Consider the following 139,889-nt stretch of genomic DNA (forward strand, 5'->3'; position numbering starts at 1 on the left):
GGGAACTAGATCCTAAGTGCCACAACTAAAGATTCCACGTGCCACAACTAAGACCCAGGGCAGCCAAATAATAAAATAAATAAATAAATATTTAAAAAATTGCAAGGTACTCAACTGAAAATATCATAAGAGGCATTCACATCATAAAAGGAATGAAAAAATCCAAGAGAACAAAAATAAAATCAATCACAAAGTCAGAAGTGTCAGAGAAAAAGAGATGGTTAAATATAAGCAAAGATGGTCCAACATACACATAACTGGAGTGCTCAGAGACAGAAAAACAAAACAATAAAAGAGAACTAAGATCACACAAAAGTGTAACTTCCCACAGAAAAAAGAAACTTTCTAGAAATAAATGACATGAACATAATAAAAGGGCCTATCGGGTTTTCCCTGGTGGCCCAGTGGCTAAGACTCTGTGCTTCCAATGCAGGGGGCGTGGGTTCAATCCCTGGTCAGGGAACTAGGATCCCACATGCTGCATGGTGTGGCCAAAAAATTAAAAATATATATATATAAAAGGGCCTATCAAGTACTTAGAAAAAATGACCTGGAATGGTCAACTCTGGGACAAATGTTAGTAAAACCTAGAAAAAGAAGAAACGTGTCCTGGTCATGCTGAAGGTGGGGGGCCTGGCAGTGTTATTTACTCTCCCTGTTGTTTTCAATGGCTTTGGGAGGATGTGTGGAGAGATTTGGATTTCAGCAGCTGCCATTATCTAAGGGAACCTGGAACCCAGCTCAGGTCCTCTTGGTGAACTGGCAGAGACCACTGGGAGTTACATGTGAGTTGTCAAGTCAGTTCCTGTTACTTTGTTTTATTTTTGCTTAAGTTGGCCAGAATCATCTTGTTGCTCGCAACCAAAGGTTCTGAGCTGTAATATCATGTTTCCTGCTGACTGGATAGAGCTGGGTTGCAGAGAGAAGCAGATGTGAGCTAGAGAGGTGAAGGAGTTTTGGAGCCTGTGGCAGCCCTCGTTTCAACCCATTCAGAATTCTGTGTATTTACTGAAATTTTTGCTGAAGTACTACACACTTTCACAGAATGGACACACGCATGTCATTAGCATCCAGATGAAGGATGGAACATACAAACCCCGAGAGGCCCCTCACATACCTTTGGGTCACTGCCCTCCCTCAAGGGTAACCAAAATTGATTTCTCTCACTACAGGTTACTGTGACCTGTTTTTATACTTTGTGTGAATGGAATCACACAGAATCACCCAACATGTATACTCAGGTCTGGCTTCTTTTGCTCAGTAGGATGTCTGTGAGTTTCACCCATGTTGCTGTAGAGATTTAGGATCCATTTTGGAGGTGGAACAGGTAGGACTTGGAGATTCATCATTTGCCCAGTGCCCTTGGGCAAAGCACATCACCTCTCTGAACTCAGTCCTCTCATCTGTAAAATGGGACTGATGATGCTAATTCCCAGCTGTTAGTGCTGCAGTTTCCTCACTGAGCTCCTTCAAAGGGCCTGGAATAGAGCAGAGGCCGCGGGAGCCCTCTCCTTCCTCTTGTCTAAAAGAGTGTAGCTGTGCAGTTGGTGGGAATGTAAGTTGGTGCAGCCACTGTGGAAAACAGCATGGAGGTTCCTCAGAAAACTAAAAATAGAGTTACCATATGACTCAGCAATCCCACTCCTGGGCATATATCTGGACAAAACTATAATTTAAAAAATACATGCAACCCTATGTTCATAGAAGCACTATTCATGATAGACAAGACATGGAAACAACCTAAATGTCCGTCGACAGAGGAATGGATAAAGAAGATGTGGTACATGTATACAATGGAATACTACTCAGCCATAAGCAGGAAGGAAATAATGCCACTTGCAGCAACATGGATGCAACTAGAGATTATCATACTAAGTAAGTCAGAAAGAGAAACAAATACCATATGATATCACTTATATGTGGAATCTAAAATATGACACAAATGAACTTATCCATGAAACAGAAACAGACTCACGGACATGGAGAACAGACTGGTGGTTGCCAAGGGGGAGGGGGTTGGGGGAGGGACGAAGTGGGAGGTTGGGGTTAGGAGATGTAAGCTTTTATATATAGAATGCATAAACAACAAGGTCCTACTGTGTAGCACAGAGAACTATATTCAATATCCTATGATAAACCATAATGGAAAAGAATATATATAAAAAAAGAATGTAATGACTTCCCTGGTGGTCCAGTGGTTAAGAATCCGCCTTCCAATGCAGGGGACATGGGTTCGATGCCTGGTCAGAGAACTAAGATCCCACATGCCTTGGGCAAGGAAGAGCCAGCCATAATGAAGACGCAGCGCACGCCCCTCCCCAAAAAAAGAATGTATATATGTATAACTAAATCACTTCGCTGTACAGCAGTAATTAGCACAACATTGTAAATCAACTATACTTCAATTAAAAAAAAAAAAAGAGTGTAGCTGTGGCTGCTAGCACTTGGGCTTGGTCGTCCCCAGCGTGTGAAACAGGGGCACCTCTCTCCACCCACACCCCTCTCCCCCCACTGCACTTCCCAATTTGGAAACAGCTCTTTCCCTGGCGTGCTCTTGCCCCTGTTCTCCACTCTGTCTCCTCAGTCCCCAGTCCTTGGCCCATGGGAGGACGTGGCTGTGCTCTCAGTAAACATATTAGGCCAATAATGATGCCTGTTAGGGATGACTTCTTGCAGTTGAGGAAGCCTTAGCTTGCGCACGCCAGCGCAGGGGGCTGAATCCCAGCGCTCTTTCCGCTCTCTGAGCCTCTGTGAAGAGCAGACTGTCTATATACCTCTCAGGGCTGTGATGAGAGTGACAGGAGCAACCTCGTGACAGAGCCAGCCAAACTTGCGCCTGTAATGCCCGCACCGCGGGAGTGAGACGCCGTGCACGCTGCATCGCTCCGATGATCACACATGGGCCCTCCAACACTTTTTGATTTCATTGGTTTGAGGTGCGGACGGACATCGGAGCTCCCCCAGGTGACTCTAATGTGCAATAGAGTTGGCAACCAGGGCCAGGCACACAGTGAGAGCACAGTAAATGTTGACCTGGGCGGAGAGAGGCCGGAGCCGGCTGGGAAGGCTGGAGGGTGCAGCTTCATGCGGCTGGCGCGCCCCCTTGCTCCCCTTACGCGTCTCCTATTTGCGCCTCCAGCTCCCTTACTCTGCCTTCCTCTCACCCAGGAATCCAGGACATCCCTCACCTGCCGCCTCCTGTCCGGGGTCAGCCCACTTCCTTCTGGATTTGGGGGTAGTGCCCCCCTCCATCCCTGCTGTCAGCGCAGGTGAGCCCAGCCACACACGAATCGAGTCGGAGGGGGCGGTAGCCCAGCCTGGAAACAGCCCTGAAATAGACACCCCCGCCGCCCCCGCTGCCTCCTCCCAGGATCTACTCGAGTGAAGAACAACCCTTTCTATCTGAATGTCTCTCCAGGCGTCGAAGTGGGGAGGCACCGAGTCCTGCTGGCCGCGTAGACCCGGGCCTGGGTCCAGCTATGAAGCGCGCACGGACCCTCCCCGGGCGGGCCAGCGCGTGCAGTGAGGGCGCCCGACCACCGGGCGGCGCTGCTGATCCGCGATGGGAGCCTCGCAGTGGCTGGGGCTCCGAGCCGGGCCGATTGGGAAGGGAGAAGGCCAGCGCTGTGGCTCTCCAGTAGGGAGGCTCCTCACGCCCCTTCTCGGCCTGGGGCGGCCCGAGAGGTGATCTCCCCGCATATTTGGGGTGGAGCAGGGCCGAATGGGCTCTTCATCCTGAGGAGGCCGGGGCAGGGGGCTTGTCCAGGCCAGTGATGCACCCTTCTGCAGGAGCTGGCAGGGAGAGAAATGGGGCCACCGTCCCCACTCTCTTGATTCTTCTTTTTGTCTCACGTTTCCCACATGCTTCCTGAGTTCTGAACTTTGGTGGCAGTCGGGGTGAGGAGGTCAGGACTATCTATACATCTTACTCTTAGTCTGTGTGTCCATCGACCTGTCTACCCAGGTGACATTTGTTCCCCACAGGCTCTAAACCAGCTGGACTGAAGAAATGGGAGGTGGGTAAAAGATCATACCTCCCAGTCTGGGGAACGCAAACCAGTGAACTGGATGCCCGGGAATTCTGGATCCAGGTGATGGTTAAGCCGGGCCTTGAAGGTCAGGGAGAGGGTTTCTGGGTGAGAAGGGCAGGTGATTCAGCCACAGAGGTGAGAGGGAGGATGGAGGGCCCAGGGTCACAGGCTGGAGGGAGCCAGGAGCTGCATGCACGATCTCACCCAACCATCCATAGGGACAACGCTGGGGGATCCCCTCCTGATCCATGAGGAAACTGACAGAGGTCAAGGGACTGGCTGTGGGCCGCCCCCCCGGTGGTGAGTGTTCAGCTGGGGCTGATGCAGGTGTATGAGGCTCAGGTGGAGAAAGCACCGGCCTTTAACCACAGAGCACCTTAACCAGGCATACAGGGCCAGGGTCAGCCTGCGTCAGCTCGCAGTCCTGAGCACTCTGACACTGGCCTCCCAGGAGCACAGGGGCTCTTTCATGCTCCTGGCTTCTACTCTGTGCCCCTGAGATTTCTCCTGCTCTGCTCTCCTCCCCACTCACACCTTGCTTTTGGGAGGGGGTCTGTCTGCCATCAACCATGACCTCTGCAGTGTGTGGGAAAAGCCCTTGCCCCTGGTAAGGGGATTCAATTCAGGCTCTACCAGCAGGTAGGGGACACCGGGTGGGGCAGAGTCCATGCTTTAGGAGCCCCACTCCTCCTGTGACCACCAGGGGCTGGGGCCAGAGAAGCCATGGGCCAAGGGGCTAGGGGCTCAGAGCTGGGGCTGTGCAGAATTGGGCCAGGGTCAGAAGTCAGACTGAGCTCTGCAGTGAAACTGCTGTGCAGCCCTGGCCCGGTGGCTCCCCATCTCTGGGCCTCAGTTGCTCCCTGAAGGGGTGGGGCAGATCCCTGAGGTGGGGAGGGCAGAGGGGAGGCCCAGGTGTGGGGATGTAGGGGTGGAGCGGGGTGTGGGGGGCAGATGGGGTGGGATGGGAAGCCCTGGTTCTCTGGGTTGGGTGTGGCCGCCTGTTAGCACACCTGGCTGAGAGGCCCTATCTGCCCACCCAGCCACTGTCCCACCTTGCTTCTGCCTGTCCCCCGCGTATCTTCAGCTGTGGGGCCTCATACCCCACTCCAGCTGGTTGGAGTTCTATTAATATTTCAGTTTGATGAATTAAAGATTCTTTCTCCCCTCCTCCTTCTAATGTCCCAGGTGGGAATTAAAAGCACATCCGATCCGGTCAAACGCCATTAAAATACAGCCCACGAGGGTAGGAGCTGGCGGGTGTGGGCTTTTCTTTCCCAGCACTGCTTTCTCCTCTTTGGGGGTGTCTGGGTGATGGTTGGTCTTTGTGGGTATGGGAGGCAAGAGAGAGCCGAGGTGGAGGAGCATGAGGGGTGTTTGCCTAAATGCTGCTGCTTTAGAGGGAGCTGCACCCCCTGTGCGTGGGGCCCGGGTTCCGGATAAATGAGGATGTGGGGATGGGGCAGGGCAGGGCCCCTGCAACCCCTGCCCTGTGACCTGACCAGGACACCCCCCATGGGGTGTTTTCCGGGTCAGTCCAGCTGTCCCGGCTCTCCCCGGGGGGTTCCTGCAGGCACCTAGCAGTGAGGATGAAAGCCTTGGAGTCATCACGGGCGGGATCGATGCTCCTTGAGGCTCCACTAGCAAGAGGTCCTGCGGGGTCCTTCCCAGCTTTCTATCCTGCCAGCTATCTGGCTCCACTTTAGCAGGGAGCAAATGCTGGGACTTCCTTCCATGCTGTACAGGAGGTTCCTGAGGAGGGCCAACGCTGGAGCGTGGTGGGGAATGATGGAGGGCCCGCCAGGGATTCCCAGCCTGGCTGTCAGTCAGCCAGCCAGCCAGGCTGTGTGGCCTATGCCCCAACCCAAGGGCCTGGGGCCCGTTTGGAGGACAAGCTATGGCTCCAGTCATAGGGATCCTTAGACCTGAAAAGCGCTTCTCAGCCCCATCCTTTCCCTTCAACCCTGAAGAGCCCCCAGTGGCAGCAGCATAATGGTGCATATTTGCTGGTGGAGGGAGCTGAGGCTCAAAGTAGGCGAGGTTCATGGGACACATGCCCTGTAGAACAGGGTGGGGGGCATGCTGTGGACAGTGTGTGAGGCCGGGGTGCTCCGTGGCGTGTGTGACGATCGGGGAGGTGTGTGGTGGGCATGAAGGAAAGGACGGGTAGGATCTGGAGAAGGCACTGCAGGTGGGGCACGGGGAAGCAAAGACATCCCCTTTCCAGGTCACCCCCCCACCCCTGTCCCCTTGCCTGGCCTCCTGCAGGCCTCCTCTCTGGGCCAGCTGGACTGCATCCCCTCCTGCCCTGTCACCTGGCTGCTCTCCTGACGCCCAGAGCCCTGCCATCAGCGGAAGGAGCAGGCCTGCCATGAGGCCCAGGGTGGGGCGGGAGGGGCTTTAAAAAGTTAATTGTATTTTGATCTCGGCTGTGACATCCATTCTAATGCTATTGGGCTCACAGCTGACAGCCCCCGACATATGGAGGGAGAGGGATAATAAGTAGTTTTAAATTGCAGCATGGCAAAGAGGCTGGAAAATTCAGAGTCTTAAGAAAAAAGAGGGAGAAAGAGGAGAAGAGAGAGGAGGAGAGAGTGGAATCAAGGAGGAGGAAGTATCCTTCTCTGGGAGGGGTGGGGTCGGTCATCATTCATTTGTTTAACAAGCCAACCTTTATTGGGCACCTGCTGCATGCCTGGTACAGGCTCAGCCTGTGGAGGCTCAGATGCCCAGTCAGGCTATGGAACCCCCCCTCCTCCTCCCCCTCCCCCTCCCCTTCCCCCTCCCCTCGCCCCCTTCCCCTCCCCCCCCCCCGCCCCCCTCCACAGCACTCAGCTCTTCCAAATCCTACTCCTCTTTCAGGGTCTAAGTGATAGCTCCCCTGAGGGCCCTGACCTCCCAGCCTCAGCTGCCCCTCCCTCCCTGACCACCCAAGAGCCTGGGGCTGTGCCACAGCCTCCCCTGCTTTTCCTTCCTCATATCCCCTCCCTCTAGCAATCTGGTGCCCACTGTCCCCTAAATCCTTACCTACCTGGTCCGGCTCCTCCATCTGGTCCCCAGCACTTGGGTTTAGCAGAGCTGTGTTCAGAATCTGCTCTCTCTGCTCCGTCCAGCTTCTCTCCTCTTCCCACATGTCAGGGCAGGTTGGGAGGGTGTAGATACAGCTGTGCTGTGGACCCTGGAAAGACTTTGGTCCAAATGGGATGATTACAGGTGCATAGGTCCCTGGGGCCAGATGGTTTTGGAATTTAGAAAGATAATATGGCACAAACATGATATATTGTGCAACAACGCCAGGGGGCCTGGGGCAGTATCCCCAAAACAATACGCTGGCTCAGGTTCCTGTGCTGAAACAGAGTATCTCCCACCGAGGGAGCAAGACAGTTACAATGACTCGCTTTCACATCAGGTTTTGCAGCCAAATGACTTTGCCTAAAATTTACGGACAAACTGGTTTTCAGAGCCTGTTGGATTTTGGAATTGTGGAAAGGGGATGATGGCTTTAGCCAACTAATTAGTCCAAGTCAAAGGTCTGAGAAAGTTCCAGGGGTTGTGGGAGGATTCCTGAGGTTGGACCCATACCAGCCTCAAAGGAGGGGGTCACTCCCTGGCCTGTCCCTGAGCCTGGCCTGGGGGCAATTTCCGAGTACCTGTGTCCTTGAGACTCAATATCTCTGTGGGGCAAAGGAGAGGGGCTGGGGTGGCCCTGGGAGGCTAAGTAGGGGTGACTTACCCCAGGGTGCTTAACCCTGGGCCTCACCTCTCACCCCAGCTCTCCTCAACTCCTCTGAGCCTGCAGGGTGACTTAGGACTCTCTGCAGAGCCTGGGGCCATGCCTTGTCTTGTAGTCAGTTCTTCATGCTGGAAATGTCCTGCCAGGGGACAATTATTGTTTAAACAAATTCCCCTATCAGAGACATTTCCATCTCGTGGCCTGGTTCAGGGGAAACCAAAATTGAAACCCATCAGACCCCCCAGGCTGAGGCGGTGACTGGTTTCACTCCACATGGGGACCATTTCTCAGGTGCTCCAGGCCTGCCAGGCTCCCCCAGGCCCCTGCACCTTCAAGCTCACTTTGATCTAGTTCAACAAATTCTAAACTTCAGGATTTTCAAAGACAATTGCCCTCTCCTATTAGGAATCTTCTGAAATGGAGAAGTCCTAGAGCAGCTTGGTGAGTTTGAGTTGCCAACCCAGTGGGTGGGAAAAGGCAGGCAAGTTGTTTTCCCTTGCCAGGGAGGCCAGAGCGAGAGCAGGAAGAAAGAATCTACTGCAGCAGGAGAGAGTTAGGTCAGACCTCAGGAAGAACTTCCAGGTCATAATGATATAAAGTACGGGTGCAGGACTTTCTATGATTCTTTCCTCTAGGACTACCTGCCTCTTTCTCTCCCCCCGAAGCCATCTGTCCATCGGTGCTGAGATAGTGTCTCCTTTTCTCTGGGGAGGCCCAAGTGTGCAGGACTGGTGGATTAGAATATCCCCCCCTGGGGACCCCACCAGTGTCAATCAGGTCAACTTCCTTAAAGATTTCAGAATAAGAGCCGACACCAAATCCCAGCATCCTTAGAAAGAACTCGGCCCAGCCCCTCATGTCACTGATGCGGAAACCAATGCTCAGAGAGGCTGGGCAACTCCCCCAGGTCACACAGCCTTAGCACCGAGGCCCTGGCCTCCTGCCTTCAGCCCTGTGCCCCCCTCCCAGTCAGAAAACAGCTCTGAGGAGTGGGAATGGGACGGCTTGATGAAGAGCAGTTTGGAATTTGGGCCCTCGCAGCTGGCCCACGCTGGGGCCCTGCTATGTGATTCCTTGAGGTCACCTGTGGTCACTCTTCTCCCACAGAGGCAGCTCTGTAGTTCCTTTGTCTCCAGGGCAGGGGACAACAACTGATGTTTCTGGAGGTGTGTGTGAGTGTGTCTGTGTGTACGTCTGTGTCTGAGGATCTCTGTGTGGGTGCGTCTCTGTGTATGTGTGTACATATGTGTCTCTGTGAATGTGTATCTGAATGTGTCTCTATGTCTGTGGCGGGGGTGTGTCTGTGTGTGTGAGTCTGTGTCTCTGTGTGTCTGTTACCATGATAAGTCAAGTCAGCTATGAGTCAGCATGAGGGAGAAGATGTGTCCCAGCTGGACCAGGCTGGGGGTCACAGGTGAGGGCTGGGTGGCTGACCACTCTGAGGCTGGAGGCCTGGAGGCCTGAGAGGGCCCAGGACGGCTGCCCAGAAGACCTAGGCCTCAGGCTGAGACCTTCAAACTGGACGAGTCCACAAACTCAGCCATCTGCCAGCCAACAGTGTTTCTTTTTTTAACCCCTGAAAAATATAGCCTACCCAGGCTTCTGCGACACAGCTGGTGGGGGGTGGGATAATTATGGCCAGAGTGCAGGCAATGCTGAGGGCCAGGGGGTGGGGAGAGCGGCTGGGCTCCTTTTGGCTCTCAATAAACCATGGCCCCTTTATGTTCAGTTCCATTCATTCATTCATTCAACAAAAGGCTATTCAACAAAAGGATATTGAGGACTATATTCTGTGTTAAAAACTGCAGTGGCTCCCACTTCTGGGCACCTAAACACAGGACTGGGTGCCCTGCATCCATTATTTCATTCCCGCTTCATGATGGCCTTGCCAGTAGGGCCCAGGCTCTGGCCCTTATGGACCCTTGGTAGGAATCAGACAAAGACCCCCATCTTTTAGGCAGACTCATCCTCAAGACAGGATGTGTCCCGTGTCAAGCCCAAGGCAGGCTGAACTTGAACCTCCCAGCACCCCTAACTGGGTGGCTTCTTGCACAGCAACCCGGCAGCCCTGCTCTGAGGTCAGCATCATGGTCCTTGTTGTACAGGTAGGAAACTGAGGGACCCTGGGCAGGAGGGCCCAGGTATGCTCGGGGTTTGGTTGGAACCCGGGCAGGCTGTTCCCAAGGCCATGGCCTCTCCAGGAGTGACCTGAGTTTCCTGTAAGCCCAGAGCAGTGCACACGTGGTTGGGCAGAGCCGGCAGACAGCGGGAGCTTTGGTGGCCTTAGCTCATTCATGCCTCTCTAAAATGCGTCTGGCCGAGGTGCGCATGGCCATGGGTGCACACTTCAAGGGCAGGGTGCTCTCTTCAAGGGCAGGGTGCTGTGCTGCCCTCTGTGTATTCCTGGGACTAGGAATGCAGCAGGATCTCGGTCAGTGCTGGTTGCATCAAAAAAAAAAAAAAAAAAAAAGGCATGAATGAATGCATGAATGAATGCATGATCACCGCCCTCCCACCAGAGACTTCAGTCTGACTGGGTAAATGAGACATGTATTTGGGGCTATCACATGAGACAGTTACAAAGAGAGTTCATGTTTTGCCAACATGTGTTCGTTCACCAAACAGTGATTGAGCTTTCACTAGGGCCAGGCATGGTGCCAGGACCTGGATGAACCATGGTGAACAAGATATGGTTCTGGCCTGGCAGTGTCTGGAATTCTGGAGGAGGGAGTGCCTGAGTGGGTCTTTGGGAAGGTGCTGGGGCATTGGATGAGGAGCAGGGAGGGAGAAAGGGCAGAGTAGGGGAGGGTCAGACCCTGCTATTCCCAGGCCCTCCCAGACATTCCCCTGATCTAGAAGAAGAAATTATCTGTGGAAATGAGGGGTTGGGCTGTGGGGGGCATGAATCCCCCCAGGCCTGGGCACAGTGGAGCCCAGATGGCACTCTGCAGGTCAGCCAGGATGACTGAGGTACTGACGTGGAGGAGGGAGGCCGCTGGTCAGCCACTCTCCCCCCCAGCTCTCTGGCACTGTGCTGAGCACCCTCCCTGGGACAAGGACAGTCACTTGTCACAGCTCTAACTGAAGACACTTCTGCAGTCTGGGATGGGATGCTCTTGCAATCCTAAGAGGGCTGCAAGTCTCCCTCCCTCTCTTCCTCTCTAAAACCAGCCCTCTCCTGGGATTTTTCACAGCCCCCCTGGGGAGGAGGAGAGCTGGGGCTCCAGCTTCTCCCTGGCTAAGGGATTTTTCCCCAGGCTCGCTCCTGTCTGCCAGCCAGGCCACCTGTTAAACTTTGTAGACCAGTGCTGGAGGGAGACCAGTGGGCTGTGGGCCATGGAGTGGGAGTTCCCCAAGCCTGGTGGAGTTCTGGGGTGGAAGGGACTTCAGTGGGAAGGGGCTCCTGAAGGCTGTGTGACCAGGGGCAAATGGAATCCCCTCCCCCTCCCGTCCTGTGTCATATGCTCAAACCAGGAGCAGTGGGGTGTGCAAATGAACATGCCACATGGGGGCACACGCCACGTGCGTGGTGCAGATGTGTGATAAGCTGGCCTAAGGTGGGGGTCTTAGTGATGCTCAGGGAAGATGGGGGTGGGGGTGGGGAGGAGTGTGACCCCTTGGCATCACTGTATTTGCTGTACTTCTCAGGGAGTGTGTCGGGATGCTATGTTCCTTGGCCCTCGACCTTTGGGGTCAGGAGGGGTCCCTGCCAAGTCCTCTGAGTCGAGGAGCAGACATCCGCCCCGGGGGAGGGGGGAAAAGGGGGCTTCCAGGAGAGGACGCCGGTGGGGCGTGGTGAGAGGGGGAGCAGAAGGCGGGGCTGGTGCGGAGGGGTGGCGGGGAGCTGGGCAAGCCCCAGCCTTCCGGCGGTGGAGGTGTGGGGTCGGTGGTGGGCTCCCAGGTGCTCTCTTTTTAAAAGGCCGGCGGAAGCCGCGCGCTCGGCCGCACCTGCAGAGCAAACTTGGCGGGCAGGGCTTGCGCCTTCCCGAGTGTGGCGGCAGCAGAGTGGGCGCCGGGCTGAGCGGCTGCGGTCCCCTCGCCCCCTCGTGCTCCCGGCGCCCGCCCCCTCCCGCAGCTTCCCCTCTCGGCGTCTTCCTCGCTTGCTCGCTCGCTCGCTCTCCAGCGCGCTCTCCAGCTCGCTCTCCTTTTTTCCTGCTGCCGTGCGGCTGCCGCGGCGCCCCCGGGCGCCCGCATCTCAGCCGGCTGAGCTCGCTGCTCGGCTCACGTTCCACTCCCTTCCTAGCCCGGAGCCCTCGGCCAGACCCCGCACCCCGGAGCCGCCTCCTCTCTCCCTCCGGCTCGGACGTCGGGCTCCGCGGCGGACGGAGCAGGGCTGCCTGCCGCTCCCTAGCTCGCTGGCTCGCTCTCGCCGGAGCAGCAGCAGACCGCTGCGCGATTGGAGGCGTCTCGGGCCGGGCGGCCGCCTGCTCCTCCCCGCTGCGTCCCGGACTCCGGGCGGCCCCGCGCCGGGCTCGGACCGCAGCGTTCGAGCCGCCCGCCGCGGCCCGGGCTCCGGCCACCGCGAAAAGCCAGCCTCCGGCCGCCGCCTCCCTGCGCCCCCGGCGCGGGCGGGTGCGCCACCGAGTCCTCGCCGGCGCGCGGTGAGTTGTGGCCCGCGGAGAACGGGCAGAGGGGACCGTGCCCTCCGGCCTCTGGGGCGCGAGCTGCGGCGGGGACTCCAGGGCTCGGGGAGGTGGCCTCTGACGAGCTCCCGGGCTCGGGGCTGCCCAGAGGGCCGGCGGACCGGAGCTTTCGGGGCTGGAGGGCGCGGGACCCGGGCTAGAGGGTCTCCCCTCGGGGCTGGGGCCGGCTGTCCCACCGCCCCGAGACAGGCAGTAGGGCATTGGCTCTTTCGCGGGCCTGGGGGAAAGTGTCTCTGTGCCTGGGATTGTTTCGGGTTTCCCCGACTGGGGGGTCGAGCCCGCGCTCAGGTGGGGGCGGCGGCATCAGAGCGCCCCCTCTGCGGAGAGACAGGGCGGGCGGGGGCGCGGGCCGTTCTTTGCCCCGGTTCCCCACGGTCTCCCGGCGGGAGAGCAGCGTCAGCCTCGCGCGCCTCTCCTCCTTGACCCACACCAGCCCCGCGTCCCGCTCCCGTGGCCGCCCCAGCGTCGCCTTCGTCTCCGACCGACCCCGGCGCCGGAGGCTTGCTCTCGGCGGAGGCGGGATGGGACGGCACCCCAGGGTCTGGGGTCTCCCCGCGGCCCCGGGACTTCACGGTCAGGTGCTTCTCGGATATTCGGGACCGACCCTCTCCGGGACCCTGATGAACCTTTGCTTCTACGCGGCCGCGGGGCGGGCAGCCGGGCCGTGTCCGTGTGTTCGTGTGTGTGTGTGTGTGTGTGTGTGTTTTCGGGGGGTCCCTCCGGGGTCGGCTTTCCCCGGCGCTCAGGAGCTGAAAGCGCCCCCTCCCCGCGCGGGGGCGGGGCTGGGAGGGGGAGGCCCCGACTGCGAGAGGCGCCCCCGCACCGGGGCGGTCTGAGGCTGTTTGTGCTGAAATGGGGCGGCAGTGGCGGCGGCAGGGAGTCCTGAGGCCCGAACCCAAGAGCGACCCCTCGCACAGGCCGCGAGTGACACCCCCGCCTTCAGACTTTCGGTCCTTTTTGGAGGAGGCTCCTTGTCTCTTTCCCTACTCCGGTCACCCTCCCTGCCCCTGGTGCGGGAGAAGCTGCTTTGCGGGACTGAGCTGGTCTTGCTTAATGGGGTGCCCCAAGCCTCGTGTCTGTTGGAGCCGTGGTTAGTCTGTCTGCCCCTCTGTCAGTCTGGCACAAAGCCAAATGACGGTGGAGGGAGGATTGTGTGTGTGTGTGTGTGTCTGCCTCATAGTCCCTCCTCTCCTCCATTCTGGGGTGAGGTTGGGGGCTGAGGGCTGGCAGGGCGGCCAGCTCTGTAAGAGTCTCCATGCTGGGCACCCCATTCCCACAGCCTTCCATCCCTGGGCCAGCTCATGGTGGAAGTGAAGAATGTTCTAGTTGCCATTGCCTCTTCCCCAGGATGTGTCCTGGGTCTGCCTTGCTTTCTCCCTGGCTCCACAATGGATGCTGGGCCCCAGGCTCTGGGTGGGCACCTCTGCGCCTCAGAGGCCTCAGGGCATGAGGTGGTGGGAGAACTTCCATGAAGAGGTGAGGACTTGCAGGGGCTTTTCTGATGACCTCTCCTGACGTGGCAGAGAGAATTCCCATGGAGCAGTCTGGAGGCCCCTGGGTGTGGTCATCCACCGGACAGGGCAGGGGGCTTATCTCCTCTCCTGGGCAGGCCCTGGGACTAGTGGCAAGGGCCCCCGAAGAGGCTACAGCGGGGAGTAGGGGTCAGAGCCCTTGCCCCTCTCCCTGATCCCCAAGAGGACCACTTCCTGGAGGGCCTTCCCAGCCCCTAGTGTTCTCTCCTGGGGATGGGATGGGGAACCTTTGGGGATGGTGCCTCTGAGCCTCTGCTTAGCCCCGGATGGGCATGCCTGTCCACTTGTGAAGTTGGTGGCCACTGTCTTCATCTCCCCCCAACTTTTGTCATTCTAGCCCTCAACTTTCCCTTAAATGTCAACATCTTCACACCTGTCAGGGACAAAAACATCAAAAAGTTCTTCCCTCCTGAGGTCTTGCTCGCTTCTAGGGCTACCCATCCCAGGGGCATTTGCTGTGAAGAGAGATTCAGAGACGAAGAAGGCAATGCTTAACCCAAAGGAATGCTCTACCGGTGGTGGATTTTCAGGAGAGAGATGTATGGGATGTTGGGGGCAGGGCATGCAGCACATCCCATAAAATAGGTCCTGAGCTGGCAGAAGGGGAGGAGGGAGCAGGCCAGGAGTTGAGCTGCCTTCTTGGCTTCAGTGGTCCAGCACAGGCCGCTCCTCCCACCTCCCTCCTCTCTCCTCCCGCAACTTTCCTCCGTGTGGCTTCATTCTGTCAGAGGCTTGACATCTCCAGGAGGGAGCGCCTTGCACAGCGGCAGGCAGGCAGCTGAGGTAGGTGAGAGAGTTAGCGAGCAAGCCTGTGGATGAGCAGCGTGCTGGCCAGACGGGTCGGGGGCGGGCCCAGACCAGAAGGGCTCTGCAGCCCCCACCTGCTTCCTGAGGGGTCCCCTGCCCAGCTTCCAGGATGCTTAGCCACACCCGAACCTGTTCCACTGCAGGGGGACAGCTGGCAGGAAACGATGGCACCAGGACCATGGCCTTCTGAGCTTTATAATTACAGCCACAAGATACATCCTCTCCCCTAGACAAGTGTGGGGCCGGCAGCCCCTAATTACCACTGACCCCAAGACATCTGCCCACCCCTGCTGTCCTTCTCTGCTCAGTCTAGCACCCATTTTCCAATGGGCAGGCCCCACTGGCAGCCTGGGTAGCTGGGCCCGCCAGCTGCTGGATGGGAGTTTATCTCACTTCTGCAGAGTGAGGCCGCCTTTGCCACCTGGAGAAGGCGCGGGGGAGCTGGCATCTGGGCTCTGGCCCTGCTCACTGGGGCTGGCAGAGCTGCTGGCTGCCCAGGCCAACCTGAGGGAGGAGGCCGAGGGGCTTCCCCTGGTGGGCAGCGGGCCCGAGTGGAGGGCACCAGCTTTCTGGTCCTCCCCCCCCACCCCAGCCTGGTGCCGGCTCCTGGAAAGAGCAGGGAGGGCTTGTTTCCGTGTCCACTCTGCCCTAGTTAGCAGGGGAGTATCAAAAATTAATCTCAAGATCTCACTGCCTTTGGCCCTTGCCGGAGTGCAGGCTGCCTTTTCTCTGGCTCCTGGGAGCTCTGTTTCTTTCCTGGCTGTGCAGCTTCTGGCCTCCCTCTGTCCTCTGCTCTCCTTCTCTTCCACTGTCTCCCTGCTGCCTCTCAGCCCAACCCCAGGCATGTAGCTTTGCCTTCCCAGTGGGCTTCTGCTCCCCGCCAGTCCTGGAGTCAAGCTCTGGGGGCTTCTGCCTCAGTACCGCCCCCTCTTCTGCTCCCCCAACCTCTCTTTCCCTGCCTGAGCTTTGCTCCTGAAAGGGAGGCTTATAATGGGAACTCGCTTAGGAAAGATGAAGCCTGCCCTGCAGCCCTGCCCCCCAGCCCCCCAGCCCACAGGGCAGAGAGAGTCTCTAGCTGCCTGTCCAAGTTTCTCTTGGCTCCTTGGAAAAATGAGCACCACAAGGATAGTAAAAATCACCCTTAAATGAAAGCTGATGACTCCTGTCGAAATGTTTTATAATTAACCTCACCGTTTAGCAATCTCGTGGCAGCAGTGAGGCATAAATATATGTGTACACACGTATATTAAATAAATTGGGGAATGCGGTGCATAATGACATTATCTGGACCCCATTCAATTAAGGTAGATATTATCTGCAGTAATTGGGAAATGCCAGCCCATAATGACAGCCCGTGCCATTTCGGCTCGAGCCGTGCTGACGAGCAAGCTGTGGTGTCTCCCTAAGCCTCCCTCTTCTCCTGGAGAAAGCCCTGGCCACCCAGGGGCTGTGATGACGCCCTGGGGAGCTCAGCTGGCTGGCGGTCCCAGGCTGGGCCACCTGCATCGGGACCAGGAGGTTTGAGTCCTCCCTGGGTCCCCCACACTCAACCCTCCCAGCCATCCCTCTGTCCCTCAGGGGGACAGACTAGTCTCTGGACCCGTGTTCTGGCTGGGCTATGACTTCTAGTAACACTTCATCGCTACAGGGTTATTTTTAGATTTGAATATAGAAATAAAGATTGGGGACTTGACCTGGATTCTTAAGTTTTTGGCCGGTGATCGCTTCTCAGATGTCATGGCCCCTTCTTTGTGCCTGGCCTCAGGGTGCCTTAGGGTGGGAAGTCTGCCCCACAGCTGTGGTTCTGTTCGTGGCTGTGCAAGGCAGTAGGGTTTGGACATGGGCTCCCTAAGCCAGTGGGCCCGAGGTTTCCAGGGCAGTGCCGGGGTTTGGGGGGGGGCGGACAGGAAGAAGGAGGAGAGAGGAAGAAACAGCATTAGCAGGAAGCCCACAATGGCAACAGCTGCAAACAAAGGCACTTGCCCACTTGGATGTTGTGCTGGAAAACTGGATGGCCCTGGCAAGTGGGGGTGGGGTGAGTTGGGGCCAGAAGGAGAGGCCTGGGGGTCTGCATGGGGGCTGCTGGTCGGAGGAGACCTTGAGCAAGCGCGAGCTTGGTGGCTGGCCCCCTGGCTCTGGGAGAAGGCGAAGGTCAAGGCTGGGCATTTTCTGAGCTGAATTGGTGGGACCCAGTGCCAATGAGATGTGCTTGCTTTGCCGTGCAACTGATGGGAGCTGCTGTGGCCTTAGCAGGTGGCTGCGTTTGAGCCTCTGGTTTCTCTAGTCCCGAGTCCCTGTCTGCTGTGCTCACAGTGGGCCCTCCTTTCTCCATCCACACCATGGCCCACAAGGTCCTGCTTGATCTTATGCTTGGAGCCGGCTCTGACCTCCTCTCCTGCCTCTCTCCCTTCCCACCGCCTTCCAGTCATGCCGACCTCCTTGCTGTTCCTTGAACAATGAATGCTAATCATATGCCCACCCCAGGGCCTTTGCACTTGCTGTTCTCTCTACCTGGGATGTTTTTCTCCCAGATACATGGCTCATGCCTTTACTGTTTTTAATCTCTGCTCTAATGCCACCTCCTCTGAGGAGCCTTCCCTGACTATCTTTTTCTGAAAAAGCTCCTCTGGATCATTCCCTTTCTCCTTACCTGCCTTGTGTGTCTTCATAGCCCCTTGATCCCCTGAAGTGCCACCCATCTGTGTGTAGATGTATTTATTGTCTCTCCTGCGCCACTCCCCACTGGGATGTTGGCTTCACAGGGCAGGTGTTTGTATCTGTTTTCACTTCCAGCGTTTCCCCAGTGCTCAGAACAGAGTCTGGCACACAGCAGGAGCTCAGCACGCATTTGGATGGCACATTGAATAACTGAATGGTCATGGATTATATTCCATGCCTACCCACACAAGAGGGTTGTAAGAATTCAGGGCAAGGTCTGAGTCCCACTCTGGGAACCTGGAATGCTGCTGCAGACCCCCACTCCCTGCCCTGGGCTCCACACTGGTGAGGGTGGTGCTGTGCTGGCTCTGGGCAGGGACCTGGCTTTGTCTGGTTGTTGATTGAGAATTTCCTGCATTCTGAGCCTTGGGCTGGGCACTGGGACACCAAGATGAGGGCGGTGCTGTGCACCCAGGCCCTTAACGTGCTCTGAGGCTTATCAGTGCCCAATAACAACACACAGAGAGAGGCTTTATGGCACTGACTGTGGAGGAAGGAGATAACAGGAACTAGAATCATCAGGGCAGGCTTCCTGGAAGAAGAAGTATCTCAGTTGCTCACTTGAAGGGTAAGCCTCACAGGGAGGAGGCTGGAGGGAATCCAAGGGTCAGGGAAGCATGGGCAATTGGTTTGTTTCCCCCTTCTTAGTTTTTGCTGGCATGAAGCTCAGGAATTATGTCCTCCATCCCTTCCTTCGTTCCTTCCACACGCATTTCTCAGTACCCACCGCATGCCCAGCACAGAGCCAGTCACTTCTGAACCAGGCCCTTGTTTTGGAACAGGGAGAGGATGGCTTTTGAAGTGAGGTCTGGGGTTTCTGAACTTGAGAGGTTCCTGATCAGGCCAGGGAGCTGGAACAGCTCAGGGAATTGAAGGGAAGGGGGCATGGGGTCCAGACCCCCACTCTTCCCTCCTTCTTGCTCTTAGAACATGGCTCGGGCTGGGTCAGTGCCTGGAGCAGGGCTACTCTTCTTATTATTCTAGAACTAGATTACCTGGGAGAGAAGGGTGGAAAGACCCCAGGGATCATTCAGTCACTTCCACAGACCCTAGTGGGGGATGCTAGGCACCGTGCAAGCTGGGATGCAGAGATATCAAGATGAGGATGACGTGATCCCCTCAGGTTGTGGTCCAGGTGGGGAGAGGGTTGTGCTGCTGGGGTTTGAGGGAGATAGTTGGTCACCCCCTTTCCTTAGGAACCCAAATCATACAGGTGGAGATTTGTTGCTGGTGCAGCTGGGGTGGAGCGGGCTTCTGATGACCTGCTTCCTGGGTTAGGCTTTGTCCATTTGAAAGGAGACTGTCTAGCAAACCTCACCTCTGCCCAGCCAGCGCAAGTCCCCAGGGGTCAGGAGAGAGGGGGGCCTTAGAGGTGACCTGCAGTCCCAAGGGGGTGGGGGTGGTGTAGGAAGGAGGGGAGAGGCCTCAGGTTTCCCCTCACTGTCCCCTTTGGCGAGTGGAGCTGCCAGCCCCTCCTTCCGTGGAAATGTGAGATGTGGGCGATGAGGCGTCTAAACAGCTCAGGGGGTTCAAACCCCACTTCGCTCCTCCATTCACAATCCCTGAGTTCTCCCAGCACCTGGGCTGGGCTGGGCCCAGCAGAGGTCAAGGTGAAGAGAGCTGAAGTAGGTGCTGGAGGGAACCGGGGCAGGCAGAGGGGGAGGGCCACCATAGGTCCGGAGGCCTGGCTCAGGAATGTGAGGAGGGTGTGCTGGGGACCCCGGGCAGGCGGGGAGTCCTTTCTGGACCTGGCTTTCCTCGTTCCACCCGCTCAGCCCTAGGGGCTGGCCTGCTGGCCTGCAGAGGAGCCAGGAGGCTGAGCGTCCCCTCAGAGGGCTGGAGGGGGGACTGAGCCGCTCTGGTTGTGGCCCCCACCCCTGGAAGCAAAGCGCAGGGTCCCTCCCTCCGACTCTGCCCTTTATTTCGTGTTTGGGAGAATTCTATTTCTTTAGCTTTTGGAGAAGAAAAAGCAGCTCAGTGAAAACTAAATTGGAGCTTATTAAGTCACAGTAGCTCTCTTCTGGTTGTTGTTTTGTGGTTTGTGGTTCTTTATGGCCCAGGCCCTGGCTGGAGAGGGAAGGGTTGAGGTCAGGCAGGAGAAAAGTCTGGAATCCTGCTTGTTAAGACTCGGAAGGGGTCACTGAGGTAGGTTTGGCCAGTTCCTCGGGCGTCTGAGAGACCCTCAGGTGGTGGGGCTGGCTGGGCTAAGGGAGGGGTGAACTGCAGCTCTCCCCCCAGCCTCCCCTCCCCCATCCCCTTTCACTGAGGAGAATGTTCTGGAAAATGCCATTGGCCAGTGAACTATTGCTCTACCCTGTGCTCCTCATCTCTCCCTGCCTAGTTCTGTCCTCCCTGGAGAAAGGATCTAGCAGGGACAGCAGAGGGAAGTGAGTAAGGGGCTGAGGAGGGAGGTGGGAAAGGGAGACTGAGGATGGGAGAGGAGACACATCTGGGGGTGGGTGGCCATCCTGGTGATTTCACTTCGGGCGGGACCCCCCCTAACGGTCCCAGTTTGAGCTTTCCTGGCTGTTTTGGACCTGGGGGAGTGGTCTGAGGGCTCCCAGCACCCCCCCAGCTCCCCCCTCCCCTGCAGGTGGAGGTGCCCCGTGGGGGAGGGAGGATCAGCCGGGCTCCCCGTGTCCGCCCCACCCCCAGCCTCTGCTCTCCTGGCTCCTTTCACTCCCAGGTATTTTTACTTTTCCCTGGTGCCTGTTATGCGGATCAAAGGAAGGAGGGGAGGCTGAAAGAGGCGGTGGTTTGCCCAGCTCTTGGAGAAGCTCGGAAAAGGCAGGCCTGGTAGGTCTGAGGGCTGGAGGGGACTCGCTGCAGGCAGGCTGGGACCCAGTCCAATGGAGAGAGGCCTTGCGGGTGTCTGAGCAGCTTGGGGCAGGGCCTGGGGCCTTGCGGTCGTGATTCTCATCTTGCAAGTATTTGCCTTTCTCCTCACTGAGGCCTCCTTCCCCTGTGTGGCCTCTGTCCTTCCCCTGCCTATGGTGTGTGTGTGTGTCTGTGTGCGGGCACTGATCAGCCCAGAGGTGCTCAGGCTTCAAGAGAAGCCAGTGTTGAGCCCTCACGAAGGATCTGGAAGGCTGAGCAGGGCCTGACTGTCAGAAGCTGCTGTGCATTGGTTTCCCAGCCTGAGTCTGCCCTGTTGCAGCCTCGGCTCACCACCTTGTCCTGATGCCAAAAATCCCTCCATTTGAAATTTAAGAAAACCAAGCCTGACTTCCTAGGATATGGGAACTGGGCAGGGCCTGAGAGACCCTCGGGGCCAGCGTGGCGGGGTGGTCAGGGCCTGGGCGGCCTGCCCAAGCTCCGTGTCCCTGGGCTGTGTCACTGTTTGACGTTTGGTGCCTCAGCTTCGTCATCTGTGTGATGGGGATAAAAATCCCACCTGGCTCATAGGGATGAGAGTGTCACCTGAGAAGCACCTGCGTGGTGGCTGGCACACAGCGCTATGTTGTCCTTTGCTGTTATTTCTCCATGGGGCACAATTGGCGTTTGGACAAGACAGTGTTTCATTGTGTGGGCTGTCTTGCCCATGCCATCTCTGACCCTGCCTGGATGCAAGCTAGTAGGTGACTCTCATCATTGTGACAACTGAAATGCTCCCACAGGGACGGGATGGCCTCCAGCCTGGGTCTTATTCCAGCCCATCCATTTTACAGATGTTGAAACTGAGGACTCCCTAGGGGACAGGTGTGGCCTCCAGCAGGGCAGCAGCAGGACTGCAGGGTGGTCTGAGGCTTCTGCTGTTTCTCTTCTGAATCCCCTAGAACTGGCCTCAGCGGCTAGTATCCCCCATCCCCTCACTCCCCACAGCCCCCTGGGGGAGAGATCTGATGACTCACTCACACAAAGGGGTGAGTGCTGATGAGGGGTGCCCACAGGCGTAGCTGCCCCTCTCTTGTATCTTAACAGCTCTTAAGCCTTCCCCAAAGCACTAACCACCAGCCCTAGGTCACTGAGTCCTGGCTTCCCGCCAGCTTCCCCAGGCTCTCTCAGTGTGATTGGGGCTGGCTTTGAGTCCCCACCCGCCTTGACTTGCTGTTTGACTTCGGCAGAGTTATGTGGTCCCTCTGGGCTACTGGTTCACCTGCAGAAGGGGGCTGAGGAGAAGTAAGAGCCATACTCTTGGCCTCTGAGGAGCTAAACGGAGGAGGGAGCATTCTGATGCGGGGGTAAGATGTGAGGTGAGGGTTTAGAAGAAACCCGGGAGCTGAGGCTGGATCCTGGGGTGTGCCCCCTCTCCTCCTCTACCCCTTGTGCAGACCTGGAGCAGTCAGGGCCTCTGTGGGGTGGGGGATGGGTGGCTCTGAGGCCACCACTTGGTCTTGATAGAGGGACCGTATTTCCAGGGACACCTCCCAACCCAAACACAAGCTCTTCTTCCAAATGGCTAGGGAAACTGAGGCACAGAACGGGTTAGTGGCTGCTGGTCTTCATTTGACAAACCCATGGGGAAGGGGGCCTTGGGGTCGCCCCCTAGCCAAGCCCTGGCTCAGCTTTCCGCCTTTCTCCCTGGGGCCTCCTGAGTCGAGGGGAGGGAGGTTGCTGGTTGTAAGGGAAGGCTGGGCCCACACAAGGACGTCCTGGGGAAATTAGCCCAAATTAGCCATGAGAGTGAGGAAGAGCTGGTACTCCCTCCTCCACCCTTGCAGATAAATATTTAATCACAGCAACAATAGTAACGGCCATCACCATAACGTGCGCTAGCTCAGGCCAGAACCCAAGCCCCACTCGCAGAGGGAGGAAGTGGGGAAGAGAGAAGGAGCAAAGAGAAACTAAGAGAGAAAGACCCTTAGAGAGGGGGAGGGGAGGGGAGGGAGGGAGGCCCAGCAAGAGAAAATGAGCCTCAGTTGGGTTGACCGCCCGCCCCCCCTCCCCCACCACCCGCCGGCCGGGGTGGGGCAGCTGGGGTGGAAATGGGAGGGTCCACCTAGCCCTCCCCAGTTCAGCAGGAGAACCCCAAACCCCTCCGGCAGCCTCAGCTTCTCCCTGGCAGCCTCAGCTTCTCCCTGGCCTTCAGGCTGAGCAGCTCTCAGCCAGACGACTTCTCCTGGGGCCTCGTTGGCTTTCCTTGTCTCTGAGTCCTCAAGGAGCCCAAGTGTGTCTGGTTCCAGAGCTGGGAGCCAGAAAGCTGGGTTCCAGGCAGCGTTCTGCTGCTTGCCCCCTGTGTGACTCGGGTCAGGTGCTCTCCTGCTCTGGGCCTTGGTTTCCTCATCTCTGAAATGAGCTGTGCCCTGTGGGACCGGTTTCTGCCTGCTCCTTCCTGTGGGTGAGTGTTGAGAGGGGCCTCTCTTCTGCCCAAGCCTCCCAGGCTGTTGCCTGAGGAGAGAGCTCTCTGAGGCCTCGGGTCTGATGGTAGTGGGCACAGGCCTTAAGAAATCTTCAGACACCACCCAATTTCTGCCTCAAATTCTCCCATTTGGACCAAAGTTGAGCAGCAGCTGGGAGGAAACCAAGCTCAGGAGATTGTGGAGTCTTTGGCTATAACCTCCAGCATCTCCTGCTCTCGGGCTCCTGACGAGAGATCCGAATTGCTAATGTCTTCTTTGGGCTTCTCTTTGATTCTCTCTCTCTCTCTCTCTCTCTTTAAGGTTGGTAAGAGGAGAGCATTGGAGCTGTTTTCCCCTTGATGCCAAGATCTGCCAAGCTAGGAGCACTCTCCTCCTTTCACAGTCATCCACCAAGAACAGGCCTGCAGGACGTGGGGACCAAGCCCAGAGCTTTGCTGCACCCCAGGCACGCCCTGCCATCTGGGAGCATGGCCTGTGCCCGTAACTGAGCGTTGCCTGCGGGGCGAGGAACACCAGCATGGTTCAGCCTGCTGGCTGCCATCAGCCACCCTGCTGCTGAAGCTGCACTGGAGAGACTTGTGGGGGCTGCTCTGCCCCTGCTCCCCCAGGCTGTGGGCCAGGGGCCCACACGGCTAGGAGGGAGGCCTGCCATTCATGGGTCTCTAGGGATTTCCGAGATGCCTGGGAAGAGGGGCTGGGGCTGGTGGTGGGCCCGGCTGCTCCTTTGCCTGCTCTTCAGCCTGTCTGGGCCCTGGGTGCCTTCCTCCCTGGGGAAGCCCAAAGGCCACCCGCAAATGAATTCCATCCGCATAGATGGTGACATCACCCTGGGAGGCCTGTTCCCGGTGCACGGCCGGGGCTCAGAGGGCAAGGCCTGCGGAGAGCTCAAGAAGGAAAAGGGCATCCACCGGCTGGAGGCCATGCTCTTTGCTCTAGATCGCATTAACAATGACCCGGACCTGCTGCCCAACATCACATTGGGCGCCCGCATACTGGACACCTGCTCCAGGGACACCCATGCCCTGGAGCAGTCGCTGACCTTTGTGCAGGCGCTCATTGAGAAGGATGGCACGGAGGTCCGCTGTGGCAGCGGCGGCCCGCCCATCATCACTAAACCCGAGCGCGTGGTGGGTGTCATCGGTGCTTCAGGGAGTTCGGTCTCCATCATGGTGGCCAACATCCTTCGTCTCTTCAAGGTTAGTGCCTGCCCAGCTCCTTTCTCTTCTTCTCCTCCTGAATCCGAGGGAGAGAGTGTGTTTCCCAGCTCCCCGAGCAATATCTGAGAATTTGGGGCTGACCTGTGGTGAGGAGGGACCCAGCTCCGTGGTGCTGACCGTGGTGCTGAAACAGCACCTGCTGCAGGCAGCTCCTTGATCGACTCTGCTCCTCTGCGGGGAATTCTGAACCGGGAGGGGAAAGGAAGTACTGGCGAACAACAGAAGGGAGGAGGAGATGGGCAGACAGAAATATAAAAAACCCAGACAGATGGACGAATAGAAATTTAGGTAGATAGAAAGGTAGACAGATTAAAAGATAAACATAGAATGAGAATGTGAATGTTGGAGACTGCCAGGGAGAAAAAGCAAGACTTTTGTTTTGACATTGTTTTTCAATAATTGCAATTGCCAAGAAAGATCTGTTTTTCTCCTGGGCAGCTGAGAAAGCCCCGCGTGGCCCTCCCGCTCCACCTCAGGATTATAGTTAGAAGATGTGTCCTGATTTTTTGGATGAGGTGTTGGCTACCGAGCCCGCAGTGAACGGAGATGAGAACGGGAAAAGGCCTGGAGGAGCGGGCAGTCCCTGTTTCTGGTGCCCTTGGCCCTGAGCTTAGCCTCCCTGGCTCATTACCTTCCTTCTGCCCCTCTTCCTTACACACCTTTCTCCCCTTCCTTCTGGAATCCCTCCCTGCCCCCTCCTTGCCGCCTCCCTTCCTCTCTTCCTGGGGCAGGAGCTGCTGATTTGCAATTCAATTGGAGCCAAGTGCTTCGCTAAGCTGCTAAAACTACTGAAAGCTACTGGGTAGAGAGAAAAACATTACAAGCATTTTACCAATAATTATGTGCCTGCTTCTCTCTGGGAGCCTCCTCGTTTGCTGTGCGTGCGTGCGTGTGTGTGTGTGTGTGTGTGTGTGTGTGAGAGAGAGAGAGACAGAGAGACAGAGAGAGAGAGAGGGAGAGAGAAGAGGGTGAGGGAGGAGGAAGGTGGCACAAATGGAGCCTCTGGGTCCCTTCTTCACTCTGGTGTTAGATTCTTGGCCTCTGGAATTGGCCCCTTGTCTCCTCAAAGGCTCCAGAGTTAGGGAGTGGACAGAGAGAGGCTGTTTGGCCTCATGCAGGATGGGAAGCGCTGAGGCTGGAGCCGTCTCTCCTGGACCCTTTCTGGAACACGTTTGCCCAATCCCATGATGCATCAGTACTTGGGCGGCATTTCTGGGGGCCGGGGTAGAAGTGGGGATGAACGGTGCGAATGTCTCTGTGTTGGCTGCGGGGGTAGGTGGGGAAGAAAGGTGGTTGAGTTGTCCTGTCACAGCAGGGGCGGGGTTGGAACTTTGCCATAGGCTGGTCTGGGCCACGTGTGCTGTGCAGTCCTTGCCTTGGGGTCTTCTTCCTGTGGTGTTGGTTTTGCTTGATGATCCAGATGAAAACATTATTTTAATTTAAAAACAGATGGATGCATTCTGAAGGATGCAAAATCACGCTGAAGCTGGAGACTTGAAGGAGACTTTGCCTTTGTAGCGGGCAATTTGAACAACCCCTGGGGAGCAGTGTTGCTTCTGGACATTCGTTGGTGGGATGGCTGGGGAATGGGAAACTGGTCCAGTCCCTCCACCTGCCCAATTCTGCAGTGAGGAGTAGAGACCCAGAGGGGAGGGGGAGCAAGGCTCTGTGGTCCCAGGGCCTAGTGATGGCTTCGGTGAGCTGTGTCACCAATTCAGCCTGCCTTCCCTGGGCTTGGGAGGTGAGGCGACCTGGGTCAGCAGCTGTCATCCTGTCTGAGTGGGGCACAGCCCCCCAGCCTTTGAGAAGACCAGACTACAGGTGGGGCTGCTTCAGTGTCCTTTTCTGAGCTTTGTATTAAACACCTTGGTGAGCCTGGGTGTTTTAAAAAGTGTTTTATAAAGATGATAAAACAACGTGATTGGGCCCTTGGGGCTATGACATTGGTAAGGGTCCTTCCCCGCCATTTCCCAGAGGGGAACCAGTACGCACTTTATAGGGAGGTGGAAAAGATCAAAGGAGCTGAGAGGTGTCACCAGACACATGGCCAAGGCTCTAAGAAAGGTCGCTGTCAGCATGAGGCCTTGAAGCGGGTTCTTGGAAGCCCCACACAGCAGTGGGCTGTGACTGCTGTGCTGACCTCTCCCAGGATGGGGAAGGTCGCTGGTGGGGTGAGGGGGTCTGGGGCCAAAGGGCCTCACCAGCCGAGGGCTCTTGCGCTGCCCATCTGGTCACATGTGAATGTGGCGTGGCCTGGGTTTTGTCCTGCACGGAGAGCAAGATGGGACTGGGAGGTAGAGGCCTAGGGAGGGGAGAAGGAAGGGGGACGGAAGGGGCCTGTTGGGAAAGGAAAGGGGACGGGCAGTGGGGGAGATGGGGAGAGAGGCAGAAGGAGACAGCTGGCTATGGTACGAAGTCCCTGGGTCCCTTTTAAGAGCGTTAATGTTCCAGGCTGGCGACAAGAGGGCTCCTCAATAATTAAACTGGTAGAAATGAGAGGCTGGGCCAGAAACTGAAAAGCCACTTACAGAGACAAAAAGGTTGAACTTTGAGGAGGGAGGTCAGGTGCAGAGCTTCAGGCAGGGAAGGGTGAGGGAGGGGCATCTTGGGGGCCAGGGGAGCTGCGGTGTCAGGTGTCTGTTTCAAAGGGCATCGCTGCGCCCCAGCCCCGCTCCCTGCCAAGGCTATTAGTGGGGTCTGCTGGGAACTTCCCCCAGAGGCTGTGATTACAGCTCTCTTTCCTCCGTGAGGTGGATTTCCTGTGCAAAGCTTAGAGAGGAGCTCTGGGTTTGGGGGCACATGGGGTAATTTCCTGCCTGGAGAATGCTGATGGGGTTCCGTCAAGGCCAGGGTATGAGCAAAACTCACACCTGCCAGAGCTGCGAGGGGCCAACTTCCTGTCGTACAGTTGTGGAAACTGAGCCCTGATCAAGGGACGGGCCAGGGCTGGGAGTCAGGTCCCAGCTCCCAGAACTGACTCCTTCCAGACTGCCTGCCCAAAGCAACTGGGTTGGAAGTGGGGCCTCAAGCCCAGGCCTTCATTAGGGATCAGAAGCCCTGACTTTGGGAAGTTGTGGGTCTGACAGCTTATATCCTTTACTCCCCTGTTCCCACCCACTCCTTCATCTTCATTCTGGCTCCATTCTCCTAGTTAAGGGAATATTGATGGAGGTAAAGAATACTTTTCAGAGGAGAGCCTAACGCAGAGGATGTGACCTCTACGATGCTATGTCGTGGGAACAGCCCAGGTTCTGAAGCCAGTCAGATCTGAGTCTGAATCGCTGTGCCACCAGAGTTACCTCACCATATCCACCATATCTACTCACCATACCAGTCACTTACACCATAGTATGAACGAGTCAGTAACATCTTTTCCTGAGAGCAGTTATTGTTGGGGGGAAAAAGAACATAGTAAGTGCCCTGGAAGGAAACAGTTTTCCAATCCTTGACCTGTAAGAGCTCAGAAGGATCCAGAAATCATTGCATTGAGTCCCTCATTAATTTTGCAGTGGAGAAAAAACAACAACAACAACAAAAACTGAGGCTTGAAGATGGGAATGTGGCCTAGCATGGTGGTTAAGAATCTGGAGACTGGAGCCAGACAGCTTTCGCCACCTTGGCAAATCGTTTAGCCTGTTTGTGCGTCGGTTTCCTCCTTTGTAAAAAGGGGATGACAGTGGTCTTCTAGGCCTGGTGTGGGAATTAAGGGTTAATGTCCAGAAAAGGCCTAGCCTGGTGCCTGGCACACAGTCAGCCTGCAGAAAATGTCATTGCACAGCTTGTAGCTGGGCCTTAAGTCAGCATGAGAGGCTCCGTTGATGTGGAAGAGGCTGGACCGGGTGGGCAGGGACAGATGGTGACCTTTGAGGCTGATCCTGGAGAGGACCGACCATCTGCTGGGCCTCAGGTGTCTCCCTGTGGTGTGGAGACTGAGTGGCCAACTTAACTTGCAGGTAATGAGGGTTTTCTGGCTGTCACCACAGTGGGGTTTGAGCACTAAGACTGGGGTGGAGTGGAGGGAGGGCAGGAAGGGGCAGGTGGGAGAGGGGATGCCAGCCAGCAGGTGGAGGGCAGGTGCCCAGCTTCCTAGGAGAGGCCGGGCCAGGGACACTGGTGGGCGACAGTGGCTCTCTGTGCCACGTCAGCCTGGCCTGTGAGGGCTTGTCCCTCGCTGGGCTGTGAGTGCTGGTAAGGGTTTGTGGTGCCTTTTAGAGGAAGCTGCCTGCCAGGTGCTTGGCTTGTCTGCCCCTCAGTGCCAGGCCCAGGGCTCCTGGGGAACCTCTGTGGCTCAGCTGATACCCCATGTTCTGTTGAGGATGTGGCTTTTCTGTCTTGAAAGTGTTTTCACTGCACAACCAGGAGGAACTTTCAAGAGGGTCCACCCACTCTCACACAGCCTGCCTGTCTTCCTTGAAGACAGCTCTGTGCTTGCAGCGCCCAGGCCAAGAAACTTGGTGGCATTTTTGACCTCTGCCTTTCTACCATCTGCAAATCCTGCAGGCTCTCCTTTAGGACACGTCCTCGTGCTGGAGTCTCCTCAACCCCCACCTTGTGCGCTCTCACCCGGATCCGGCAGAAACCTCTCTCCTCTCCCTGCTTCCAGACAGGCCTTTCCACAGCCCAACCTTTGCTCAGCTAACAGAGCGATCTTGCTAAAAGCCAAATCCAACCTGCTCCCCACCCTGCTTAAACTTGTTCTTGACTTTGCATTGCTCTTAGATTAAAACGCAAACTTCCAAAATGCTTGCCAGTCTGACAGGCCCTGTGCTACCTGGTGCTCTGACCACATCGTTTTGCCTCTCCTAGGTGCACTCCATACCAGTCCTACTGTTTTCTTTATGTTCCTTGAAGACACTGTGCTGTTTGCCCACCACAGGGCCTTTGTACCTGCTGTCCCATCTCTATTGGAATGCTCTCCTCCTACTCCTTGAGGCTGCATCCTTCTCATTCAACCTAAAGTTTAAGTGGACTCTCTTCAGAGAAACACCCTCCATCCCCCAGTTATTCTATATTATTTTCCCATCTTCCCCTTCATGACCCTCACCACAGTTTGTAGTCATGTCCGTATTTCTTTGTTTGTTTTCATGTTTCTCTTGGCTTCCCCTCTGGGCGGCTGCCTGTTTTTGTACGGCCCATGAGCTAAGAATGGTCTCCGTGTTTTAAATGGTTGAAAAAAAATTAAAAGCAATATGTCATGACACAGGAAAATTATATGAAATTCAAATTTCAGTGTCTGTAAAGTTTTATGGGAGCGCAGCCATGCCTGTTCATTTACATATTGTCTAGCACTGCTCTTGAGCTATGCCCTTGGAATTAAGTAGATGAGACAGAGACCATCAGCTGACCCCTGCTGGCCTCTAAGTTGCACCTATAGGACCCCAACAGATCCCAGGTCCATGGGGGGCCCTCAGGAAATCATGGCTGAAGGGACTCATGGAGAGTGAGCCATTTGCAGCCCCCATGTCTCCCCAAACTCTGCGATGACAGCAGGGTGGCCCCTGTCTGCAGAGCCTGCATGAGCTCCTGGCTGTGGGGATAAGTGTGGGTAAGCTCACTTTACCATGGGGTCCAGCCACTGGCCACCAGTGCCCACCACTTTGGTGACCCCTGGGCCACCTGTTTCCTCCTCCCAAATACCTCCAGCCCCTTGCTGACTTACGGAATTCTTTTTGCTTAATGCTTTGTTCCCCGTTAAAGGGTATCCCCATGTCCCACTATTGGCTGTTATTAGAGATTTGTCCCAAGAAGGCTCACTCAGTGAATGTTCGGGGGTGAATGAGGGGCCCTCCTGAAGAGGTCGTTGGGGTAAAATAATCACAGCATTTACATGGCATGTATCCTGTGTCAGGGTCTGCCCCAGTCCTCACAGCAACCCCCAGGGGTAGGTGTACAGTGGTTATCCCCATTTTACAGACGGAGAACTGAGGCTCAGAGAAGCTAAGCAAATTCCTCAAGATCACACAGCTAGTAAGTGGTGGAGCTGGGATATGAACCCAGGCTGTTTGACCCTGAATCTACCCTTTTCACCACTCTGCTCTCCTTTCTCTTGGTCATCAGATAGTCTTGGGTGAGATCTGGCCCAATACTCACTGTGTGGCCTTTCTGAGTCTCAGTTTCTGTGTCTGTAAGAAGGAGTGTGATGATACTCATTAGGCAGCAGCGATAAAGTATGCAAAGCCTTTAGCAGGTGCTTAGGGGTTGCCGGTGTTACGAGAACAGGTTGGATAGACATTAAGGTGTGAGAGGGGGTCGGGGAGGAGTGGAGGAGGTGTAGGAAGTGGTCTTGCTGAGGGTGACTGTCAGGGCCCGTTCTCCTGAGGTGAGGACCACGCAGCCCTCCCTCTGCTTTTACAGCATTTCTCTTTCCCCCAAACCCTAGGTGTCCCTTTGTGGTGGGAGTCTGGGGAGGGGGCCTCAAGACCCAGGGTCAGGCCAGCATCTAAACAGAGTGGGGAGGGAGGGGAGGGGAGGGGAACAGCCCTGACCACTGAGTTGCCAATTCTCTCTGTGCTCCCGGCAAGTCCTTCCCTGTGGGTGGGGCACTGGGGTACAGGTTGCATCGCCTGGTGGTTCTCAAGCCTGGAAGCTCATCATAGTCACCTGGGGAGCATTGGATTCCTGGGCCTCCAGTGGTGAGGAGCCCTGGGGGCTGGGTCTGTATTTGCACACCTGCTGGGAGGCTCAGCTGGCCGCTGGATGGATGCTCTGAGTCCTCCTTGGTGTCCCGGTATTCCTGTCCCATCTGGCTTCTCCAGCGAGTGCCCCCGCCCACCCCGCAGGCCTCTCAAGCCCACTTCCTCTGATGTGTACCTTCGGGTTGCAGGACCTCTCTGAACGCGGGAAGTTTGGGTGTGGAAGCAAGAGGGTTTCAGCTCTGATCACTGGACTGGCGAACAGGCTCATTACTGGGAATGAAAAGGAGAGAGTGGAGGCCTTTGGGGGACCTCTGGGTAGACCTCCTGGAGATGCCCTGGAGGGAGGCCTGGTGGGCTCCTGGAGCGTGGGTAGGGCTGACAGGGCCCCTGGGCGAGGTGTGTGACATTGTGGAGGGGCCGAGGTGGGGCTGAGCCTGGGGAAGCTCAAGGTCATGACTGCTGGTTTCTGGCTCGCTGTCCCCTACCTGGACCTTGGTTGGCCCATCTGTAAGAATCCATTCATTCATTCACTCACCAAGTGTGTATCCGGGCCTCGCCCTGCTAGAGCTGTGGCCTCCAACTGGCTACACATTGGAATCAGCTGGGGAGTTTAAAATTCCTGGGTATCCGAGCCCCACCCCAGGATTTTGGATTTAATTGATGTGAGATGGGGCCTGGGCTCCCCAGGTGATACTCACGTGCAACCCCAGGTGGAGAACCGCCACGCTAAGCAACTTTACAAAGCAGGCAACAAAGCAGATGGAGGCCTGGCCCTCGTGGGCTTCCACGTTTGAAGGAAAGGCAGGCAGTGAACAGGTAAAACACATAAATTGTCACGGGAGAGCTCTTCCTTGTAGGACAAAGCAAGGAGGTGGCTAGAAAGCCATGGGGGGTGGGGGTGCCAACTTAGACAGGATGGTTGGAGGTGGACTTTTTGAAGGGGGACATTTGTGCATAAACTTGAGTCGAGTGAAGGAGGTCGCCCTACGAATATCTGGAGGAAGAGTTTTCCAGGTAGAGGGAACAGCAAGTGCAAAGGCCCTGGGGCAGGACTGTGCTTGGTTGCTGACTTGACCCAGGAGCTCAAGAGGGAGGACCCAGACAGCCCTGGGGCCAGGGGGAGGAGGACCAAGGGGGCTCCAAAACCCACATCTGCTCCTTCTAGCTGCAAAGGGTATTGGGGGAGGAGGGTTACCAGGATTCTGGTGACCTTGGGCAAGTCACTGGGCCTCTCAGGCCTTCAGTTTCCTCACCTGTAAAATAGGTAGGTGGTTCTTGACCAGTCCTTGTGAAGCCACAGAGGTGATGGGGAGGAGATGTAAGGGTAGAGCCCATGTGAGAGGCTAGTTCTTTCTCCTGGCTCTCCCCGTGCTGGCCTCTGGCCTCCCCCTCCCAAGCCCCCTGTACCTCTTCTAACTCCTCCCCCTTCGTTTCCCTGCTCCCCGCTCCCTGACCTGAGGATGAACAGAGCTGGAGACAGGAGGGAGGCAGACGGGGACCCTGAGGGGCAGTAGCTTTCAGTGGTCAAAGCATGGGCCCTGGGCCAGATGGCCTGGTTCATACCCCTGCTCTGCCGTTTATTACCTGGGAGGCCCCTCTCTGTGCCTCAGTTTCCTTGTCTGTAAAATTGGGGACCCTTGCAACCCCCACCTCATAGGGCCTTGTGAGGATTACACGAGGATTACACAGAAAGAGCTCAGGGCAGTGCCTGGCATGGGACTCGATATTGGCTGAGTGCCTGGCCATGGGGGGGCAGCCCAGAGCAATGGCCTTAGAGGCAGCCACACAGTAGGTCACTCAGATCCTGGCCCCAGATCACTGGGCCTGTCTGGACCTCACCATCTCATCTATAAAATGGGCAGAATCACATGCACCTTTTAGGGTGTGGATGCAGAATGATAAGAATGGGAAGCGGGTGGCAGGCTGGGCGCACAGTAGGGTCAATTATATTTGTCCTCATCTCTTGCTGACAGAGTATCCAAGGGGCCTTCGAGGAGGCGTGTGGTCTGGGCCATGAAGGGTGGGGGGCTCTGTGGGGCGGAGGGGCAGGTTGCTGGCTTTGGGCAGAGGAATGACTCTGGTGAGTGTACCCGAGTCCCCCTGTGTGACGGTCCTGGGGTCCTCCCGACCCTCCCAGTTAGGTGTGGGGGATGGTAGGGTGATCTCCGGCTCCCCCCTTGGGGAGGGCTGAGGGTCCCCTTACCAGAAGTCTCCTATAGCTTAGGGACCTGCGCTCTGGGCCTGGCTCTGCTGCTGACTCGCTGTGTGGCCTTGGGTGGGTGGGCTGCCCTCTCTATGAGCCGAGGGTGTTGGATTAGGTGGGCTCTGACCCCGGTCCTTTACCTGGAGCCTTTCCTGCAGAAGGAGCGACGAGCTTACTCCTCAGGTTCAGGCTGACCACCCGTGGCCTTCCCTGATCGTGGGCCGTGCTTTCCAAAGCCTGCCTCCCCGCCTTTGCCTGGGCCATGCCCTCCTCCTGGAATGTCCTCCTTGATGCCTGACGGGCAGAGTCGGGCTTCTCCCCCAAGCCCTGACTCAACATCCAAGACTTTCCTGACCCTCCAAGGTCTGAAATCCTGGGGTACATGGGGTTTCTCGTGTGGCATTCTTGGGTCTCCCCAGAGTTCGTATGCACATTGAGGGCAGGACTGGGTTGGACCTCTCTTGGTGCCCGGCCTGGATACAGACAGAAAGACAAATCAGGGAGCCTGCCATCCTTGGGACCAGGAGTTGGGCGAGGGAGCTGTGCCTGCCGCATGGGTGGGGCTCACAGGCCGCAGGGCTAAGCCCACTTTACTTCCCCCTGCCAAGCCCGGTTTGAACTGTGTACTTTTCGGTTTCCCCTGAATTACTAAACTAGCATTTTTATGACCAAGACATGTTGGCAATGAAAAGAAGGAAAATTCTGCTTTATATTCCAATTGACCTTTCCACTTGCCACCTGTTCAGGGGGCCTGGGCTGGGGCGAGGTGATGAGATGCAGGCCCAGGCCTCGCCTCCTGGGGCTGGGGCTGGGGCTGCTATGGAGAGTCCTGGTGTGTGTGTGTGTGTGTGTGTGTGTGTGTGTGTGAGAGAGAGAGAGAGAGAGAGAGAGAGAGAGGGGGAGTGAGAGACAGAGGGAGCCTGGTGTGCTTGTGGGGGCCTGGCTCTCCCACCTGCCTGGGGCTGCAGGAGCTGGGCCTGACCAGGCGACCGCCTTCCCCACAGGGGTCGCTCTAGACAGCAGGATGGCTTTGGGTCGAAGCTGGAAGGGGTTTATGGGAAGCCTGAAGTGTGAGGAAACGTTAAGTGCCTTCTAAGTACTTTGATTATTTTAAATTGCTTAAGTGGTTTCTAAGATGGTCCTAAGTATCCTGGTGACAAAATCAATTAGGAAAGTACAACAAACTCAGTAAGAGGAGAGTAGCCCCCTCACCTGCCTTCCCTGCCCCCATTCCCACCTGGGCCTGGCCGCTCAGCCTGGACCAGGACCCCCTCCTCTCGCCTCCCAACATCAGACTGGGGCTCCCCCACCGCCTGTGCTGGGCTCTCCCGGCCTTGAGTCCTGACCCCTCTCTCAAGCATTTCAGTTGGTGGTGGGGGAGAGAGGGTGCGTGTGTTTGGGGACTTGACAGGGTCTCCTTTAAAGATGCTTCTGTCTCTGGAATGAGCCTTTTGTCTGGCCGCTGGGGGACCTGGAGCACCGTAGGCACGGCCTCCTTTTCAGTGACAGCATTACTGTGTGAGTGCCTCAGACCTTCCCCTGGGTGTTCAAAGGAGCCAGAGGACGTACCCCAGCCCCTGGAGTACAGCGTGGAGGCAGCCATCGCTCCCTGCGTGCCTTCCAGAGAGCTCTCAGCCTGGGCGTGGCTGCCGTGTCACACACTCCAGGCAACATTCACCAGCACGTGGGGGGGGCAGCACACGTGTGTTCTCGCCCTCCATTTTCACACATCCGCAGCCCCTGCTGGGTGAGCTCGCAGTGCTCTTGGGGTTCGCCTCTGTCAGCGCGAAAGGGCTTTGTGTGGCCCCCAGGACTGCCTGCTTCCTGTCTCCTCAGGACGGACACTTAGTAGTTCCTGATCTTGTGCGTTTACAAAGAGCCGCGATGGGTAATTTTGTGATTGGCCACTCCGCAGGTCTCTGTAGGGTGAATTCCTGCAGACACGTGTTGGGGCAAAGGGCAAGCGTGTTTATAATTTCTTGTACTCTTGCCAGCAAGGGGTGACGGCTGGACTTGGTGGCGCCCCGTGGCCGGGACCGTGGCCCCAGAGGAGGTCCTGTGGCTGATCCTGACTTGGCCCCCGTGCAGCCTCGTGTAGTGGATCGTGGGAGGTAGGGCCGAGCTGGCCTCTGGGCCTCAGCTCAGGAGCTGCCCAGAGGAGCGAGTGGGCTCGTGTCATGTCTCACTGGTGGCTGGTGGGGTGTGAGGTTTCTGAGCCGCTTCCTCGGCCGTGTCTGTGCACGTCCAGGGGGCTCTCCCTCCACAAGGAGTTGTGGCATTGAAGGCTGGGGTGCTGGGTGCTGGGAAGCAGGAGGTGGCAGGGCCCTACCTAATTGGATGGGTTATCCTGGGAGTGACAGGTGTTCAGGTGCTCCCTTTGGGGGTGGGTGGAAAGGTGGATGTGGCAGGTGCAGCGTAGGAGGCAGAACCAGGTGTCCTCCATGATGCCATGGGCATAGAGCACGGGGGTGGGGAGAGGTGCCCAGCTGGACTCTGCCGGCCTGAGGCCGGGGGACTGTGGCTTCACTTGATTCCTCCTCAGGAGGAAAGCCCCCAAAGCCCAGGAAATTCAGCTCTAGGATTGCAATCCAGCATGGTGGCTGAGGGAGGATGTGGACAGGGGGCCGGTGCAGCAGGGAGGGGAGATGACCTCACTCGCACCATTTGCTGTGGGCAGGAGGGATGCATGGCAGGAGGGGCCTGGGAGAAGGAGGCAGGAGCCCCAGGGCTCCCAGGGTGGCCTTGCCTTGGTACCCATCTCGTGCACCTCAACTCCAGCCCTCCCTCCAGCCCCTGCCAGCTCCAGTCCAGTTCCCCGGGGTCATTCCCTGACCACACCCCTTGCAATGTCCAATCTGCTAACCTCTGCTTCTGATGTCCCCTCAGCCCCTGAAGAATGCTCTGTCTACCTTTTCTTTACATAAAAAGTAGTTGAAGTATAACTTATACACGGTAAAGTACACAAATTTCGAGGGCATTACTTGATGAGCTTTTATAAATTAAGATACAGAACATTTTCAGTTCCCTAGAACATTCTCTTGAGCCCCTCCCAGTCCACATCCCTCCCTCCCCAAGGCTAATTGGTAGCCTGATTTCTAAAAGCATAGATTGGTTTTTTTTGTTTGTTTGTTTGTTTTGCGGTACTCGGGCCTCTCACTGTTGTGGCCTCTCCCGTTGCGGAGCACAGGCTCCGGATGCGCAGGCTCAGCGGCCATGGCTCACGGGCCCAGCCGCTCCGTGGCTTGTGGGATCTTCCCGGACCGGGACACGAACCCGCGTCCCCTGCATCGGCAGGTGGACTCTCAACCACTGCGCCACCAGGGAAGCCCCCATAGATTAGTTTTGTCTGGTTTTGAGCTTCATACAACCAGAGTCATACAGTCAGTCTTTTGTGTGTGGCTTCTTTCACTCACATTACCTGTGAGATTCCCCCATGTGGTTGGGTATTTTGATGATTTGCTCTTTTTCATTGCTCTGCACTATTCCACTGTGTCATTGTTTGTGTAGTTCCGCATTCATTTACCCATTCTGCTGCTGCTGGACATCTGGGCTGAGTTCAGGGTTTGGCTATTAGGAATAAAGCTGTTCTGAACATTTGCGTACATGTCTTTTAGTGGACATTAGTGCTCATTTATGTTATACATATAAATATGAGTAGATACGATTGCTGGCTCTTTGGCTGCATGAATGATTAGATTTAGGAGAAGCTGCCAAACATTTCCCTAAAGGGATTATATTCCCGCCACATTTTTTTTTTGCTTTGGAAATTCCACCTGTGCTTCAAAGGCCCATCTTGAACGCCACCTCTCCTGACACCCTGATGGATAACAGCATTGGTCACTTGGATGTCAGCTCTTCAGGGCACGGTTGTGTCCCTTTTCTTGTCTGCTCTATCTCTAGGGCCTGGAACCTGACAGGTGCTTCGTAAAATGAATAGTTGAATTTATGTGCCTGGCCCTGTGTCAGGAGTTTCACATAGATTATCTAATGCAAGTCACTGGCTAGGAAGTCCGTCGCACTGGCCCTATTCTACAGGTGAGGAAACTGAGGCTTGTCCAGAAAGCAGTGGAGGCCTGCAGCACTGCCTATCCCTGAAACCTCTGCTCATTCCGCAGTTCTCAGCGGCATGTGTTTGGAATTTCTTGCTCTTTTTCAGCTCGCCCACTTTGATTTCACTCGGCCTCATATTCTAGTCCGGGGGTTGTTGAATTAAATCTCGTGGGTGACCTAGTTAGCTTGTGACCCAGCCAGCTCCTGAAGGATCTGTCAGCTTTTTCTTCATCCTGAGCCTGTGCCCTAGAATCAGGGTTTTCCAGGTTGGGATGGGGTGGGAAGGCTGAAGAAACCCACCCGTGTGAAATTAAAGCCCTCTTCTGGCATGGCCAACATTTGTACCTTGTCAAAATCCCTTTCCATTGGTTGTGACAATTCCTGAGGTCACAGCCTGACCACTGTCATTTGCATTTTCCGAGTGAAAAAATTGGAGCCCAGGGAGGTGGGGTGACCTGCCTAGAGTTGTCAAGGAGCCTGGGGAGGAGCTGAGGTGAGGGCCTTGAACTCTTGCCTTCCAGCCATGTGCTGTAGGATTGTAGGGGTGTGCTGGGAGTGGATGGAGAATGGGAGTTAGGCTAAGAACACACCAAGGCTTGTCCCAGGGCCGCTTTGGGGAGCTGGAAAGGCTCTTTCAGGTCATCGATTTACTAAATGGTCTTTTAGTGCCCTGAAAAGTGTGCTGGGGTGTCTCAGGGGCAGATCCCCAGAGGAGCCTGGAGGCTACTGTCCATGGTGCTGAAACAGGACGGCTGTTGGGAAGCAGAGGAAGGGGCAGTAGAGCCGGGCTTGGGGGCGCTATAGCTTCCCAGGAGGTGCTATCCTGCCAGTTTTGATAGCTGGGCATGTGGCTGGGCAGACGGTGCAGGCGCCTTGATATTTTAATTGAAGCCTGGAGACACGGTTACTCTCTCTGCTGTGCTAACAATGTACGGAATAAATAATTCATTGGTGGCTGTGTTGTGCCTGCTGTTCTCACCCATGGGGGTGGCCACACGTGTGCTCAACATGCAAGCTGCTGGGTGGGCCAGGAGCTGCTATTATGGGCTGGTGGCTGGACCAGAGGCGGTGCGTTGCCGTTTTAACAGGGCCCTGGTCACCTCTCAACCGCCGCGAATCCGTTTCCTCCCAGGCAACCCCCAAGGAGAGGTGAGTGGAATGCGGGGCCAGCTGCTCCTGTGTGCTGCAATTAAGTGGCACTTAAAGGTCCATTTGTCCTCAGAGCAGCCTGAAATGGCAGCAACCTGGAGGAAAGGCCCCTCTTAATGGGCACTCTCCCTGGGCTGTGTTTGAACTGGTTCCATTGGATTCAGCAAATATGTACGGAGCTCCAAGTTTGTGCAAGATACCGGAGCAGGTGGTGGGGATGGGAGAGATTGCCAGTGAATAAATCTGGGTCCTTCCTGGATGCGGAGGTATGACATGCATATGATTTGTCACAGCTCAAGTTGGGGGTGTGGGAGGGCTGTGGTGGAGGTACAGGCGAGGGTGTGTGGGGGCTCAGAGTAGGGAGAGGTTGGTTCTGACAGGGCATACATGGGGTGGCTGCCTGGACGAGGTGTCCTGCAGGCAGAGAGGGAACCATGACAGTGCTCCAGTGGAAAGGACAGGTATGGTTGGAACTTCAGATATGCCTGGCATGGATGCAGCAGGGCTCCTGGCATGGGAGAGGGTGAGGGAGTTGGGATGGATTAGGGGCTGAGGCCAAGAGTGCGGGCTTGATGCTGCAGGATGGTGCCTTGGTCCGATTTGGGGGTTAAAGTATTCCTTTGGGTGTGCAGTGGAGGTTTGGTTGCAGGCCGAGGCCTGAGGCTGAGAGAATGGTTAGGAGACAGATGGAGCAGTTCAGACCGGAGGTTATGGTGGCCTGAATGCTGGCCTTAAGCATACTATCATTCATTCATTCATTCATTCATTCAGCAATCAAATAATTAGTGAGTCATATGTTAGTCTAGGTTAGGAATAGAGCAGGGAACAAAAACACACACAATCCTTGCCCACATGGAGCTGCCCTTCTAAAGGGGGAGAAAGACAGTAAGCAAGCAGTAATTCAAGAGGTGACAGGTGCTGTGGAGGAAAACTGCAGAGGGCCAGGGGTTTCGAGAGTGATGGAGGAGGTGAAGAGCTCTTTTAAACCAGGTGGTCAGGGAAGGGCCATTTGAATATAGGCCCAGGCAAGTGAGGAAGGGAACCAGCTGCCTGGATGGTATTGTGGGTGAGGGGCACAGCCAGTGCCAAGGCCCCGAAGCAGGAACATTCTTGGTGCATCTGAAGAACAAGGAGGCTGTTCAGAGAGGAGGAGAAGAGGCGGCAGGGCTGGGTCAGCAGGAGCTCTGGGTCCCAGGACAGAGTGTGGCTGTTCACTCCAGACGCACGAGTGGCCTGTGGAGGGTTTTAAGCAGAAAGTGATGGGATCAGATTTATGGTGTCAGAGGCCCCCTGGCTGCCCTGTGTGGGCTGAAGGTGTAGCCGTGTCAGAGGCAGGCATGGAGGAGTTCATGTGTAATAACCCTCCCTCCCTCCCCACTCCTCCCAGGGGGCAGTCAGCCCCCAGCCCTCCTCCGCAGAAAGCCCCTGAGGAGGCTTCCAGGAGGCCTGGCAATTCTGCAGAGCCCTGTTCTTCCCGCCCCCCTGCCCCACGCTCCTGGTCCCCAATCCCTGACGCACTGCGGCTGGGACCCTCAGCCACTGCTGGATGTGCCTTGTTCAGGGCCCTCTCTGGGCCTCAGTCACCATGAGGTGAGCATCGTGGCAAATGTCTCCCTCACTGAGTTGATGTGAGGTTTAAATGGGAGAATGTCTGTGAAAGCTGTAGAGGGAAGGCCATTATTATTACAGATTTCACAGCTAGAGGGCAGACAGAAGGGAATCGTTGAAGGGGGCCCTGAGAGTAGTTATTTAGGAACCTGTGGCTCCAGGTGGCGGTCCTGGCTGAAATATGCCTGGATTAAAAAGCTGCAGGAAAGAGGTATTTAGGGAAGCACATGCCGGACAGACTGCCCAAGGAAGCGGTGGGTGTGGGGTGCACCCTTGCCCTGAGGGTGCTGCAGTGACCCCCTGATGTCTGAGCCCTGGGTTGAGTCCTGTCCTCACAGGAGGTCCTTCTTCGGCTTCCGCTGTACCCTGTGCCCCCTCTGGCCCCTTCCCACCAAGAGGTTGGGGCCAGGAGGGTGTTTCCAGCTGGAAACTGCTGTGGGCCCCAGAGTGTCCTCATCTGGGGAGTTGCTCACGCTCCCCGCCTTCCATACCAAGCCTTTCTCTCCCCCACGGAGAACCTGGGGACTCCCCAGCCTCCAATCAGCTCAGGCCCAACCTCAGGAACCTCCCTCCGTCCCTCCTCGGGAGGGTGGTTGAGTTATCTGCCGCTCATATGTTTGGCAGAGAGCTGGTGGTGAGACCCAGACTGGGAGTGCGTTCAATGTGGGGCTCCTTCTGGGGGAACCCCTCTGATTGCTGTCGGCAGCCGTGGATCTGCTGAGGCCCTCCAGGAGCTGCTTATAGAGCTGTGAGCGGGAGACACTGCCTCCCTTGGGCTAGGGGAGAGGACTCAAAGAAAGGGCCTGTTTAATTTAATTCTGTGTTTTATTGCTCGTTGGATAAATAACCTTCATTGAGATGGAAGGTTGGGGGGATGGACAGGGAACTTTGATTAATTTCGAGCTGGTTTCTCATTTGTTAATTTTCTCCCAGTTCAGCAGGATTATTAAAACAAATTACCGACACTGTTCTCTCCTCCCTGGGCTGGAGCGGGGCTTGGTTCACAGGAGTGATCCTGCCCCCCTTTTCCACTACAGTTATTTAGGTACGACTTGGGGCAAGTGATGAGGCCTCCCCTGTCTCGGGGTCTCTGGGCAAGGCCCCCATTTCTTGTTGCGGATCTTCACGTCCCTGCAGCCTCATGGAAGTGCTGGGCACCCAGGGAACGGTGGGAGGTGCTAGCCAGCCAGGGCGCTCTCCCTCCAGCAGTGCCAGTTACCTGGGTGGGCTGGGGCCTGGAGTGAGGGACAGGCCTGCCAGCTCCAGCCCTCTCCCCAACCCATGGTATCCAAGGGAGCGGGACAGGCGGACGAGCATGGCAGGCGGGCTCATAGTCTCTGGGCTGCCCCTCCCCCTGGTGCCCAGTACCTTTGGTCCTCCTCAACCCCCACTGACCCTGTCTAGGCTCATCAGCCCTCGCCCACCTTGAGCTCTGCCCCTGCCAGGCTGGATCTCCTATTGGTTGGATCAACCTGCAGAAAAACCGCCCCTTGACGGGTGGTAATGGGGGAGAGTGGTCAGCACTTTCCTGCTCGCTGTGGGCAGTTGAGAGTTCCAGCTGCTTGATGGACAGCTGGGCAGGGCGGTGACAGTTCAGGGGGTGTTATGAACATTCTTTTGTGCTCCCCAAAATGCACAGTAAATGCTGCCCCTGCCCATCCTGATTATACAGGAGTGTGTGTGTGTGTGTGTGCACGGGCACACACACACGCATTCAGGTATATTTAGCACCATGAGCCACTGTCAGCACTTGTGCTTGTGTGTCCAGGATGTGTGTGTGGGACTCAGGGCGTGCTTGTGTGAGCTTGTGCTCCTGAATATGGGGGTGGGTGTCTCAGGTACACTCAGGTAGACCTAGTGGGCATGCCTGGCTCAGGGCGTACCATGTGTCTCTAGGTGTATCTGGGTGTGACTCATGTAATTCTGTGTGTGTAATGTATGCTCTCGTGTCTGTGTACCTGGGTGTATGTGGAGTGGGCAGGGGTGAGCACTTTGTGTGTGTGTGTGTGTGCGTGCGTGACGCCCTCGGCACATGCACGTGAGCGGGTCCTTTGGTTTTGGTGGACTGAATCTGCTGGCTCCTGGCAGGGCTGCCAGGTGTGTCCACGTCTGTGTCCGTGTGTGCGTGTTTCCTCCTCCCTGGTCCCTGCCCCCATCGGCTGATGCTCTGGAGCATGAGATTGGATTACCTGGAGTGTCCACCTGGGCAGGCCTTGGCTGCCCTGAGGGTGACCATGGGGAGACCTGTCTCTGCTAGGCTCCGCGTTGCTTGGGGGACACAGGGGTCCCCTGGAGAGAGGCTGTTCCCTGTGGCCTCCTGACCCTCCACTCCCCCAGCCTGCCCTAAAGGACCTTCTTGCTGTCTTCATCTCCAGGCCTGAGCTGGAGGAAGGGGCGGGTGAAGGAGAGCTGCCAGACAGGATAGATGGCCCTGAAGCCTGGGCTGGCGGGGGACACCAGCTTGACTTCTAACTCCTGAGGCTGGGCAGTGGGTGCGGGACGCCTCAACCCCTGTGACTCACAGGCTGTTGAGGCTGCCAATCCTGTGGGGCACAGCTCACTCCAGACACTTCCTCCAGGAGAGATGTGTTATATCAAGTTGAGTGAGAAGGGCCACGGGTCAGGGGACAGTGAGGGGTGTGGGGCTGCTTGAGATGAGCTGTTCAGTGACAGCCTCTCTGAGAAGGTGATGTTTGATCAGAGATGTGAATGAGTGAAAGGGTGTACTCTGTGGCTCTGCGGGGGGAAAGCCAGCCGGGCAGAGGGCACAGCACGTGCAAAGGCTGTGAGGCTGGACCATGCTTGGGGCTCAGGCGCTGTTTAAGGAGGCCAGTGTGGCCAGAGGGAAGTGAGTGGGGGGAGGGTTGGTAAGAGCTGAAGTCGGCCAGGCAGCAGGTGTTGGGGAGATGCTTGGGAGGCTTTGGGCCCTTCTGAATTGTACCTGCAGGTGCCCGCTGTCTGCTGGGCCTGGCTGTGCTGGGAGACGGGACCCCTCTCCGGGCTCTGCTCCCAGCGGCTGCTCCCAGTGGGACCGGCTGAGGCCCGGGCTCATGGGCAGACCTTTGTCAACTCTCTGGCTTTATGGAGATTCTGGGGCAGGGGCCTGAGTCGGGGGGACCAGGTGGGAGGGGCCAAGATCCGCTCCGGGCTTTCCTCTCAGAGAAGAGTGCCAGCTCAGATCACCAGTTGCTGGAAACTGGGCATGTCCTGCCTGTCCGCTCATTGTCTGGACAGGCCCCAGACGTGCTGGTGGCTCTCGCTGTGGGCTTGGAGGGAGGCCAGGCAGCAGGATGGGAGGATTCCTGCTCTGGCATTGGTGGGGCTCGGTTTCCATCAGTAGCTGAGGGATTGAGGGCCAACGACTTCTCTCCTGTCTCCAGGTCCTTGCCCATAAAGTGCAGAGAGCAATGTCCACCTGGAAGGGGTGTTGTCAGAATTAAATTAGTGAGGTTAGAAGGCCCAGTCACAGGTCAGACCCCAGAGCAGACCTGAGATGAGCATGACGGGCAGCTTTCCTGGGAGGTGCCCTCAGGATGGAGGAGAAGTAAGAAGGGAAGTTCCAGCGCCACTGCCTTCATGAGCTGCTACCTCGTTGGGTGCCCAGGACTCATCCCACCTGGGCTTCTGGGGGAACAGTGTAGAGCAGGTCCTCAGTACTGGGCTGGACCGTGCTGTCCCCATCCCATCACAGTACCAGGCACACTGTGGTCGCTGAACGGAATCAGACATCTGCAGGTTTCTGCAGTAGATGGAAGGAAGCAGAAGGGTCTGGGGAGAGGTTCCCCCCCAAATCATACCTGCCATCCTTTGGGAGGAGCTGGGCCCTTCCAGGCTGGAGGCCGAATTTCTGGGCTGAGAGGCACAGAGGCAGCACAACAGAGCTGGGGTGTCTCAGAGGTGGTTCAGGTCAATCCTTACTTCCACGGGGAGGGGGCAGAGGCTGATGGCAGGTGGAGCCCAGCGGCGACAGTTCAGATGCATGGCTTTGGGCAAGTAATTCAACTTCTCTGGGCCTCGGTTTTCTCACCTGTAAAGTAGGCGGAATGCTAGTGCCTTGATGACAGGTGTCTGGTGAGGACGAAATAAATGAGTGCTGAGAGTAGAGCCTGGCACGTAGTAAGCATTCAGTAAATGTCAGTTATTACTGTGCTTGTTATTTTATGATTATTAGATGCGAAGCCTGGGGCACAGGATGGAAGAGGGTCTAATTTGAGGTCACACGATGAGTTAGTGACAGACTAGAATTCAGGCTCTTTCCACCCTGGCCAGATCTCAGAGCCACAGAAGGTGCCGGCAATGGGGGTGAGAGGCGGGGTAGCTTCCCCTCCGCTCTGGGCTGAGTCCCTGGCCCCTCCTCAACCTGCTATGTCACTGGGGCAGCTGGAGAATCCCCAGGAGCCCAGTTATCTTGAAGGAATGGGCTTGGCCCAGAGGAGAAGCGGGCAGCTGACCCCGGAGAACTTGTTTGCCTGGCTCCTGGCTTGAGACTCTTCTTTTGGCCTCGGGTATGCTCAGAGTTCAGGGGAGGGCTCACTGAGAGTTTTGTCATGGAGGGAGACACTTGGAGCTGGAGGGCTTTTGGGGGAGGTCATACTTCTATCTCCACACACACCCCTGGGCCAGGCCACCCTCACCTCTTACCTGGACTAGTGCAGTAGCCTTCCCAATGCACTTGGTGGTTCCCATCTTGCCCCGGATCTGTTTCCAGTACAACCATGGCTCATGCTATATCCTCCCATCCTCTCTGTGTTTTTGCCTTTCCTTGAACCAGCCACAGGGCCTTTGCACCTGTCTCACCTTCCATCTGGGTTGTTCTTCCCTCTTTACCTGGGTATTGCCTACCCATGCTTCAGGTGTCAGCTCACTGCCCCTCCTCAGGGAGCCCTCCTTGGGTGCCCTGACCAGATTCAGGCCCTTATTCCAGGCTCTCACAGGTGCCCCCGCACCACCCCCCGACCTGTTCCCAGCAGAGGCTGTGATTATGTATGTGTTGGTGTGCGTATCTGGTTAGAGACCATGTCTCCCACAGGACTCAGCTCCACGGGAACAGCGGTTTGTCTGCTTTTGCACACTGTGGTCTCCCTGGTGCCTACCATGGTGCTGGGCACAGAATGAGTGCTCAGTAAATATATTTTATTTTTGTTTAATAAATTTATTTGTTTATTTTTGGCTGCACTGGGTCTTCGTTGCTGCGCACGGGCCTTCTCTAGTTGTGGCGAGTGGGGGCTTCATTGCGGTGCGCGGGCTTCTCATTGCGGTGGCTTCTCTTGTTGTGGAGCACGGGCTCTAGGCGCACGGGCTTAGTTGCTCCATGTGGGATCTTCCCAGACAGGGATTGAACCCATGTCCTCTGCATTGGCAAGCAGATTCTTAACCACTGCACCACCAGAGAAATCCTGTAAATATATTTTAAATGAATGCATGATGGGATGGGAGGCCCATAATCACCTCCACCCTTGCAAGGGCCCAGAAACCCTTGTTTTGCAGATGGAGATGGGGCTTCCGCAGCAAACATCCCCCAAGAGGGAACTCTGGGTTAGAACAGCACCCCAGGTACACCTGCATGGGATGCCCTTCTTGAGGGTGCTGGTGAGAGATGGGTCAGAGCCAGGGGCTGCCAGTGCCTGAGGACAGCGGTGGGCGCAGCCAGGAATCAGAGAAGCCCCTGGAGGTTGGCGGTGCCCCCTGCAGGCTGGGTTCTCAGCAGCTGGCTCCATCCCAGGGCCCCGGGAGGCAGTGCTGGGTCAAAGCGGGGTGGGCAGGGGAGAGATGAGCTCTGCAGGTGGCTAGTTGTCAGCCTGCCCAGTGGTCTTGGCTAAATTGCTGCACTTGGCCTACCCATTCCCCTGTCCAGCCCAGGGCTCAGGCTCCCTCGCTCCAGTGGGGCCTCCTCCCTGCCAGCCTGGCTGTGGCTGAGCTGTGATATAAATTACCTGGAGTGATGGTGATGTGACTTTTATCGACTTGTGTGTTCGATAATGTTTGTGCATCCCGTCATATCTTATTATGTTAATACAGAGCCATATATTCCACGCAGCGCAGCACATTTACCTGACTTGGGAGGACACTGGGCAGATGCCGTGGTTCATCTCTCCCCGCCTGGCCACGCCCCCATCGCTGGCCCTCAGGACGGTGCCATTACAGATGCTCCAGGGGCACCCCGTTCACTGAGGTCGTCCCGGCCCCGCCCCCGACGCCCACAGCTTGGGGGTGGGCTCAGCGGGTTCTGTGGAAGAGGCTTCTGGATGTCACCCCCACATCGTGGAGGCCCTGTCCTCTGTCCTTACCTTGTGAGTCCGGGGCTCATTAAATCTCCACTGAACAGATGTGGAAACTGAGGCTCGGACACGGGAAGTGTGTGTCCAAGAGATGTAGTGAGGAAAGGCCAGGAGCAAGGACTCTTGGCTCCCCATCCTGGCTGCTTCCCAGGGGCAGGGATGGTGTGGGCACAGGGCAGGAGGCTGGCAACGTAAACGGAGTATGTGCCAGGCAGGGTGTAGGAGTGAGAGGGCCCAGGTGCCGGAGTCAGAGAGACCTGGGTTCAAATCCTGCCTTGCCACTTGCTGTGTGATTTTGTTTCCGTATTTTCTTGGGCCTCAGTTGTCTTATCTGCAAAATGAAGGTAATAATAGCATTCACTTCGTGGGGTTATTGTGTGCAGATTAAATGAGAGAATCCCTGTGGAGTGCTGGGCGTGGTGTAGGAGCTTCTGAAATGGTAGCTCCTGGACCTGCTTGGATTCCGCTAATACCTGCGCAGCCTCCTGCCTACTGCTGCCCCACCCGGCTCTCAGGATGCCCAGCCCCGGCCCGGCCGGTTCTGAGTGCCTGGTCCCTGCTCAGCCGCACCCTCACCTCGACGCCCTGGGGTACGGCAGCCCCCTGGGCTGGTCCCGAGCCCCTGCCCCTTGGACACTTGGGTGTGGCCTGGTGCCCGGTGCTGCCCGGCTCCCTGGCCCACAGGCAGCCTCATGGCATGGAGAAAGCCCAGCTTGGCCATTAGGTGGGCCTGGGTGTGGCTCCCGGCCCCAACGCTAGGTGACCCCAGGCACGGGCCTCAGCTCTGAGCTGCAGCCTCTCGTGTCAGTCGGGGCGAAGGAACCCTTCGCACTCCCTCTGGGTGTGGTGAGAATCAACAGGAGGGTCTGTGTCAGTTGCTGCCACACCTGGTGTGTATCAGACACAAAGAAATGGCTCCTGGCAGCTTGGGTGTTTGTGTCTCTTTCCAGGCTTTCATGTCGACAGAGGCCGGTTCTCACCCCTGTGCCCACTGGGCAGATGAGGAGACTGAGGCTCACAGGGGCAGTGACTTGCCTGCAGTCTTGCAGCGAGGCAGTGGGCAGAGGGTGTGGTGGCCTGCTTCTCACCTCCGGAAACCTGGGCTTTGGGCCCTTCAAGGAGAAGGGGGTGCAGGCACTGCAGCCCCATGGGGCTCCCCTGGCCCCCACCCTTCCTCCCCAGACTCTGGGCTCCTCCGTCCCTCAGCCTCCCCGCACATGTCACTCTTGACAAGGTTACGGAGTCAGCATGTAAAACCTGCAGAAGTGAGTGTAATTTATTGATCTAAATTTTGCTTATGAAATAGGACAAGTGCTGATTTGAGGATCTTGTTTCCTCTCGCCCTTATGCCGCCTGCTCCCCCGCCCGCTCTTATCTGCGGTAATTCCCCAGAGCCTGCACCAGAACCCGCTCCTTTGTCAGCCCTCCACTCTGCGCCCTCTATTCTTTTCCAGGCTCCGTGCCTTATCGGCGCCCGCCCCCCTTTTTTCCTGGGCTCCTAAGAAAACATATAATGTTTAAAAGGGTGAGACAAGGTACTGAATAAAGCACTTTCTGGGGAAATATTTGTCCAAAGGCGTGTTGCCTGCATCTGTCTGGTTCTCTCCTGGAAAACATAATTCAGAGCAGGCCTGGAAATTAATCCAAGTGTCCCCTTGCTTTCCTGATAAGAGAGTGGGTGGTTTCCCGGGAGGGGGAGACATAGGTGGGTGGGGGATGGCCCCCCCAACGAGTGCCTTCTAGGATATCACTGTGAAATCAGGGGGATAGGGCCCCAGGAGGTGCATGAGCTGAGCCCTGGGGTGGGAGGAGGGATACCTCAGAGCATCTTCCGTGAGCAGGGCGCTGCTGTGGAGCGGCCCCCTTCCGCAGAGCAATGCCCTCCACTTACCCAGGTGAAGTGTCAGACCATGTGAGAATCAGAACTCGGTCGTCTCTGTCGCCTTGGCAAGGCCCCAAGGCTCTGAGCCTCGGTTTCCTCACCTGTCTAAGGTGCTTGGGGCCCTGCTGAGCTTGTCCTCAGGCTGGCTGTGTGGAGGGAATGAAGTGGCCCCTGCATTTATTGAGCCAAGTTCTGTGCCAGGCATCCGAGGACACAGTGGGGCATAAAAAAAGGCCCCTGGATTCATGGAGCTGATGTTTTAGGGGGAGGCGGATAATAAATGAAATAAGCAAGTAAATCTAGAGCATGTTAGAAAGTGATCATTGTTATGGGGAGAATCAAAGCAAGGGAGGTGGAGATCGGGTGCAGGAGAGGGACGCTGGATTGGTATTAAATAGGGTGGTCTGAGAAGGTGATGTTTGAGTAGTCTTGAAGGGAAGGATGTGAGAGAGCGAGCCACATGGGTCTCTGGGGAGACCTGGGGGAAGAGCAGTCAGGCAGAGGGAACAGCCAGTGCAAAGGCCCTGAGGCAGAGTGTGCCTGGCATGTTCAAGGGAACAGCAAGGAGGTCGGTGTGGCTGGAGCCACGTGAGTGAGGCCAGGATGGTAGCTGGAGATGAAGTCAGAGGTAATGTGTTGAAAATGCTTTGTTAAAATGCCAAGTGTTGTTGATCATTTTGACAGATGGCCCTAAGCTGAGCAGTAAAGGGCATTTTATTAGCACCCAGCAGGGGCTCCCAGAAGAAGGCTGGTGTGTGAGTTTCTCAGGAAGAGGGGAGACCTGTTATCTCTCCTGTCTTCTGCCACCTTAAACATTTCAGTCCTTCCAGCTGCAAGATGATACGAACTCTTGCCATACTATTTCCCCATTACGATGCCAGCAGGAAAAAGATGCCCCTTGTGACTGTGGGGCCGTGCTGTGGGTGGGAGGTAGGTGAGGGTCCTGGTGAGGGGCCCTGACCTGGGCAGTGGGGCCCTGGTGGCAGTGGAGGGACCTACGCATGTTGGCTGTGCCTGGGCCCTCGGGGGCAGTCGGGGGCCATGAACCCACTCTCTGGCAGCCAAGGGTGGGGTTGGTGACCCTAATTAAAAGCTTGGATCCCAAAGGCTTGATGATGGAATTTCTAATTAAATCAATTTCATCTCATCTGGGAGACAGAGGTTTGCATGTGATAAGCATGAAATTAATAATTATGTTCAGAAATTAGCTGTTGCTCAAAGCAGAGCCATTTACACAACCCTCTGGGGCTCCTGCCCCCCACCCCTGCCCGATCCTTTGTGACGGGGACAGATGGACCACTTCAGCGCATAGTGTGGTAGCCAGGAGTGGAGGTGGTGGCTGAGCACAGAGGGGTAGTAGGGCTGGCTCTCCCCGCTGCGGCCACAGTCGATGTGGGCGGCCCTCCTTGTCACTGGAGGCTACTGCCGTCACCCTTAGATTCTGTGTATGTTTGTGTGTGTGTGTGTGTGTGTGTGTGTGTGTACGTGTACATGTATGTGTAGGCCCACTTGTGAAGGGGGGAGGCTGAGGTTTTACCTGACAGTAAAATGGGCTCTGGAGCTCATCCCTCTGGGTTCAAATCATAGCTCAATCACTAGCTGTGTGCCCTTGCACAAGTTACTTAACGTCTCTGTACCTAAGTTTTGGGAAAATGGGGAGAAGAGGGCCCACTTCATATACAGTTATTGTAAGTTTAAAGGTGTCAGTCATATAAAACGACTTTGCACAGTTCTTGGCACACAGTAAGCGCTCAATAAATGCTCATTCTCAGGATGACAATGATTACATCTGTGTGTGTGTGTGTGTGTGTGTGTGAATTTAATTCAGTTCAGCCCAAGCCAGCCTGTGATGGGTGTGAACCAGACACATCCAGGCTCTTGAAGTGGAGGTAAATAAGACCCATTCCTTGCTCTCCTGGAGCGAGAGCTTACGCCCCCTGTGTCTGTCAGCATCAGGAGGAGGTGCTGCAAGAACAAACAGCCCCCGCATCTCTGTGGCTTAAAATACGTAAACTGAATACTTGCTATGTTACATGTCCACATGATTTGGCTGAGTGCTCTGCCCACCTCCTCAGGGACCAGGCTGGCCTGGAACATTGCTGGTCACGGTAGCAGGGGGAACATGTACCCTGTAGGGTCTCACAATGGCAATGAGATGCTCTGGCCTCGAAATGGTAGCATTTTCTGCTCCCAGCTCAGTGGCCAGAACATGGCAGGTGGCCCCGGCCAAGCATGAGGGGCAGGTGGTTGGATTTTGCCAGGTGCCAGGAAGTCAGGGAGCTGGAAGTGTCTCTAAGGACCAGCACCCATGTTAGTCACGTGCGGGCTCATTTAGTGTCATCTCTCCTGCTGGAGTGTCAGCTCCATGAAAGCAGGGATTGGTCTCTGTGTGTTTGCCCCAGTGCCAAAGATTGTGCAAGGTGCTTAGTAGGTGCTCAGGGAAGCACTGAGTGAGTGAATTCATGATGGAATCAACAGAGTTTCTGAGGGGTGTGGGTGGGCTGGGAGCCTGTGGGGGGAGGGGAGGCTGGTGGCCACAGGGCGGCCCAGGCGAAGGGACCACGTGGCTTTGTGGGCAGATTTCACTGTCTTTTAAGATAGTACTTGCAGCCTTGGAGACTGATGTCCATGTCTCGGTCAAGGAGGGGAAGGACTGCTGGCCTGAGGGGCCTGTGTGACTCGGGCAGAGGAAGACACCCCATCTCCGAGCCTGGGGAGGGGCAGAGCTGGGGAGGCCGAGTGCCCTGGGCAGCAAGAGGGGCAGAAGGCCTAGTCAGGGCGCCCAGGGTGGGCTGGGCAGGCTGATGGACTGTGCTGGGGCAGAGGTCGGCGGGCCCAGGCCAGGCCAGGACACATGGCCCGGCCCCCGGTGACCCGGTGCTCGGGGTCCGGAGCTGGCAGCTGGGCTGTGTCCACAGGGTAATGAGATCTGATCGATGACGGCGTCCTGAAGTGAGTCACCCCGGGCCGGCCTGGCCTGAATTCCCACAGGGTCTGTGGGACAGTGGCCGGTGGCCCCCAAATGGCCCAGTGGGTTGGGGGGAAGGCGGTTGTTGAGGGGAAAGACCCCATCGTGTGGCTGGGATGAGGCACTGGGCAGCTGGCAGACCGTCCTTCCATCTGGGGCCCATCCCAGCCCTTCCACAGACCACGCTGACCACAGACCACCCAGACGCCAGCCCAGCCCCCTGCCCAGGGCATCCCCCACTTTCCAGGCTTTGGAAGCCTGCTTCTCTGCTCTTGAACCCTGGGGTCCCTCTCAAGAGTCGGGCTGTGTCAGGACTGAGGGCAGGTGCCCCTCTGCGTGCTGGGTCCCCCCACTGCACCCCCCTCTGCCGTACCCCAGTTCCTTCACCTGATTTCCCTTCCCAGCTGCCTTGAACTCCCCCTGACTCCCCTCTCTGCACCGCCCCATTTCTCCTCTTCAATCTGTCTACACCCTCGACCCACCCTGCCAGCCTCTGCTGTCTTCTCAGGACCCACAGTCTGACTCTCCCTGCAGTGAATCCCTGTTGCCCCCAACCCGGCACTTCAGCCTGGAGGCATTTCACTCCGAGGACCTCCTCCCCCCACCCCCCCCAGCAGGCTGGTTCTCTGAAGGTGGGTTATTTATTTATTTTTTAAAAATAAATTTATTTACTTATTTTTGGCTGCGTTGGGTCTTTGTTGCTGCGCGCGGGCTTTCTCTAGTTACGGAGAGCGGGGTGCTACTCTTCTCTGCGGTGCACAGGCTTCTCATTGCAATGGCTTCTCTTGTTGCGGAGCACGTGCTCTAGGCACTCAGGCTTCAGTAGTTGTGGCGCACGGGCTTAGTTTCTCCGCGGCATATGGGATCTTCCCGGACCAGGGCTCAAACCTGTGTCCTCTGTGTTGGCAGGCGGATTCTTAACCACTGTGCCACCAGGGAAGCCTGGAAGATGGGTTATTTAAATCCGTGTCTTTAGCGCCTGGCTGAGAGGAGGTGGTCGCTGATCCACAAGGGTATGGGGGGCGCCTACTGTGTGCCTGGCTCTCAGTGAGATGCCCTCCTGTCCCCAAGGCCCCGGGGAGGGAGAGAGGTGGGCTGGCAGCACCTCTGCTCCTCCCGGGCGCCGTCTCTGCAGCAGAGGGCGCGTGGCTCAGGCCGTGAGAGGGGTCGGGTGGGAGACGACGGCGCCCCAGGCCTTTGGAAGCTGGGCTTCTGCCCTCTCGCCGGCTCTCTGAACCATACATGCCTGCCCGAGCAGCTTTCATGTGCCTAAAACCTGGCTGGCTGCCTTTTATCTGCAAAGAAGGCAGCCAATGCTGAGAGCTGGGCAGTCGAGGCCTCATGCAGCCAGGATCAGAAGGGCAAGGAGCAGGCAGCCACCCCGGGGTCTGACCTGCCCCACACAGGGTCCTCTGCTCCCTGAGTGAGAGGGGCTGCGCCAGGCAGGTGGGGGTCCTGGGGTCTGCCTGGGTCCTGGCCTGGGTCGGGCTGGTGGCCAGAGGGGGCTTCAGGATCCCGGCCTCAATCTGTGGCTGCCCGGCCTGGCTTGTGGGTGGAACAGAAAGAGCAGAGTCGGCTGGGAGGGTGTGCAGGGTCTGAGGCCAGGACTGGGGGACGGTGAACAGGGAGGCAGGGGAGCTGGGTCTGTGCCTTGTTTCTGATTTCTCCTGGCTCTGATACTCAGAGGGCACTTTCATCTGTACGAGCCTCAGTTTCCTCATCTGAAAAATGGGCACAACGGTCCTAGTCTTGCCTCCCTCTCTAATAATATCTGGTATTTGCTGAGGGCCCCCATGCGCTGGGCACAGTTTTTTTTGTTTGTTTGTTTTGGTTTTTTTGCGGTACGTGGGCCTCTCACTGCTGTGGCCTCTCCCGCTGTGGAGCACAGGCTCCGGACGCGCAGGCTCAGCGGCCACGGCTCACAGGCCCAGCCGCTCCGCGGCATGTGGGATCCTCCCGGACCGGGGCACGAACCCGTGTCCCCTGCATCAGCAGGCGGACTCTCAACCACTGTGCCACCAGGGAAGCCCATGGGCACAGTTTTCAGCCCTGTATGTGTTCTCACTAATGCAGTCCTCTCTGTTGTTTCTGTGACTGCTTTATAGGGGTGGGAACTGAGGCCCAGAGAGGCTGCCTGCTTGCCTAAGGTGGCACAGCTGGATGGCAAAGCTGGGTGGCACACCCCTGGGCAGGTTGGCTCTAGAGAGTGCTGAGGCGAGGGTTAGGGAAGAGGAGGGAGGAGGAGGGGCTTTTAAACACTCACGCTCACAGGAAGAGGGTTGGGATTCCTGTCAGGTGGCCCTAGGTGTCTGTGGTGATGGCCCCGGACATCCAGCTGCTTGACTCGGGGTTCCCCAGGCCTTGCACAGGTCAGGGTGGGGGGTTCACCCCTGACTGCTGTGAACAAAACCCTGGCCTTGACAGAGCCCTGGCCTCCAGAGGCCGTGGGGACTGGGCCCTTGCGGCACTCTGAGATGTTGGGCAGCTTGCTTATCCCCCGACACTCCTCTGGATGGGGTGGGATGGGGACCGGCCACTCTCAGGGGGTCCTCAGATTCTGCCGGTTGGGGAGCCAGTGACCCAGAGCCTGAGCTGTTGGCACTTGGGGCACCACCTGCATCCCAGCCAGCGTCTCTGTGCCCCGGGGGGTGTTTGGGGCTGCTGGCCAGGCCTGGGGCAGGTTCAGAACAGATTCAGGTTGGAACACACAGATACACATACATGTACATGCTTACACACACGTGCATACACGTACATCCACGTGTTCCCTCTGCCTAAAAAGCCCTCCTTCAAATACCTACGGGCTGCCTCCTTCACCTCCTTGGGGTCTTGACTCAAATGTCACCCTGCCAGAGGGGCTTCCCTAGGCCTTCTCCCTAACAGTCCCCTGAACTTCCCTGATTTCTTTTTTCTCCTGGGCCCCATCCCCATCTACCAGCCCTGCATCGCCTTTCCATCGCCTGCCCCTGTCGACATGGGGTGCCCCACGGGGCAGTGTCCACCGCCTACCCCTGCTCTCAGAGCTGTGCCTGGCAGGTCGTTGGCGCTCGGTGACTATTGGTAAGAGGAATAAATCAACGAGTGTGCTGTGTGCTCAGGGCATATGCTCCAGCATGTGCTCGCACGTGCGCGTGTCACACAAACACACATGTGCTTGACATTCATCTTCATTGTTGCTCAAGCCCGGAAGCAGCTTTTGTCTTTCCCATGTGGCAGGGACCTCTTTGTCACTCCAGAAGCCAGAGAGAGAGAGAGAGAGAGAGAGAGAGAGGGAGGGAGAGAGAGTGTTTATTCATGTATTTCCCCCTTCAGTCACTCACCCTTTTCGTACTTTTGTAAGCATGAGGCTCTGCGGGGTGCCAGCTGCAGACACACGGTGTGCCACTCATGGGCATCCCACCTGCCTCCTCCCCAGGGTGTCCCCCAGATGCAGTGAGTGTTGGGTTTGGGGGTGGGATGAGCCCAGTTCCCCTCGGTGTCTCCCCAGTGGCCTTGCCCAGCACAACGTGGAGTGCCTCAGAACGCTTGTTGAATTGATAAGTTGGCCAAATACCTAACACGTGGGAGGACAGGGAGGATGTGCTCGGTGCCCCTGGAGCAGCCCGACTTGGTGCTGAGGGAGGTCTGACCAGGCTCTCTGGAGGATGAAGGCTCCCGGGGGGGCTGCGTGGAGGAGGTGGCACTTGAGCTGGGCCTTGATGCACCAGGAAGATTTGGATGTGGGGAGATGAGGTCTGGGGCTTTGTGGGCAGAGGAAGGCAGGCAGAGAGGAAAGAGAAACAGGCGAACAGATGGCCCCAGAGTAGGACAGCCGTCGTTGGTCAGGGCTGCTGGAGTCTGACTTCTTGCTGACTCTTGTCCCATGAGGGCGCAATAGGAAGGTGTAGCATCCCCAGCACCTGGAAGAGTGCCCAACACACAGTTGGTGCTCTAAGTGTTGGGCGACAGCAAGAGGGAGGCAGAGAGGGAGGAGCTGGCGGGGGGACAGGATGGGCATGGCTGTTGTGAAGGAGAGGAATGTTTTCTGAGGAGAATGTTAATCCAGCGCCTCCCTCCCTCTCGGCTGGGCTGCGGGGACAGTGAGAGCTGCGGAGATGCCAGAGCCCCACTCGGGCCAGGTTGTCACAATCCCCCTGCCCATGGGGTCCCCAGGGTGGTCCTTGCCTCTGCCCCTCCACTCCAGGCTGGGGTGGGGACGGGAGGGAGGGGAGCTTGGGGGGACCTGCCAGCCCCAGGAGATGTCCTCACTAAGCAGTAACTCTGTGACTACAGTGAGAGAGCTGGGGGTGGGAGGGGGAGGCACCAGGGACAGTGCTAGAGGGTAAAAACAGAGAGATAGCTGCCAGGAGGAAGTGCAGGGGGAGGGATAATAACTCATATCAGAGCTAACCCTTGAGTGCTGACTGCCCGCCAGGCGCAGCCCCTAGCACCTCCTGTGAGTTCCCACACGTGACCCTCACAACCTTACGAGAAAGGGATTGGAATTATTCCCATTTTGCAGAGGAGGAAACTGAGGCCCAGAGAGGTGAAGTAACCTGCCCCAGGTTTCCCAGCCGGTGCACGGCAGACCTGGGATTTGAATCTGAGCAGTTTAACTCCCAAATCACTGCTTCAGGCCATCCTCCTGGGCACCTCAGGAGGGCCTGGAGTTGAGGAGGGAGCCTGCAGGGGGCGGGGTAGGAGGAGCTGGCAGAGGCGATGTTTACGAGGATGCTGGCTTATCTCCTGGACCCTGTTCAGGAAGCTGGCTCTACCCCTCCGCAACCCTCATCATCTCAGGGCAGGGTCCCTGTTCCAGGATCTCAGGAATGGTTGGGGGCGGCGCAGGGGCCCCCCCGGGCTTCAGAAATCAGAGGCCCTGAGCACTCCTGCAGGCTGACACACACACACACCTGCAGGAACCCCATGCTTGGCCCTCCCACCCTCTATGGGAATGAGGGTGTGCAGGGGGCAGGGGTGGCGCCTGGGTCTGAAGCCGGCTGACGCAGGCTGAGCTCACTGGGGGAGGCTCTGAGTCCCGGCACCTGGACAGCCACCTGTCCATCCGCTGTCCCTGCCCAGGCCGAGTGCCCGGATGGGAGGGGAGGGGGGAGGTGGCTTGGAAGGAGGCCCGAGGGGTGAGAAGTTGCCTCGTGTGAGCTGCTCTGGCCTGTTCTGCCACCAGCCCCAAGACCTCCCTGGACCTGCTGCCCCTCCTCCGAGCGGGCACTTTTGACTCCGGCCCTAAGGCCCTGTGTTGGGAGAACACATCAGAAGTAGGAGAGAAGCCGCTTCTAATCAGGAGGCGAGTGGATTTCTGGGTGTGTGATTAGGGCCGGCAGAGGTGAGCTGGCAAACAAACACGGCCATCTGCTCTCAGGGACCTGCTGTGGTGGCCCTCATCTCCGTTGCCAGCTCCAGATTCAGGGCGCTTCTCTTCAGAGGGTTGACCCCAAGGGTGACATTTATTTTGTTCTGTTGTTTTACCATCAAAAAATTTAAATGTAGGCATTTCAGACACGCACAAAAGTGCAACAAACAGGGCAGTGTACCTTCGCGTCCACACCGGTCAACAGTTGTCAGCGCTTGGCCAGTGTTATTTCTTCTTCCACGCGTTCCCACAGCGATTCTTTTGAAGCAAATCCCAGACCTCATCATATCACTTCATGCCTAAATATTTTAGTACATATCTCTGAAACGGTGGGTCTCAACTGGGGACAGTTTTTTCTCCCGGGGGACATTTGGCAATGTCTAGAGACATTTTTGGTTGTCACAACCGGGGGAGGGGTGTGCTACTGGCATCTAGTGGGTAGGGGACAAGGGTGCGGCTAAACATCCTACAAGGCACAGGACAGCCCGCCAACAAAGAATCACACCCCACTCCCCTCCACAAGCGTTAACAGCGCTGAGGTGGGGAAACGGCGCTCTAAGAGCTAGGGACTCAAAAACCAGCCAGCCAACCGCAGCTATGATACCATCATCAGACCTTAAAAATAACGATACTCTTTGAATGAATCATCAAATGTCCAACCAGAGTCCGCATTGTAGGGGGTGCTGCTTTCACGCTAAGTGCCCTCCAGGGCCGAGAGGACTGGGCTAGCGTTCAGACACTGCTGACCCAGGCAGGCAGAGGGACGCATGTGCTCTGGGACGTTCCAGTGAGGTCTGCTTTCTAAACACGTGCTGTATTTGCATAGTTCTACGTGGAAAACATACAGAGAGTCTAAGGTGGGAGATCCTGCCCAACCCCACCTCTAGCCCCTGGCTGTCTTCCGGGAGGCAGCTTTGCCCCTGTTTAGTTTCAGAGCAGGTTGAGTATATACCCCAGTGGAAGGTGGACCCCCGCACTGTCCCTGGGGGTAGGCACACCCTAGGCAGAGGCCAGGTGGGCAAACCCATGTGCAGGGGGCTCCCGGTGTCCTCTGGCTCCGGAATATTTTCCCACCCTCAGTTGCCACGTGGCCTAAAATTCTGGCCATTAATTTTTTTCTGCCAGGATTGAATCTTAATTATTCCTTAGGGGGAATCAATCTTCGATTTGACATCAGCCCAGATCAGTATGTCCAGCCCTTCACCCTGTCACCGTGGATGACTGAGGGCAGGGTAAAAGGTACACAGGAAGGGTACATGTTGGTGTGGACCAAGGCAGGGGGTGGAGAGCACGGGCCACTGGCCGGTCCTGGGGAGCCAGGGCAGACGAGAGCCCTGTGAGGAGGGCACCCGGGATGTGGGCGGGGGGAAGGTGGGGGAGGCTCAGGAGGGTCCACACGACCCCTTTCATGTCCCTTGGGAATGTTGGATGTCAACCACACGAGGAATGGCACCTTGAGAGCTCCATGTCCCACCTTTGCCTGGGGGGCCAGGTGGGAGGTGTGAGGGCAGGAAGGTGCCCTGTGACTGGGGGAGCCGGGCTGGGGCCAGGAGGCCCGGAGTCTGCCGTTGAGAGGCTGTGGCACCGGGTGGGCCCTTTGTCCCAGGCTGCGGAGAGAGGGTTTCTCGGAGGCCCCAGTCTCTCTGGCCTTCTGGGATTCAATCTGTGGGGTGGGACGAGGGCTGTGGGAATCGGAACCTGGGCTCTGTCCCCTCTGAGCTGGGCAGGAGGAAGGAGCCCGGGCCCAGAGAGAACTGTGGGGATGGGGTCTGCTGGGTGGTGACAAGAAAGGCTGCCTGGGGGCAGGGAGTGGACCAGATAAACCCTCAGGCCCCTCTCACCACCCTCATCCCCACCCCATCCCCATTTCCACTCCATCCCTGGCCAACCATCTGGGGATTCTCTCCAGCTGGGATGTTCTAACTCTTTATGTAAATTGAGGCACCCAGAGGATCCCGTGGTGTGTGTGTGTGTGTGTGTTAGCACGTGCGTGTATGTGTGTACAGGCATGTGCGTTATCTCCTAGGACTCTGGGGTGTGTACGTGTGTGTTATTGAGGGACCACCGGCCACAAGACCCAGGTGAGGTGGGCTGGGAGAGTTTCTAGAGGAGGGCTTGATGCTGACATGCCTCTCACTTCTCACCCTGATGCCAGCCTCACTCCTGCTGGGAAAGGGGAGAGGCCTGGGGAGAGACGGGAGCAGGGGAGCTGAGTGGGGGTGGGAGGCATTGGGACCCTGGGTAGAGCCAGGGGCGGGGCTGACCAACCATTTGCCCACTCTCTCTGGGCTTCAGTTTCCTCCTCTGTCAAGTGGGGCTGGGACCTATTCAGCCCATGTCAAGGGGTCTCCCCCAGGATGAGAGGAGGCAGTGCCCATGGGAAGGGCTGGGGGGGGGTCCCAAGGCCATGGGATGGGAGGCAGGTTGGGGTGTAGGGGCTGGTGCTGGCCGGGCAGGGTGAGGTGCCAGCCGCCCCCATCAGTGGCCCCTCTCGCCCCCAGATCCCCCAGATCAGCTACGCCTCCACAGCCCCCGACCTGAGTGACAACAGCCGCTACGACTTCTTCTCCCGCGTGGTGCCCTCGGACACGTACCAGGCCCAGGCCATGGTGGACATCGTCCGTGCCCTCAAGTGGAACTACGTGTCCACGCTAGCCTCGGAGGGCAGCTACGGTGAGAGTGGCGTGGAGGCCTTCGTCCAGAAGTCCCGTGAGGACGGTGAGTCCGGCGCCCACCCTCAGGGTCGTGCTTGGGGACGGGGGGATGTCACAGCGTGGTGGCCGAGCACTGCTCGGGAGCCACTCCCTGGGTTCTGCCTTGGGCTCTCCTGCCCTGGGCCACTCCCTCACGGGCCTGAGTTTCTCCTCTGAGCCTGTGGCCTTGTGGGCGGGTGGCTGGGTGACGGCTGGGGGCTGGGGGTGGATGTGAATGACTTTTGCGGACATGGCTGGGTAGACGGAGGGACTGTCAATATCCCCAGCATGGGAGCTGATGGAACAGCCCCTGTTCTCAGGCAGAGAGGAGGAGAAGGAGGTGGGGATGGAGGTGGGCTTGTTCAGTGGGGTCTCAGAGACCCAGGAGCCAGAGGCCAACCAGCAGCTTCTTGGAGCAAGGATTTGTTTGAGGGACTGGGAATCAGAATCCTTAAACTTGGGCCGTGTGGTGAGGGGCAGGGGCTGCGGTGGGGCTGTGCTGGCCTCAGGGAGGTAGGTGCCCTGTGGGTGGGATTCGGGGAAGGGTGGGAAAGTGACGTGCTCTCCTCGGATCCTCCGCACTTACCACAGGCCCCCTTGCCCCGCCGAGCTCACTGCGTTCCTGAATTGCCATCCTCAGAGTGGTAAAGCTTCTAGTTATCAGCAAGCAAGGAGAGGCTAAGCAAGCAGGGGTTACCTCCACGGCAGGCCCAGACCTGGGCCTCTGGCCGGTCCTTTCCGATGGTCACACTGAGGCAGGACAGCCTGTGTGGGACTGTGTGTGTGGGCATCCAGGGCAGCAGACAGGCCCCTGGGTTGGGGGCTCCACCTGGGCTGGTGAGCCCTGCCAAGCTGATTCAGAGCTGCGGGGGCCAAGGAACGGCTCCTGTGCTGCGTGGGGCATGGAGGAAAGCAGGGAGGCCCTTCCGCTCCTGGTGGACCCTCCTCCCCGCAGACAGGGGCCCTCTGCCTCCTCTCCTGGCCTCTCCCAAGGCCCCGTCTCTAAATAGCTCACTGTGGCGCCCTCGACCTTGGGGGATGGCATCTCTATATTTATACCCGGAGAACCCCGGAACTCTAATTGTTTTTCCTAAGGACCACAGAGTGTCCAGAGGCTGGCGTTGGTAACACCCTGCAGGCATAATCCTGCTATAAATCTCAGACAAGCCCCTTTAATTGTACAGCCGAAGCAGCTCGGGTTCTTGTAACCTGGCGGCGAGGGCGGCAGGGTGGTGGAAATGGGGTAGTGCTGACTGATGGCTGCGGCTCCAGCAGCTGGGCCCCCACGGAAGGAAGCAGGGGGTGGACAGACCCCATTCCCACCTGCAGGCAGGCTGGGCAGTGTCAGACTCCAGCTCCCCCCCCCGCCCCTCCCTCTGACTGCCCACAAATCCTTTCTTTCTTTGCTCAGACTTGGGTACCTCTCTGCACTGGCTCCACCCATCCTGCAGGCTCCTCTTCTCCCTGATGGCTTGAGTCCTTCTCCAAACGAGCCCACTGCCTTTCTGATTCAGGTGCAACCTCTGTTGGATTTGGGGACAAAAGTGCTGGATGGGGGCAGGGACAGAGGTCCAGAATCTTAGTGTTCGGTTGTGTTTGGTCCCTGCCATAGGGACCTGGAAGCCACCCCGTGTACTCAACATAGCCTTCCCTATGCTGCTGGCACATGCCGAGCCCCTGTTTATACCGGGTGTTCTGGGTAATCTGCCCCACCAGATGAAGCAGGTACCCCCGTTTTCCAGGGAAGGAAGCTGAGGCTCAGAGACACCAAATAATTGGCACCAGGTCACAGAGCAAGTTAGAGGTGGAGAAGGGATTTGAATCCAGGCGAGCTGGCTCCAGGACTAGAGGTCTTAACTGCTTTGTATTTTTGTCACTCTGTCTTCTGCCCATTTCCCACTGCAGTAACTGAGACCCATGTGGACCAGTCCTGTGCAAGGGATGGGGGTATGACAGTCACGCGTGCGCACGCGCGTGCACACACACACACACACTTGGCCTGGAGGGACACATGCTGATGTGTTAAGCGTGGGAGAGGCATGGGATTGGGGTGAGGTCAGGGCATTGCATTTTGGCTGAAGCTAAGGCTACCGTTTGAATTTGCTGCAAGCATCTAATCAGGCATTGAGCAGTTAGAAAATAGAAAGTCTACTCAAGATTTTTAAAAGGAACCCTAGAAAAATAAGAGAACTAGCTACTCTGCCCGGGCCCAGCACAGGGGCACAGCTGTGCCCCTGCCGCCTGCACTCCTTCCCATTGCTGAGGGTCTGACCTCCCACCTGGCCGGACCTCCCTCATCCGCAGACCCCCTGGCAGGGTGTGCAGCCCTGGGGCCCTGGCTGGGCAGCTAGGTCTTCCTGCCCGGCCTGCTAAATGAAATTTGATTTGGAGAACCATCTTTAGGCAAATGAAAAGAAAAGGAGAGAGAAAGCCATGCTCCAGCTGCCCAAACTGAAATCAGAATTGAGTGGCCAGTAGAAAGGGGCCGCTGTACCTTTTGCCTAATTCCTGTGAAAGATTAAAGATGTCTTTGGCTGTATATCGTATTGATTCGTCCTCTGAAGTATAAATCATCTTCACGTTGCTAAGAGGAGTGCCAGGGAGCGGGGAGGACGGGAGGGTGCACTCGCCAGGCTGAGGGTGTACATCAGAGCCCTGGTGAGAGCTCAGCCAGCAAGTCCTGGGTGCCTCCTGTGTGCTGGGCTCTGGTGGGTCCTTCAGGGAGCATAATTATGGCCTTTTTTTTTTTTTTTTTTTTTTTTGCTGTATGCGGGTCTCTCACTGTTGCAGAGCAACGGGCCTCTCCCGTTGCGGAGCACAGGCTCTGGACACGCAGGCTCAGAGGCCATGGCTCACGGGCCTAGCTGCTCTGCAGCATGTGGGATCTTCCTGGACCGGGGCACGAACCCGTGTCCCCTGCATCGGCAGGCGGACTCTCAACCACTGCGCCACCAGGGAAGCCAATGGCCTTTTTATAGATGAGGAAACTGAGGCCAGAGAGGGTAGGTCACTTTCCCAAGGCTACACAGCCAGAACGTAGAGGAGCTGGGATTGGAGCCCAGCTCCATCCTCTGGGTGGGGAGCTCCTGGGTAGCACCCAGCACTATTGGGCCGTTGGCACAGGGCTTAGAGAAAGCTCTGGCGCTGCACTTTCCAGTCCCCATCAGCAGTGCCCTCCCACCCCAATCACTTGGTCATGTGGATTACGCCCTGAGCCAGCCTATGGCCCTTGACTGGACCCTGCACTGTGCCAGGCAGCCTCACTGCACTTTCATGAATCCTGATGACAGTGTTTTGTCCCCCTTTTACAGATGAGGAAACTGAGGCTCAGATGGGTGAAGTGGCTGGCCCAGGCTCACACACTGAGGTGTTGGAGCAGGACTTGGAGCCAGGTTGTCAGCCCTCGGCCCTTTACCCCACGCTATCCGTCTCCCCCAGCTTATATCACAGAGATGGCAGTGCATGGTTAAGGAACAGGCCTCAACAGACAGACCTGGGCTCCGACTCAGCCACTTGCTGGCCACGTGACTCTGGGAAAGTCACTCAGCCTCTCTCGGTTTTGGTTTCCTCATCTGCGAAGTGGGGATGAAACTGGTTGTTATCAGAATGAAACGTGCTCCCGGCCCATGGAGGTCGGCGCTCAGGAACGCACATTGGAGGGTCTGGCTGCCTGGGCCCCAGCCCTCCCTGGTGCCAGCCGCTCTTGGGGAGGCCCGGGGAGTGATGGAAGGCCCGAGGGGGTGGTGCTGGGCCCTGCGTGGGGCCACAGGCAGTGTCCAAGGACAGGATGAGGGACAAAATCACGGGAGCCCAGGCCAGCCTGCTTGCCCTGGTGTCTGCAGCAGGTCGTGGGCGTGTGTGTGCTTTTGTGAGGTGTCGGGCGCATCCCCCATCTGTGTGGTGTGCGCTCCTTCTGGCTGCAGGGCTCCCCCTCTCCCTGCCGGGCAGAGGCTGCCCAAGGGAAAGGCTAGGGACACAACCAGGCCTGGGACTAGGTACGTAGAGCAGGCCCTGCCTGGGCTCTGAAGATAATGTGAGTGAGTCACCCTTGGAGGGAGATGAAGGCTAGAGGGGGTGGCACAGGTGGGGCCCCGCCCTCGGTGCCTCCCACCACTGTCCTGGGCGCTTTCAGGGGTTGGAGTCTGGAGTATGAACTTGTATACCCCCACAGCCTTTCCGTATCAGTGGGGCCTTGTGTGAGCCTCAGTTTACTTGCACTAGTGCTCCATTTCACAGATGAGGACAACCAAGGCTCAGGGAAGTCAAGGGGCCTAAGATCACAAGGAAGTGTTGAGTGTCAGAGCCCAGGGCTCCTGTGTGGGTGACAGGACAATGGATAATATTAGTAGGTAACATTTATGGAGCCCTCCTGTGGACCAGACCCCATTTTATGTGCTTCATACATGTTAACTCATTTGTCTTGCAAGACAACTCCATTATACAGATGGCAATACTGAGGCTCAGAGAGGTTAAGTAACTCCCCTGAGGCCACACAGCTGGAAAGTAGCAGGAGTGGGATTTGAATCCAGCGTGGCCTCCTGATCTCTGGTGCACGTCATAGGAAGGACACACAGGTCAGCTCTGGGCAGGGGCATCTCCATGGGGCCACCTTGGGAGTTTGGTTCTCTAATGAGTGATTCTAGCACCCTGGGCACATCTAGGCCTGTACTCCTAGGGTGAGAATGGGAGGGCCTTTCTGGGTGTGGAGGGAAGGGACGTGGGAGCCTCAGGCCTGCTCCTTGAAGGATGTCCTGTCCCTCGCACGGTGGAAAATTTAAAGTCTCATCTCCCTGCTGTGTCCCCGCATCCCCCATTGGTATTCCGGAGATGTTGGTGAGTCAAGCTGTTGCTGGTCTGACCTCCAGGTCCAACTCCCAGGGCTGAGCATCAGACTTGCATTTAGATGGGCCCGTCCGCGCGGCGGAGTGGCAGGGCTGGCACCTGGAGGCCCAAGGCTGGGGCACCTCATCCCTCTGGCTATGTGACATCTCTAGACTCAACTTCTCCAGCTGTAAACAGAGGCTCCAAGGGGAGTGGCGAGGAGCTGGCCCACTGGAAAGAGCCGTGCCACCCGGAGGGGATGGCACTGCTCATCCTTCTGGGAGACTAGAGAGGAGAGAGGTTTGCCCCAGGGCACCCCCAGGATCCAGCAGCTCCCCTTTCTGCTGCCTCCCCTCCCGGACCTTGTCTCCTTCCACTCCCCTCTCAGGCTCTTCTCCAGTCACACCAGCCTCCTCACGGCTCCTCTAACACTCCAGGCACAAGCCCACCTCAGGGCCTTTGCACTGGCTGCTCCCTCTGCCCAGAAAGCTCTGTCCCTGGTTGTCCATGTGGCTGCATTCTCAGTGCATTCAGCTGCCTTCCCAGGGGTCCCCTCTTCAGAGGGGCCTCTCTGACCACTGAGTCCCCAGTCCACTACTCTCCATTCCATGCTCCCTGCTCTGTTTTTCTTTATAGCAATTGACAAGTACATTTTTATTTGTTTATGGTCCATGACAGCAGAGATTTTTTGTCTGTTTTGTTCTCTGGTACCTCCCCAGCCTCTAGCACAGTCCCTGGCACACAGTAGGTGCTCAGTAAATGTTTGTGGGATGGGTGATCATGAAATCCAGCCGCCTACTCACTTCTTTAGCCCTTCTTCCCATCCTAGGCCTGAAAGGTTGCTCTCCCAGTCTATAGAAGGGCAGACTGAGGCTGACAGAGCACAGGCTTCTGGGGTCAGGCTGCCCTGGGACCCTGCCCTCCCCTCTGAGCTCCTGGCTGCCCCCAACCCTATCCTGACTCATCGAGGACAGATATCCTTTCCACCGCAGCGCCTGCCTCGGGATGCTTTGTTCTGAGGTGCTGCCTGCCCCAGAGGGCAGGAACAGGAAGAGGCTCAGCCTTCCAGACCCTGCTCGAGTCTCGCACTGGCCTGGACTTCATGGATTTATTTCACATCCACTGGGTACTCAGCCCCTGTGCGAGGAGAGGAGAGAGGGCGTGGGCTCTGCCAGCTCTCAGCGGGCGTGGGAAGAACAGTGCCCACCCAGACCTGGCACCCTGCCCTCCTGCAGGAGGTGCCCAGGAGAATTTGCCTTAATAATTGAATGAAGGGATGTGATGACGCATGTGTTGAGGTGAAGAGATAAACTCCAGGGTTGCAAGAGGCCCAGCGCATCAAGATGGGCAGTCCAGCAGGGCTTGGAGGAGGGATACTTGGACAAGTGGAGAGGAAGGCAGGGGCGTGCCAGGTGGGGGAACAGCGTGAGCACAGCCTGGAGGAAGGAGTGAGCAGGCAGATGGGACCCCAGTGAGGGGCCTGGCCTGGTCCTAGTAGCCGTGGGATGGGGACCCGTGTGAGATGGAGCGGAGCGGTTTCTTTCAGGTCAACCCTGCGTTTAACGGTTTTTTGGCACTTGGGGTTGTTGTGTCCACCTGCCATGTCCAATTTACATAGGGCCCTGGGGAGTCTTCTCTGCCCATCACGACTCAGTGCCAAGGCCCCTCCTCCCTGCAGACTTGCTTACCCAGGGAGGCATATGATCTTCCCCTAGGCTGGCCTCCCGGGAACCCCAATCATACCTGCCCCAGTGCTTGTTGAATTCCCCCTCTTCCTCTTCCACTTGACTGGGCCCCTTGAGGCCGTGGAAGGAAGGACCCCCTTGGCTCTGTGTCCTTCGCCATCCCTCGCCCACAGTGGGGCCTCAGTAGATGTCTGTAGGATGAACAGATGACCAGCCCTGTGCCCTTGGGCACGTCATCGCCCTTCTGGGGCCCCCGTCTCTCATCTGTGACAGGAGTGGGCACATCAGCTCATCTGCAGGGTCCAGCTCTGACATCTGGCAGGCCGGGTCCTCCCAGCCCGAGGCCCCTGACTCCAGGCATCCTTCTCGTAAGCTAAGCCTCATCATGGGGGCACTTCAGGCTTGGTCTTTTGGTTCAGGGATGAGTGGGTCCAACTGTATGGGGACAGAGCCTGGAGCATGCGACCTTCTCACCCTCAGTCAGGTGAAATGTGGTTGAGATCAGCCGATGGGGCAGGGCGCTGGAAACAGGGAGGCGTCCTGCCACTGGCTTTGGGTTGGTGTATAAGAGAGCAGGGTGGCTTGTAGCATCTTCTTGAGGGGAGACCTCTGGGCCTCACAGCCCAGGGACCTTCATCCCTGCCCACTGACCAATGCATTTTCCAAGAATGTGGCGGGGGGAGTGGACCCCACCCCGGAGCCAGTCCCCACCATTCTAGCTTATCACCCAGGCTGCCCCCAACTTGAGACAAATTGCATCTTCCTCTCCCTTGCTCTGCTGCCCGTCACTGCTCTGTAGGTGGAAATTCAGTGGACTTGGTATGGGCATCCCCTGCCAAGCTGTGAGGCCCACCACGTGCCAGCTGGTTCTCCGGGATGCTCTGCGAGATTGGCAAGGTGCTGGCATCAGTGTGACTGCTCAGTGATTACCCAGTCAGTCTCTATCCCGCTTTGGAGGTGAGCCCTGCGCTGTCTGGCCTGCCGTGGGGACTTCGCCTGTCCGCTCTAATTGCTCCGCCCCCCTGGCCTTCAGTGCGGTGCTGGTACCTCTTGATTTTGTGAGTCCCGTGGGTTGGGTGTCATCAGGCCACTTTTCCTCTCTCTCTGACTCATCTCTGATGTGTTCGCCCTGGCCTATCACAATGGGGACATGCTCCCATCCGAGTTCGCCTCTAAGCTTGACGGGATTGACAGGAGGAAGGAGACAGAATGGACACTGAGCCCTTTTTGCTCTGAGTTTGCATCCCTTCCCTCTTGGACAGGAAGCAACATTTTCTTTCACCAGGCTTCTTTGTGGAACATGTTTGAAGATTTCTTCCAGGTCTAAAAAAGTTTTCCTTTGCTGGTTGCAGCCCCTTTGTGAATCCTGTCCTCCCTGGATGACGCAGTGGAGTGGAGGGTTTAAGAGCCCAGACGCTGGCTTGGCCACCATGAACTGTGCAATCTTGAGCAGTCACTTGGGGGCGCTGGGCCTCAGTTTCCACCTCATGAAATGGGAATATTTATAGCACTTCCCTGGACTTCCCTGGCAGTCCAGGGGTTAGGACTCCGTGCTTCCATTGCAGGCGGCCCGGGTTCGATCCCTGGTCAGGGAACTAAGATCCTGCAAGCTGTGCAGTGCTGCAGGAAAAAAAAAAAAAAGAAGAAGCACTTCCCTTCTAGGTTGCCATGAGCATTAAATGAGTTAATACATGTAAAGCACTAACTAGCACAGTCTGGGCCCTGCACTAAGCACTAAGCTTCTGGAGGTGTAAGTTCCATCATTATTCATCAGAGTGGGAAGTGGGGATCGGGACCCAGTTCTAGTCCTGGCTCTGTCTCTGGGTGGCTGTGTAACACTGGGCTGGTCACTTTCCCTCTCTGAGCCTCAGCTTCATCACCAATGTGAAAGGCGATGGGTCAGGGGACCTCTGAGGTCCCCCGTGATGTGGGTCTTTGCATCTCTCACCCATCTCTCTTGGCTTTTCTGTCCTCACCACATGGAGGTCCGGGTACCGTGGGGTGGGCCTCTGGCTTCTGCTGTGTCTATGTTCTTGAGGCCAGACCTGAGCCCACAGAGTAGCCACATCCGCAGCATCTGTTTCCTCAGCTCCTTTGGCCTCTTTGGTTTATTTATTTATTTTTTACCTCTGAGCCTTTTGGCAAACACATCTCTAAACCTGGTCTGAACCCCATTGTCTTCAAGTTCATTTTCCTGCCCTTGTTTATTTTTCCTCCCCTTCCTTGAGCCTCTGCACTGGAGCATGTTGGGATCTATCCTCCGAGGCTCCCACATTTAGGGATCCCTTCCGATTTCTTCCCCTTTGTTAAAGAGCAGGTGTCAAAGGCCGTTGACCTTTCCCTGCCCCCCCCCCCCCAGCTCCGGTCTGGGCCTTGACCCCCAGGAAGCCCTCTTCACCTGTTTGTTGACTACTGGGTTTGAGCCTGTTTTCCTATCTGAGGCAGGGTTCCAGCACCCCCAACCCCCCACTCTGAGCTTCTTGGAGGTGTCACCAAAGCAAGCCCCATCTCCCCTTTCCCTGCACTGTGGCTTCCTTCCCGCCCTACCCTGAGGCTCCTACTTCAGGCCAGTATGGGGCTGCTGAGTGTCCTGGGTGGGTTCTGGTTTCAGCCTCATCCTCTACTCCTCTGTGACCTTAGGCAAGTCACTGCACCTCCCCAAGCCTCCAGTTCTTCATCGTAAGACCAGGAAGGGGCTGTGCGCCTTTTTCAAAGGGCTCATGCATGTCGTGGACACACGGAGGGATGCCTGCAGCCATTTCTGCCTTATTATCCTGTGTCACCCACCCAGCCCTCTTCCCAGAGCCTTTGAGCCCCAGGCTCTGCCTCCTGCACCAGCCCCTCAGGCAGCCCGGCCTGGTCTGTGTGAAGACCCCTGGACCTCCTTTTGTTTTAATATACAATTTTCTAGGGAACATTTCATTACCCATCCTCATCGAAGCTACCAGACCCTGGCCCCAGCTCCTACACAGCTGCCCTGAGGATTGTCCCTGTTTTACAGAGGAGGTGACCGTGGCTCAGGTTGCCCAAGGGCTGGTGCAGTCCCTCACAGCTTGTCGGATGCAGAGCTGGGATTTGCATTCTGGTCTGTGTGACTCCCAGAGCTCAGCTGGAGGGAAGGAAGGTGGGTGGAGCCCTCCTTTCAATGAGCTGTCTGATGCCTTTCACCTGGCTTCTCCAGGGAAACGTTGGTGGGTCAGTCAGATGGCTGGACCTTGGAGGACCCCCCCTTCCCCCTCCCTCCCCACACCGCCGCATACAGAGGCCAGAGGTTCTCTCAGGGCCAGGGAAGGAGGAAGGGAGTGGCTCCTGTGATGGACAATGTTTGTGTGACAGGAGTCACCAAGTCACGTGTGGCCTTGGATGAGCCTGTGAGGGGCTCTGTCTAAAAGTGGGTGTAACGGGGCCTGGAGATCAGGAGGAATGCATCCCCTGATGGTCACCTTTTCAGTGATGGCTTCCCTCGTGCTCCTGGGGTTTTTAGGGACTCAGAAGGAGAGAGTCCAGGCCTCCAGATCACAGAGCCTGCTCTGCGGGGATGTGGCTGGTAAGGAGGGCAGTGGGGGCATTTCTTCAGCCCTTTCACCCCTCACTTCTATACAGTAATTAATTCATTTGCTCTATAGATATTTACTGAGCACCTATTATGTACCAGACATTGAACCAGGACATGGGGGATACAGCAGTGAACTAAACAGATGAAGATCCCTGACCTTGTGAGCTCATGTTTGGGGAGAGAGATAGAGGCAGCTTATAGTAAACAAGTAAATACATCACCATATAATAGAAATTCAGATAGGAACTGATGGGCATTTCTATGAAGAAGAACAAAGCAGCATAAGTATACAGAAGGTGCAGGTAGGGGAGACTATAACACAGGTGGTCAAGGAAGGCTTTTCTGCAGAGGTGACATTTGGGCAGAGCCCTAAGTACAGTGAGGGAGTGAGCCATGCAGAGATCTGTGAGAAGAGTGCCCCAGCCAGGAGAATCAGCAAGTGCAAAGGCCCTGAGGTAGCAGCCTGCCTGGCATTTGGGGACTATAGCCAAGAAGAAGGAGCAGAGTGAATGAGGGGGAGAGAAGTAGAAGGGGAGGAGCCAATCACAGGGGACCTTCTGGGCCACTGTGAGGACTTTGGCTTTTGCTTTGAGTGAGATGGGAGCCATGGGAGCGTTGTGAGCAGAAGAGGGACGTGAATGGACTTGGGTTTACTAGGATCCCTCTGGCCACTGTGTGGGGCAGAGACTGTGGGCCTGAGGCAGGAAGGCCAGTGGGGAGGCTACTCCTGTCCTCCAGGGTAGAAGGGATGATGACTGGGACCAAGGGGCTGGGAGTGGTGAGAAGAGACAGATCTGGGGTATGTTTTGAAGCTCGAGCCCACAGGACTTGCTCCCGGGTTGCATGTGGGCAGAGGGCAGGGGCGTCGCCCAGGCGTTCCTGGCTTCAGCACCACGGACAGCGCCAGCACCAGACACGGGGGAAGCCCTGGTTGGCTCAGGTCCCCAACAAACAAGCGGCCAGTCCCTGGATGCTGACCGGAGCCTCATCTGTAAAGTGCTGGTCCCTTCCCCTCGATTTTGTTATCCATTTCTCTTTTAGCCAAATATGTTTATTTCTGGGCACTGCTGCGAATCCATTTTGGGATGAGGCAGGTTTGAATGCAATTATATAGCTGGGATGAGAGGTTTGGAAGCAGTTGTATCCAAAAATCTCTGCATCTGGCTAAATTGTGTTGTATGGAGTGGGGTGCTAGGATGGGAACTGGGGGAAGGGGAGCTTCCTTGAGGAGGGGGTGATGGGAAGAGAGCCTTGAAGAACGGTGGGCCTGTCTCAGAGGAGCAGCAGGGTGCTCTGGGTAGGGGAGCTGAGTGACTGAATGTGGTTATTCATGATGCCCTCCTTCTGAGTGAGGAGGGGGCAGCATTCCTGACACTGAGCGGGGTAGGTCGGCCCATGGCAGACAGTGCTGACCCTCAGGGCTTCCACGGACTTGCTGTGTGTCTGTCCTTTGGCTCTCAGTTTCTCCAACTGTAAAATGGGGTAATTGTAGTCCCTACTGTGCTGGTTATTGTAAGAATGACAAAAATGGGTGAATTAACCATCAGAAAGGCCAAGAAAGGGCTGGAGGGGTGAGGGGCTGCCTCTGAGGCCTCAGACCCCAAGGGTGAGCACTTGGCCTCTTCCTGGTTGGTTGTTCCCAGTCCCTTTGTGACCGTCCTCCTTGTTCTCCCTGACTCATGTGGCGGGTTATATCTGTGCCCCATTTTGCCGTAGACAGAATGATCATATGGATATTCTATGCAAATTCTTATTTTTAACGAGCCAGAAGGAAAGCTAACGACCATCTTGCAGATGTATTGGGGCCCGAGGGAGGCCTTGGGATGGGGGAGGAAGCAGGGGACAAAGTGACAAACAAGAGGAGAGAGGAGGGAGGAAGGGGAGAGGAAATGGAGCGGGGTTGGGGTGGACGCAGTAGGGGCTGCAGAGCGGTGGAGGGGAAGCACGGGCTCTGTTTACCATCTCTCAGAACCTCTCTGCCTGCCCCATTTTAAGGTGGGGAAACAGGCTCAGAGAGAGGTGGAAACGTGCCAGATACCCCAGAAGCTGGGAGAGAGAGAGAGAAAGGCTGAGGAGAGGGAGCAGATGGGCTGGAGAAAGGGAAGGTGGAGGCAGCTGGGACTAGGCTCTGGGACTCGGTTTCCTTATCTGTATGATGGTCATAGCACCTAAGACGTGGGCTGATTGGGAGGAACTAATGAGAGAACATGTGCAAACATTATTCGACTGAAGAGTGCTGCCTGAGTATGGGGGGCCGTGGAGTAATGTGTGTGTGGGGGAGAGGGAGTGGATGGGGCAGGGGACCGAGTCGGGGAGACAGGAAGATGAGGGTGGAGGGACGGGAGCTGGAGACGGGGGTAAGAGGCCTTCTGGACAATAGGCCAGCTCTTAATTAATTAGTCCATTCAGTCATTTGTTCATTCATTCATTCATTCATTCCTCAGCATCTATAGTCTACTTCATAGAGGGAAGTCGGCTCCCAGAGGGCAGGATTCTTGTCTGTCCTATCCGTGGCTGTCCCCGTAGTGTTGGGGGCAGCATCTGGCACCAGGAAGAGCTTAAATTGTTGCTGAATCAATGGATGTTCTGTGCCCGGCAGTGGGCCCAGCAGTGGCCATCGCCCTGGAGCTCAGTGGCATCTAGTCCAGTAATTTCCCTTCCCTGTGCTAAGTGCAGTGGTTGAGACATTGCGATCGTTATTGGCACCCAGGGGAGAGGGAGCCTGGGGACAACTACGAAGGCTTCCTGGAGGAGGGGGCCTGAGATGAACCTTCGAGAACTGACAGAAGCTGACTTGAAGGAATCTGGGAAGGGGAACTGGTCGTAAAGGCAGAGGGAACAGTCTAGTGTTCGGAACTGCAGGTGCTCTTGGAGGTGGGGAGTGATGGGAGCTGAGGCCGCAGGGCCTGAGGGCTGGGCTGAGGGGTTTGGATTTTGCCCTGAGCCCTGAGGGAGGTGAGAGCCAGCGAAGGTGGGAAGGAGGGGTGTGCTGGGGTGGGATCAGTTTTGGTGGAGAGGTGGGGTGGCCAGGCTGGGCAGGCTGAGGTTTGCATGCAGGTGTGGGGCTCTGGTCTGGTCAGGCAGTGCCGATAGGAGTCAGGGGGCACAGGGGATTCGGGCCTGAGGGGTCAGCTGGCTGCTGCCAGGTGAGGCTGGACCCGCCCCCGGGGCATGGAGCCAGCCTGGAGGGGGGCCAGGGCTCTGGTTTAGATTAATTAAAAGACCTCTTGGGCTTCCCTGGTGGCGCAGTGGTTGAGAGTCCGTCTGCCAATGCAGAGGACACGGGTTTGTGCCCCGGTCCGGGAAGATCCCACATGCCGCGGAGCGGCTGGGCCCGTGAGCCATGGCCGCTGAGCCTGCGCGTCCGGAGCCTGTGCTCCGCAATGGGAGAGGCCACAACAGTGAGAGGCCTGCGTAACGCAAAAAAAAAAAAAAAAAAAAACCTCTTAACTCTGGGCAGTCCCACCGGGGCCGGAGTGCCTGGAGAGCATTTAAATGTCAACATAAATATCACAATGACCTGAGTCCCTCCTGATACTTAGTGTCTAGATTCCCAAGATGTCCCTTGTATTACAACGTGGGACAGTCTCTCACTATGAAACATGTCCGACCCCAAATACCTATTGAGAAAAGCTAGCAGATGGTAGCATCCCCTGCCCCAGCTCTGGCCTTCCACAGGAAGGGCAAGGTCAGCTGAGCACCCTTCTCCCACCTCCCCTCCCCAGATGCCCTCCCGAGGCCCACTCAGGGTTGCTCCCAGGATCCAGGCCTGGAGTCCCCTTTCCAGCCCTCCCTGGTCCCTGTCTCTCCACTCCCAGATCTGGCCAAGCAGGCCCCCAGGCTGTGGGGCCCCAAGCTTTTCCCCAACAGCGTCGGGAAAGCCTGGGGCAGGTTTTGGGGGGGCGGGGTGAGTGCTTCTCCAGCTCAGGGCCACATCTGGGCCTCTGTCCCTGACCTTTGTCTACCAACTCTTAACTAACCCGAGTCCCAGGCAGCCCAGCACCTCAAGAAAGCCTCCGACGGTCCACAGGGTCGGGCTGGTGTCTGCGCTGTCCTGCCCTCCTCCACCACAGCCAGTTTATGGAGCACACTCAGGCCCACCGTCTCATCCTCGTTCCCAGCCGGGGGCATCAGCGGCCCCGTTTTCTGGCTGAGGAAGCTGAGGCCTCACCCCAGGTACATCCAGAGCCAGGGCTGGGCCCAGACCCCCCATTCCTTGCATTTCCTGCTGTTCTGCCATCAAAAGGGTCGGCCTGGAGGAGCCAGAGCCAGGCTGCTCACCGTCCCTCCCCCTGCCCTGGCCTGAAGAGGATGGCTGGTGTGGGAGAGGGTCCAGGAGGACTTCATTAGCCAGTGCCTGCTTGTGGCACGTTGGGGGGGCCTGAGCCCGCCGTCGGTGGGGAGACATGCTTGGCCTGCCTGGGTAATTACATCTCAACATTTCATTTTGCTTGTCAGTTTCCACTTCCTGGGGATGTGGGCTCCTAAATATTTCATCCCAGCCTGCAGCTGCCTGTTCCTTTCTGGCCAAACCGCAGGTCCGGCTGCCGACCCCGAGCTCTGGCCCCTCCCTGCCCAACTGAGCCTCGCTTCCTGTTCTGGGCTGGAGCTGGCCAGAGGTCATCTTCTCCATGCCCCTACCCCACACGGAGGTCTCTACCACCAGCGCAGCGCTGTCTTCTCTTCCCAAGGGATCTGGGGTGAAGAGGCCAGACAGACAACATTGCCAGGAATTAGGCTCAGTTCAACCAACATTGATTGAGCACCTCTTGTATGCCTGAGACTCTGATGTAAACCAGGGAGTTAGGAAAGAGAAAGATACAGTCAAGAAAGAAAGCCCCTTGAAGGGGCTTATGGGCTAATGGAGGAAAGGGACAACAGTGTTATAACAGCAAACACTTATTGAGTACTTATGTGCCAGGCACTGTTACATGTATTAACTCACTTATTCTTCATGCTTTGTTATGAGGAGACAAGGCCCAGAGAGGTGAGTAACTTGTCCAGAGTCACACAGCTAAGAAGTGGCAGAGCCAGGATCTGAACTCAGGCAACCTGGCTCCAGCCTTCATGCCCTGAAGCATGAGAGTCACAAACCGACAGTCTAGGCAGAGGATGGCGGGTGCCAGCAGAGAGGGGTGAGGTGAGAGCCGGGCTGGGCAGTGATGAGTCCCCACCCTGGGATGTTTTGTGGGGGAGGAGGTGCAGAAACTGAGCCCCGAGGTGGGGTTGGGCAGGTGGGGAAGCTGGAGGGGTATTTCTGGCAGAGGGACCAGCAAAAGCTCCAGGGTGGGAAAATTTGAGTTGCGTTGGAGAAAGTGGTCTTGCTGTAGAGCGTGGAGTGAGGCTGAGGAAGGGGCTGAAAAGCCGCTGTGTGATCTCAGCCCCTAGGTGTGTCACTGGAGCTGGGCTGTCTTGTCCTGAAAGGGGTTTTTCAGCAGAGGACTCTGAGCTGACACTCAGCAGTCCTGTTTCTGGCTGCTGGCTGGCCTGACTTGTGTGTGAGCCTTGGGCAGACTCCTTTCCCTCTCTGAACAAAATCTGAGGAATGGGCGGGATTCCCTCAGTAGAAGAATGCCCGGTATGGCCACTGAGAGTGGGGGGAGGTGGGCCTGGGGGGAAGGGGTCTCCTGGGGGCCCTTGGGGTGGAGGTGGGCCAGAAATCAGTCTCAGGGCCCCTCCCCGCTCAGTCCCCTCCTGCCACCACCTGCCTCCAAACACCTCTGCTTCCTTCTCTCTCTCTCTCTCTCTCTCTCTCCCCTTTTTTCTGCTTTTCTTGCTTCAAAGGTGTTTTACCTAAATGGGTTTGTGTTAAGATATTAGGTCGATCACTCAGCAAATTTCCCTCTGCTCAGAGCTGAGCACCATGAATAATGCAGCTCGGAGCAGCTTAGCGGCCTCCCAGCGAGGGGACAGCAGCACTCAGCTCAGGGGCTCTGAGCCCCACAGCTGCCCTGGCTGGTCCCCCACAGCCTGCCTCCTCCCCCTCCCCAAAATATCCCCCCAGGGGCCAGGCCTGTCCACAGGTGATCCCTTTAATCCTCACAACACCCCTGCCACGTCTGGGGAGTGGCGAGAATGCCCTCCCATTTTTCAGATGCAGATGTGGAGGTTCAGAGAGGTTGGGTGACTTGGCTCTTATCAAGTAAGGGATTGAGGTGGGATGAGGGCCCCATCTGTGCCCAGCCTCGGCCTCCTGTGTCACAGCAGGCCAGCTCTCTGATGCCTGTGCCCCCCGTACCTGCAGGTCCAGCCCGATTCTCTATGGGGGCAGGAGGGTGTGAGTGGACGGCCTGGTTTCAGAGGAAAGTTGAGGACTTTGCCCTGATGGGGGCACTGAGGCTCCTCAGTAAATAGTTGTACCCCTCCACCCAGTCACCACCCCATCCCCGTTAGCACCCCCCAGCCGGACTCCCCTGCACCAGTAGCAAAGGAGAGGTGTTGATGGTACTAAGGTGTGGCCAGGCTGGCTGGTGGAGATGTGGACAGCTGACTTGTGTGCCTGGGTCTGCGGCTGTGTGGCTGTGTGGAGGGTGTGACTTTGGCAGGCTGGGCGTGGTGAGTGTGGCTGCGTGGGGCGGTGTGGTTAGTGTGTGAGCCTGTGTGGCTGTGAGATTGTGTGAGGTTGTAGTGATGTGTGGTATGTGATTGTGTGAGGGTGTGTGTCACCATGTGTGTGTGGTGGGGCGGGGCTGGGAGTGATGCAGGGGTGGGGAGATGAGCTGAGTGTGTTCGGGAAAGAAAGGATGTGTGTCCTGCCTTGGATAGACCCTGGGCCTCTAGGCTAAGGCCCCAGGTTCTGCCCAGCACTCTGTCCCTGGGGACATCTCTCAGTTTCAGCTGGTGTTTCTGGTCCCCAGAGCATCTCTCACCAGCCCTGGGTCCTGACCCAAGCTGGGTGATGAGGTCCCTGCCCCCCTGCCTCAGCAGCCCTCACCCCCACTAGGACTTGCTCCCCAGCGGCTTTGGCTCCAGGAGGCCAACCCAGGCCTTCACAAACACCATCGCATTTGACCCTCACTCCAGCCCCACTGGGCTTTTTTCCCATTTTACTGATGCTCAGAGAGGCTAAGTAACTTGTCCAAAGTCACACAGCCAGGAAGCAGTGGAGCAGGCATCTTCCCCTCTGTCTCAGACTGGAGGGGAGGGGAAAGCCAGCAGGTGCAGTATCCACGCTTTGCACAAACCTTTGATGGGGTATATCACCTGCCAGGTGGGAAACCGGAGTGACTGTTTCCGCCTCATTGTCCCTTGGTACCTGGGTCTTCCTGGCTCCAGCCAGGTCTCTCACAGTGGGCCCACCGTGTCCACAGGGCTGGAGTCGCCCTGCCCTCATGCCCTTCTCTACTGGCCCAGCTATCTTCGGCTCTGGGCCCTTGGGGCCCGGCCAGTTTGCATGGCTATCTTATACTTCTCCACTTGTTCTTTTGCATGTGCATTTCTTGAGCGCTTATAGCAAGGAATTTGCATCTAGGTGGAGAAGTAAATTCCCCACAGAAGGCAGGACTGAGAGAGAGGTCCTGGTGTGCATGACGCCCAGCACCATGTGTACTTGGAGCTCACCAGTGTGTCCTGCAGGCGCTGTGCATGGATAACCTTTGCAGCCCAGAGCCTGGCACAAAGTGGGTGCCCAGAGCCTGTGCATGCAGACATTCGGGCACTCCGTGTGACCAGGTGGTGGCTCAGAGGGGAGGTCATAGTGGGCTTTGGGGGTCAGGGAGGTTCCTGAAGGAAGTGGGAAGGTTTGAGCAGGTGGCTACCTCAGATTCCTACAGAGCCTCTGCCCCTCTGCCCATGCCAGTGGCTCCTGCCCCGCCAGCCCTCCCATCCCTGTCAGTCGGGCACTCAGTGACTCATTCAACCGGCAAGCGTGGGTCACTGCCTGACCCGAGCAGGCACAGCATGTGTGCTGGGCCCCATGAGGGATGGGGTGGAGAGACAGACACAGAGGAGAAACTGGGGCCCAGCAAGGGAAGGACTGGCCGAGGGAACAGCCTCTGCTAAGGCCTGTTGGGGCAGCAGATGTGGTCGGATGGTGGATTTTTGTAGGGACCAGACCTGAGGAGGAGATGTGGCCTTGAATGTCACACACACACACACACACACACGGGTGGGGAACCACCAAGGGTTGCAGGCCGGGAGCCATGTGTCAGAGGGATTTGTGCTTTAGAAAGAGGATGGAGTGGACGCTGGAGGCTGGAGAGTCGGGCCGGGAGTGGAGCAGACAGAGGGATGGTGGCCGTGAACCAGGCTTGAGCTGCCTCCCGGAGAGCCCTCAAGCCATCTGTGGAGCCAGAGCCAGCCAGAGTGCGGGTCCACTCCTCGCTGTGCCCCCCAGCCCCGCTCACCCCGGACAGCCACAGGTTAGGGGGCATTCACTCGGGCCTGGGTGCCTTCCTGACCTCAGACGCCCTTTTAGCCACAGCTCTACTGCCTGGAATCTGCCATATGGCTCCATTTACTTAGACAAGGACTTCCTTCCTGGTTGAAAACAAAAGTAACACCATGTTAGTCACGGAGCCCTCTGAGTAACTCCCTTTCCTGAGAGAAGGTTTGGAGTGGGAGGGAAAGAAGGGAGGACCAGGGAGAAAGACCTCTGTGTGTGAGTGTGTGTGAGAGGCAGGAACGTAGCGGAGCCTGGGGGACCCCCTTGGGTTGTTAACAATCCCCACTTTCTCTCCATGTTGCAATTTGCTGCCTTCACATTTTGCCATAATGTAGATTTTTCCACTTGATTTCCTAGGATTTGTCTTTCATTGTTTTTCTCCCATTTTAAATTTAAAAAGACAAAAAAAAAAAAAAAAAAAAGAAAGAAAGAAAAAGAAAAGGGAAAGAGAGAGAGGAGAAGAGTCCAGTCTTGCTGGTCTCCTGCACTGTTTGTCTGCAGGGAAATTGCTCGACGCTCTGGAGGAGGATTTTCTCCCCCCTGGTCTGGAGCCCAGAGCCCGGGCTGCTGCTTGGGACGAGGGAACAGCCTGGGTTGCAGAATGTGGTCCCAGGGCCCTGGGTGTTAGAGCAAGAGGGCTTTGGAACTATGGACACAGTGCCCTGTCTGGGTCACCTTGCTGCCCACTGCCTGCGGGCTGGCTGCTTAGCTGCTTCCTGGCGAGGGTAGGTCTCTTGGTGAGTGAGAGAATGAAGGATGGGGGAACAAGAGGATTCCCAAGCCTGGAGGATGTGGCTGAGGGCTCTGGGAAGGCACAGGGGAGCCCAGGTCCCCAATTGCCCCCTATCTGGGGTGAGCTTGGGCAGAAGCGGGCTGCTCCAGGAGGAGGCTTTTTCTTTTTGCCTGCTCTGGGCCACCGGGCTAGGCTCAGCCCACAAGTTGGCGTGTCATGAAGGCAGGGGGTCTGGGGGCTGCTTGGAGCGAGTGGGGAGGACTTATTTAGATGGGTGGAGTGGAGAGAGCCGTCCCGTGGGAGACAGGGAGGTGCCAAGAGAAGAAGGAAGCTGAGCACAGGTGCAGTGATCCTACTTGGTGTAACCCGAGTCCACCAGGACATTAGGGAGACACCTCAGGCGGGAAACTGGGCTGATGACCAACCCCCCGCTGCTCCCCTGCCCCCCCGCCCCCCCCCCCGCTGAGTCCTTAGTGCCTGCAGGTCTCCGTGGCCCTGCCCTCAAATAAGCCCCTGGGTCATCTGTGCTGATGGAGGGAGCCACGTGTGGACAATCCCACGCAGCGAAGCGTAGAAAAACGAGGGCATTTCAGCAGCGATCTCTCACCTGCAGGTGGAATTTACAAGTCCAAAGTGTCTTCAATTCCTGGCTCTCAGGCCAGGCAGTAGCTCCTAGAAAAAAGTCTGAGTAGAGTCCACATCTGCTGCTGCCACTGCGTGGCCCGGCCTCCCTGCCCCCTAGGATGCGGCCCCCAGCCTCCCTCCATCCCTTCACTCCACTTGTTTCCTCCTCTGCCCTGCAATGAGAGCTGTATGGGAGGAGGGGCTCTGTCCTCCTCATGGCTGCATCCCAGCATCTAAACGGTGCTCAGTAAACACTTGTTGACTCAGTGAAGGAAAAGCAGCGGTAGCACACAGGACAGGGTGTGTTGTTGGATGGCTGGTGTCTGGGGAAGCATGCGGTGGGCCTGGCACCCAGGGGGCCTTCCCCACCACCAGTGTGGCCAGCATTGCTGTCTCCTGAGTCCCTCCTGGGGCTGGTCGCTCTCTCTTCCTGTCTTGCTTCCCAACTAGACTGAGCTCCCAAGGAAGGGGTTTTACTTGCTATTGTTTTTCTTTTCTTTTAAATTTTATTTACTTATCTATCTATTTATTTATTTATTTTTGGCTGTGTTGGGTCTTTGTTGCTGCGCGCGGGCTTTCTCTAGTTGCGGCGAGTGGGGGCTACTCTTCGTTGCGGTGCACGGGCTTCTCATTGCAGTGGCTTCTCTTGTTGCGGAGCACGAGCTCTAGGTGCACGGGCTTCAGTAGCTGTGGCACGCAGGCTCAGTAGTTGTGGCTCGTGGGCTCTAGAGCGCAGGCTCAGTAGTTGTGGCGCACAGGCTTAGTTGCTCTGCGGCACGTGGGATCTTCCTGGACCAGGGCTCAAACCCGTGTCCCCTGCACTGGCAGGCGGATTCTTAACCACTGTGCCACTAGGGCAGTCCCTACTTGCTATTGTTTCTTAAGGACCAAATGTGCCAGGAACTGAGCAGGACACTTCTTGAATGAATGAATGAATGAATGAACGAATGAACAAACACACAGAGCCGGCCCTGCCCTTGGGGAGTGCAGCTGGAGGCAGACACTGACCCAGATATATTGGCTGGACCCAGAGAACATCGGGAAAGGTCACCAGACTGCAAATGGAAAGGGCGCAGGGACCACAAAATGCAAGAGGAAACCCATATCAAGTTTCACTAGTGGAGTCTCCATGTCACGTTCAAGTCAGTGCAGGTGCCTGGAGCCTGGGGGAGGTGCAGGGTTCCAGTGCCAGGGAGGGCTGGCCAGGAAAGAGCCTGTCCTCGGGGGGAGGTAGGATTTCGGGAGCCAGATGGCCGGCAGGAGGAGGGCAGCCCCAGGTGGGCTCCCCATGTGCTTCCTCTCCAGTGTCCTGTGGATTCTACCAAGCCGGGAGTGGCCGAGTGACGCCGTGTCACGGATGCACAGAGAGGCTCAGGGCAGCGCACACAGGGACTGAATGCCTTCACTGTCACTCGTGTCCGAAAGTTTGGTCTGGCCTGGGTTCTGGGGTCCACATTTACCAAGCATTTACATCTTTACATCTTGTATTTGCTTCTGATTTCTTTTTTCAAGAAATAAAATGGGGATTGCCTGGAAGCCCTTTCACGGAGCCCTCAGTCTTGTTCTATCCCTGCCTCCCTTGAGGTACCCTCTACCCACGACTCTGAAGGGGATGAGTTCCCTTCTTGTCCCCGTTTAGTCATTCAACAAGCATTTATGGAGCACCTAATGTGTGCCAGGCACTGGGAGATCGCAGTGCATACAATAGAACAAATCTGCCTTCATGCAGCTTTTGCTCGTATGTATGTGTGTGTCCATATAGAATAAATCTTACTATATGTGGCTTTTAATTTCTACATAAATGGGACAGATTGTGCTGTACTTTGCTTTATCAGCCAACTTTATGTTTTCAGGGTTTTGTCGTGCTGATACATGAGAGCTGTTTTATGAATCTTAGCTACATAATATTCCATTGTGCAAACACACCACGGATTAGCCATTCTTCTGTTGTAAAATATTTAAGTGGTTTCCATTTTTTTGCTGTTTCGAACAGCGCCACAGTGACCGTCTTTGGGCACGTTCCCTTGCACCCGTGTGTGACTTTCTCTGGGAAGGATGTGGAGGTGGACACACTGGCCTGTAGGATTCTAGACCCCCTGGTGCAGTCTGCTCTCAGTCTCCTTGTTCCCAGAGCACTTGGGCCAGGAGCTCTCCAAGGTTCCTACTGCCCCCAGGCACTCGGAGGCTCCTGGCAAGTGCTTGTGGCTTCCTGCCCCCCCCCGGCCCTGCACGGAGGCACTGGCTGGGCGGATGGTGGAGCTTGCAGCTGGCATGTGGCAACTGGGCTGGGGCTGTGTGTGGGGTGAGGGGCTTGCCAAGAGTGACCCAGGAAGGCCTAGGGGAGCCACGGGGAACGCCAGACTCCTTCATGCCCCCTTTCTTATAATCCTGTTCCTGGAGCCTGGGACAGGTGGAGTGTTCCAGCTTCTGTGCAGAGATAGGGCATGGGCTCGTTCCTTGTTGCTTGGGTTTAATTTGATTATATTTGCTCTCAGTATGGACTCATGGATTTTTTTTTTTAATCCAAAGAGAGAGTCCGTGTGGTAAAGGAGGAGGGGTGCAAAGAAGTGCCCCCGCCCTGGTGGAGAGGTTTGAAGAGGGCGTCCCAGGGGAGTGCTAGTCATGGTGCTGCAGAGGCAGGGGCTGGACATGGGAGGGCTGGCGGGCTTAGCATGAGACTTGGGATCTTCCCAGGGGTGGGGAGGGGCTGCAGGAGATGGGGGTTAACAGAGACCCAGCGACTGGGGCCTTCCCTTTCTCTGCCGGAGGGAGGCTCCGGACACACACCTGGATTACAGGCCCACTGACCGGCCATGTGACCTCCGTCAGTCTACTTATCACCTCCGAGCCTCAGTTTCCACATCTGTAAGATGGGGCCATTAGCCTGAACTGTGGTCACCTAATTCTTCTTTCACCAGCAAAACGAAGCCTGCAAGATATACCCTGGCGTGTCAGGTGGGGCCATCCTATGGAACTTCTTAGGGGAGCATTGCCCAGAAATATGACTTAATCTAAAAGTTTCTCCCTCCTTGAGAACAATTAACTCCTATTCTATGCCTGCCTCCCCTCTGCCCCTTGGCCCCCTCCTCCCTCCTGGAGCCAGGTGGCACATCCTAACCCCTCAGCCAGCCTCCCCCTCTTGTCCATCTGTCTCCCCAGATGGGGGGGGGGGTGGAAATGTAGCAATTGGCCCAATTTCTAACTGGAAAGGAACCATATGGAGGGTTTACCTGGGAGCTGAGTGTCTGCCCGGCCGCTGTTAGGGCAGAGCCAGCGCTGTGGGCAGCAGACTGGCTCCCCAGGCTCTCTCTGTGAGCCGGGACCGGAGGGGCCCCGTCCTGCCCCCAAACCCACCCTCCTTCTCTCCTTCTCTCCCTCCCCCATGAGCTCCTGGTAGACCTGCTTTTCTCCTGTGCTTGGGGCTTCTTTGGGTGTCTTAGGAGGTCTTGAGGAGCTTGGTCTGCACGGAAGTGGCAGAAAGTAAGGGAAGTGGGTGCTGGTCAGGGCAGGGGGCAGAGGGCCATGGTTGCCTTGCCTGGTGCAGAGAACCAGGGGGTCTACTTTCCTGGCAATGTGAGAATGTGTCTGTGTCGTGTGGCTCCAGGCCTTGCAGGTGCCTGGCACAGAGCAGCCCCCATTCTAGTGTGAGTACGTTGTTCTCCCAGAATGCCCCACGCCCCGGCTGCTTGCGCCTCCTCCTGCTAAGACTCAGCTCAGGGTCACCGCCCTTGGGCAGCCTTCCCTGGTTGCCACCTACGCCCAGGAGTAGAGGGCCCTCCTTGGGTGGAGCTGGGTGCTGGCACCTTTCCCCGGGGGGCAGGTGGGTGTGTTACCTCTCCCTGTGCTGGGAGCCCCTTGCAGTCAGTCCTCCATGCAGAGGTGCGTGGAGTCTGCGCAGAAGGCTCAGGTGACCCCGGCCTGGACTGAGAAGCCATTCAAAGGCTCGGGGGTGCCCAGGGGTGACAGCCAGGTGCCCAGCCAAGGTGGATAGTTTGGCTGGGCCCTAAAGGGCTCCTGTGTGAGGTGGAGCTGGGCTGAGACCCTTGAGTGGGACCCAGAGGAAGGTAATGGTCTCAGATAAAGGATCTGCTTTCATCAAGAGTAATCCCTCATATTTTTCCATCAGCTGAGCCCTGACTCTGCCACCTGGGGTCCTGGGGGGGTCTTACTCCCTGGAGGCCCCCCATTCTGTACCTCAGTAGGGCAGGGAATTGTGTGGCTTTGGGTAAACCACTTCTCTTTTCTGAGCCTCAGTTTCCTCACCTGTCAAATGCAGTTGATAGAAACAGTGGTCCACAGTGCTTTTGTAGCAGGAGATGAGGGGAGATTGAAATACACACATGATACCTGTCCCCCGCCAGCACTGGAGAGACACGTCTGAGGCTGGGGACTGGCTGGGTGAAGTGGAAAGTGCTCCCAGGGTTTCTGTGAGCCACATGGCCTGGCTGTGAATTCCGGGGTGTGTGTTGACTGAATCCTGGCTCCTGCAGACTTGGGGGCTGGCCATCTCGCAGAGGCATGAGCTTGAGAGGCAGGTAGGCCCTGGGTCCCCTTCCCCAGGACCCAGCCAGGTAGGTGGTGGCCCAGAGAAGAAGGAGTGACAGGAGGGCCCCTAAAGACCTTCTGACCCCAGTCAGAGCTCTTCCAGTCCTTCCACCCCAAGCACTCCGGTTAGAATGACCTTCCGGGGCTCTCCTGAGCTCCCTGCTAGGAATCTGATCACAAATAAGATGGGCGGGGCCTCGAGCATCAAGGCTCCCTGCCAGGCCAGGGTGGGAGCTGGAGAGACTTACACACTGAGTGGCCTGTGGGTTCGTGGAAGGGAACCTGGGAAGACCTGGATGAGGACTGTAGCTGGGTTTGCAGCATTGCTGCCCAGGATGTGTGGGCACGAGTCAGCAGCCATGCGCACTGCTCTTACCAAGGGGCCTGTTGATGAGCATGGGGCCCGGGGACAAGAGCCCTGGTTGGTGTGTGTGGATGTGGGTGCCAGAGGCACTAATGGCCCAGGGTGGGCAGTTTGCTCTCGTTCTCAGATTTACTCCTCCAAAAAACCTTATGAGGTGGTTACATTGAAAAGAACCAATGTTTACTGAGCACTTACTATGTGCCAGATATTATTGTATTTATATGCATGAACACACTTAGCTTTATAACAACTCTATGAAATAGGTAGTATCATTATCTTCACTTTATAGATGATGTATTTGAGGCACAGAGAGGTTCAGTAACCAGCCCGAGATCACACAGCAGTAAGTAGCAGAGCTGAGATTTGAACCCAGGCAGTCTAGCTTTAAGCACAATGCTGCATTGCCTCTTGCTAACAACCTATTTTATTTATGAAAACTGAGGCACAGAGAACCTAAGTGACATGTCCAGGGTCACCACGCTTGTGAGTTGTGGAGCCGAAATTCCCCCGGTGGCTATTCTGACTGCATAGCCCGTGCCCAGAGATGGGGACCTGGGAGCTAAGAGTCAGGCTACAGGGCCGTGAGCAGCCCCCAGGAGTGTGGGTTAGGGGAGAGACTCTGTCCGCCCCAGGCTGACTGGTACCCTTCTTGCAGGGGGTGTGTGCATTGCCCAGTCGGTCAAGATACCACGGGAACCCAAGCCTGGGGAGTTCGACAAGATCATCCGGCGCCTCCTGGAGACCTCGAACGCCAGGGCGGTCATCATCTTTGCCAATGAGGATGATATCAGGTGAGGGCAGGTGGGGCTTGGGGCGGGGCTTGGGAGCTGGGGATCCCTGCTGGAGACCTTCCTAGGCAAGCCTGACCCACCCTGGGGTCCAGAGAGATGGGGTGGGCCAGCGAGTGGGTGGTGGGGAGACCCTTCTGGCTGGGGCACAGGCTACTGCTAATGGGCTCCCCTTCCCCTCGCTGTTTCCTGCATCCATTCTACCAACTGGGGATGGTAAGCAGGTACCTTTACAGAGGGGCTAAGGCCATGGGCTTGGGGTCAGAGCACCTAGGTTCCTCGCCTGCTCTCCTTCCTACTAGCTATGTGACCTCAGGCAAGTTTCTCAACCTCTCAGGGCTTCTATTCTGCTTTAAAAAAAAAAAAAAGAGAAGCTAATTATGCTTGCTTGATGGTGTTGCTTGAGTATTGAATGCAGGAACGTGCATAAGGGGCTTAGAGCAGAGGCTGGCAAGGTTGGCCACCTCTCAGCCCCTCCCTCCTTCCTTCGGTGACCTCAGAGTAGTGGGAGGAGGCCTGGGCCGAGGTTTTAGTCCTGATTTGGGCACACACTCACTGTGGGCAGTATTGTCCCCTCCCTGGTCCTCAGTCTCCACATCTGCAGATTGGGGGCAGGTGGACTCCGGGTGCCGGAACCATGCAGTGCAGAAACCCTGGACCACCCCACCTCTCTGCACATCTGCCCCTGGGTCCTGAGTCGCAGGTCAGAAACTTAGGCCCTTAGAAGATGACCCCTGAGCACCCCTCCTAACCCACTTCCCTTCTTCCTGCCTTTTCTCTCACTACTACTCCTCCGAGACTGTATGTTAGGGCCAAGAGGGGCTGGCCTCCTTGATTCCCTAGTCTCAGTGGGAGACACAGCCCCTGCTCAGAATCTGACTGGCAGAGGAGATGTGGTTCTCCCCAGGTCTCCTCCCTCAGATAGTTGGCCTGAGCTTTCAGAGCCCGCTGTGCCCTCCAGTCGACCTGCCCACCTGCCTAGCCCAGCCTGCCCGGTCTGCCCCCCGTGCATCCCCCTCCCCATTGCTAACCAGCATCTTTTCTGGGTCGCATTCTTTCCAGCACTCTTTCCCACTTGTGAAGACCCCATCCTGGACTCCTGAGTTTCAGCAAAACAGATATCCCCCCAGGAGACATTGTCGGGTCCCTGGAGGGGTGGAGGGGGGAGTTTGGGAAAGTCATTAAGGCCTCAAAAGCCACAAGGACCAGCTCTAATAGGTGTTTCTCAGGCCTCGAAGGACCAGGGCGTGGGAGTCCTCAGGATCCATCTGGCACCTCCAAGCTGAAAACAGAGGCTGCTCCTGACCCCCTCAAAGCTTTCAGGTCCCCTAAATTCCTATTGCCACAGGTCCGCTGGCAACGGGGGCAGGAGGGGCTCCTTCTGAGCTCTTTCCCTCCCTGCAGTCACCAGTCACTGCCCCCCTGCCCCCACTCCCACCCCAGAGCCCAGCACTACTTGGGTCCCACTGCGCCCCGGGACGCACCCCACTCCAGGCCTCCCTTGCGGCTCTGATGGACCCACACGCGGGGAGGGGAGGATGAAGGTGCCACGTGTCCCAGAGAAGAGGCCCCTGGGAGAGAGAGGGAAGGGCCTGAGACTGACTCCCTGAGCAGCTGTGGGGGGTGGGGGGGTGTGATGGAGTGGGGCGCATTTCTGGAAATCCACAGGCATTTCAGAAGCAAACAGAAGTAAAAATAAACCCAGGTGACTTTACAGAGATGGAGTCTTGGCAGCTCTGGTCATGTCTGGCCGGCCGGATGCAGGCGGGTATTAATAGGTATTAATAGCCTCACCTACAATTACTGGGCCCTGCCTGGGCTGCGGTAGCTTTGGGGGTCTGGAAATGTCCATCAGGAGACGATGGAGGCGGGCAGGTGTGGGCCCCGGGGCTGGGAAACATGTCTCTCCCTGGCAGCCCCAGGCGGTCCTGCCCCAGCTGGCCACCTCCTGCACAGGCGCAGCAGCCACCCCAAGCCCCGGAGTCTGTCCTGGCTTGTCCATGGGAAGGGCCTGGACAGTTTCTAGTATCCTGGCCTCTCGCTGTGTGATCTCGAGCAAGTTGCTTGCTCCAGTCTCTCCCCGTGGAAGGAGGTGCGTTGCGAGAATTCTGCCCAGTCCCTCCTATTTTTCTCCTCCTAGGTGTCTCTGAGGGGCCACTTAGTTCAAGCATCCATTAAGCACTGACTGAAAGCCTCCTGTGGGCTGGGCCCTGTGCTGGGCTCCAGGGCCCCTGACTTGACTAGGACCACTGTCACTGTGGGCCTGCGGAGGGGTGAGGCCCTGGCTGCCCGCACCCTTTCATCCATCCAGGAGGGTGTGGGGAGCAGCTCTTTGAAGCACCTGGACTTTTGGCACAGAAGGAGGTGGCATGCAGAGGGGGAAGGGTGTAGTGGGGTGTGTGTGTGAGAGAGACAGTGGATATAAATGTGAGAAAGGGCCAAGGGATGTGGGTCTGGGCTTAGGACCAGGGTGGCATGTACCTGAGAGGACAGAGCCTGGGCAGATGTGGTTCTGGGGACCTGAGTCAGACAGGTCCAAACTGAGGGAAACAGCTGTGGTCTTTGCAGGGACTGAGGTAGCCCCAGGGGACAGGAGTGGGTCTGGGAAACAGACAGGGGCTAGGGCTACCGTATCGGTGAGAGGGGAAGCCGTGGGCCTACAGGCAGGCATGGGCCAGGGCAGCAGGGAACTGTGAGCCTGCGGGTATGACACGGGTACTGGGGCGGCTATGGGCCCTGGGCTCATGTGGCTCAGGATGGGGGATCCAGGCACAGGCTGGGAGGGAGACAGGTGTGGGCCTCGGGGAAGGGGGTCAGCCAAGGGCAGGTGTGGCCAGGGTGGCGGCAGCCGCGCGGACAGACACGGCTGGGTTGGGCTGGGCTGGTGCGTGTTCCCACAGGCGTGTGCTGGAGGCGGCCCGGAAGGCCAACCAGACCGGCCACTTCTTCTGGATGGGCTCGGACAGCTGGGGCTCCAAGATCGCCCCTGTGCTGCACCTGGAGGAGGTGGCCGAGGGTGCCGTCACTGTCCTCCCCAAGAGGATGTCCGTGCGAGGTAGGCCCGGCAGCCCGGACGGCACGCCCGCCGCCCTCACCCGGCACCATCCACCACCGCTGTCAGTGTCACCCCGATGGCTCCTTCTTATCGGCGCTCCATGCCCTTCCTCTCCCGCTCCTCGTCTCCCTCCATCCTGCCTTTCCTCTTCCTTGGCTCACAGCTTCTTTGTGCTCGGGTTCTGGGATAGGTAGCCTTTCTGGCCACACTTAACCCAGCAGGATTCAAATCCAGATTCAGGACCTTTCTTCCTCCCGTCTCAGATATTTGTGGGTGTGGGAGATGGTGGCAAGTATAGGAGGCTCATTTATCAAGGACTCTCCTTCATCCCTATATACTCTCATCCCTTCTTGCATCTGGGATAGAAGAGGTGAGATCCCTGCCCTGCCTGGAGCGCATCCTCTGCCAGAACGGGCCGGGCACTGCCAGCAAGCTACAAGAAGAGCATGCCATGCCAGGGGGCAGGGGCCTCCCTGCAGAGCCCGCCTGGGTCTGGCGGGCCCTGGGTGTGGGGGCAGGCGTTGCGCCTGCCCTGCCCGGCATCCCTTCCTCTTGGGGCAGAACCCAGTCACCCTGGGCAGGAACAGATTGCTCTGGCCAGAACCTTGCTGTGCGTGAGGTGTGAAGTTCCTATTAATGGCTCAGTTTGGCAGGGACCTCACTGTCCTCCCCATGGGGGAGGCAGGCTCCCAGGGCCTTCTCCCCTGCTCTTGCTCTGGTCAATAGAATCCAGCATTGATGGAGGTGGAAAGGCCTGCAGACATCTGCTTCCACCAAACCTTCCAAGAGACCAAGGCCTGAGCAGGGGAGGGATGTGGGTCACACCGCCATGTCCTCTACTCACCCTGAGGCAGAGGGAGCATAGGCCGCAGAAGTTTCCACACCTCCCCTCTCAGCCTCAAGCCATAATAAACACAAAATAACAATAACTATGGCTCTTGATACCTGCAAACACCAGGCCCCTTACAGACATCTCATTCAATCTTCCCTGCAACCTCAAAAGAAACTTTTATCCACATTTAGTGGGTGAATACATTTAAGGATCAGAGAGATTTAGTGACATGTAGTGGCAGTAAGTGACACATACTTGCTATTAAGTGGCAGAACTGGGATCTGAACCCTGGACTTGCCAGGGAAATCCCTTTTTTCTTTCTTTTTTGTGGTACGCGGGCCTCTCACTGTTGTGGCCTCTCCCATTGCGAGCACAGGCTCCGGACGCGCAGGCTCAGTGGCCATGGCTCACGGGCCCAGCCGCTCTGCGGCACGTGGGATCTTCCCGGACCAGGGCACGAACCCGCGTCCCCTGCATCGGCAGGCGGACTCTCAACCACTGCGCCACCAGGGAAGCCCCCCTTTTTTCTCTGGGACATTAGAGGAGACTTTAGAGCAGTGGTTCTCACCTGGGGGTGATTTTGATCCCCAAGGGCCGTTTGGCAACGTTTGGAGACATTTTCGGTTGTCACGATTAGGGAGTGATGCTTCTGGCATCTAGTGGGTAGAGGCTGGGGATGTTGCTCAATATCCTGAAATGTACAGGACAGCCCCCTGCCGCTCCAGCCCCCCACCCCAGCAAAGAATGATCAGGCCTAGTGTCAGTGGGTCAAGGTTGAGAAACTCTGCTCTAAGGCCAGTCCCCCACCAGTGCCAGCACCTCCCTGACAGCTCCGACAGTCAGACAGCTGTGCCCATGACACAGAATGATCATGATATATAGAGAGGGGGCACTGGTAGGAGAGAGAAGGCGATATTCACTCACCAGCCTGCCTACCCTGGGATGGGGTTTTCTAGGCTTAGAGCAGAGTGGGTAAGCCCTTAGGAGCATTTGGAGAAGGAGGCTGCCTCTGTCAGTGATGGGGAAGTTCTGGACTTGAAGGAGGAAGATCCAGCCCCCCATCTTATCTGTGTGACCTGGGTCATTCCCTACACTCTCTGGTCCGGTCTCCTCTTCAGAACTAGAATGCTCAGGTACTCCCAGGATTGAGTGCCTGCCCCCCACCAGCCTCTCTGCTCTAATCTCTGGGCCCCCAAGTGACTCCTTCTCAAAGAGGCCCCGTATTACATTTTGGTGGTTAAGAAGCAGCAGAAACACCCTCATCCTGTACTTCTTCCATAAAGGAAGCAGTTGTAAGATTACACAGGCTCTCCCTGGAATTTAATACAGCTCTTTTCATTGTGAAGAAAATGAAATGGTCCACATTTTGTTTTTTCCGGCTGGGCCCTGGATCAGAGGATGTGCTCTTCCCTTCCGCCTCCCTCTGCCTGGGCCACATGAAAGCTGCGGGAAGCGGGAAGGGGAGGGGCGGGTGGGGAAGGGAGGCGTGAGGTCCTGACATCCTGGTTCCCTGTCAGGCTTCGACCGCTACTTCTCCAGCCGCACGCTGGACAACAACCGGCGCAACATCTGGTTTGCTGAGTTCTGGGAGGACAACTTCCATTGCAAGTTGAGCCGCCACGCGCTCAAGAAAGGCAGCCATGTCAAGAAGTGCACCAGTGAGCACGCGCGTGGTGGGGGGGCGTGGGACTGAGCCTCAGGGGGCGGGGCCAGGGTGGGCCCTGAGGGGGTGGGGCTATGGGGGAGAAGGCTGAGAGTGTCAAGCTGGGTGAGCGGTGGCTACGGGACACTGCCGCAGGGGTAGCAGTGTCCAGGGGCCCAGGCGGTGCTGCCTGGGGGTGGAGTTGGGGGCCAGAAGGGGCGGAGCCCTAAGGTGGTGGGGGCAGAAGGGGCGGGGCCAGGACTGACTCAAGGTCTGACACCAGGGCCTTGTCGGTGGGTGGGCTTAGGGTAGCTGAAACCTCGGTGATCTCTCAGACCATCAGCCGTAGGACGCTGCTGAGTAGGGGAAGGGGCTCCTGGGTCTGGGCAGAGGTGCCGTCTGGCTGCTCACCTTGGGCTTCATCTGGACGCCCCTATGGCAAGCCCACAGACCTGACTGACCCCAGCTGCCCTGTGAATCCTAACGCTCACCGGTCTGAGCACTTTACAGAAACCATCTCTAACCCCTCCAGGTTCCCACAGTCACTCAACAGACACCAGTTTGACTCCCACTCCCTGGCCCTTTTCTAAGCACCATGGATATAGCAGCGAATGAGAGCCGAAAAGCTCTTGGAGTTTTTATTTTAATGGGGAGACAGACAATAAACGAGATATGTAAGTAAACTATAGACTATGTCAGAAGGAAAAAGTGCAGTAGAAACAAAATAGATAAGAAAGAGGATGGCCTCCCTGCAAGGTAACACTTCAGCAGAGTCCTGAAAAGGACAGGGAATGAGCCACGGGAGGATGGGACGATGGGTCTATTTTACAGAATGGAAAACAGAGGCTCAGAGCAGGTAAGTAAAGGGACCTGAGTTCCCGCAGATGAAAGGTGGTGGAACAGGATATGGACCCAGGTCTGAGTTCTAGGCCCTCAGACCCCTATGGTAGCCGTCTTGGCGCATTCACCTTTGATACAGTTGGATGTGGGTCCTTGTGCTCTCTTTGTCTGGGTAGCTCTGCAGCAGGACCTGGCGTCAGGGACATTGGGAGGGCTCTGTGTACCCCTCAGCCGTGAGTGGCGGCCATGCAAGGGTGATGAACTCCCTCCTATAGTCTCCTGGACTGATGGGTGCAGCTTGGGCAGAGGGCCAGATGAGCAAGGGCCACAGGATCAGCTGCAGGGACATGCTGCATGGAATCACTGGCAGTTGGGGGTGGGGGTGGGGGTGGGGGTTGGTCCACTAGGGCCAGGGGAGGAGGGAGCATGGTGAGGTGGGCGGGCCGGTGGGGAGCATGCTGACCTCTGGTGGCCAGGGCAATCGTGGCTACTTAAGACTGTGGGTGTCCTCTGGGGACGGAGGCAAACGCCTGTGGGTGTAGGCAGCAGTGTGTGTACACCCTTGTGTGTGTGACTGTATGTGACTGTGTATGTACATGAGTGTCTAAAAGAGAAGGTATATATGTGCATGTCTGTCTTACGTAGGGGTGACGTTCTTGGGTGAGCTAATAACCATACACACCACTCTTTACTATGCATTTACTATGTTCCAGATATTTTAACAACATCATCTCATTTCACCCTCAAAACAACTCTAGGGGTTCTTATGACCCCCTTATTATGGAGGCTATGGAGAGTCAGAGAGGTCAAGCAACTTGCCCAAGGCTGCACAGCAAAGGTCTTTATGAGGCAGTAATCACAACAAAGGTGTAAGAAGTACAAACATGCCTGGGCATGGGAGGCTGGGCCCTCATGGGTAGGAGCATCCTGTTTACTTCTCTCTTCCTGGCATAATTATTGAGAGCATCCCCTTTTATTCTCAAAAGTGCCCAAGTGGGGATAGAAGATTGTATCTTCACCCTGATTATAGGTCACGAGACCTGGCTTGGAAATGGGGATGGGTGGGACTGAAAGTGGGGGCAACACGGATAAGGGGGCGTCTCGGCCCCTGTGTCTGGCTCACCAAGGGAGAGGGGCTTTCTGGAGTCTGCTCTTGGTCTGGGAGGCGCAGGCAGGGAGAAGGCCTTGGTCAGTCCCTGTAAGCTCTTTCCAGACTCCCAGTCCTCTTCAGGACTCCCCGGCTGCTGGTGAACTGGTGGGGGGGGCACCTCTCTAGGTGCCCTCAGGGAGGCGTGTGCGCTGTCAGAGCAGGTGGGGAAGGAGGGCTTGATCAGGATTCAGGAGGGTGTAGACTCTCACTGGGAACCTGAGGCCAGCTGTACCCTGTCAGGACCTTAGCTTTCTCATCTGAGAAATGGGATTGGTGGTGGGCCAGCCCAGAGGGTGTCTGGGGTGCAGGTGAGACAGCTGATTGGAGGCACTTGGTGAACTGTGAGAGGGCGGTGCTCAAGCCTGGCTGTGCATCAGAATCACCTGGAACCTTTAGAGCTCTACTAGGGCCCCCCCAGACCCACTAAGCAGAACCTCATGGGTGGGTTGTTTTTCAGGCTCTCCCAGTGGATTTTATGTGTATCTAGGGCAGGGAACCTCACATCGAATCACCTGGGGATCTCTTCAGATGCCGACCGAGGCCTGGCTCCCAGCCCCAGACATTCTGATGTAATTGGCCCTGGGTACCACCTGGGCATCAGGATTTTTTTTTTTTTTTTTTTGTGGCACGCGGGCCTCTCACTGTTGTGGCCTCTCCCGTTGCGGAGCACAGGCTCCGGACGCGCGGGCCCAGCCGCTCCGCAGCATGTGGGATCCTCCCGGACCGGGGCACGAACCCGTGTCCCCTGCATCGGCAGGCGGACTCTCAACCACTGCGCCACCAGGGAAGCCCGTCAGGATTTTTAAAAGGTGCCCCTGTGGTTTAATGTGTAGCCGTGTATGGAAACCACTGCCTCAGAGGGAGGGGTGGGTGATAGAAGGGGTGACGGCGTGCACCCCAGGCAGTGGGGAAGGCAAAGCACCAGAGCCCGGAATGAGCTTGGGGTGTGTATCACAGGGAGGGGTGGAAGGACAGCATATTCCAGCTGACCTGGATCCTTCTCGCTGCATCTGAAGCCCCAGCAGAGGCTGGTAAGGGTCCTTGGGCGGCCCCACGTCAGGCACAGTGAGCCCGTCCATCTCTGGGTGAGGTGAGGGGTGGGGGAGCTGCTGGGAATGTTTGTGGGATCGGAGACCCACCCTGGGTGAGGGGAAGGCAGCTCTGGCTTCTCATGGCCCCGCCCAGGTTTGAGCTGAGCCAGTCCCTTAGGCCAGGAGGGCTGGGGTGACACCCATGGAGTATGGGCTCTGGACAGGGCACCTGTCAACGTGTCAGGGTCTGGGTCCGACTCTGCCTCCTCCCTGCTGTGTGACCTTGGACATGTTATTTAACCTCTCTGAGTCTCAGAGAGGGCAGGAAAGTCACCACCCATCTCAATGGGTTGTTGGAAGGATTGGTGATGTGTTTGAAGAGTATGAAGAAGCTGGCTGAAAAAGGATGTGTATGATCAGCGCTGATAAAATGGTGGTTGTTGTTGATAGAGAGGGAGGGGGAGAGGTGGGATTTACCTGCAACTGGGTAATTTAACAGCTCAAGTCTGCTGTAAGGATTCTGTCCGTTGTAGGATCCCCGATGGGGAGGACAGCATCCTGAGGGTGGGTGGTGTAGGCTCTCACAAGTGTTGCATCCATTTTACAGAAGAGGACGCTGAGGTGATTGGTGAACATCGCAGTGCTAGAGAATTGGCAGAGCTGGATTCATACCCAGGCAGCCTGGCTCTCCAGCTGGTACCCCACCTGCCTCTCCCACTTCCTTTCCTCCCACGCCCCCAGCCACCGTCTCGCTTGCCCTCAGCTAGCCCTGTATTCTCCACCTGCCTCACTCTGTCTCCCGAGCCAAGATCCACACTCACTTCTTCCAGGCTGCCTGCCCATCCACACCGGGTGGGCCCACTCTGGTCCCCTCATTGCTAACAGTTTCAATAGCCAGCCTCTGCCTGTCTCAGTCCTTCAGGCCCTGCCCACGATCTCAGCATGAGCGAGTGCCACTCCTGTGTTCCCCTGCCCTTTGCTCTGACAAGTCCATGCCTTCCCTCCTCAGGGCAACAGACGGGCCCGATGACCTTCTCAGAGGGTGGGAAGGACCTTCTCTTGCTGGGGTCTTACACTTGGGAAGATCCGATCCATCCTTCAAGGCTGTGTTAAGTTGAATTCCCCTCAGGAATTCCCTGGTGGTCTGGTGGTTAGGACTCCACACTTTCACTGCCAAGAGCTCGGGTTCGATCCCTGGTTGGGGAGCTAGGATCCCACAAGTCGTGCAGCGCGGCCAAGAAAAAAAAAGTTGAATTCTCCTCAAGACAAGGAATTGAGAGCCAGTCGTTTCTTTGGGAGAGAATCCCAGGAAACATTGGTAGGGGAGGGAAGGCAGACATAAAGGGTGTGATACCAAGCAGGTTACCACTGTGAGCGCTGAAGCTTTACTCCCCCGGGGGCTCTGGAGACAGAAAGGAGCACGCCTGGCAGTCATCCCACTGGAGGTGTGAGGGAGCTGGGGTGTGTGTACACCAACTCCCATCAATCATTGCTGGCTGTTCCCAGAGGGTGTTAATTCCTCAGTGCCTCCACATGCCAAATGGCTGGCAAAGAGGGCTTCTGTGGCCAGAGAGTCTCAGAAGAGTGGCAGATACTGGCAGTTGGAGACTGGGCTGGTGTGTCTCAAAGCGGCAAGTGGTCTTGGGCACCCATTCTTTCTCAAATACACAACTGTGAGAGTCCCCCTGAACTGGGTGTGAGTCCTAGTGCTGCCACTTCCTAGCCGTGTGATCTGGGGCAGGTCACTTCTTGAGGCCTCAGTTTCCTCATCTGTAAAATGGGGATCATACTACCCACTTCCATCCCCCAGAGCCCTGCCCCTAGCAGAGCTGCCTCTCTCATGGTTTCCCAGAGAAGGATTGGAGGAAGCACTGCCGGAAGCACTAGAAGATGGCCTGTGGGCTGCTCCACACCTGAGCGAGATAGGGGTCACGGAGCAGGGTGTCTCTGCAGCTGTCAAGGCCTGCGGGAGGGCAGTGCCCACCTCCCGCCTCCTCTCCTGGCCCCCTCCCCAGGAGCCCGCAGAGCAGGGCTTGGGAATTAAAGCTGAAAACAAGGCAGATGTGGTATCCGTCTTTTTGACAGGACTGCCAGCCAGGTGATGGCTGAGTGGAGGAAGGCCTGGTTTACGAGGACATAGGAGAAATTTACTGCCTGCTGCTCCCAGGGGCCGGGAGTTCTGAGAGGGAGGGTGGCTGCATGGCAGCTGGGGACGTGTGGGGAGATGCTGATCACCCAGCCTGTGCCAGCAGCAATAACAATAATAACAGCTGATGTTTATATAGCATTTATTACACGTCAAGCTCTGTTTTAGTGTTTTGCATTTGCTTTTCACAGCAACCCATTTTACAGATGAGAAAACTGAGGCACAGAGAAGTTAAAGACTTTCCCAAGGTCATACAGGTAGTAAATGGCAGAATTGGGATTTGAACTCTGGCCATCTGGCTCCAGGGATGTCCTGCCTCAGGCCAGCTGATGTCCCAGCCCCAGGGCCCTCTGGCTATTCCAGCCTGGCTTTGTGGCTCTTTTCACCTCCACATTCCTAAAGGAACCTGGGGAAAGGAAGGAAGACCCACATTTGGGATTACCTAGTATGCGCCAGGTTGTGCCACTCATTAGAGGAACTCACATTTGCCCAAGCCGTCAGCCACCTGGTGGGCAGAGGGGTCCTGAGCCCTTCCCCTCAGTGCTGTTTCTTACTTGTTCAGCTGGCGTTTACTCAGAGGCTGACTGTGTCCCCAGCCCTGTGCTGGGCTCTGTGAAGGGGACAGACCTGCCCTGGGGGGCTCCCCCTGCAGGTGGGAGATGATATGGCCTTGGAGACAAGGTGGTACATGATGGTGTGGTCCCAGTAGTCAGAGCTGAGGGCCTCCAGAGAGCTTAATCATGAGACCAGAGAGGACAGATCCAGGAGGCCTCCTGGAGAGTTCTGGGAGACTAGGGATGTTGCACCTTTAAATCAGGAGGTCAGAAGTCCTCACTGGGAAGATGACTGGGAAAGAGCATGCTGGGCAGAGGGCACAGCATGTGCAAAGGCCCTGAGGTAGGCTCAGGCCTGGCAGGTCTGGGGAGCAGTGAGGAGACCCATGTGGTTGGAGCAGAGAGATCAACAGGTAGGAGATGGGGTCCTAGAGGTGGGGCGGGGTGGCACGGGTCTGTGGGCCTTGTCGGCAATTTGTAAGGATTTAGTCTTTTAATGCCAAATGAAACAAGGCCATGGCAGGGTTTGAAAAAGGATTAACGTGATCAGATTTATGTTATAATGGGCTCACTCTGGCTGCCTCCTGGAGCAGAGATGGGGGTGAGGGCAGAGCTGGAGGTCAGTTAGGGGCCGGGGCTCTAGTCCAAGTGGGAGGTGGTGAGAACTTGGAGCAGGTGGTAGCCATGGAGATGGAGAGAAGGAGTCTGATTCTTTATCAGTTTTGCAGTGTGGCCTCAGAGTTTGCTAAAGGATTTGAGATGAGAGAAAGATGGCAGAAAATCAAGGATGACTCTGAGGTTCTTGGTGGTGCACTGAGATTGGGGGTGGAGGGCCAGGCTTAGCCACGCGGAGATTCCTGGGAGAGGTGGGTGCAAAACCCAGACTGGGGTTGGTCAGGAGAAAAATGGAGGAGAGAAATTGATGACAGTGAGTAAGAACAACCCTTCTGAGAAGTTTTGTTGTAAACAGGGAGAGAGGGATGCTAGCTGGGGGAAAAGTGGGGTCAAGAAAGGGTTTCTGTTTAAATGGAAGAAATTAAAACATGTTGACAGCAAAGATCCAGTAGAGGAAAAACTAGATGCTACTGGAAGGAAAAGGAGCATGGCTGGGTGATGGGGGAGAAGGGGCATCCACGTGGGGGGTTGGCTGTGACTTCGGCCCCGCGAGCTGCCTCCCCTTCACCCCTGGCCCCAGTCTGACCCTGTCTGGGAGAGCTAAGCCCAGGCCCCTGGGCTGGGCAGAACCAGTGAGGAGTAGAGAACGGCCTTCCCTGGGAGCTGGCCTGTGCAGGTGCCGAGTGTGGCTTCTGCTGCAGGTATCACTCTTCTCTAATGGTCCCGGGAGCCGACCTCATTACAGACAAGGGGAATCGAAGCTCAGAGATGCTAAGCAACTCAGCAGGCCAGTGAGAGGCTGAATGGAGGGTGGGGTGTCAAGCTGCTCCCATCTGGCTGGACATCCACGTCCTGTTTCTTGAATTAGGGTCTGTGGACATCTGGGGATATGTTCTTGAAGTCAGACTCTCAGCGACCTAGGAGTTCCATGACGATTCTTGAACTTGGCATTTTCATTTGATGGCCTTCTGAAAGCGGTCTTTACAGATTGCAAAGACAACTTCTCTGCTCCTGTGATCATTTGCAGTTGGAAGTAGCTGTCACTGCCAGGGCTTCAGCCTCTGATGTCAGTATTTTCATCCCCACATTCATCCTAGGATCATCCTGGGACAGAATTGTTTTCCTTCAAAAGGGGCCTGAGGCTGGCTCAAGTTCGGGGAGCCCTGGGCTGTACCACCACTGAAAGCCAGAAAGAGAGCACCTGGAAGAGAGTCAGGAGCCACCACCCCCTGCCCCCGCTGCTGGGCAAGACCCTTCACCTCCCCGCCCCCAAGGGGGTGACCGTTATGGGCCCCCACCCCTAACCCCCCAAGACACGGGCTGGCTCAGGGTTCCCCAGGACAGGAGTTGGCAGAGAGCTGTGGTGGAGTTTGGCGGAACAGATCTAGGGGTGGGGGCACCAGGCTGAGTTGTTTAGAGGTGCCCTACCTGGAAAGCAGGTGGCTTGATGGAGGTTGAAAGTTCAAGGGGAGGGACTGGCAGACACCATGGTATGAATGGGGCTGAAGAACAAGGGTGTGACTCCAGACAAGGAGGGGGAGCCTGCTCTGTGACTTCTGGGGATGCCGGGGTGGTGGAGCCTGGCCTCCGGAGCAGGACTCGGGGACCCTCAGAAAGACCTGCGTGTTCCAGGGAGGTGACGAGGAGAATGGCTCAACCACAGGCAGAGTCAGGAAAGAGGGGGACTGGCCGGGAACACAGGTGGCAGCTTCCTCCCCCATCTGAGTGTCAGTGGGTGAGCTGACCTGGGCCCCTGTCCGTGGGGTGGACACCCCACGCTCATCTTTTGGGGGTCTGGGAAGACCCAGCACGTGCCGGGCTGTAGACAGGATGGAGGGGCGGCCCAGGGCTGGGGTGGAGGTCTCCAGGGGTGGGGAGTTTTCCGCGGGGAAGTGTTAGGGAGGAGAGGAAAGCGGAGGCTTAGAGAGCACTGCGTATAAGGCATGATGCTGCGTGTTTTACGTCTGCACCTCCTTGAATCCTCTCAGTGGCCCCTCAAGGTAAGTGTTATTACCCTGGATTTACATCTGGGGGATGTAAATTTTACTTGACCAGGGTCATATGGCTGGTCCAGGGCAGAACCACACACTACAGCTCTCCCTGGGGGTGGGACATCCTAGGACCCTCTTATCCTGCTCCCTGGAAATTTGCACAAGGGATGAAAACCAGTGTGTATGTTTGTGCATTTGTATGTAGGTGGAAGTTTATATGTGTGTAGATGTGTGTGCTATGTCCACACACCTACGCCGATTACACGTGTGGACTTGAACCTGTGGGTGTGGTGCCCCAGGTCCCCTCGGCGCTCCCCAGCCCTGCTTTGCCAATGGAGTGAATGTCCCCGGGAGCAGTCTGCAGCCTGAGACTGGTGGCAGTGGGGCTATTTATCCCCTCAGATGGGGCAGCCCTGAGGCATAGGCCACACAGTTTTCTAGAGCCCCCCACGGGGTTGAGCCTCACACCTGGCGTTAGTGTCTTCCCATCCCTTCCTGTCTCTGCCTCACTTCCTCACCCCCAGTTTGTGCTTCCAGCCATCACCTCCCAGATGAAACACTTGCACTCATATCCTTGTCAGGACCTGCTCGTGGGGCTTCTCAGCCGACAGTGAATCTGAATGACCACGTGCTTGTAGGAGTGTCATGCTACTTGTGTAGCTGTGTATTGGGTTGGCTAAAAAGTTTGTTCGGGTTTTCGTAAGATGTTACAAAAACCCAAACGAGGGGCTTCCCTGATGGGCCAGTGGTTAAGACTTCGCCTTCCAGTGCAGGGGGTGTAGGTTCGATCCCTGGTCGCGGAGCTAAGACCCCACATGCCTCGCGCCAAAAAACCAAAACATAAAAACAGAAGCAATATTGTTAACAAATTCAATAAAGACTTTAAAAATGGTCCACATCAAAAAAATCTTAAAAAAAGCCCAAACGAACTTTTGGTCAACCCAATATATAGAGTATGTGTTTATATGGACACTTATGTTTCTACATGTTTGAACATAGATGCGTGTATAGGGATGTATATAAATGCATGCAGGTTTGTGTGTTGTTACTTTATATGTGTAGATGTGAAAATATGGGAGTGTATATGTAGCTGATTTTGTATACCTTTATGTGAGGGAGTGTGTGTGTGTGTACACACGAGCCTAGAACTCAGGAGGATTGTGGCTGGGTGGGGTGAGTAGTTGTGGAGAGGTGAGCAGGGAGACAGGGAGGAACTCTGATTATTTCAACCTTGAAAACTCATTTCAATTACAATTTACAACCTGCAGACAAAGGCTGCAGTCGCCGTAGTAACCACAGCTGCGGGGGTTTTGATGGAGAAAGTCCTCTCCCGGATGGTTCCGGGGCTGGCTGTCATCCGTGGCCGAGCCAAACACATCTCCGGCTCACTGTGCCTTGGGACACAATTAGGACATCTTCAAACTGTTGCTGCTGTCATTGTTGCCGTGTGTCTGGAATTTATCTCCTCTAGGAGCTCTCGGAAATGTGTGTCTTGTTTCCTGCCAGAACTGTGGTTCCCTGTCTGGGCCTGGGGGTCCCAACCACCCATGAAAGGGGATTCTCTGACCCCCTGCTTCCCTCCATGGCCCCTCTGTCACCCTTCGGGGACAGGATTGTCCCTTGCGCTTCTCTCCTGGCTCTCAGAAGCTGGGATCAGTAGCCTTGAGTAAGAGGGCAGGCTGCTGAGGCTGGAGAACTTGCCTCTCCTGTCCATCCATCTCTGTTTGTGCTGTGGCCTAGAGAGAGCTTTGCCTGTTAGCAAAGCTCTGCTGTCCCAGGAGCTCCGAGGCAGGCAGGGCTTAGAACTCTTTGTACCCTTGTGTTTAACAAACTTCCGTAGCACCTGGCAAGCACCAGGCCCCTCTTTATGACCCACTGTGAATATAAACCCATTTACCCTCATAGGGACCCTGTCCCAACCTATGAGGTAAGTACCATCATTATCCTCATTTTGCAGGTGAGGAAACTGAAGCCCGATAGATGAGGTGGCAGGTCCAAGGTCACAGCTAGAGTACAGGATAGAGCTGGGGTTTCAGCCCAGACAGTCTTGTGTGAATGAAGTGTAGTGGGTAGCCAGGGGCTTAGCTGACCCCTGGGAGAGCCAGGTGAGCCCCCTTGAAGACTACCCTGTCTCCAGCCCCAAGGCCGCGCCGTAAAAGCTGTGGGCTCTCTCTGGACCCAGCAGTGCCCCCAGAGCCAACTGGGCATCTGCCCCTAAACTGTCTAGTCTGTGTACTGGGGACCTTTGATCTCTGACCCTGAGGTTGGGGTACTGGAGTCAGTTTCTGACCTTGGTCACAGAGTCTTGGTGGCCAAGACAAGGATATGAGATGTGCCATCAGCTCTGTGGGAGCCCTGGGCAGCAGGGCACAGTGACCATACATTGGCTGAAAATAGAGGAATCTAGGGGGTGATCTGTGGATCCCTGGGGCCTCAACCTGATCCCCCACATGACAGACATGGGACACCCAGGCCCATGGCCCATGGGGTGGGACACAGGTGCAGCCATTCACCCCGCTGGCCGCTGGGGAATTACTTCTGTAAGGTGCAGCACTGGCCCTCTAGCAGGGAGGCGTGTGTGTGTGTGTGTGTGTGTGTGTGTGTGTGTGTGTGTGTGTGTGTGTGTGTGTGTGTGTGTGTGTGTGTGTGTGTGTATGAGGGTAAATTTCATTGTCCTGGCCTTGAGGGAGGAGGCTGCAGGCCATGCTGTATGCAGGGGCTGTGGGAGGGGAAGCTGGGGTTCCCTAGCACTCTCCCTTCCTCTCCTCTGCCATCCTCCGGCCCCTGTGTCCGCACCTCAGAGCCCCTGCCCCATCCCGCCCCCCACTTTCCTGCCGTCCCCCTGCAGTCAGGCTCTCACAGTCTCTCAGGTGTAGTGTGGTACACAGGCTGGGAGCTGGAGCACCTGGTCAAATCCAGCTCTTTGTGGTCCTGGAATGCCAGTGAGCTTTTCTGTGCCTCAGTTTTTCCATCTCTATAATGGGGATAATTACTCACCTCGTAGCACTGTTCTGAGTATTCAATGACTTAATATATACATAAAGAGCTTAGAAGAGTGCCCGACACAGAGTGGATGCTCCATAGAAGTTAGCAGTCCTTGGGACTTCCCTGGTGGCGCAGTGGTTAAGAATTCATCTGCCTTGGGACTTCCCTGGTGGCGCAGTGGTTAAGAATTCATCTGCCTTGGGACTTCCCTGGTGGCGCAGTGGTTAAGAATCCATCTGCCTTGGGACTTCCCTGGTGGCGCAGTGGTTAAGAATCCATCTGCCTTGGGGCTTCCCTGGTGGCGCAGTGGTTGAGAGTCCGCCTGCCGATGCAGGGTACACAGGTTCGTGCCCCGGTCTGGGAAGATCCCACATGCCGCGGAGCGGCTGGGCCCATGAGCCATGACCGCTGAGCCTGCGCGTCCAGAGCCTGTGCTCTGCAACGGGAGAGGCCACAATAGTGAGAGGCCCGCGTACCGCAAAAAAAAAAAAAAAAGAATCCACCTGCCAATGCAGGGGACATGTGTTCGATCCCTGGTCTGGGAAGATCCCACATGCTGCGGAGCAACTAAGCCCGTGTGCCACAACTACTAAGCCTGTGAGCCACAACTACTGAAGCCCATGTACCCTAGAGCCCATGCACCACAACTGCTGAGCCCGCATGCTGCAACTACTGAGCCCACGTGCTGCAACTACCAAAGTCCACGTGCCTAGAGCCCGTGCTCTGCAGCAAGCGAAGCCACCACAGTGAGAAGCCTGTGCACTGCAACGAAGAGTAGCCCCTGCTTGCCACAACTAGAGAAAGCCCATGTGTAGCCATGAAGACCCAATGCAGCCAAAAATAAATTTAAAATTAAAAAAAAAAGTAAACAGGAGCAAGTTACAAAAAAAAAAAAAAAAAGAAGTTAGCAGTCCTTATTCTTCATCATCATTATTACCCAGGGCCCAGGCCAGGAGCTCCTCCTCCTCCAGAAAGCCTTCCTGGCCTGCTCTGGCCCCGGGACCTCTGTAGCCCACCTTAGAAACCCTCTATTCTGACCACTTAAACATAATAACAGTGTGGCTTAGCCAGCTACTCTGTGCCACGTGTTTTCTGTTATCTCATCTCATTTAAGCCTCACAGCACTTCTGTGAGGCAGGAGGATGATCTTTTTACCAAGAGGACATCGAGACCTCTGGCAGCCAAAGAGTTTGCACAGGGCCCAGAGCAGAGGGGTTGGGTGTGGCCAGAGCCCAGGGGGTGAGGATGGGAGGTCACAGTGCCCTAGGGAGCCACTGCTGTTTGCAGTGAGAAGGGGGTGAGTGGGGTGGGTTCCCCATTTTGCAAAGCTCACTCACCGTGGCTAATGGGGGGATGTCACTGACATGGGGGAGGAGTGGATGGGGATGATGGTGCCTTCTGGTGTCTGGGGCATCTGGAAGTCATTGAGGGCATCTGGTGTCCCGAATCTTGAGGGACCTGTGGCAGATCTCTCACCCTCTCTGGGCCTCAGTTTCCCCACCCATACCCTGTGCTGGGGCTACCCATGGGTGAGCTGCTGTAGGGCACCACTGCCCTCATGGACAGTCACAGCTCCTGCCTGTGTGAGGGCCAGCTGCTCCCGTGTTTGGTCCAAGCCAGGCTGGGGGAGGGCAGGCAAGCACCACGGCCACAGGGAGACCCGCAGGCTCACTGCCCTCCAAGGGTGATGGGGACAAGGGAGCCTGCCCTGGCTGTCCTGGGGCCTCAGGGCACAGGGTCCAGCGGCACAGTAGTGAGGGCCGCAGACCTCAGGACCATTCCCCGGGCCCTCCACGAGACCATCTCCTGGGGTGATGGAGCGAGCACTGGGCCAGGGGTCCGGAGACCTAGGTGTGCCCAGGTGGGCTCTCTGGGCCCCAAGGCACACCTAGGTATGCCGTGGTTCCCACCATACACCTGGGAGGATGGTGGGCCTCATGGGCGCCCCCACTCTGAATATTTCGTTGCAGGCCGTGAGCGCATTGGGCAGGACTCAGCGTACGAGCAGGAGGGGAAGGTACAGTTTGTGATTGACGCCGTGTACGCCATGGGCCACGCGCTGCACGCCATGCACCGTGACCTGTGTCCGGGCCGCGTGGGGCTCTGCCCGCGCATGGACCCTGTGGACGGCACCCAGTTGCTCAAGTACATCCGCAGCGTCAATTTCTCAGGTGGGGGCACCACCCAACCCTGGGGAAAGGGTCCTGGGGCTCCATGGGGTGGGAGTGCGCGGGGGTCTCTTCAGATGCTTCCAAGGGGTTCCATACAGAGGTATCTCTGCCCTGGGCTCACGATCCTTCCTGACTCTGGGTGAAGGCTCAGCAAAGAAGCTGAGCGTGTGACCCCCACGGGCTCCCGCAGGCATCGCGGGGAACCCTGTGACCTTCAATGAGAACGGAGACGCACCTGGGCGCTATGACATCTACCAGTACCAGCTGCGCAACGGCTCTGCCGAGTACAAGGTCATCGGCTCCTGGACTGACCACCTGCACCTCAGAGTAAGCACCTGGCGGGAGGGCAGCGAGGGGTCCCGGGGGGCTGGGCGGCGGAGAGAGGCCACCCCAACCCAGGGAGGGGAGGCCAAGGGGAGGCAGCCGCTGACTAGCCCTGCCCCCCGGGTTTGCTGCTGCCAAGTTGGGGCCTCCTTCCATGCCCCACCCTAGACCTCAGAGGGCCCTGAGCCCCCCAACCCTGAAACAGAAGAACAGGGTGGCTGGGCTTCTGCTGCCATTCCTGCCCCTGCCCTTTCCCTTGGCCTGGGGTCTTCTTGCCTGCTGCCCCTTCGCAGGGCAAGAACTCCGGATAGATGAAGTCACGCTGGAGTTCAGGGGCTCAAAGTTTTGGGGGGGTTCGGCGGGGAGAGAAGTGAGGAAGGGGAGGGCGGTGTCTGGACAGAGGAGGACGACGTCTTAAGGCAAAGAGCACAGCCTGCTGTTCTCTAAGCATGAACTCTCCTAAGAGCCACTTTTTTTTTTGCGGTACGCGGGCCTCTCACTGTTGTGGCCTCTCCCGTTGCGGAGCACAGGCTCCGGACGCGCAGGCTCAGCGGCCATGGTTCACGGGCCCAGCCGCTCCACGGCATGTGGGATCCTCCCGGACCGGGGCACGAACCCGTGTCCCCTGCATCGGCGGGTGGACTCCCAACCACTGCGCCACCAGGGGAGCCCAGAGCCACTTATTTAGAACTGATGCTTTGAATACGGCTCCCAAGTGTAGTCAGGCTCCCTTTGCCCAGTTCCTGGAGCTCTCGCTTACTTTCCAGAACTTTGCGACACATTCAGTAGGACGTGCCAGCTTCTATCGCCTCTTAGCTTGCAGCAGTTGTGTCTTCAGAGACATGTAACAGTGACTAGCACTCATTTAGAGCAAGATGCGAAGGAACGCTAACCTGTGGGCACACATTATTGGTCCTGTGATTGAATCTTTATTCGTTGTCCTCTTCTGAACCCAAGTCCCTGTGCCGCCTGGAGGAGGCCCGGTGGGCTGAGCCATAGCACGTTTCTTCTTGAGGGTGCACAGGAGTCACCTGCGGGGTCTTGTTGAAACTCAGATTCTGTGTCAGTGGGTCTGGGGTGGACCAAAAATTTCCATTTCCAACAAGCTCCTGGGTGATGCTGATGTGGCCGGTCTGGGGGCCACTTTGCATAGCAAGGCCTCATGGGGCTGGGAGTCGGGACTGCTGGGTCCTCTCCACTCTGCCATGTGACCCTAGGTTGTCACTGCCGGTCTCTGGGCGTTTCTCCATACGACCCTTGGGAGTTTTGTATTCGAGCAGGATCCCCCATGGTCAGCTGGGTCTGGATCCTGCCCCGGGGAGCTTATTTAAATGCGGCTGTTGGATTCAGCTGATCCTGGCAGGGCCCGGGCAGCTGGATTTTACCCATCTAACTAAAGTCACTAACTAAGTGATTCAGATTGGTGCCACCAGTGGGGCGGTCCAGGGCACTTGGCAGCATGTCCTGAGGCCCTCTCCTCTGCACTGTTGTTGCCAGATAGAGCGGATGCACTGGCCAGGGAGCGGGCAGCAGCTGCCCCGCTCCATCTGCAGCCTGCCCTGTCAGCCAGGTGAGCGGAAGAAGACGGTGAAGGGCATGCCCTGCTGCTGGCACTGCGAGCCCTGCACGGGGTACCAGTACCAGGTGGACCGCTACACCTGCAAGACATGTCCCTACGACATGCGGCCCACAGAGAACCGCACGGGCTGCCAGCCCATCCCCATCATCAAGCTTGAGTGGGACTCACCCTGGGCCGTGCTGCCCCTCTTCCTGGCTGTGGTGGGCATCGCTGCCACGCTCTTCGTGGTGGTCACCTTCGTGCGCTACAACGACACGCCCATTGTCAAGGCCTCGGGCCGCGAGCTGAGCTACGTGCTGCTGGCGGGCATCTTCCTGTGCTACGCCACCACCTTCCTCATGATCGCCGAGCCCGACCTGGGTACCTGCTCTCTGCGCCGGATCTTCCTGGGGCTCGGCATGAGCATCAGCTATGCGGCCCTGCTCACCAAGACCAACCGCATCTATCGCATCTTCGAGCAGGGCAAGCGGTCAGTCAGCGCCCCGCGCTTCATCAGCCCCGCCTCGCAGCTGGCCATAACCTTCAGCCTCATCTCCCTGCAGCTGCTGGGCATCTGCGTGTGGTTTGTAGTGGACCCCTCCCATTCGGTGGTGGACTTCCAGGACCAGCGGACGCTCGACCCCCGCTTCGCCAGGGGCGTGCTCAAGTGCGACATCTCGGACCTGTCGCTCATCTGCCTGCTGGGCTACAGCATGCTGCTCATGGTCACGTGCACCGTGTACGCCATCAAGACGCGCGGAGTGCCTGAGACCTTCAATGAGGCCAAGCCCATCGGCTTCACCATGTACACCACCTGCATCGTCTGGCTCGCCTTTATCCCCATCTTCTTTGGTACCTCGCAGTCGGCTGACAAGGTGAGTGGCAGGGGCTGGGGGTGGGTGAGGGAGGCAAGCAGGGGGCAGCCTCCTGGGGCTAGCTGGCCTCTCACCTTGCTCTGGAAGTGCCTTCATTCGTGCCTCATTCTGTCTTCTCTCTGTCTCAGTTTTCTCTCCAGGTTCTGGGTTTCTCTCCTCTCTCTCTCCCTTTCTCTTCTCCTGCCTCCTCTCCCGTTTCTCTCCGGCCCCCACCACCTTCCGCTGCCTCATCTCTCTCCTTCCTGCTGCTTCCCACCCTCTCTCTACCCTCCGCCTCTCCTCTCTCCCTCTCCTCTCTCTTTCCCTATCTCTCCATCCCTGCCTCTCCCGCCCCACCTTTTTCCCCTCCCCATCTCCTTCCCACCTTCCTCTCTCCTCTCTGCCAGCCTGGGATGCTGCCCCCGCTTTCATTCTTGTTTTTAGCTGCGCCACGTGGCTTGTGGGATCTTAGTTCCCTGACCAGGGATCAAACCCCGGGCCCTCGGCAGTGAGAGCGTGGAGTCCTAACCACTGGACCGCCAGGGAATTCCCCATTCTTCTCTATACTCTCCCTTACCTCTCTCCCTACTCAGCCCATCTTCCTTCCTGTCCACTCCTCTTTTCTTCCTCCTCTCTCCACCCTCTTCTCTGCCCTTGCAGGATCCCCATGGGTCCCCGAGGTGGGTGATGTATTGGGCACTCGCTCCCTCTCTCCCTGGCCCCAAGCCACCCCGGAGGCCAGGTGGGGATACGTGGCAGCATCAGCTGAGGGTCCACCCTCCACTGGCTGGAGCTGCCGATGAGCTGCCTCTTGGGGGCTCTGTCAGGCTATCCTGCCAGCCTGGCCTGAGGGTCTAGATACACCCCAAGGGCCCCGTGGACTCTGCCCACATCACTGCCCCAGTGCTGCCTGGGTGCTGGGGGGTTTTATCTTGAAGGATTGGGAGTCACTGAAGTCAGAGGCCAGAGATAGGGAGAATCAGAGGGACTGAGGACCCCAGCTCTGTGTCTAACTGTGGGGTCCTGGGCAAGCCAGCTGGCCTCTCTGCTTCAGTCTCTTCATCAACAGATTGGGGCCATGACCCTTCCCCTGCAGTCCTTACAGTTGTTGTAGCAATCACACAACATGAGGGGTGTAAAAGCCATTTACCCGCCATAAGGAGGCTGGGGCTGGGAAGGAGGGTGGAGGGGACGAGGTCAAGGGGCACACAGAGCAGATGGTGTAGGACCCACAGGCTGTGGGCTTTTACCGGGAGTGAGAAGTGAGCCACGGTGGGGTTCTGAGCAGGGAGGGATGCGTTGGGACATAGGTTTAAAAGGATCCCTCTGGCTGCTGGGTGGAGCCCTGCTGGAGGTGGTTGTAATGATCCCGAAGGGAGCTGCTGGCAGCAGGAGTGGTGAGGTGCGGGGGATTCCTGCTGTGTCAGGGGGTGGGGCTGGCTGGGTTTCCGATGGAGTGCGTGTGGGATGAGAGGCGCAGGGGGGAGTCAGGATGACTCCACAGTCGTTGGTGTGAGCGATGGGAAGGAAAGAGTGTCTGCATTGGGGTGGGGGGGCGGTGCAGGGCGGGGTAGAGACGGCAGCGGAGCCTATAGGGGGCGGAGATCCGGAAGTCCTCTGGAGGTGCTGAGTTTGGGATGCCCGTGAGACGTCCAAGTGCAGCTGTTGAGTCAGTGGTTGACTATGTGAGTCTGGGGTTCAGGGACGAGGGCTGGGTTATATCTGTACCTGGGGGAGTCGCCATCCTGTGGCCAGCACTTAAAAGAGTGAGCCTGGGTGTGAGCTCCAATAGAGATGCTTGGCCTCAGTGAGGCAGCAGTCAAAGCAACCACGGAGGGCGGCTTGTCTTGTGTTACGCACTTCACCTGGTGGTCAGCAGGCACCACAACAGTGAGCTAGGGTAGATTCACCATCCCTGTTTACAGATGAGCACGTGGAGGCACAGAGAGGTGAAGTGACTTGTCTAAGGTCACACAGCCAGTAGGAGGCATGGCCGGACTACTTGAACCTACTCTGTCTAACTCAGGAGCCCCTCCCAAGCCCACACCACTCCCTGCAGCTCTGGGGCACCTCTCCCCCTGGGCCTTCCTTGGTAGGTGCCCACCCCTTCTCTAGCAGCTCCTCAAGTGCAGGAGCTGCGCCCTTCACCCCAAATCCCTTGGGTCTGGTGCAGAGAGGCCTGTGGCCTGTCTTCCAATGGTGACCCAGCAGACTGGGGGTTCTGAGAAGCAGACCTTGAGGCTGGCAGTGAGCTCCCCGAGGTCTGAGACCAGACCTGGCTCCAGGCCACCCTGCACACTTGAGCCAAAGCCACCGCCACTGAGGAACAGCTCGCACGGTGGGCTGGGTCTCCAACCCCAGCAGGCCAGCGAGAGGCCTTCCCCACTGAGGGCAGGTGCAGGCAGAGGCCCGCATGCCCCGCAGCGCCCAGGGGAGGCCGCCCACGCCCCAGGAAGCTGGCAGCTTGAGACATTACCCTCAACAATCCCAGGAGGCCCCTTCCCTCGCCTCCTCAGGGTGTAAAGGTGCACAGCCAGGTGGCCGACAGCATGGTGGTTCAGGCCCTTGCTCTGCCTTCCCATAACTTCCCCTGTCTGTCTGCCAGCACGCTGCTCCCAGTACGGTCCCTGTCATCCTGGTACCAGACCCTCCCACCTCCAGGTGCTGGGGCCCAGCCCCCATCTCGGCACCCTCCCCCCATCTCTCCAGGCCACCCCACCTGCCTCTGATTTCTCCCTTTTTGGAGGCTCCTCTCAGTACAGATTATGAAAAGGAGCCTCTGAGATGATCTCCTCTGAGGCCCAGAGAGGGCGAGGGACCTGCCCAGGGTCGCAAAGCAGGCTGGCCCACACCAGCGTATGGTCCTGAGACCCAGCTCTGCCCCTGATGGCGTCAACATGGGATACGCCTCCTCCTTCTCTGGGCTTCTGAATGAGGCGAGGGTGGGGAGGGGAGCTCTGAAGTCCCTCCAGTTCAGACCACCAGGCTTCTTAGAGGCTCAGGCAACCCTGGAGCTCTATCTGTGCTGTGTCATGTCTGAGCTACAAACAGCCCCAGTGACTGCCGGGTCCTGGGTGCTAGTGTGTGTGTGTGTGTGTGTGTGTGTGTGTGTGTGTGTGTGTGTGTGTGTGTGTAGATGGAGTGGAGTGGGGCTACTATGGGGAGTTGTGTTATGGGTACAGAAGTGTGTGTGTACAGAATGTGTGTGTGCCTTTCTGTGCACATTGAGCAGTGGATGGGCAGTGTGTGTGTGTGTGTGTGTGTGTGTGTGCAGATTGAGTGGGGATGGACAGGTGTGCACTGAGGGCTCATGGCTGCTAGGATGTATTTGGGTGTGCAGATTAAGTGTGCGTGCTCAGCAGTGTATGTGCAGATGTTTGAGTGTAGGTGTGTGTGTGCACAGGTGTATGTGTGTGTTCAAGTATGTGTGCAGGTGTGTTGAGTGCATCTGTGTGTGTGCACACGTGTGTGTACCCAGGTACATGAAGGGGTGTGTGTGTGTGAGAGCCCAGGTGTATCTGAGTCAGGTAGGAGTGTGCGGCTGTGAGTTCAGGGGTGTGTGTGTGAATGCAGAGTCGCATGGGTACATAAGTGTGGATTTGTGAGTATCTATGCGTGCCCTGGTGTGTGCGCACGCGTACTTGCAACCCCGCCTGTCCCTCAGGCTGCAGGTGGCGCCGAGTGAAGCTGTCCATGTTGCTCTGGTGAGCAGGTGACCGGATCTCCCACGTTGGCCTGGATTTCCAGGGCTCACCTGCGTAGCCGCGTGCCATTACCCTGAGCTGACTGGGGCATCGTCTCTCCACTGGTTGGGGTAACTGCTCAGCCAGGCTGGGGCGGGCCGTGGCCTCAGAGGCCGGCCAGGTTGTGGGGAAGGTCATTTGTCTGGTTTGTTAGACTGAGGATCTCAGGACCCACCAGGGTCAGCCTGGGCAGAAACACGAAGCAGGCGGACTCCTCCGTGCCCCCCACCAGACCGAGCACAAAACAGGAACTTCATTGTCCACCTCCACAGCAGCTCCTTTCTTTGCCTTTTGCCCCACCCCAGGTGACCTCTGTCCTCTTCCATCAAACCCAGCTCTGACAACCTGCTTCACTCTGGGGAGCAGTGACTCATGAGGCTAAGGCAGGATTCCTTGCAGAGGACGGAGTGTAGCAAGGGCCTGACCAAAGTCAAAGAGGGGAGCAGGAAGGGTGGCAGTTCAGGCTGGAGGATGGGTGGATGGGAGAGAAGGTGAAATCACATCCTGGAAGAAGAGAGAAGGTAAAATCACATCCTGGAAGCCGCCTCTTACTCTGCCTCCGTGCGAGACCTGCATCCGTGCGAGACCTGCATCCGCGCCTGGGCCCCATTCCTGTAGGCTAGAGGTTCCAGAGGACCGCTGCTTCTCTGACAGGGTTAACACACTACCACCTCCTGGTGATGACATGCACCTTCACCCCGGGGGTCCCCAGAACAATGCTGGAGCCAGTGGTGGGGTGAGAACTCCAGACCCTGGGGCAAGGAGAGGGGCTGGGGGTGCGCAGCCCCACTTCTGTGCACAGGGCCAGCCGCCCCCAGCCTGGGCATGGCTAGAGAAGCCCCCAGGGCCCATGCTGGCGGGGAGGGGCCCCAGCGGGGGGGGGGGGCAGCTTTGTCCAAGTTTGATCTCTTTACACCCCTCCTTGTATTTTGTGTGCAGAAAGGCTCCTAGGCTGAAAAACAGATTAGAACAGAACACCGAGGCCTGTGCTCGGGGCTGGCTCCATAGTTTTCAGGGACAGGAGCCAAATGAAAACGAAGGCCCCTTGTTCAAAAATTATTCAGTATTCAAGCTGGCGGCCGCAAGGTGTTAAACCGAGTGTGCGTGCCCATGGAGCGAACTCTGCCTATATTAGTGGAGGGGGCTCAGCATCCCTCAGTGTGTCAGGGCAGAGTGAAATCTGGAGCCCAGCCCCCTGACCCCCATATAGGGCTGTGTCCACTGCAGGCCTCACTCTGCCCAGAGAGGGTACTTGACCCCTGTCCCACCATCCCCATATTGGCCCAACCATACCTCCTTCCCATCAACAAGTTGGGGGCAAAAGACCTAAGACGGATATCTGCCCTGGAAATACACCCTTATACTCAAGAACCCCCAGTGTAAAAGGAGAGACACCCCTGCCCTCAGGAAACCCCCAGTCTAATGAGGGAGACACATTTGTCCCCACGGGACCCCCAGTCAATAGTGAAGACCCAGATAACAAGCCCATTCTTGCTTAGCCCAGATTTCCACTGTCTTCTCCAAGGGTCTGTTATGATATTCTGGAGACTGTCCCCCTTCACTCCTTCTGCCCTGGCCCCCAGTGCCATCCAGGGGGTGGGAGAGGTGGCCAGCACCCTCCTACTGGCTTGTCATGACCTCTCCCGGTCCACATGCCAGGCGGCAGCACTGTGCTTGTTGGTGAGAGTGTGGGTTGCGTGTGAGGACAGAGGGGTGTGTGCTCACTAGGAAACAAGCTCTCATTTCCCCAGGCCTGTGACATTTTCTGAATGGTGGCAAATGAAACAGCCTCTCTACACTCCCAGCCTCCTTCCCCCACACCCCGCTCTGGTGCCCTGTAAGTTTCATGTGGCCTCACAGTCTGCACTTGGGTAGCCTCATGGTTTGGGTGAGGTAGGTGCTATTATCCCATTGTGCTGTTGAGAAAACTGAGGGCCGGAGAGGGGATGAGACTTCCTCAGTGTCACACACCTCTCTCCTCTCAGACCCTAGAGCTTCTCCAGCCCCTCTCCCAAAGGAGACCCGGGGAAGGGTGGCTGGGATGAAGGCCTTCAGATCCAGGTCATGAGGTATTTATGAGAGGGGCGAGAGATGGGGAGGAATGTGAGAATGGGAGGACCTGGCCCCTCCTTTCGGGAGACTTCCAGATGAGCTCAGGGCTCCTGTGACCTCAGGAGGCAAGTCCAGACCTCGGTCCCCCACTTCTGGGCTGGGTGCAAGGAGTGAAGGCTATCATGGGGGATTGGCTAGAGCTGAGAGTCAGAGAGAGCTTCCTGGAGGAGGTGGTACATTAGCCAGGCCCCAGGGGAGGGGCCCAGGCCCGGAAACGGCAGATCTGGGGGCAGAGCATTTCCTGCTTTCCCATACCCAGACCTGGGGGCCACAGCCTGGGCTTCCCCGGGCCCCACCCTGGCTGAGGGGGCCAGAGGGGCAGCTGAGGCCTGGAGGACCCGGAGGGAGGGAGGAGGTGGGGAGGGCATCCCAGGCGAGGGCGGTGGGAATTGTCGGGCCCTGGCTGGAAGGCCCCACCATTGAAGAATGGATTACCCGACACCCAGATTAATGGACTTTCATTTTGCTAAACATCTTGTCAACGTTAGTGCTGGTGAGCGAGCGTGAAATGAGCCTTGACTGGGCTGCCGCCAGTGGATCACCATCAGGCCACAGCTCCTGTGCCAGCGGCCTGCTCTGCACAGGGTGGCATGGGGGGGCCAGTCACTGAATGGGGGGCCTGGTCGAGGGGCTGTACCATGGCCACTGGGAATTACTACAAGGCACCGACGGATGTTCATCTCACTCCCAGCCCTGTGCAGGGGGCGCTGCCCCCAAGGAGGGTCAGCTGTCCCCTGAGGGCCCCTCCCCAGGGGCCTCTACCCAATAGCACATAACAGTGGTGAACACGTCTGTGCACTGACCATGTGCCAAATATTATTTTACATGTTTTTGCCATTTATTAAGTCATTTCAAACTCACAACAGCCCTATGAGGAAAGGGCTAGAATTATGCCCATATTATACCCGAGGAGACTGAGGCCCAAGGATGTGACTTGTCCCAGACCACACAGTGACAGTGGTGAGCCCGGCTGAATCCAGGGATTCTGGTCTAAAGTCCCAGCTCTATACCACAACTCCCTTCTGCCCGAGGCCAGCGGGACACAGGGCGGTCCCCGGGTTTGTACCCCACTGTGTCTGTCTAGGGCGTGGGCTTCAGACAGGGCCCCCGAGAGGCCGGGGTTGGAGCCCGCCCTGACACCGCCCCCGGCCCGCCCCCAGCTGTACATCCAGACGACGACGCTGACGGTCTCGGTGAGTCTGAGCGCCTCGGTGTCCCTGGGGATGCTCTACATGCCCAAGGTCTACATCATCCTCTTCCACCCGGAGCAGAACGTGCCCAAGCGCAAGCGCAGCCTCAAAGCCGTCGTCACCGCCGCCACCATGTCCAACAAGTTCACGCAGAAGGGCAGCTTCCGGCCCAACGGCGAGGCCAAGTCCGAGCTCTGCGAGAACCTGGAAGCTCCAGGTGAGTGCCTGGCTCTGCCCCTCTCCCCCTGGGCCCGCCCAGGCCCCGTCCCCTTCCTGGAGAAGGTCAGCCCCCCCCACCCCCAAGTCTGGACCAATGAGGGCACTGGGAGAGCCCTGAGGCCGCAGGTGAGCCGTCCCCACCCAGAGGAGAGGCTTGAGGCTCTAGCTTAGCCCCCTCTGCCCCACTCTGTCCGGGTAATGGGGTCTCTCCAGGTCCCGCTCCACACACCCCCTGCTCCACTCTAGCCTCTCCTTTCCAGGGATCCCTGCCTACCTAGGGAGGGGGGGGGTTGGGGGGGCCTCGGTTCAGGCAGAGTGACCTGAGGCTTCAGGATTTCTCTGCCCTGGAGTCCACATCTGGGCCTGTGCCCTTTCAGTCTCCCTGGGGAAGGGATTGTCTGGAGGGCCACTGCTCTGGGGCCCTTTGGTAACCTGGGAGCTGTGGCCCTGGTGCCAGAGCAGTTGAAACCCCTCGGCTTGGCTTTGCCCAGCCGCCCCCTGGCAGGGCCCTGAGAGATAGGGACTCAGGATACGGGCCCTGGGATGGGTAAGTAAGGGCTGGGGCCGGGAGGAGGGCCCGCAGAGCTGTGGTTCTCAGGGGGGTGTCCAAGGAGACCTCAGCTGTAGAGGGTTGTGCTTTGACAGGGTTGGGGGAGGATGTGGGACCCTTAGCATCTGAGGGGCAGACCCAAAGCCTGTGCAGGACTTGGTCCCTCAGTGGTTATGGGATGTGTACAGGAGGGAGCAGGGCTACCATCTTTGCTTACTTTCCTGTGCCCCCTGGAGCCAGCCCACAGTGTGACAAGAAGGGACAGAGAGGAGAGAGGGGCAGGGCATGTGAGGGGCAGGTTAGGCCTTGGGGGACCAGTAACAGTGGTGACCATTTCTTGAACCCCAACTGTGGGCCACACCTACCAGGAACCAGTTTTCATTTTCACAGCAACCTTGAAAGCAGTGATTTTTAATTATTTGCTGCTACAGGTGAGGAAAGGGAGGCTCAGAAAGGTGAGGGACTCACCCAGGCCACACAGCAGCAGGTGGTATCCCCGCTGCCTCTGAGCGGAGACCGAGGCCTCCAGACTGTGGGCTGGGCCTCCATGGGCCTGGCTTCTGGTTGCTCCCAGGTAGACAGGGTTGAGGGGTTGCTATGGTCACCCTGCCCCACTGCACACCTGACTCCCTCCCTGGACACCCTGTAAGTGTCCAAATGGTTAACATGGCAGCTCCTGCTGCCTCCCCGCTCTCTGATAGTCTTGGGGGGCTTCCGTTGGTGGGGGAGGAGGAGAAGAGCCCCTCTCCCCAGGAGAGTTTCAGATCCTGGTGGCACCTGGGGTTAGCACTCTGCTTTCTCCCTCTAGTACTGGGGGAAAGGCCAGAAGTGGACATTGTTGGTGGCAGCAGGAGGGACATTGGTGAACATAGGCTCCAGAGAGGAGCCCCTTTGTCACCCACCAAGAGATCAGGAGAAACAGGAGACCTCCCCTCGCAGGTGTGTTTGGACTGGGACAGCCCCTCTTACAGGCTCCCCGCGCTGGGGCTCTGGGTGAAGCATCTTCCATTCTCAACATCATTCCCACGTGTAGAAGGAGTATCAGCCGTGGAAAGGAGGAAGGTAGCTTCCCACATCCAAACAGGATTTTTCACTTCCCAGAGCTCTCTCCCCTGTGAGTGATCTTCACAGCAGTCCTGTGAGGCCCGGATTGGGCTGGATCCCCAGCTGAGGCCCAGAGAGGGTGAGTGACTCTCCTGAAGTCACAGAGCAAGGTGGTGGCTGGCTGGCCCCACCCAGTGTCTTTCCCTTGGCCCTGACTTCATATGGCCTCCCGCAGTGCACCTGGCTTCCAGCACCACCCCCCCACTTTGACGGACACCCCTGATGACTCTGTTGGCCACACCCTCCACCAGATGACATCTGGTTCTCTCCAGTCCTGCTCTTCCTCCCAGAGCACCAGCTTCCCTGTACCTATGGCCTGGGGCTCCCTTCAGATGCCAGGTGGGCCCTCTACTTGCGACGGGAAGGGGCAGTGTCTTTGTGGGCCTCCCCATCTCTGGCCTTTCTCGTCCACGCAGATGTGCAGAAACCCCCACTGCCGCCCCTGACCAGGCCCTTCTATCCTAGGCACGGACCCCTCGCCACTCCCTGCCCCAAGCTCCTGACTTAGATTTCCTCCTTCCCACGGAGACTCGCCCTTGCTGGGTCCCATCCCTCCAGGCCCTACTCTGCTCCAGGGCTTATGAGACTGAGTGGGACATCAGCCCTCTGGAGACCATGGGTATCTAACAGGAGATAGCACCCTGACCCCAGAGGGTGGCCCTCATGGTGCTGTGACAGGCCAGAGGGTACCACAGGGACAGGGCTGTCACAGAGAGCACTGATGTCGCCTCACTGACACTGTTGCCTCTGCCTCTGCTCAGACTGGTCACCTGGGGACAGGGGACAAGGAGGGGTGTGCAGGCATGGCGAGGGGAGACCCAGCCTTCCCAGCCCCTGCTTCCTGTGAGGGAAGGGTGAGAGCTGCCCCTCCCCATGGCCCCCTGCACTGAGGACCAGAGGCCAGTGCCCCTTGCCCCCACCGTCTCAGCTCGGTGACAACAGGGGCCGTGGAGGCGCTGGGCAGGAGCTGGGTGATTAACTCTGGGAACAGCCAGATGGAGGGGGTGTGAGCGGGAGGTGCGGGGAGGTGTCACTCCCGTGGAGCAGGGACATTTTTCACTCTGTCCCTGGCAGGCCACGTATCTTTAAACAAACAACAGAATAAATAATTCAGGGACGCGATTGCAGGCAGATTAGGCAAGGAAACATGGGGCCGACAAATGGGGGCTGACAGCTCGTGCCTGCCGCTGCCCAGCTAATTGTTATCTGAGGCGGTGGGGACTGAAAGCCAGCAGCCAGGGCCTGTCGTCGGTGAGGGATGGATTGGGGCCCTCTGCCCACACCCTCCCCCCTCCCCCCATGCTGAGGCTGCCCCTGGAGTGTCGCTGTCCCCATCCTGTCCTCATCACTATGGTTATTCAGCCCTGCCCCTTCGCCTACCATTTTGCAGGGTTTAGAGAGTATTTCTATCCATGCCGTGGCTGAGAGCGGCTAAGGGTTTATGATCACCCCATCTTACATGAGCGAGTTGAGGCTCCAAGAGGTTCAATTTGTTAGAAAGGCTGCGTGGCAGGTGCTGAGATCCCCTACACCAGTGAGGGCAGGGTTGGACCTCAAGTGTCCTGACTCTTGGCCAGAACTCTTCCTTTTGAGCCTCACAGCTCCTGGGGGCCCCGGGCAGAATCATTGCTCCCATTTTCCAGACGGTCAGACTGAGGCTCTGCTGAAGGACTCTGGGGCTCCTAGCTTATAGCTGAGGGCCCAATGTGCTTCTAGGTTCTGAAACCTACAGATTGGGTTTTCTAGAGGAGGCACCTCTGGTGTTTCAGGGAGAAGAGGGGCCCAGCTGTCCCTCACCTCCCCGCCACTTTCTCTTGTCCCTACCGCTCTCGGTGCCGCTATGGCCACCCTCAGGCTCCCGTTTCCCTGCAGTCAGTGGAGATTTTGCCGCTGTTGTTGCTGAGGTTTTCCTTCACCTCTGAGCCAGGAGCTGCTGACAGGTTTACAGGTTTAGAAACTCAATAATTATCAGTTCACCCAAGGGGTGATGGAGCCCTGGGGAATTGATTCTCACCAGCCTGGCCTGCGGGTTCGTGATTCACAGAGCCAGCTGCCAGCCCTTTTTCTGGTGGTGCGGGAGAGAGTGGGGTGGAGAGGTGGGGGTGGCCAAAGCCCCACAGGAAAAGAAGTCTAGGCACAAAGGGCTACTCCCCTCCTGCTACTGGCAGGGAGACCACAGCCTCGCAGGGCAGGGGAGGAGCTGCTTGAAGTCACAGAGAGAGGCTGAGGCCCTGGTCTCCAGAGGCTGATCTGCGCTGGCCTCCCACCTTCCGCCTCCTTTTCAGCACCTTCTGCCACCCCCAGGTCCCAGCCTCCTGTCGCTCAGCTCTCTTCCCCTGGTGCCCCCCAGCCCAGGCCCCTCCTTAATGGTGCCCGGTCTGTGCTCCTTCTCCCCTCTTGGTCCTCCAGCATCCTGGAGGGACCTGGGCCATTTTAGAAATGAAGGTGGGCATTCTTCACAAACTGTAAGGCGCTGTGCTGTGTTCTTAATGTTGTCTTGTGTGTCATGGGCACCATTTCCTTCCAGTAGCACCTGTCCAGATGGCACCTAAAACGTGAAACTTGCCTGCCCAGTGATTGTTCCTCTTCCGCTTGAATATTTCTGCTGACAGGGAACATTTCAGCTCACCTACCGCACAAAGCGACCCACTCCACTCTCAGCTCAGGCCAGGAGAGAGTTCTTCCTTTAGCTGAGCTGCACTCTGACCCTCATGCCTCCGCACTGGTCCCATGGTGTCCCCTCTGCTCACCCCACCCCGGCAACTTTGCTTCTTCCCACAATCGGGGGACCCTCTGAGAGGGTGACACAGCAGTCCTACCTGTATGAGTGGGCTTCTAGTTAACGCTGGTGTGACAAAGAGGCCCCAGGACAGAGTGGCTCAAATCAGACAGATGTTTGTTTCTTTCTGATATCGTAGTGCATGGGGGATGGGCAGGTGCAGGGAGGGACCCGGGTTCCTTCCATTTTGTCATTTCATCAGCTCCGAGAGGGTTGTCCTCATCATCATGGCCGAGGCTGGTTGACCTCATATGTCTGTTCTGGCCCTGGAAGGGAAAAGAGAGGAAGTACAGGGGAAACAGTCTATTTTAATCAGATGACATGGAAGCTGCACACGGCCCTTGACACTTGTCATTAACAGGAATGTAGTCACACAGGGGCACGTGGGGCTGCAAGGGAGTCTGGGAAATGCGGTCCTTAACTTGGCAGTGAAAAATGGGGAAAGAGGGTTGGGGGTGGTCAGCGTGCAGCCCACCACACTGCTCCCCTCCATGTCACCTTCTCCAGGCAGACACCCCTGGCTGCACCTGGCAGATGTGCCCTCTTTTCTGAGCTGTCAGGATCCTGATGGAGTCAAGGCAGTTTTATGGCCAAGGGCACCAGGGCTTTCCCCCGTCTAGTCTTCTCTCTCAGCACCAGCAGACCAGCCTCAATTACTCTCACTGAGCTGTCCCCAGGCCACAGAGGGAGACCCTGAACCCTGGCAGGACAGGTCAAAAACCAGGACCTGGCTGGACTCCTCACCCCTCTGGCCTCAGCTCCTCAATTGTTAAATGGGGGTGCTGCTTATCTGGCCTTCTTGCGAGGCTGCCGTGAGGCGCGAACCCCGGCGGGGTGGAGGTGGGGGCACTCGTGCTGCCCAGGGGAGCTGACGTTGTCACCTGGCTGTGGTGGGGAAGGGAGACACCCAGAGAGGCAACCCTGGTCCCAGTGGGGATGAGCAGGGGCCAGGGTGTTGGGTGCAGATAAGAGAGGCTCAAGACTGAGGCGAGTCAGGACACCCAGCAATGGGAAACGTGGCTGCACGGAGGCCTGAGGGGCCCAGGAGGACTTCCGTTTCCCTTGGGCATGGGGAGAGGGCCGAATCAGTCATACGCCTCAGTTTCTAGCCTCGCAAGACCCCTCTCTGGTTCCATTATTTATCTCCTCTGTCCCTATTTTCCACTCACTTCCGCTAGGCTGCCATCTACGTATATTCTTCACACATGCTCTTCCAGAGTGTGTGTTGAACTTCTGAAAAACTCCCCCTTGATTATACTTGAAGACTGTATATCACAAATAAAAACGATTCTCTTAAAGTGTGGTGGAGTCAGGAGGTGGCAGGGACTCCGTGGGGTGTGACACTCACAGAGGGTTGGGGTCGGGAGGCAGTGCTCCTAGAGGGACAAAGTGAAGAGGGAAGGGCCCTCCCGGCCAGCAGCCCAAGTGTGGGTGTGGGTGGGATGAGTCTGGGGGAAGCGATGCGAGGGGCGGGGTGGGACCCTGCTCCGGTCTGGCGATGGGTAGGTGGGCAAGCTGCAGGCCATGGGGACACACACAGTTCAGGGGTCCGAACTTGATGCGTGGGCAGGGCCACACCCCTGTGGAAGGGGCGTTGGAAGAAGACAGTTCCTGACTCCTTCTCCCCCCGTCTCTCTCCTTCCAGCGCTGGCCACCAAACAGACCTACGTCGCCTACACCAACCATGCAATCTAGCTAGGCCACCGGAGCTGCACAGGAGGAGCAGAACAGACCCTTGTGGATGGTGCATCGGGCCAGGGCCCCCCCACCGCTGCAGGGGGGCCCAGCTGATGTCCTAACTGCCCGTGGGCACCCACGGACGTGGCTTGGTGCTGAAGATAGCACAGCCCCCAGCGGTCACTGCTGGGTTGCCTGGGCAAGCCGGGCTGGTGACAGGAGGAGGATGAGGGGCCGGGGAAGCTTCAGGCCACCCCAAGACCCTGTGTCCTGGACCAAAGCCCCTCCCAGCCCCAAACCACAGGAGGCCCCCCGTGCTGGTTTTCTCTCTCCCTCGCCTCTCTCCATCCTATTGGTGACCTTCTCAGTCTGTCTCCATCCCTGTCTTTATTTTCTCTTCTCTCTTTGTATCACCTGTTCTCTCTGTGTCTGTCTGCTTTTTCTGTATCTTCTTTCTTTCTGTCTCTGCCTTTTCTCTGCCGTCTGCAGCTTTCTCCTGTCTTTTCTCTTGTGCTCCACCTGGGTCTCTCCTCATGTGCATTTTTGTTTCCTGTCCTCAGCCCCCTCCTCACCTTCATTTACATCCAACCTTTGTTCTCTCTCCCTGCCATCTTTTCCTAATTCACCAAATCTCACATGTCACAAAAGAGAAAAAAGAAAAAAAAAAATCAAAACACAAAAAAGCCAAAACTAAAACAAATCTCGAGTGTCTTGCAAAGTGCTGCGTCCTCCTGGTGGCCTCTGTGTGTGTCCCCATGGCCCGCAGCTTGCCCACCTACCCCCGCCCATCTGCCCTGTGTCCTACCCGCCTGCCCCTCCTGCCGATGACACGGAGCTCAGTGCCTGGTGTTTGGTGATGGTTGTTGATGACAATGTGTAGCGCATGATTGTTTTTATACCAAGAACATTTCTAATAAAAGTAAACACATGGTTTTGCACCCTGGCTCCACATCCACTGAGGGTCCTGCGGTGGGACCCCCGGCTCAGCCTAAAACTGGAGAGCCTGGAGTTAGCGGGAAGGAGGAAATGGCTGATAGGGACATAGGGCTTGGGGGCAGTGGAGGCTACTCCCTGGGCTGGCATCGGGTGGGATCTTGGAGAGTCCTTGGGCAGGGAGGGGCCAGGACACTGTGGGAGGTTCCAGAAATCAGCCCCTGGTACTCCCCTAAGTAAGGGGGATGTTCTGTCCCTGTCCTCTGTCCTGCAGCCCCTAAGGAGGGTACCATTTCTGCCCTGCCTCTCCTCTGGCTCACATCCCTCATGCCTGAGCCCCACCCCCCCATCCCATAACCTGAGCCGCTCCTCCCCTTCCAGCCAGGAAACTCACCTCTTGAGAAATCGCCTTCCGGGGCTCCCAGCATCCACAGCCCTCCCCTCCTGCCTGTCCTGTCTTCAGGTCACAGGTGCTGGGATGATGTGTGACTGTCTCGGTGATGAGTGTGTGGTTCGTGGCCAGGTGGGCCAGGTGCACTGCACAGGTGTGTGTGTGTGTGTGTGTGTGTGTGTGTGTGTGTCTTCCCCCAGCCCTTTGCGTGTCTGTTTTATCTGTGTGTGTGTGTGCTCCTGCACCTCCATATTCAAGCTTGTTTGTCTTGTGGGACTGTCTGTTTAGGCGCACGTGGATGTGAGTCCACATCACACCCATGTCGTGAGGATGCCTATCCTGGGCAAGTCTGAGTGCATTCACAGCAGCTGGCTTCCGTGGCAGATTGGGAGATAGGGAGCGAGAGCTGCTCAGGGGCTGGGCCCTGCCAGGGGTAAATTATAGAGCCAGTAACACAATGAGACCACAGGCAGCAGCTAGAGCCCGGGCTGCCTGTGCTGTTCCTTCCTGCCGCACCCCCCGGGCCTGTACCCCTTCCACCTCCTCCGCTAACTGACAGGGGGGCGGGGCTTGGAGGGACCCGGTGGGGCAGGAGGGGACTAGGTGTGGGCATGTGTGAGAGGTGAGGCTGGGGCATTCAATCATGCCACGTGTTAGTGCCCCTCTGTCAGCCCATCTACTCCTGGGGGGGGGGCTGCACTTGGGAGTCCGTTCTTCCCGAGGGTCTATGTGACACACACTGTGTGTGTGTGCAGTGCCTACTGTATGCTCAGTAAATATGTGTGTAAGGGAAGGGGCAGGGAAGGAGGTCTCACACTGATCATCTTGCTTTCGAAGAATGGTCCCTGAGACTGCCACCCGGCATAGATTCTACCCAGTGCCCCAGGGTAATCAGGCAAAACTAGGGTGTCAGTCCAAGAGCGTCCTCCAGAAGCTTCCAGGGCAGTATATGTGGGGGTGGGGTGGGGAGAAGCTGGATGTAGAAGTGGAGTGGGGCCTCTGATAGCACCCCCGGCCTGGGCACCTTGTTCCCTCTCTGGTCCATGTCCCTCTACAGTGATCGCCGTGCTGGGGCCCAAGTCTAGACTGAGGGTCTGGCCTAGACTGAGGGTCTGGCATGGAACTCAAGGGTTTGACGCTCAGCCCAGGACTTTCCCATGTCCTCCACATCTGTGGAGCCCCCTTCTAGGTTCCAGGGAGAATCACCTTCCTTCCAAGGCGGTGCTGCCCCCTCTGCTCCCCTCCCTCCAAGGCCTCCTAGGGAGAGGAGGAGGCCGAGGGTCAGGCCAGGGTGGGCTCTCGGTGGGGCTTAGGCGCATCGGGCATCCCTGAGGCTTGGCTTAGTCCAGCCTGCCTGGGGCTCTGAGAAGGGGCAGGTGGGAGGGGGCGCATCCGGGCCCTGCCCTCAGGAGGCCACCAGTTGGGTGGGGGAGACAGCCCTCAGGGAGCCAAGCAGCCCAGAAATGCTGATGGTCCCAAAGAAACATAATTATGAGAATGAGTGGGTTAAGTGGGGAAGGCTGGGTCTGGTACAGAGGATAGGTGTGCAGGCTCCGTGGTCCAGAGCTGGAGAGGAGGGACAAGTCCCCAGTAGGACTTGTGGAAGTCAGGCCTGCAGCAGCAGTGTGGGACGGAAGACATCCAGGCCCGTGAGGCCAGGGCTGGGATTCCACAGGTGGGCCCAGGTGGGGCCTGCCCTGATGCACATGGTGGGGAAGACCTTCCCGGGCTAGTTGGCTGCCCATCTTTGCTCTCCATCCCATATTCTTTTTTTTTTTTTTTTTTTTGTGGTACGCAGGCCTCTCGCTGTTGTGGCCTCTCCCGTTGCGGAGCACAGGCTCCGGACGCGCAGGCTCAGCGGCCATGGCTCACGGGCCCAGCCGCTCCGCGGCCTGTGGGATCTTCCCGGACTGGGGCACGAACCCGTGTCCCCTGCATCGGCAGGCGGACTCTCAACCACTGCGCCACCAGGGAAGCCCCATCCCATATTCTTAATTCACCAGGCTCATGGGACACCTGAGAAAGGTGGACAGATATTTGTATCTTCAGGGTTTTCTATTTCACTGAGATGGGGGGTTTGCAGTGTCCCTGGCTCCCTGGACCAAGCCGGCGGCCCCCAGAAACCTTTGCTCTGCAAGAGGGGTGATGGGGTCTCCACAGGCTCTGCTCTTACCCCTCCCCTGGGGCCTCATTCTCCAAGTGAGAGGCCCAGGGGTGAGATCAGGGGCAGACCCCATGGCTGCTCTCCTCAGGGCAGGATGAAAGGATTAGACTAGTGGAGATTTCACCCCCACCAGAACTTTTAGACTATGCGGATGTTGGGCCCTCCCCAGAAGGACTGGATCTGAGGCCCTGTGGGTGGGTTGGCACAAGTATGCTTTACAAGCTCCCCAGGAGAACGGGGGCAGTCTAGTGGGCCAGGTGAATGCACATTCCAACAACAGGACCTTAAATCAGCATCAGCATCCCTGGGAACTTGTTAGAAAATTAAATTATGGGCTTCCTCCCCACCCCCACCCCAGGGGGGCTGAACTGGAAGCTCTGGGGGTGGGTCCTTAAGTCCATTTTATAGGCCCTGCAGGTCACTTCTGTGCAAAACCAAGCTTGAGAACCACTGCCTAAGACCAACTGTGTGTTAAAAGGCCAATGTGTGAGGTTGAAATATGTTTGTGGGAGGGCAGGGGGAGGGTGGAGTTCAGGCCTAGAGTTCCTGGGGCCTGGGGAGTTCCTGGGATGCAGGACTTTCAGTGCTAAAACCAAGAGAGTCCTGGAAAAATCTAGACAAATCTGATAAGACCCTTTTCCTTATTCATTCAACAGATATCAAGTACCTACTATGAGCCAGGCCCCGGGTATGCAGTGGTGAATGAGCCAGGTGTGGTACCAGACCTTGGGGTTTCTGCAGCCAGTAGAGAAGAATGCCACTCGAGAGCTTTTTGAGGCTCAAAACCAAGACCAGGCTGCTACCTGCCCTGAGCAGGAGCCCACTGAGCTCCCAGGCTGGCTGGGCACACGGGACACCTCTGTGGAACTCCCAGGATCCTGGGGACTCAGCTTCGGAAGCAGTATCCAAGCTTGGACACCTTCCAGCTCAGATGGGCTGGTTCTGAGTTCCAGTGTCCTATGGTCAGTTTCTCCCATCCTGTCTTCTTGGGCCCTAGAGGCAGAGGAAAGGTGGCCAGGGAGTGGCCTGTTAGCACCACGCCAGGTTCCCTGCACCACTTCAGCCTCCAGGCCCAGGGAGGGGTCCTTGGGAGTCCGCAGGAGGAGGCTGCGCTTTTAGGAGGCTGTGACCCTCCCTGGCCAGAGGTCAGACCATGGACCCTTTTTTTTGATGCTGCTCCCTCCCCGCAAGCCTGGGGTTTCCATCCAGTCCCTGAACACCGCGAGGGGAGACTGAGGGGCTCTCCCTGGCACGAGAGCCCCTCTCTACCCCTGTGCCTGCCCTGCCCTGCCCCACTGCCCCACAGGCCTTGGCCCTGGCACTCTGAGCTTCCCAGGGCTTCGACTTCCCTGCAGACACCCCAGCACCAAGTGATACACGGTGCCAAAATCTCACTTCAGTTGGCAAAAGCAGCAATTAGCATCTAATGAGGCTTCTTGCTTTATTTTTAGGTAACCTCCAAGGCCCTGCCTGTGTAATTCAGCCCGCCATTGCTCGGCAGATAATTAAAGCATGTCACCGTAATTTGCCTTTTTTTTTTTTTTATAAAGCCCATAATTAGAGGGAAAAACGCCAAAAAGAGGAGGGAAAGAAAACAAAGAGAGATTGAGTTGGGGCAGGAAATGGGGCTTGGCTACCCCAGCCAGGATCCTCTGCTCCATCGGCAGGACCAGGAGCCCCATTCTGGGAGCATGTACCCCTGGGACCTCCCTAACCTCAGAGGCTGCCCCAGGTACTTCCTGCCCAAGACTCCCCCCTTGTTGGCTGCCCTTGCTTGCACTTCTGGAGTCTTCCTCTTCCAGGTTAGGTTTGGGGGAGACGAGCTTCCTGTTCTTCCAGTTCTTTCCTTATAAAACCAGCCCCAGTATTCCAGTATTCCAGAGAACCAGAGGATTCCAGTGGGCAGAAAGGGCGTGGAGTTGAAACCAGAGTAGCCCTGAGTTGATGATTCTTGAGCTGCGCTTGGGGATCTGAGAATTCTTGATACTACTCTCCTGCTACAGATGTTTGAAAATTTCCTTAATAAATAAATAAAATCCCTTCACCAGGAAGGGGTCTGCTAACCAAGGCTGGCGACTGGCATCTACTCTCAGGAGCACTTGCGACTTGGTGTTCTCTCTAACTCTGAGCTCTTTATGCACCAGGAACTGCATTTCAGTCATTATTTTGGTGCCGGTGACTGGTGGTGGGCGATCCTCTTGGAGCCTGTAGGCCATGCTGGGAACAAACAGGGCAGCTACCCATGCCGTTTCAGGGAGGCCACTGCCCCCAAACATCTTCCCACCTGCCATCTATGCCACCTCAAATTCTACCGCTAAAGCCTCAGGCTTCTGGGTCGAGGCATGTTCTCCTAAAACACGGCAATGGTTAGCAACCATATAGGCATCAGGTTTCAAGACACCAGCTGCTCTGAAGGCGTGGAACGGGGTGGTGGTGGGGGGGACGACAGGTAAGTTTTTTTTTTTCATTTGCTACTATTTTAGCATATATATACATTTTTACATCTTTATTGGAGTACAATTGCCCTACAATGGTGTGTTAGTTTCTGCTCTATAACAAAGTGAATCAGTTATACATATACATATGTTCTGATATCTCTTCCCTCTTGCGTCTCCCTCCCTCCCACCTTCCCTATCCCACCCCTCCAGGCGGTCACAAAGCACCGAGCTGATCTCCCTGTGCTATGCAGCTGCTTCCCACTAGGAAAGACTTGATTTTGAAAGAACTTCCCAGATCACCTTAACTCAAGTAGCAAGCTTTCCCTCCACCACTTTCTGGAGACCACTTCACCCCAGACATCATCTTACGTTCATGTGGTTTGTTTCTTATCTTCATCCTCCCACCAGAAGGTCAGCTCCACCAGGGCAGGGATTTTTTGTCAGTTTGATCATAAATCACAAATGTCAATTTGATCACAGCTGAATCTAGAACAGTCCCTGGCACACAGCAGGCATATAATGAATATTAGTTGAATGAATGGATTGGGGGGACAGGGTGGGACTGGAGACCCAGAGGAACCTATTCAGCTGTATCCCCACCTCCACCGCCCCCACCCCCATCCCCCAGCACTCAGCTCTGAGTTCCTGCCCAAAGTCCAATGGTTCATTTCTTCCTTGTAGCTTCCCAAGGTTTTCCCCAGAGGCCTGAGGGGAGCATGGTTGTACCACTCTGGTCGCTGGATAGGGAACTGGGCCCCATCTGGCCCCTCACCCCCACCCCAGGATGACAGGCAGCCTGGAGTTGGAATCAGGAGACCTGGATTCTAAGTAAGGCTCGGCGGCTAACTCAACGTGTGCCGTTGGGCAACTTGCTTTCCCTTTCTGGGCCCCAGTTTCTTCATCCATTAAATGAGATATTGAGCTCTGAGCCGTCAGAGGCTGGGTAAGCAGCCAGTGTTCCAGTGGTACAGAAAGGTGAGGCAACTGCAAAGAAGAGTCTTTTGGGGTCAGTTGCTACGGCAACTGTGCACACACTAAGGCCTGCAAATCAGGCCCTTCGTTTGGCTTCCCTAGCCCTGGTGGTCTGTCTGTGATTGGAGGAAGAGCCTTTATTAACGTTGTGGGCAGTGGAAGAGGATGGAGAAATGATGGGGGTTGTTGGGGAGCTGGGGACCAGTCTAGGGTGGGCCTGCCAGCCCTGCCCTCCACCACAGTGTGGGAGATGGACTCGCTCGCGAAGTAGGTATAGAACTAGATGTCTAAGCTGGGCGGGACCCCAATGACCGTGCACTCTACCCCCTCACATGTACAGTAGCCGAGGAGGAAATTGAGCCCAGAGAGTCAAGGGGTTTGTCAAGATCTGAGAGGCCCCAGAATGACCCTTCCCACCACCATCCTGGTCAACCTAGGAAGTTAGGGGAGGAGTGCTTTTCAGGGAGCCCTGCAAACCATCTTCCTGGTAAACACTGTCCTTTCTGAGCTTGTACTTGGGAAAGTAGAGGGCCAAGCTTGGAGGGCAGGAGCCACCTGTGCACGCTGACCAGGGAGGTGGACAGCTGTGCCTGGTCCTGGCTGTGCATAGGCGGGGAAGGGGACACAGAGCCACTGACGGGTCTGGGGCTAGAACCCAGGCTTTGGTCTCTGTTACTTGGGCGCCAAAGTCATACAGTTCTCCCAACTTTAGTTTCTCCATCTGCGAAATGGAGATAAATAGCTACTGAAGATGACTATAAAAGCATCGTGAAAACACAGGAGGTCGGGAGGGGACACGAGCCCACCCTGGAGCCCTGGCTGCCTTACCCTCCAGGACAATGTGCCCTCCTCTCCTTCTCTGCCCACCCACCCACCCTCCTCTGTGGTTTGGGGCTTCTTTTCTTCCAACCACTCCTCAAATGCTAGGGCTCCCTCTGGGGCTCCAGGCCAGTGTCCATTTGCTCTTTTCTTCTTCCACCTCAGTACTTTCCCAATATTCCATGTCCTCCCCCTACATGTCCCAGCCTCCCTTGCAGTTGGGTTGAGGCCATGTGACCAGTTCTGGCCAATGAGCTGTGGGCAGCGACAATGTCCATCACTTCCGGAAGTGCACAGGTGTACTTCCTCCAGGCTTTTCTTCTCTTGCTGCGGCAACCTTGGAAGTCACGTGTTGAGATGGTGGCACATAAGATGGAGGTCACCTGGCTCCCTGAATCACCGATTGGAGGAGAGCTTCTGCCAACCCATGATGAACTTTGTATGCATAGGAAATAAATCTCTTTTTTTGCTAGGATGCTGAGATTTCAGGATTGGTTTCTAAGTTACAGTTTTTCCTATCCTGGCTAATAGATCATCAAATAAATGCCAAATTTATCTCTCTTTCAGCTTCCAAACCTCCTTCTGAGCACCCCACTAGCTACAATTCTCCAGGGTTCTCTCTCTGTGAATGGCCGACGGTGGAACTCAGTCTTCCCCTAAATGTGGCTCGCTTCCTTGCTTCCCATTTTGGTGATCAACAGCCATGAAAACCAGAAACCTGAAGCTTCCTCTAGACCTCCCTTCCCACCTCTCATGTGTGGCCAAGTCCCCACCATCTTCTCTGTCCTCTCCTCCATGCCCACTGCCACCTCTGCACCTCAGGCTCCCACCACCTCTTGCCCCTGGGTGGTGGGCACGGTCTCCCAGTGCCTCTCCCAGCTTCTAGCCTTTATCTCGGTTCTTTAAAGATGTTGCTCCCTGTCTTCCAGTTTGTTTCCAAGGAGAAATGTGCCATCATCCTTATCTTTGTCCCTTTGTATATAATGTCACTTTCCTCTGGCTGCTTTTACGTTTTTCTCTTTATCACTGGTTTTAAGCAGTTTGATTGTGACGTGCCTTGGTGTAGTTTTCTTCACATTTCTTGTACTTGCATTTTGCTGAGCTTCTTGGATCTGTAGGTTAATAGTCTTTGTTACATTTGGAAAATTTTTGGTCATTATTACTTCAGAACTGTTTCCGTCCTCCCTCTATCTTCTCTCCTTGGGGGACTTCTATTACATGTATATTAGACCTTGTTCCAATAACTCAGGGATGCTCTGTTCTTTTTTTTTCTCCAGTCTTTTTTCTCGTTGTGTTTCATTTTGTATAGTTTCTATTTTTTAACTTAAAAATTATTTATTTAAGTAAAATTTATTTACAATATTATATTAGTTTCAGGCATACCACATAGTGATTCGATATTTTTATACATTACAGAATGACCACCATGATATGTCTAGTTACCATCTGTTACCATACAAAGTTATTACAGTATTATTGACTATACTCCACATGCAGCACATTATATCCCTGTGGCTTAGTTATTTTACAACTGGACGTTTGTACCTCTTAATCTTCCTCACCTATTTCACTCACCCCCCAACTCCTCTCCCCTCTGGCAACCACCAGTTTGTTCTCTGTATCTATGAGTGTGTTTCTGTTTTGTTCTGTGCATTTGTTTGTTTTGTTTTTTAGATTCCACATACAAGTGAAATCATACAGTATTTGTCTTTCTCTGTCTGACTTATCTATTTTAGTTTAATGCGCTCTAGGTCCATCCACGTTGTCTCAAATGGCAAGATTTCATTCCTTTTTATGACTAAGTAATATTCCACTGTATATGTATACCACATCTTCTTTATCCATTCATCTATGGATAGGCACTTAGGTTGCTTCCATGTCTTGACTTTAGTAAACAATGCTGCAGTGATATAGAGGTGCATATATATTTTTGGGTTTTCAAAAATTTATTTATTTTATTATTTTTGGCTGCATTGGGTCTTCGTTGCTGTGCATGGCCTTTCTCTAGTTGCAGCGAGCGGGGGCTACTCTTCGTTCTGGTGTGCAGGTTTCTCATTGAAGTGGCTTCTCCTGTTGCGGAGCACAGGCTCTACATGCACGGGCTTCAGTAGTTGTGGCTCGCGGGCTCCAGAGCGCAGGCTCAGCAGCTGTGGCGTACGGGGTTAGTTGATTGGCCGCATGTGGAATCTTCCCGGACCAGGGCTCGAACCGGTGTCCCCTGCATTGGCAGGCGGATTCTTAACCACTGCACCACCAGGGAAGCCCCTCTATTTTTGAATTAAAGTTTTTGTTTTCTTTGGAAAAATGCCCAGAAGTGGAATTACTAGATTGAACGGTAGTTCTATTTTTAATTTTTTGAGGAACCTCCATACTGTTTTCCCAGTGCTGCACCGATTTACACACTCGCCAATAGTGCACGAAGGTTCCCTTTTCTCTCGCTGCTTTTCTCTCTTATTCTTTAATTTTTGCCATTTTAATGACCATGTGTCTTGGTGTGGACTTCTGAAGGCTAATCTAGTTTGTGACTCTCTGTGATTCCTGGACCTGGATGTTTTCAGCTCTTATTTCTTCAAATACATTCTCTGCCCCTTTCTCTCTCTCTTCTCCTTCTGGGACCCCTATAATTCAAATGTTAGTATGCTTGATATTGTCCCAGAGGTCTCTTAAACTATCCTCATTAAAAAAAAATTTTTTTTGTTCAGCTTGGGTGATTTCCGCTTCTCCGTCTTTCAGTTCACTGATCCATTCCTCTGTATCATCTAATCTGCTGTTGATTCCTTCTAATATATTTTTTATTTCCGTTATTGTATTCTTCACCTCTGTTTGGTTCTTCTTTATATTTTTCAAGTCTTTGTTAAGTTTCCCCGGGATTCATCCATTCTTCTCCTGAGTTCTTTAAACATCTTCATGATCATTACCTTGAACTCTTTTTTTTTCTTTGGTAGGTAAAAAGTGGATTTATTTAGAGATACACGTTCCATAGACAGAATGTGGTTCATCTCAAAATGTGCGAATAGCCCTGGGAGAAACACACTCCACAGACGTGGCCATCTCAGAAGGTGAGAGTACCTTGAACTCTTTATTGGGTAGATTGCTTATCTCCACTTAGCTTAATTCCTCTAGGATTTTGTCTTCTTTCTTCATTTGTAACATATTCCTCTGTCTCCTCATTTTGCCTAATTCTCTGTGTTTATTTAATGTATTAGGTATTAGGTAGGTTGGTTACATCTCCTAATCTTGGAAAAGTGGCCTTAGGCAGGAGATGTCTAATGGAGCCCACCAGCATGCTCCCATCCGGTCACCAGAGCTATATAGTCTAGGGTGCCCCCCATGTGGGCTGCCTCTGTTGTGGCAGGGCTGGCTACTGTGGGCGCACTGGTGGCAGGGCCGATCCCTGGCCTGGTTGGCTGCCCCCTGCTGGTGGGTGGGGCCAGGTCCTAGGGCTGGGGCCAGCCCATTGGTGTGCGAGGCCGGGTCTGGTGTGGCTGCCTGCTTGGTCCAGGGGGTCCCTGGCCTGCTGGTTGGCGGGCAAGCCCCAGGCACTAACAGGAGAGATGGAGGACCCCAAAATGGTACGTGCCAGCACTAGTGTCCTTGTGGTAGAACAAGCCTCCCAAATGGCTGCCGTCAGCATCCGTGTCCCCAGGGAGAGTCCCAGTTGCCTCCTGCCTCTCCAGGAGGCTCTCCAAGATCAGCAAGTGGGTCTGACAGTCCCTCTGTGCTGGGACTCGGAGCAGGTGAGATTTTGCGTGTGACCTTTAAGAGCAGAGTCTCTATTTCTTACAGCCCTCCACCTCTCCTGTAGGCAAGCCCCGCTGGCCTTCAAAGCCAGACATTCTGGAGGCTCGTCTTCCGGATGCAGAACCCCCAGACTAAGGAGCCCGGTGTGGGGCTCTGCCCCCTCACTCCTTGGGGACAACCTGTGCAGTTGTAATTACACTCCTGTTTATGTGTCACCTACCCGAGTGTGGGCATCTTGACTATACCATGTCTCCAACCCTCCTACCATCTCATTGTGGTTCTCTCTTTCCATCGTTAATTGTGGAAAATCCTTTCTGCTGGTCTTCAGGTAGTTCTCATAGACAGTTGCTCTGTAAATAGTTGTAATTTTGATGTGCCTGTGGGAGGAGGTGAGGTCAGGGTCTTCCTACTCTGCTGTCTTGACCACACTCTCCATTGTATAGCTTCTATTGCTGTGTCTTCAAGTCCACTGACATTTTCCTCTGCAATATCCAATCTGCTGTTGTTTGTGTCCAGTACATTTTTAATCTCAGCGTTGTAGCTTTCTTTTACTCTAGAAACTTGATTGGGTCTTTTAATTAATTAATTAATTAATGTGACTGCCTCGGGTCTTAGTTGCAGCATGCGGGATCTTCGTCGTAGCATGCAGGATCTCTCGCTGCAGTGTGCGGACTCTTTGTTGCAGTGCACTGGCTTCTCTGTAGTTGTGGTGCGCTGGCTCACTACTTGCGGCATGCAGGCTTAGTTGCCCCGCAGCATGTGGGATCTTAGTTCCCTGACCAGGGATCGAACCTGTGTCCCCTGCATTGGAAGGTGGATTCTTAACCACTGGACCACCAGGGAAGTCCCCTTGATTGGGTCTTTTTTTTATATTTTTCATATCTCTAGTTAAATGTTCAATTTTTCCTCTACTTCCAGAACACATGGAATACAGTTATAATAACTTTTTGAATATCCTTGTCTACTAATTCTGTCATCGTGTCATTTCTGGGTTGGTTTCAATTGATTGATTTCTTTTCTCATTATGGCCTGCATTTTCCTCTGTCTTTGTATACCTGGTAATTTCTTACTGGATTCCAGATACTGTAAATTTTACCTCCTAGGGGGCTGGTTATTTTTGTGTACATACAAATATTCTTGAGGTTTGTCCAGAATGTGGTTACTTGGAAATGGTTCAATCCTTTCAAGTCTTGCTTTAAAGTCTTATTAGATGGGACCAGAGCAGCATTTAGTCAAAGACCCCAAGGGGAGATCACCCAGGACCCGGCACCATGCAGCCAGAAAGCCACTGGAAAGCTTTAAGCAGGATGGGGCGTGACATGCACTTTTAATGACCTCTGGATGCTTGTGTGTCCAGGGCTCAGGCCACAGACTCCTTTCCTTCTCCAGCTGTACCCTCTCCCTAGGGGCTAGTCCTGTGGCTTTGACTCCCAGACTTGCATCTCCAGCTCTCTGTTCTTGTACCTGAACTTGACTTGTGTGGCTCCTTCCCCATTCCCCAGTTCTGCCAGCATAGGGGAGGGAAAGTTTTCCTTGAGCCTCTTAGGACCCCTGGCTGGGTCTGAAAATTAAACAGACAAAGACAGATTCCCAGGAGAAAAGCATACACATTTATTTAATGTAAGCTTTACATGACATGGGAGCCTTCATAAGGAAAGAAGAGCCGAAGAAACAGAACCGAGTGTTTTTATGCTATATTTGATGAAGAGAAGCCAGCTGCATAGAAATATGACAGGTTAGAGGGACTTCCCTCATGGCACAGTGGTTAAGAATCCACCTGCCAATGCAGGGGACACCGGTTCGAGCCCTGGTCCGGGAAGATCCCACATGCCGCGGAGCAACTAAGCCCGTCCGCCACAACTACTGAGCCTGCGCTCTAGAGCCCGCGAGCCACAACTACTGAAGCCGGCGCGCCTAGAGCCCGTGCTCCGCAACAAGAGAAGCCCGCGCACCGAAACAAAGAGTAGCCCTCGCTCACCGCAACTAAAGAAAGCCCATGTCCAGTGATGAAGAGCCAACGCAGCCAAAGATAGAAATTAATTAATTTAAAAAAATCACTTTAGCCTCAGCTTTAAAAAAAAAACAAAAAGAAATATGACAGGTTAGAGAGTAAGAGGTAAGTGTAATAAACTTAGGGGAACTCAGCAGGGCCTCTTTGTTAGGTTCCTTCTTGTCACCACTATGTCTTCAGAGATGAGGAATCTCCTTTCATGGGGGAGAGCACCTGTCACATGAAGGTTTTATGACCTGTTTCAGGGAAGAAAGGTGGGAGGTAGGTCAGGGTGACCTTCCTGCTTCTGCCGTTTTTAAACACACTCAGCTTAAAATATTCAGTATGCCAAGGTGCCATATTTTGGGATGGCCTGTTCTGAACCCCATCACCAGTCACCTCCACCTTAGCATGTGCAGATCCAGACTTTCGACTACCCCTCAACCTGCTCCTCCCTCTTCTCTCCTCTCAGTAAAAGGCCCCACCAGCCTCATAGTCAGAAACTATAGGATCAACCTTGACCCCTAATCCCCACCCCTCATCCAGTATGTCAGCGAGTCCTGGTGGCTTGCCTTTAGGAGGAGTCTCAAAATCCAACCGCTCCTTCCCATCTGGTGCAAACCACCACTATCCTTATGAAATTGCACAGTTCAGGTGGGACTCAGCCAATACTCAGATTGGGACTTGAACTCACTGGCTGGGACTGGAACCCACCGTCTTTTAATTAAGATTGCGCACCTGGTCTCAGGACTTAATGAAGCTCAGGTTCTTTATGTCTCAGTGCAGAAGAAATTCAGCGAGAGGCAAACTGAAAGGTAAGTGGATTTATTTAGAGAGATACACATTCCATAGACAGCATGTGGTCTGTCTCAAAAGGCCAAGAACAGCTCTGGGAGAAACACACTCTACAGACAGAGTGTGGACCATCTCAGAAGGTGAGGGGCCCCCAAATACGGGGTGGTTAGTTTTTATGGGCTGGGTAATTTCATAGGCTCATGAGTGGGAGGATTATTCCAACTACTTTGGTGAAGGGGCGGGGATTTCCAGGAATTGGGCCACTGCCCACTTTTTGGCCTTTTATGGTTGGCCTTGGAACTGTCCTGGTACCTGTGGGTGTGTCATTTAGCTAATGCATTACAGTGAGCATATAATGAGGCTCAAGGTCTACTGGAAGTCGAATCTTCCAGCATCTTGGACCTAGTCAGTCCTAACCAGTCTATGTCACATCCACAACAGCTCCGTGGCTATGTCATTCTTAAGGGGTTGTGCCCTGACCCCTCCCCTCGTCTTTCACTTAGCCTGGGTTAGTTAGGCCCCTGCTTCAGCTCTTTCTTCCTCGCACAGGTCCTATGCAGCAGCCAGAGGGACCTTGTGAAAATGTAAATCGGATTCTTTCATGCCCCTGCTTTAAACCCTCCAGGTTTCCCACCACGGTGAAAACAAACCTCAGATCTCTAGCCAAGGCCCATGAGGCTCAATGGGGTGGGGCCCTAGTGTCTTCCCAGCCTCCTTTCCTTCCTTTCTTCCCCTTTCTCTTCCCGAACGTCCCTCCCCTCCACCAATTCTGGCGCACTTACTTTCACTGAACGAAGTTGTCTTCACAGAGAGGCATTTTCTGATGCCCCTCAAACGGCATTCCCACCCCCGCATTACTCCAGCCATAGATCTTATCACCCACCTGGCATCCCACAGTATATTGATTGTGTCTCTCCCAGGAGAACAAAAGCGCTGAGTGGGCAGGGACTTTATTTTCTACTAACCTTCAAATGCTTGAACCGGTGCACACGGAGATACTCTACAAATATTTATTGAATGAATGAATGAATGGAGTGAATGACCTTGGAATTCCAGGGACTGCTCTGACCACAAAGACCTTGTTTTGCTCTTTCCAGGGAGAGTGTTGGGGGTTGCGGCAGTTTGAGTTTTTGGAGGTGGGGAATTAAGTCTTTGGAATGGGCTCCCTTTGCTTTGTCTTCATCCCAGGCTGGGCCCTGTAGTTACAAACAAGCAAGAGTCCGCCCTATTTGTTCTCGGAGGAAACTGTAAAGTCACCACAAATTGGAGCACAGATGCGGCTGTTTTCGAGGTTAAGTGCGCTGTTTAGTTATGGAAATCAGGAGCTCCTCTAGCCCGGCTGGCTGTGCCCTTGAGGCATTAGAGAAATGTTTTCCCTAAATGTGCACTGTGGCTGTCCCAAAACACAGTGTCACTTTGAAGTTGAATAACCCAGAAGCCAGGAAATGTACGTTTGCTTATTATAATGGCCTTGCTGGGCCCGGAAGCAGGGCCTCATTCATTCATTCTACAAGTCAATACTGAGCATCTCTTGTGGGCCAGGCTCTGGATTCCAGAGTGGACAAGCCTGACACAGACTCTGAGGGATGGGATACATATTCTTGCTGCAGGAATTACTGGGGCCTCGGGCTGGGGGGAGGTAAGGACATTCTCTCTGAGGTTGTGAGCGAGGGGGTTGAAGAGACCTGGAGTTCAGGGGAGGAGGGAGGTTGTAGAAGAGTAACTGCTGCTGGTGGGCACATCACACTCTCTCAGGACCCTTTTGATTGTCTCCCAAACCTTCAGTAACATTCTCAGGGCTTCCTGCGCACTGCTGCAGGGAGAGGGCGTGAAATAGACAAGATGGTCACCAGACAGTGAGAGGTGAGCCTGAGCAGCAAACATTAGAGAGGTGGATGCAGGCAGGAGTGACAAGTGGACATCCTGAGCCATCTCCCACCACAGAACAGCCAAAGGTGCTCCATAAAATAGACAAGTATTTTTCAAAATGCATGTTTGTGTTTGTAGAATGAATGAATGCAAGGAATATCTTTAGGATGTCAAACATAAAGAGGGTGCTGGAAGCCTGAGTGTTAGGGAGCCCTGAAGCTGCAGGGAGGCCTCAGGTCCTTTGCACATATATTTCCGTGACCTAGATCAGAGTTTCTCAACAGTAGCACTATTGACATTTTGGGCCGGATTATTTTTGGTTGAGGGTGGCTGTCCTGTGCATTGTAGGTTGTTTGGCAGCAACTTGGGCCTCTACCCACTAGATGCCATAGCAACTCCCTCCTCCAGTGTGACAACCAGAAATGTCTTCTGGGGGACAAGATTGTCCAGGCCCAGAAACAAAGGCCTAGAGGCTTGTTAAAGGCTCCACAAGGAAGAAGGAGACAGGTTGTGGGCACTCATGGTGGGGAGCTGAAATTGAGACCTCTACACACACAGACAAAAAACAAAAAACAAAAACAGGACTCTCAAAGCTACACCTTTTGTGAAAGGATAGAGAAAAAAAGTCTCCAGTGGCAAAGAGAAATGATTAGAATGTCTATTTCAGCTTGTGCTCTAGATAGAAACAAAAGCCTTTTTGTTTGTAACCACAGGCCTGCCCACACAGGGGTTTAGGGTAAACATATGCATTACCCGTGTTCAAGGAAACTTCAAGTAGTGAAATTAACTCCAAGTGTATTGGTAGCCCCTGGGGCACCTGGTTGAAGCAAAAGCAAATTCTCTTGGGAGGGACACACCCTCAGCTCCTGCTGTGCAGGAGTCCCATGTGTAGAACCCAGCTAAGCTTGAGTTTGCAATACAAAATTACAAAGCACATGAGGAAACAACTGCTCATGAGTGAGTCAGTAAGAACAACAAATGGCCAAATTAGACCTTCAAGACTTAAGATACTGGAATGATCAGATCCAGAATATTATAAAAACAAAAACAAACCAACAAAAACTTGTTAAAAGTGTTTAGAGAAATAAAGATGCTACCAGGAAAACCAGGCAAATATGAAAGTGAACACATGGACTCAGAAATGCAAATGATAATGTTGAAATGTAAAACCCAATGCACAGGTTAAACACCAGATTAAATACAGTTGAAGAGATAGTTACTTAACCGGAAAACAGATTTGAAGAAATCATTAGCCATAACACAGCACAGAGAGAAAAATATGAACAAGAGGAAAAAAAGACATGGGATATAGAATAAGGAATTTAACAAATGTCATCTAGGAATTCCATAGGAGATAATTGAGGGAATTGGGGGAGGCAACACTTAATGATATTGATTAGGAATTTTCCAGAAATGATAAAAAAGACAAATCCTGGGAAGGAAGCATGAAGAATTGAAGCAGAGTAAATAAAGAGAAACCCAGACCTAGAAACACCGTAGTGAAACTGCAGAAATCCAAAGAGATCCTAAGAGCAGCTGGATAGAAAAAAGTCAGATTACAAATGACTCCAGGATAAAGACATGAACACTTGTCCTTGGGAGGCCCAGAAATTGTCTAGGGAAGTGTACCTCAGGAGAAATCCTGACTACTGCCAGCATGAGCAGGTTGGGCCTCAGACTATTACTGGTAAATTATTAAAAGAAATATGACCTTAGTTTTCTCTCAAGCTGAGTCTGGTGGTGTCACAGCCCAGTCAGTGTGTGTGAGCGTGCAGGGTGGGCACACTCGGTAACCTCTCTGGTCCACAAGCTGTGGGAGGTTACTTTTGCCTGTAGAGGGCAGAGGGCCACTTTTGGAACACTGCCTGGACACAGCTGGAGGGTGGGCAGTGAACATGAAGCAGTGTGAGAATTAGGGTGCCTGGAGTGGGCCCTGGGGGCAACAGAGACGGCCAGGAAACTAACCCACGACCTCCAGCCCTGTTTGTGGCCACTGCCTTCAAGAGACTCTGGAGGACACTAGGGGCCACTTTTCCAATCCCCAGAGGCTTCCTGGAGGAGGTGATGGGCTGCAAGAGGAAGCTGGGAACAGTGGGTTGGGGGAAAGGAGAGGGGGGTCTGGGTGTGTGCTGGAAACTGTGGAGGGCAGGAAAGAGGCTGAGAAGGCTGAGGGGAAGCCCAGGGACTGCCTCTAGTTCTGGATAAGTGCATCATCTCCCATCCCCTTCACACACACACACACTTCATACACTCACATCCCTTTCTCCAGTTTTGCTATGAATTTCTCATCAAATAAGCTTCATTAATCATCTAATAACCAGATTAATTAAGGACGCTGAAAGTAAACAGCAAGAAGGTAATTTCCTCCTGATTACTGCGTAATTGAGGGAGGATGAATTCATCTGCATATGCAAAGAAGGCTCCACACACAGCGAATGACAATGAAGAGAAGTAATTGTGTATCTGGCCCGAACCCCTCCATCCCTCCCTTCTACTTCCTGCCTCCTCCAGCCCCCCCTCAGCCTCTCTTGAAAGCTGGTGGAGAGGCCAGCCCTGCTCCCTGCCCTCAGCCAGGCCAATCTGACTCCCTACTTACCAAGCCCTCTGGCCCAGGCCGGCTCCTGCAGCTCCTTTCCCTCCCAGAGATGTGGGTCTCACAAAACAGAGATTGGGAATTCTAGCCTGGGCCCTGCCTGAGTGATCTTGGCAACACACCTCCTCCGCACTGAGTTCCTTAACTGTAAAACGAATTCACACACCCGCTCTCTGTAGCCCTCAGGAGGACTCAAGTGAGAGCTAGCGAGGGAGCCTTTTATAAATTGTAAAGCGCTGGGCCAAAGCTTACTGAGCATTATTTTTGCCTGAACCCAGTATTTGCTGAATGTGAGTTTTCAAAGGCCCCTAAGAATTCGGCCTCGTCCAGGAAGACTTCCAGTATTGTGCCCTTCAGGAGAACTGGCTTCCCTCTGGGGCAGTAATGTGCTCTTTTCTGTGGAAGAGCTGCCCCACGGCTAGATCCCCTTGCCCTGGGGACTGGGGAGGGGGAAAGGCTCCAGGGTACCTCCTCCCTCCCCTCCCCCCTCACCAAGGCTAAGCTCAGGCTTGGGGAATGGGCACCTCGTTCTAGGGTGCCCCCTGCCCCCCAAGGTCTTAGACGCCAAATTGTTTTCTGATGGCGGCCTCCGTCTCTCCTGAACTCAATTTGTGTTTTCAAAGCAGCTTATAGACGCATTAAAAAATCCATTTTCACTCGGGATTGAATCTGTCTGGAGCGAGATCAATGCGCAGAGGCCTCTCTCCTCCCCCTGCGTCTCCCCTCTTCCCCGCAACCCCTCGCGTTGCCATGGAGACCGCGGAAGCCCGCCGCGCCCTACTCGACTCCCCGGATCTGCCGGGGCCCCCTCTGCTCCCCAACATCCTTCCAGCGCCTTCCTCCACTCCCCATCCCCGCAGTCGTGGTCAGCTTAGCTACTTGGGTCAGAAACCTGTCTCTGCCACTTAACTACTGTGTGGTTTGGGCATGTTAGTTAACATCTCTGTGCCTCAGTTATCTCATCTGCAAAGTGGAGCTAGTGATTGTACTGACCTCATAGCGCTGTCATGGGGATTAAATGACTCAAGTATACAGTACTTAGAACAGGGGTGGTACACAGTGAGTCTCCAAGAAGTGTAAGCTCTTATTACTCAAACCTCATGCCGCAGTTTTTATGGAGGGGGAAGTCCCTGTGTGCAGGTCTGTCTCTCCTTTTCCTTCTGTTCTCTCAGAGCAGCCCCAGCCCAGGAGCTCGTGGGCCTCCTGCAACTTCTCTCTCCAGATGTCCTTGGCCAGAAGCACACAGAGGGCAAAAATCTCTAGTGCTTTCCATCTGTGTTCCAATCTTTGTGAAATAGGAAACCTGTGTGGGCAGAGAGGTCACCTCTCGTCACTATTTCACCACCCCTCTCTGGTCTCTGGCCTCTCTGACTGTCATCCTCTCACCCCTGTGCTCCCTTAGTTTTGCCCTCAAGCCCTCTGGCTGCCCCTGAAGCCCCTTGCCTTTGCTCTGGTCTCCAGAGAGAGATCCTTAGTGGACAGGTGGGGCTGGGAGTGGGGAATGATTGGCCTGGCCTGGGTTTTGGATGAAGCAGATTCTGGAGCTGGAGGGACCTGGGCTGCCCAGGTCACACCCCCACTGGCAGCGGCTCCTCATTAGCAAGCACCTTTGATTCTGTGTGGCTCAGCCCAACAATGCAACAGCCCAGTGTCCCTCTGGGGAAAAAAAAACTGCCTTTGATGCCTCAGGAAGCTGTACACACACACACACACACACACACACACACACACACACACACAGGACCAGCTCCTCTCACCAAAAGCTGGGT

General features: G+C 56.1%; 1 protein-coding gene across 1 annotated transcript; it reads left to right on the top strand.

The window, feature by feature from the left end:
* Positions 1–23,438: 23,438 nt before the first annotated feature.
* On the top strand, positions 23,439–119,433 carry GRM4 (glutamate metabotropic receptor 4). Its single transcript, XM_089919871.1, has 16 exons — positions 23,439–23,957; positions 58,558–58,910; positions 84,138–84,296; positions 86,520–86,608; positions 87,049–87,409; positions 89,687–89,838; positions 103,105–103,305; positions 103,496–103,632; positions 105,127–106,062; positions 113,057–113,303; positions 113,346–113,431; positions 114,987–115,038; positions 115,211–115,298; positions 115,888–115,963; positions 117,245–117,335; positions 119,384–119,433. The coding sequence occupies exons 1-16, from the start codon at positions 23,439–23,441 to the stop codon at positions 119,431–119,433; spliced, it is 3,597 nt and encodes a 1,198-aa protein (XP_089775997.1).
* The last annotated feature ends 20,456 nt before the right edge of the window (positions 119,434–139,889 follow it).

This window comes from Delphinapterus leucas, chromosome 10, assembly GCF_059928025.1.
Source record: "Delphinapterus leucas isolate spDelLeu-1000000601 "Yukka" chromosome 10, BTC_Dleu_Yukka2, whole genome shotgun sequence".
NCBI lineage: Eukaryota > Metazoa > Chordata > Mammalia > Artiodactyla > Monodontidae > Delphinapterus > Delphinapterus leucas.

What these genes read in the sequence shown, in the direction of transcription:
- GRM4 (XM_089919871.1), top strand. Translation starts at nt 23,439, where the DNA reads ATGCCTGGGAAGAGGGGCTGGGGCTGGTGGTGGGCCCGGCTGCTCCTT. An exon ending in CCATGTCAAGAAGTGCACCA is followed by an intron (nt 89,839 to 103,104) that starts GTGAGCACGCGC and finishes ATTTCGTTGCAG; the next exon opens with GCCGTGAGCGCATTGGGCAG. An exon ending in GGGCTCCCTTCAGATGCCAG is followed by an intron (nt 115,299 to 115,887) that starts GTGGGCCCTCTA and finishes CCACCGTCTCAG; the next exon opens with CTCGGTGACAACAGGGGCCG.